We start from the raw sequence: 138,373 nt of genomic DNA, 5'->3' as shown, positions 1-138,373 counted from the left end.
AGAACGGACATCTGTTGCCTTTCAAAAGTCACGAGTATGAGTGCGGAGTGCGTGTGCGTGCGTGAGAACGTGAAAAATTGCCGATATCTGGGTCTTTGATTCCATTTTGGTCCTTTTGAAAAGTGTTCTTATTTTTCATCACTGGGGTTTTTACGGTACAGATAGTATTCATGAAAAATCAGATGGACACGATCTTATTTTTCAAGTACAAATGTTCGTAATGTGCAAAGAGAGAGACGGAGGAGAAAACACTATGGACTAATGTCTGCCATCTTTGACCGCACCGCCTGAAAAAAAGATGAAGGACAGTTTCCCCGGGGTGGGGCTGTGTACTGGGTGCACAGGTGTGTTTGTTCTATACAGGAAGTTGAGCCTGACTGACAGTGGGGAAACGTTTGGCGAGGGGGGTGGGGGGGGGGATCAAGCATAACCAAGTACTTTTGAACGGTTTCCTTCTGAAGTGACTCAGCAGCGATTTGATCGAGAGATGCAAAATCCATTCAAGAGAAGCGTCGCCATAAAATTCAAAAGTGAGTCGTACATGGTGTTGTCTTTATCATTTTTTATTGTTATTCTTGTAAAAAATCGAGCTGAGGAGACGACAGCTACACTATCAGAACCATGCTGTATTAGAAACCTGTCAATATGTATATGAATTATGAATACACTTAAAAAACGCTTCAAATAGGCCTCTCTCCTTATTCCTGTCCCACTTTCTCTTTTTGTTTGTTCTCACACACACGTTTCTGTGGCACATCTGCACATAAACTATGGTGTGCACACACACACACACACACACACACTTCTCTGCTTTATTTCTTCCAGGCTCTGGACGTTTAAACTCTGCTGTGATCTGTGCATGAGTGTAAGTTTGTGCTCTAATGTTTTTCATGTTGGCTCCACGTCAGCTGAGGTTTGGTGCATCAGGTAATCTGAAGAAATCCTAATTACCTTGACGAGTAATGTTTATAAGGACGGTCTGCTGGGCCTGAAGTAATAAAATCAGTTTAGCTGAAGGTGCACAATAAATGCACAAATGTAAATGTGACCAGACTGATTTAAAAACAGTTGCTTCTGAAATCTGTTGTTAAAATGCAATTAAAACTAATTATTGGTGTCCACAGGGTAGGAACTAAAAAGATCAGGAACCATCAGTTGAGGATTCGTGACACATCGTCGTCCTCTGGCAGCAAAGTCTGTCCAGTCCAGTGATTGTGGTTATTAAATATAAGCACCCCAGACCCCAGACCCCTTCCTGAGGAGTGCCCAGCTCTCAGGGTTAAATAGTCGTCACTGTGAGTTGGTGTAGCCGCACACGGCACCACAAAGCCATATTGTCCGTGTAATCTTGTGGATCTGCCATCTTTAGTTCATTCATCTGAAGGTCATGCAGATTTGTCGGTGCTGCTGGAGGGGGGGGTAGATCAAAATGAGTCTTGAAAACAGATGGAACTGTTTTGGATTTATATGGATGGATTAAAGAAGAGGAGTGAGTGTGTGTGTGTGTGAGTGTGTGAGTGTGTCACGTTGGGGCTGGATCATTCAGTGTAACGCCCAGAATCCTCCATCACTCTCACTGTGTGATGAGGAGTGAAAGGAAGTATCGACGGGTGGAGGAGCAGGGCCGGATGTTCCTTCCACTCTTACTCCACCTGAGGACCAGGTAGGAAGCCGACGGAGGTGAGTCTTCTTCTGCTCAGATTTATTCCCCTGCTTTGACCCCCGTGCTCAGAGGTTTGAGAGGCTCCGTGGTGCCTGCAGCTCTCTGCTGTTTAGCCATCTGTCTTTTCCACCAATCACCAGCACCGTGCCGGTTTTCTGTCACAGGCTTTTGATTCTTCACATGTGACTAGTCAAGTAAAACTACCGGCTCCCACCACTTTCTCCTCCAAACACCTCAGTGATCACCTCAGTGATCACCTCAGCCAATGGGGCCGAGCTGCTTCTCCTTGGAAACTAACAACATGCTGGTGATATTTTTAGTGACATGCAGGAGCAGAGTTTCACCTGACATTTAGAATTTACTGCAGTAACATACTGTATACTTCTAATGTGAAGTACTTTATATAGTGCTGGGTAGCTGACGTTAACTACCTTATATACTTCTAATGTGAAGTACTTTATATAGTGCTGGGTAGTTGACGTTAACTACCTTATATACTTCTAATGTGAAGTACTTTATATAGTGCTGGGTAGTTGACGTTAACTACCTTATGTACTTCTAATTTGAAGTACTTTATATACCGCTGGGTAGCTGACGTTAACTACCTTATATACTTCTAATTTGAAGTACTTTATATACCGCTGGGTAGCTGACGTTAACTACCTTATATACTTCTAATTTGAAGTACTTTATATACCGCTGGGTAGCTGACGTTAACTACCTTATATACTTCTAATTTGAAGTACTTTATATACCGCTGGGTAGCTGACGTTAACTACCTTATATACTTCTAATTTGAAGTACTTTATATACCGCTGGGTAGCTGACGTTAACTACCATATATACTTCTAATTTGAAGTACTTTATATACCGCTGGGTAGCTGACGTTAACTACCTTATATACTTCTAATTTGAAGTACTTTCTATACTGCTGGGTAGCTTGGGAATTTCCCACCCAGTACTTGAGTACTTAAGTAGTTACTTTCTGCACATTTGAGTATTTCTTATTGAATGTTTGTCTCCAGCCTTCCTTGTCTCCAGTCCCCCCTCGTCCTCTGACCCCTGCGTGATGGCGTTCCTGCAGCAGATGCGTTCCCCCCGCCTTTCCTTCATCCAGACTCTGGTGTCTCTCTTCCTGGGCAGCATGGCCCTCATGTCGTCCTATTGGTGCGTGGGTAAACAGAAGGTGCCCAAGCCGCTGTGCACGCCCACCAGGCACAGCAACTGCATCCCCGTTCCCGGCGTCTCCAACTCCACCAGCATCCAATTGTCATGGGAGACGGGGGACGACCGATTCGTCTTCCCGACCTTTCACACCGGCCTGTTCGTCACCTGTGAGGAGAACATCTACACAGACGTCTGGGGTAGGAGACGGATTTCAACCATTTATTTGTGTCTAAAAAGCTGAAAATGCATGAAAGTAAATTCCCTGTGTGGTCAGCTGGAAATAAGGTTCCTCACTGATCATGAAGGAAGGTCAAACGTTCCTCAGCTGCTTTTAAAATGTCACTGGTGGTTCTGAAAGGAGCGAACCAGGTGGAGGGAATTAATCAAAGTGGGATTTATAATAAAAGAACCTAAACAGCAGCACTGACAGAGCTCAGTGACGCATGTGGTCATGTTTGCAGTATCACTGCAGAGGATTTGAACCGATTGTGGATCAGGTTGTGGATATTCCCAAGGTGAAGTGAGGATCCGCTCAGGAACTGGAATGAAGTCCAGTGGGACAGGACACAGAGCGAGAAGGAACCTGAGGTGATGATACGAACTGAGGTGTTTTAATTTAATCCTGCGTGTTTCAGTGTGTGTGTGTGTGTGTGTGTGTTTGGGTTGGTGCCCAGCCCAAAGAGGATTATCATCAGTGTGTGATCTACTCGCAGAGATTTAGGCTTCAACAGCACGACTCAATTATGGATTAGAAACCAGAGAGAGAGAGAGAGAGAGAGAGAAAGGTTAATGGGATTCACAAACATCATCTCATTTGCTGCTGATTTCAAAATGTTTCTTCAGCCAAAGGCTCCGACTGACTCCTGCATGAACCAGTTTTTAATCAACTGTTCGCTGTGTAATTGCTGACAGGTGTGATCTGTTCCCAGCAGGTGTATTACTGAGTTATCACTATCAGTTTGGTCAGTTCTGCAGAGCTCGAGCTTCTTGCTAACATCAACATTTAGCTGCTGAAGAGTCGGTGGAAGCCTCACACGTGTTGTCAGGTTTTCTGAAGTCTCTGTGTGTGGAGCTTCCAGGGCCGGTCACGATATCCTGATTATTGCAGCTGTCATGTGACCTCGTGGGTAAAGCAGCCAGGAAGGAGCTGAGCTGCAGCAGAAGCTGGTTGTTGTTTTGTTTTTTTTTTAAAGCTTGTGGCTTGAAGGGCTGGAAAAAAAAACACATTTTAGGGGTGAAAACAAAATTCTTCATGTTGAAATCAATAAGTGGAACTGAAAAGTCACCAAAATAAAAAAAACGAAGACACACTGATGCTTTTAGTCCTTCCAGATTCATATTGAACAAATCTTCTAGTCTCCCCCGTCGGGTCACTTAAGGCCATGTAAACACTGAATACACACTGTTATTCACACAGTGCTTAGACTGCACTGTTCATTACTAATACACACTAATCTACGTGCCACCAGCTCTGGTGTGGACTAAAAACTTTCCAGTGCTAGAAGCCAAATCCCAAAACAGCATGAGGCTCATTTAGGGTCAGTGAGTTTAACAGTTTCTGTCTCTTTGGTTTTAGAGGAGAAGTGTCGTGGGTTTTACACTTTGACTCCAGGGTCTGAAAAAGGTAAATGGCTTCGTCACTTCGTGTTGTGTCACTGACAGGCTGTGTGAGCTCCACGCCTTTATCTGTCCTTGCTTCCCCCCCCCAACTCTGCAGCAATGATGTGGCTGTCTCTGTCTTTGGAGCTGCTGTACGTGGGGCTGCTGCTGGTCAGCTGCACGCTGCTGTCGGTCCAGCTGTGCATCGGCGCCTGGTTCCCCTCCACACAGCGCTGGGGCCAGCTGCTCAACGCCTTTGCCGCCGTCTTCACGGTCCTTGGAGGTACAGCGGCGTTTGACACAGGCGTGAATCAGAGTGACGCTGAATGACGAGTGCGCCCACCGGCCTGGTGTGTTTCTGTCCCCGCAGGTCTGCTCGGGATGGTGGGCCACATGATGTTCATGCAGGTGTTTCAGACCACGGCCTCCATGGGACCAGAGGACTTCAAGCCTCACAGCTACGGCTACTCCTGGGCCTTCTAGTGAGTAAATCAAACATTTCCTTTAAGCTGCAAGAAAAACCTTTCACCTATTTATTCTGATCCCACCCCAGAAACGTTGGCTAAAGTATTTTTGTGTTGTAAAAACCCGAAGGTTAATTCTCTCATGTCGTGTTTCAGCCTCTCTCCAGCTTTTTGTTCAATATTCTTTGTTCTTGTCACTTTTGTATTTTACTTTCACCATATTTTAACAGCCTGGTATCACCAATCACACATTTACAGTCTGTGCAGCACATGACACCTTCTGTCCACCTGTAAAAACAGAGACACTTCTCACAGGTCAGGTCCCTGAGACGAGTCTGGAAGGAAAAAATGGATCTTGGACTCACAGTTAACTTGAAATATTAACCTGCTATATAACTCCACTGTGTTTGTATAACTTGCCAAAATGTTCCCATCAGCCTGAAGATGTAAAAGACAATGTCCTGACAAATGTTCCTGCAGTGTGACACATGTCAAACTCCTCTGTCTCCACCAGCACGGCCTGGTTTGCGTTTACTGTCTGCATGTCCGCCGGTGTGTCCACTCTCAACAACTACACCAAGAAGTTCCTGATGGTGGGACCCCGGCGAACCTCTGGCCTCAACCCCTGCAGCTTTAACTTTGTGGGGCCGCCTCCTGCTCCGTACTACACCCCGCCAAGCGCCGGCGTCACCCTGGCCTGTCCCCCGTCCCCACCACCGATCTCCCACCTGTCCCCCTACTACAAGTCCCCGTCAGCGGCGTTACCTGCCTCCTCTCCGAGGCTCGCCCACTCCCTCTCCCTGCCTCTCACCCACTCAGACTCCTTCCCTCCACAACTTTCCCATCCTGCACCTGGGTCCCTGTTCCACCGCCTTTCCCTCCCCTCTCCGTCTCCGTCACCCACCCCGTCTGTCTCTCTCCACCAGGAGGAGGACGACTGCAGCCCTCTGTGAGCTGATAATCCAGACTGGAGTCTCCCAGAGGTCCTGTGCTGTTAAAGCGTCTTATGTTCTTGTCATCAGTGCGTCCAGGTGGTTTACTGTGGTCCTACCCACTCTGTCCCACTGAGGAAGGGAAATGTGGACACACAGGGGACCTCGAGGTGATCGCGACAATATCCAGAATCAATGAATCTGATCAGATTTCTGTCCGAACGCAGATCAGATGGAGACGAAACACAGAGTAACATCGATAAGTGGTTTAAAATCAAGTTTTAATAATGTAAAAATCATTGTCATCATGATCCATAATGAGAAATAACAGTAGCAAAAATAAAACTGCCTTAGACATACAGAGCATTATGGGAAACGAAACATATTTACACATCATATGTGAGTCACACGTATGGAAACGGCCGATTGGACTGAAAGTGTATGAAAGCTGGTACATTTTACTGTTATATGTTTGGATTTACGCCATCGCAGGATATCTGATTACCCGATTTCTGTAAAATGGCAGATTTCATACATATTATACAAGTACAACTCAATATGGCCATCTCTGGTGTGCTGTGTCTTCTGTTTGCCCCCATTTAATCAGACAATAGACTTAATTCTTCTGAAACAGGATGTGGCTGAAGGGATGATGTGACGCTCACGTCGGTAGACACTAAAAACTGTTTGATGACTTTCTAATGACAAATAATTACAACACAAACGCAGCTGCAAAATAAAATCACATCATTGCCGTTACACTGTCTTACAATTAGATTAGACTGATCTGTAAACGGGGGTTTTTTGACCTTTAACGCTTCAAACAGGCAGATTTTATACTTTGGAAAATCAATGGCACCACATTGTCGTTACACTCTGTTTAATTAGTGGCGTGATACATAAAGTCAGACCAGAGCAGATAAATGAAATAAAAATTTATGAACTAACAATATAATAATGAACAAAAATACAATGAACTAAGATCAAAAACTCGCCCCTTTTTATCCAACACTAATATCCAAATATAAATGTACATAAACAAGAAACCACAGATTTCACTCTTCAGCCTGCTTTTGTTATAATCCAGAAACATCGAGATCTTAATTTATCACAGCATCTTATAAACATTAAGGCACTTTTTTGTTCAGATAACAAAAATATTCCTAAACCTTAGATGCCCTCAGGAAATCGAGCCCAAATCTGGGTTGAAAATAAACTCAAATACAGCTGCGATTGATTGAGCCTGTTACTACTAGAGCAGACTCAATTAAACACCAGTGTGTATTTGAGGATCAGCACATCTGCTCTATCTACAGCTGGATATACACTAGCAGCTGAAATCTGATGTCAGTTCTAAATTCTAATCCATCTACAACTAAAGCCAGATTTTAGCTGAAAGAGTAGATCCAGCCGAAGATGCCGGGCTGGTCGGAGCTAGCACTAGTGTCCTTCTCATGCAGTTTTCTTGCGTAGCACAAAGTAAGTGATGGAGGAGATGAACGTGAGGGCGAAGGAGATCCACGCCAGGATGAAGCAGTGGCCATACCAACCTTCTTTCTCGTCAATGTGGAAGCGGTCTGTGTAGATGGAGGCTGCGATCATGATGCACAGGCCTGCAGTGATGGAAACATGGACATCAGAACACGAGATCTGTGCAGATGTTTGTCAGTGGATGATGAACGGCTAGAGGAAGAACTAAAAGACTTACAGGCGAGGAACTGGAAGATGCCGGAGATGGTGAACCTCTCTCCTTTCTGGAGGGTGAAGAGCTGAGCCACAAACACAAAGATGCCCAGGATGGAGAATATACAAGCTAGCACCGAGCTGGCCTGCACTGCCTGGAGGTAATCTGCAGGGGGAGCCAGAGAGAGAGTGGCACAATGAGAGATGTTGGGCGTGGGTGCCTGTAATGCATCCTAAATACAGTATGTGCTAAACATGACACTGACACACCCAGGAGCTGTAGCGCTGCACTGACACAGAGCCCTTGAAAAATGGCATCAGACAGTTGTTTTAGGATTTTAACACTTTTAACTCTCATGTGATGCACGAAAAGACAAACAGCTGCAGTTACAATAAAAACAAAACTATCCATCACATATAAAACATAATAAAAGTCATTATTTTCATGTGGATTTTATCTGGCAAAGGCATTTTACTTTGAAAGGCAAAGAAACAGGAAATAGTTTACATGTTGTAGGATACCAAAGTAAACTACATGTTTGTTTTCAAATGTTTTTTCCTCTCCCTGTGACTGATGGATCCTGCAGGAACAGTTTCTGGTTAAGTCACAGTTGAAATGGCTGCGTTTTATTTCTCTGGTTTGAAGTGGGCGGGGTCTGCTATGAAACAATGATGTCACCTTTTCCGTGCACCAATCAGAGTTTAGCAACTTTTGAGTGAGAATCTGGTGACGGTTGGTTGGTTGTATAGGAGCTGTCAATCAAATCTGATCCAACCACACCCACACAGCCCTGAGGAGGCAAATTAGCAAATAGGTGTGTTTCCAGCCACCATCTTTCACACACATTTTTTAGTTTGAGCCTGAAAGAAATCTGAGATACTGCAAGAAGGTTTTGACTGTTGGCTGAGGTGGAAACGTTGATGTATTGATAAAGGTTTATTGGAAAAAGCGAATGAATCATTTCCATCATGTTTTCCATGTTTTGTTTTTCCATAGTTGAGGCCTGACTCAGGCTCTTTTCCTTTTTCTGCAGTTTGATGGCGTGGACGGAAACCCGCTTAATGGCACGTGAAGACAATAGTTCACTTTGAGTTTTGTTTATGCTTGAATATTTGATGTGGCAGAGTTTTGCTTTACAGCCACTGAGCAAAGGAACATTACAGGGAAACTTTGTGTTGGGCTGCGTGGAAACATGCTCTTTACGGGACGGTTCTTACCTTGTGGGTAGGATGGTACCGTGGGAAGATTAGTGTAGTTCCAGACTCCACCGGTCTGCAACCACCGGGCCCACACATCAGTGGCCATGTTGTTAGTCATCCACCAGGCCTGAGGGGGGAAGGCAAAGATTTCACTATCCACAGCATGTTACAGCTTTCCTGCATAAATACCAGCAACCCTCCCAGGTGGGGGACACAACTGGTAGTAAACACTGGAGTGTGTGTTTACCTTTCGTTCTGATAAGTATTTGGGGGAGAGAGGAATGCACATGGGTTAGTGTGGCATTCCACAAGCCTCGCTCTGGTATGCAGCTTTCACTACAAAACAGGCAAGACGCTCAGACCTTCACGTGTGTGCACACCTGACACCTCGTGCGTGGTTTACATGCAAACACACACAGGTGTAAAATGCCAAACATGTGGCCCTGAGAGAAACAGCTGTGTTCGCTCATCAGTCTGGACTCTTCAGCACTTTATCACTCACATTAGGGAGAAAGTTAGGAATGATGCTTTGGCAGTTGTGTCTTCAGGCTGAAAGGGTTTGTGCGTGCAGGTATGTGGAAATGGAACTTTTACCAGCAGCAGAGTGTCATCACAGTCGTACTTACATTGTCAATGGTGGCCACCAGGAGGAGGATGATGCCGATGATGTGAACGGCGAAAATGGCAGCGAGCAGAATCAGCATGATGACTGTGCTGGAGAGAGGGAGGTGCAAAGACAAAACTTGTTACACCACTTTCCTCTGTGATACAGGATGGTTACACCTGGAGGGCTAAGTCATAGCCAACTGAAAAAAGGCCACGCACACGCCCACCGAGCAGACTAGCAGCTAATATGAGCAGAAAGAACGAAACGTGGATACGACAAGAAGCTGCTCGGAGCCATTAGTGCCTGCACCGAGCACACACACACACACACACACACACACTCACACACACACATCTTCATAAACACAGTTTCACAGAGCAGCCAGAACCTGGCACCCGCTCAGGGTGTGGCTTTGCAGCTTCTAATTCCCCTGACTTGCAGAGAAATGCCTGCGAACACACGCCACTACAACACTCCAATCAAGAACCAGAGAGGAGGCCAGTGCAGGAGCTGCAGTGTATTTGTGCAGACCGAGCTCAGCCATCAGCGTCACTTCATCCCTGCATAAACAGACTCTGTTGGTCACGAGAGGGAGAGAGAGAGAGCTAAAGAGGGACCTTCGTGACGGGCAGATGAGTTTGGACTTGTCCTGTGTTTCCAAGAAACCCGCCACTCCTTAAAGTAACTGGAGTGAATTGATGGTATTTGCCTGTCTAGCTTCCCACGCCTGATCCCCCTTAGTTTGAAGCTCAAGCTGCTGAAGGGGGATATAAAAAAACTCTCTTTTCCACTTGAGGAGTCCTGCTCCCTCAGTCCCTCCACAGGTGGCTCTGCCCTGAGTTAACAGATCACAGAACTGATCAGTAAATGCTCTTATTTAGCTGTGAACTGGATCCAGTGCCGAGGCTGCGCTGGGTGTGAACAGAGGAAGAGGCACATCTGGAATGTGCTGGTTCTCTCCACGGCAAAAGGAGTGGTCAAGGGCTGGGTCCACACACAGCTCTGACACGCAAACCGCACACACATACAGAGGAGCGCCAGGGGCGAGCTCGTGCACATGTGATCGTACGACGCTTTCCCACCTTTCGTTTTTCTTCAAACACTGAAAAGAAAAGTTGCCTTTCTAAATATTTGCCCTGTGTAATTTCCCCCTGGGGCGCTGAGAGCACAAATACAAACATGCTGCTCTGCCAGATGAGCAAACTTTAATGAACAACGTCTGGGTGGAAAAAACAAAAAGTGAGCGCTCAACATCTGGAGGCTCAAGAAAACTTTGATCAAATATCTCCCAGAATCTGTCCTGAAAACCGGTCGGCTGGTGCTGCTGGGAGCTTCAGAGCTGGACTGGGTGCGACATAGTTTCCATTACACAAAACAGAATACATGTGGCTGAGGCTTGGACTCGGAGAGCCAGAAAAAAAGGCAAGTCAGGAACATCGTGTGCTCTTTCACAGCCTAACTTTCAAACCAGTCGCCAGCTGCTGCAGGGCCACATCTGGACAGCAGCCTCACCTGGCCCATTATGGAGGTCTTACTGCAGCTCAGTAGCAAAAGTTGCCTGTAAAAGTTAACAGGTATGTGGGGGAGGTACACACACACACACCCATAGTCCTCATAGTGTTTGGTTTGACTGGTCTGAAAACAGAAACTCCTGAAGATAAAGTGCAGGATGGTTTTAAGATTCAGCTGCTGAGAGAATCAAAAAGCAGAAAAAGCATCTTGCACTTACTGTGTGATGTTGTTTGTCTCTTCAGGTCTAATTCCTCCTGCTCTCAGGGACACTAACTTCAGACTCAGAGTCTAAATGCACAAACACCAGAAACTACCCATCCGCCCACTTTTACCCTGCCCTCTTTTTAAGTCCACACCCCAGACGAGTCTCTCGCTTGCACATAATCTCTTCCTCTTTTTCTGCCCCCACCCGCCTTCCTCCTCCTCCTCCACTATTCCACTTTTTGCACCCAGTCCCACCCTCTCTTTCTGTCCGTCTACGTTCCACACTTGCAAAGGCTCAAACCAGCCACTATTTCAACAGTATTGTGGGCACACGATGGTGGTTCTTGTGTGCTTTTGTGTTTGGTGTCTCACTGGGCAGATGGTGGTGATTTTCTCGGAGAGGGCAGCAGATGACTCACTGATGTTTGATGGGGGGAACTCCCATAACACCAGGCGTTATTGACAGTGACTCTGCTCGTGCTGCCATGGTGACAGACGGCGGCACGGCCTCGTCACAGTCGCACAGTTTCTGCCGCCTTAATAAACAAAGTCCGAGCGAGGCAGGGAGAGGCGCGCACACAGGGCCGACAGCGTGGAGTTTCTTCCTGATCGCCACCCTCTGTCTTTTCCCGCTTTTGTTGCACAGGAAGAGGTTTCAGGATGAAGGAATGTTGTTGGCTGCGAGGGAAAAGGAGGTGGGGGAAGAAAATGAGTGCAAGTCATAGCTTGTGTGAGAGAGAAGGAGGGAGTGAGAGGAAGAAGAGAGACACAAAGGTAGTGGAGAGAGGAATTTGGAAGGTGGTGGTGAGAGGGGGTTGGTCTGTCGAGGACATTTCACACTGTGCTGTGAGTTCATGAATTATTACTCATCGCTGGGCCAGTGAGTCAAAGTCAAATGCTTCTTGAACAGATCACATGCATCGGTTTAGTTCAAGGGAGGGTCTTTTCTGCTAAAATCGCATCACGTAAAAGAAGAGAAGAACAGTCACACACAGGAACCATGTGTTTCTTGGTCACGGAGCTCAATTAGACCTTAATGGGACAAAGTCTGTATCTAAAAATCCAAAAACGAAGGCTAATGGTTTTTAACAACACTGCTGCTGTCAGAGGTCTGGGCCAAAGAGCAGCGTCTCACAGCAGCTCTCAGAAATGAGACTTGTGCACTTTCAGAGCAGGGACAGAAACCAAACAGACACACACACACGAACAGGCTTCACTACGTTTCAGCCAAAGCTTGTGCCTGTACAGGGTTTGGGTTTGTTATTTAAACAAAGGAGAATCGTACTTTTTCTTTAGTGCTCGGGGCTGAAATTTTAAAGTGCAGCAAAGGAAGAAGGACGATTAGTATTTACTGTTTACTGCCAAAGAGGAGATGAAAGTACTTTGAGTAGTAGTTTAGGGAGTAAAAGTAAATTCTTGAAGTGTCAGCTGGTGTTTAAGTGTTGAAACAGCATCTGACGCATAAATAAAAGAGACAGCTGATTCTTTTTCCAATAAAATAGACGAAATTTGAAATTTGAATTAAGTTTCTATAAATATATATCAGGAAGTTGCCCCCCCCTCCCCAAAATAAAGAAGAGGAAGTGAAATAATAATACTAGCACGCTAATAAAAGTCAGATACACGTACGTAGATAGAGACGGTCAGAAATAGTCAGGGTGTGGACCTGGAGACTGAGGTCACTTGTTTGCTCCTGTAGGTTTAAAAATACGCTGATCGGACCACGGGAGCGTGAGTCAAAGGCTCAGCAGGATACCTGGTCACTGTCATGTCAGCCAGCCTCAGGTGTGAGGCGGCAGGATAATAACAGGCTTCAGGAGTCATTTACCTGCCAATACAGGGGCCACGAAGGGCCACGGCGCCTGCTTGAGGTTACAGCGAGGCTATCAGTGGGGTCATGAGGTTACATACACACATACACACACACACACACACACACACACACACACACACATATAGATATATATATATATATATGTGCTTATGACATTTTCTTAATGAGCCCGAGGCTCAGCTGAATTGTGGGAGGCCAAGAACAACAGCTTTTTTTAATATGTAGAAAACACAGACAGAGCTGAACTAAATGATGCTTCAGGTTCTTCATCGTTGGTTTCTGTGACAGCACCGTTCATGGACGTCTCATTTAAACATCCTGTTTCTTTTGTTTGTGGCCAAAGCCCAGAAATGTTTGACTCATTAATCTAATGAAAATGGTCTGGACAAAGATGTTCTGCTGCTCTTTCCTGGGGGGTTTGTTGCTTTAACTTCAGCTGTAAAATGTTCTGTTGGGTTCAGGTCAGGGGACCAGGTCTCAGTCTCCAGCTTCTTTAAAAGCTCTTTGAGTGACACTGATGCTCCATCACCTCCTCCCTGCATCAGCTGCATCACGGAGCTCCCCGCACCTCCATGTCTCCCTGTGGTCCTGCTCAGGCTCGGTCCAGTTTTGTGGGTGGTGGTTGCTCTGACGTCCTGCAGCGTCCCTCACTGCGTCTGACCACAGCAGTTTCTACTGATAATCCTGGTCCAGCGTCAGAAGGTCTTAGTCTCTGTTCGTCACAGGGAGGTTGGTGTAAATAGTGAATCATCCTTGGCGTCAATTATTCGAGTCACTGCTGCTCCTCTTGTTGGTCGTGTGGCTCCTCCTGCAGCTGCAGCTGTGATCCAGCTGATGTTCAGCAGCTGCTGATGCTCTGGGTCCATCTTCATCCAGTCTCACAGTCTGTCTCAGGTCAGAAGAGAGAGAGATGTGAGAGCTTGTCTGTTTCTGCTGCTTCCTGCAGGTGGTTTGAACTGGAAACCACAGCTGGAGTCATTTTTTGCAGGTAAAATAATAAAGTTTGTTTGTTTTGAACAATCCACAAGATCAAACACCCAAAGGTCAAATTCAAATAATAGATTTTGTTGGTTTGTTGGTTTCTCATGATTCAGTGATGTTGATCAGGGATTTTGTTAGATAGTCTAGCACCCACCTGTGTGTCCACCCATCCTTGCTCAACAGACACCACACCTTTCTTACTTAATGTCCTTGAACGTCCCACCCACATGTCCATGGGAAAGGACATTTCAGCATTTCAGCTTTAGGATTTAGTTTTTAGATTTTTTTAAATTTACACAGTTTCTGTCAAAAATCTGTGTTTCACCATCACCGAGAGATTTTTGAATCTAAATGTTTACACCACGCCCTGACAATGTGAAGAAGATATAAAAACACCAGGGGAGAGACGTGAGAACAGAGAGAGAATGTGGTCGGACCCGAGTCTGTTCTGGGCGTACCGACCACACCTTGCAGGTGAGCTAAGCTGCAGTTCGTACTGTATCATACAGTATAATACAGCACTCCCTCTGCTGCAGAGATGCAAAAACAAAAAAAAAGAGTCATTGAGTGAGACCGGTTTGCATGCCTTCATGTCTTCATGTCTTCATGTCTTCATGTCTTCATGCCTTCATGCCTACATGCCTTCATGTCTTCATGTCTTCATGCCTTCATGCCTTCATGCCTTCATGTCTTCATGCCTTCATGTCTTCATGTCTTCATGCCTTCATGCCTTCATGTCTTCATGTCTTCATGCCTTCATGTCTTCATGCCTTCATGTCTTCATGTCTTCATGCCTTCATGTCTTCATGCCTTCATGCCTTCATGTCTTCATGTCTTCATGCCTTCATGTCTTCATGCCTTCATGTCTTCATGTCTTCATGCCTTCATGTCTTCATGCCTTCATGTCTTAATGTCTTCATGCCTTCATGCCTTCATGCCTTCATGCCTTCATGCCTTCATGTCTTCATGCCTTCATGCCTTCATGTCTTCATGCCTTCATGCCTTCATGTCTTCATGCCTTCATGTCTTCATGTCTTCATGCCTTCATGTCTTCATGCCTTCATGTCTTAATGTCTTCATGTCTTCATGCCTTCATGTCTTCATGCCTTCATGTCTTCATGCCTTCATGTCTTAATGCCTTCATGTCTTCATGTCTTCATGCCTTCATGTCTTCATGTCTTCATGCCTTCATGCCTTCATGTCTTCATGCCTTCATGTCTTCATGTCTTCATGCCTTCATGCCTTCATGTCTTCATGCCTTCATGTCTTAATGTCTTCATGTCTTCATGCCTTCATGTCTTCATGCCTTCATGTCTTCATGCCTTCATGTCTTCATGTCTTCATGTCTTCATGCCTTCATGTCTTCATGTCTTCATGCCTTCATGCCTTCATGTCTTCATGTCTTCATGCCTTCATGTCTTCATGTCTTCATGTCTTCATGTCTTCATGCCTTCATGTCTTCATGTCTTCATGTCTTCATGCCTTCATGTCTTCATGTCTTCATGCCTTGTGCAGAGAAAAAACAAAAAACAACTTTTTGCCAGTGAAGTTATGAAACAATCTGTGTGTTTTTTTATTTTTTATTTTTGTTCAGCTCTTGGTGTATTTATGGGAGAGGAAATGCCGTGAGTCATCCATCCGACAGTTATCGCATCTCGGAGTAGAACCTCAGGGAGCGTTTGACCACACCACCGTCTACCACCGCACATACCAGGGGGCGGGGCTTATGCTGAGCCGCGACACGTTTTTTAAGCTCCGAGTACAAGTCGACAAATCACATGCCCCCGTGAGTCCCGAAGAAGACCAATAGCACGGCTCCCTCAACAACCAACCCTTTGTCGTGCTGACACCGCTGATCAGTACTGGAAAAACCAGAGTCATAAAGAATCGCTTGGAACAGTCGCGATATTGTCTGAGATGCCAAGAGTTGTGTGCACAAGTATTAATCATGACTCCTTGAAATACTTTCTCAGGGGTGGCTCCATTATTTCCAGCGCGCTCGTGGGATCATTAAGGAGCCGAACGCAGAACCGGATCAGTCACTGAGAAATGAGTGAAAAACACAGTTGCCGGACTGGGCTGCACTTTGACCTTTGTACACAGAGCGAAGTGAATTATGTGGCCTGTCATGAGGCGGTAATGCTTCTAATATAGGAGGCTTGTCATATTCTCTGACTCTTGCATCCGTAATTACTGGTTGTTTGTACAGTTGGCAGCGACTGAAAATGAGCCCGGGCTAAATGTCAGACGTATAAAGCTGGTATACATAGTCAAAGGAGGCCCACAGGAGATCTGGTCCCTGCTTCAGGTTGTGTAATGTCACAATCCCTTTAATGAAGGTGTTTGTTTGTTTGTGAGTGAGGCAGCATTTCAACAGGACTGTGTGAAACGGAGCCAACAAGATGCCACAGTCAAGTCTCCGCCGCTGCTTTGCACAACAGCAAAGATCCCCGTCTGTGGTCGGCTGTCTCACTCTGCTCGTTCCTGCTTACACAACGTCTCACACCCCGCCTGAGATTTCCAAACTGCTACTATAATAACAGCTGAGTGTGTGTTTACAGGACTTACAGGAGTCGTTTCAAAGGCTGGATGTGAGCGTCCTGAAGGGGACAAAGCAAAACCAAAGGGGCTGATGTGAGGAGGTTTGTGTTGAAACTCTCTCCTCCCCTCGGCCTGTTGACTAATTGGGCCTTTGTCCCTGCTGCCGGTGTCGCCGGGCGGGTTTTGATAATAAGCTGCTGCACGGGCATGTCAGCAGAGTCCGACGGAGACACACACATTTTCACACGTGTATACACACACACACACATACTCCAAGAGTACACGCAGTACGTACAGGCTGCACCTCTAACACACACGCGCGCGCGCGCACGCACACGCACACACACACACACACAGTTTGTCCTTTCCAGCTCTTCTTCTCTGTGATTCTCAGGAACAAGATCATGATCGTCATCAGTTTGTTTTTCCAGGAATGTCACCTCCCCACTTCGTGTCCATGTTGTGACCTTCAGCCTCGTTTCAGAAAACAAAGATTGTCTATTTTCACATGTAGGTTGGCGCATCATCAGACAGTGATCTCTACAATTACAGCTGTTGTTTATATTGTGTTCCTGTTGTTGTGTTCTGTCTTACTGTGTTTCTGCTTAAACATCTTTTATATCTTCAGTCTGCACGTTTATCGTGTTGCTTCAAAACGGATCAAATTGGCATTTTTTTCACTCTTCAAAGTCTAAACATGTTTTTAGAAACTGAAATTTCTCATTAGAGAAGGATTCGGAAACGGGTCCAGCTTCAGTCTCTCCTGGATCCCTTCTTCCTGCTGATCCTCTCAGGCCCAGTCAGGTTGGAGGGAACAGTCAGAGCCTCCATCTTCAGGTCTCTGTGCAGATGTTCTGTGGGGTTTGGGTCTGGACTGTGGCAGGACCCTCAGGGACCGTCAGAGACTTGACCCACCTCCGTGTCCCTGCTGCTGAGAAAGCCTGATGCTGTTTGGCAAAACCTCCAGCTGCTCATTTGCCTTTTCTGAGACACTTTTCTGGTTTCTAGTTTCAGCCATGACAGAGATAAACCTGTGAGTCAGGGGCCCCGTCCAGATCTTATTGAGACCTCAGACATCCTGCTGAACAGGCAGCTAAGAGAGTTTCCTTTCTGAGTGTTTGCCTGAGCTCTGCTTGTCGCCTGCCTGGGCTTTGAATGAGACGCACACAGGAGTCTGTTCTTAAAGCACAGTACACGTGTGTGTGTGTGTGTGTGTGTGTGTGTGTGTGTGTGCGTGCCCCAGCCGCCGTTTACATTCAATAAAGAAGAATTCCTCATATTTAGTTGAGCAGACCTGTTTCCATGGTTACTGGCCAGGGGTTTTCATTTTTGACTCACTTCCCTCACCCTGAGCGCTCTTTTTCTAACCCACACTCGTTTTCTTTTCCCTTTAACTCCGGTTTCTCCTCACGTGACTTCACCTCCTCTTTGGGAACATTTTATGCTCCTCCCGTTTCCTGCCCGGTGCCACCCCGGTCCTCAGGCCGCCCCCTCAAACCCTCGCTCTCTCAATGAAATCCAGACGTGCACAGCGCACTCTCGTGCTTGGAGACTAAAGAAAACAACTCCTGGCTGTAGCTAGGCAACTCCAAATATGAGTCATCCCCCTGCCGCGCCCATCATCAACTGCCCCCCCCCCCCCCCCTCCCCCCCCCCATCCACACACACACGCACACACACACACTCACACACACACTCACGCACACACACAGCTTCACATCCTCTTTATGAAGCGTTGCTGTTTGAATCCTCTAAACTGTGCCTGCTTCCCCACAGCACTAATCCTCCTGCCCAGAGCCAGAGGTGGAGGCCGCACAGGTGAGGTGAGGTCAGGTCAGGTGAGGTGAGGTGAGGTGAGGTGAGGTGAGGTGAGGTGTGGGAAAATGACCAGCGAGGCCTCGGGTGATGACATCATGACCACACGTGATGACTCGGTACATCTCTAATTGTTTTGGTGCAGACTAACAGTGACCTTGCAGCAGATCCTAGATGTGTTTTTGTTTTTCATAGGAGCAGCTGTAGCTTTTTTTTTTAATTTTTTAACCCCTTCCACCCCGGCGGCCCCATTCACTGGGACCAAACTGTGACCTGCTGCCGCCATTTTGAGAAGGTCACAGAGCGTCTCCTCAGCTCAACTCACAGCCCAAACTGACAGCACTGCAGTGTTTGCTTTATTTACGCTGCATCGCTTTTAGTGGAGCTGCAGTTCAACAGCATCAGTGTCACCGACTGATTATTATATCAAGATCATTTTGATAAGGATTTTTCAAATCTGGTTCAAATCTGCTGATCCAGTCCAATCCAAATCCAAAAACACTTCCCAGGGCTTAAGGGGTTTAAACTTTTATTAGCTACGTTCATGAGATTCTGATTGGACAGGTGATGTCAGTGAAGAATAACAACAACAGTGAGGTGCAGAGGAATGTAAAGGATGCAGGGCATTTAGGCAATAAATTAAACCTCAAACAGGAAATATTTTCATAAATCGCACAACAGGTTTGAAGATGGAGAACAAGATATTTACTGGAGGTAAAGACGACTGGATTAAATGTATTTATGGCCTAAAGCACCTTCATGTTTTGGCTCCTTCACATTTACTTGTGCACATTAAACCTCTGTCTTCATTTCACTTCATTAAATTGGTTCAGGCTCATAAAGTCTCAGTAACGTTGTTTTACTGGGAGGTTTGTACATTTTCTCCTCAGGTTAAAACTGTTTTTACTGTCAGGTACAGTGTTTCACAGTGGATTAGTGGTTAGCTCTGTTGCCTCACATCAAGAAGGTTCCTGGTCTGAAACCCATCAGGGGCCTTTCTGTGTGGAGTCTGCATGTTCTCCCTGTGCTTGTGTGGGTTTTCTCCAGGTACTCTGGTTTCCTCCCACAGTCCAAAAACATGTATGTCAGGTTGATTGGTGACTCTAAATTGCCCATAGGAGTGAGTGTGAGTGTGTGAGGTTGTTTGTCTCTATGTGGCCCTGTGATGGACTGGGGACCTGTCCAGGGTGGACCCCTGCCTTTCACCCAAAGAGAGCTGGGACAGGCTCCAGCTGATCCCTGGGACCCTAATTAGGACTAAGCGGGTACAGATGATGGATGTGTTCCACTTGTTTTTTAAGATTAATAAGATGTGCCTTTTGAAAAATAGGAAAAGTACATTTGTTGTGATAGATGTACAGATAGATTGATATATTGATAAATGTATAGATAGATCAGGGTACATACACATTTCTCATATACGTATTGACAGTGTGGTGCTGCCCTCTAGTGGAAAGATACTTCATTTAATGTCAGGTCAGGTCACATTTTATTTCTAGAGAGTAAATCCCACATTTCACTGAGCCTTAATGATCAATGTGTCGTCAGTTTGTTGTGATAATAACAACACGTGGTGACAGACTGAGCCCAGACCTGAGCTGCGTCGCTAATTAAGGCTAATTAGTGACCAGGTGTGCTGCCAGGTGTTAAACCCCGCGCCGCTCTTCGCTTTGTCCCAGTGTTTCTGCTGCACAGGGAGAAAGTTTGCGATGTGTTGGAAACTCAACGGATTCATGCTTGTTTACACGCTCACAGTGATGACTTTCCCTCCGGTGGGCTGGTGTGACTCTCGTCCAGACTCCCCCCCTAACGAACAGAGCGGCGCTTTGACGGCGAGACGCCCGGACGACGGACCAGAACGACCTCCCGGCCCGATGCTGGAGAAAGGAGACCCGAGAATTCCCCCCAATAAAAGTTCTGTAAGAAGAATCGAGCGGAGACCTAGACACAGACCCAGACCCAGACTCAGACCCATGGTGGCGATTCCTCCAATAAACGGCCACAGACCGACGCAAACCGAAGGAGAACATGTGTTTTCCTCGTTTGACCTTTCGACTGAAAACTGCAGCGAAGGAGAGATTGAATCTGTCACTCACGGCAGGTTTGCCATCAGCGATCAGCTGGAAACAGACGGGCCTAATGTGGACCACCCAAGTCCAGGTGGGTCACCAGAGGGTTCAGTTTGGGTCAGGAGCGTCTGAGCGCGTCCTGCTGGAAATGACCAAACCAATGTGGATCTAAAAACCTGGTCTGGTTGTAGTTTGTGGCTGATGGTTCAATGAGGTGTTGAATTTAACAATTAATCCTCCACGAACAGGAAAAACCCAGGATCAGTGAACACCTGACCTTCAGGACACAACCGGCTCCCAGGGCCTCAAACTAGAACTGAGTTCAGTTGGCATCAGAAGGGTCTGGCTGAAGACCACATTCACTTACCCCTCCTCCAGTCTCACCTTTGACCCTAAGCTGTAACTGAGAGTAGATAATATTGTTGGCCTTCACTTTTTTTTTTAGCTTAAAAGAAAATTACTGCAGTTTGGAACAGCTGAGTACAGAAGTAGATTTAGTCAAATACTACTTTAAGGTATTTGAGTATTTTCATTTTAAGCTGTTTTGAAACAGACTTTTCTCCACTGCATTTATGAAGAACTTCAACACTTAGAAAACCAAAAGGACATGTACGCTGTAGGAAGAAGAACTAAAATCCCAAATCTGAACTATAAGTTTTATTTTTTAATACAATTTGTTTTTTCAGCATATTCCTGCTTCAGCCCAGCTGGAGCTTTCTGTTCAACAGTATCACCCTGATGTGTTTTCTCTGTCGTGGTTTACTTTGTTTACCAGGCTGGGCGAGGATCAAAGATCTGCAGGTCAGCGGCTCGGACGAGAGCTGGCTGGGGCTGCACCCTAAGGTGGAGTGTAGACGCGACGCCATGAGCCTCATCGTCAGGAGGAGACAGGCTAGACCGCTGCTGCTGGACCGAGGTGACGCTGCTGCTGCATGTGTGGGATCTGAGGGCTGTGGTCCACTAATCTACTCTTCACCTTTTTAATTCACTCCGGTGAGATGAAGGTTGTGTTTTGTCCTTCCAGCGAAGGAGTTGCCCGTCCCCCTGTCCCAGCTGCCGCCTGCATGTGGTTACTCTGTTCACACCACGTTGACAGACCTCATCCTGAAGGCGCAATATGACGCCTGCCATGTCACTCAGGAGGTACAGGGTCGTTGTTCCTGTCCAGCAGCACCAGTTACTGCATCTTCATTTTTGCCCCAGTCCCTAAGAGAGACTGGTGTTTCATTACTCTTATTCCAAAACCCTGTGAAATACTGTTCTTAGGTCTGTGGCATCTTGAAAAGAAGATGGTTCTGTTGAGGGACTGACTCATGTTTGGTTTCTTAATCACAGACTTGTCTTCTCTAAAGGATGAACCTGTTTCCATAGACATTAAAAGTACTGAAGGGAATTCTGTTTGTTCAGGATGATCACTACGTGTTGCCTCTGCTGTGGAGGAGTCGTCCAGTCAAGATCTCCTGCCCAGTGTCTCAGGTCCAGCCTGGTCCCAGGGGCCTGTCCCCACTGTGCTGCTTTCCAAATGCTATGACCGTCAAAGTGGAGGGATGGTCGGCTGCAGAGGGGCTCAGGGTGAACGGTAAAGTTGATGTTTCGTCCTGTCCACGTTTCTGATTATTTGACTCCTGCATGGACGGTGTTTCTCCCTTACAGTGCGAGGAGAATGGACTCCTGTGCGGGTGCTGGCTGAGCCGTGTGGCTGGACCGTGGAGAGACAAGAGGCAGAGAGTTTGGTCACTGTTCCCTTCTTCTCCTGTGGTGTCACTGTAAAGGTGAGGGGACACATGGGCGGGTGCTGATCAATAGTCATGATTCATAAGAGACAAAAAAAAACCATTTCCAGCAGAAAATTTAAAAATGATCTGCAAGTGATTATAGGAATCCAGATAAATTCACCGAGGCTAGGAACAGATCTTCCATCAATAACAGTCATGTGGTTTGTTGGTTTCTCACAGAGAAAATCTCTGATCTCTTCCAGGATGGAAAACACACACTTTCCCTCCAAACAGGACAAAAAACATTCACGCTGTCGTGTCCCGTCTCCCCCATTCAAGAGCTCCCACAGATCGACCAGCCTCAGGGCTCTCTTCATCTAACCGGAGGACAGATGGCCCCTGTGCCTGGTTCTCTGGTTTCTTTTCCATGGGCTCCACCTTTCTACCTGGCCCCACTGCATTATCCCCACCCTACAGATCCCCACAGGTATCCTGGACTTGATGTGCATGCTGCATACGACCGAACTGAACCCCCATCTTCAACTCCTGAACCTATATTAGGTCCACAGCCTCTGCCTCTAGTTGATGCCAAGCCAGACCATCAGGACTTCTACATCCAGCAGGTTCCTGGAGATCCTAGTGTGCACACTTTGTCTGCAGGTGAAATAAAACATTTGACTCAGGTCTATCCAGATCTGTGGCAAGAACAAAAGCCTCCAATGTTGGGCTTCTCTGAGAGGGACAGTGTAAAAACTACAGACTTTTCAATGGATGTTAAAGCCCCCACTCTCCAGCCCCCCATCCATGCCTTTAATCCATACTACCACTACTACTATCACCCCAAAATCCTTCTTTCCCACCCACCTCAAAACCCAGATCCAGGTGCTGAGGGTCATGAAGAACTGTCTTCAACTCACTCTCCCACTGGTGAGTTTTCCGGTGTCCATCAGTCCAAGTCTGAGCTGCTTTTTCCTCCTTACACCTTCCCAGCAGGTCTTGAATTTGTTCATAAAGGCCCTCCTCCTCCCCACTACTTTCAATACCTTCCATATGTTCCTCAGAGTGGAGTTGGAACACTTTTTCCTCTACATCCTGACATGTCTGCAGAAACAAACCCGCCTTACGTTCATTCACTTGCTGACAAAGTCCACAAAAAGCTTTACGTAGATCAGCCAAACACAGAAAAAGTGATATCCAATACTGAAGGGCCCAAACATCCAGTTCTGTCTGTAGAGGAGGATGTGAAACCAGAGCTGGAGGGCAAGAAGCAACAGTCCGCTTCTTTTCCTCCCGGACGACCCCCTTTCCCCATGTCAGTGTCCAGCCACTATCCTCCTCATCATCCATTCTACATGCACCCTTATCTCTTCTATCACATGTATTATGGACTCCTGAGTGCTGAACACCAGGGGTCTCCAACAAATAAAGCTTTAGACCAACCTCACAGCCCAACCCCACCTCCTTCAAGCACCGTGAGCTCTAGAAAGGCAGAATCTGATTCTCAGCTACCCTCGGGCTCAGACTCCAGCAGGCTGGATCCTGTGGTCGGTGCTGAGGCCGTTTATCCCCCTCAGCTGCTCTACAGCCCTTTTTATGCCTATTATTCCCATCCCATGACTCCATCTGACGCTTTGTGGCGCCCGGGTGGAGGAGACGCAGACGAGAGGCCCGATGACAAAATGGAAGGTAAATGATATTCTGTTCATGTTGACTAGTTATTTTTGTTTAGGTGTTGTTTGTGTCAGGATGAGTTTCTGACAGACAGACACCTCCATGGAGTCTTTTCTGAACTGCATTAATCCTGAATAGAACCGTTCAAGTAAAACTGGTTCTTCTGTTTTGTTTTTTTCCCTTTCTGTGCTCAGATCATGTCAAAGCCAGTGCGTACACACCCTCGCCCTGCGGCCTTGGCCCCATGTCAGACTTCGACTGCAGCCTCTCTCTGGGCTGCTGCTCATATCGAGTGAAGGGTGAGACTCTAACAACTAATCCTGTCAACACTTGTCTGATATAAATGAAGCCAAAACTGGATGCCTGAAGTTCTTGTTTCAATTCAACTTGGTGTTTTCATTTAAACTGTGCTCAGGACCAGAACACCAGAGTCCAGAAATGACATGTGTGTGTCTGTGCTCCACTGTTGTCCAAAGACTATTAAAACAAGGACTCTTTGTTCCTTCAGAGACTGTAAACAGTGACGCTGGAGCTGGTTTTTGGAAACAGTCGGGCCTCCCATTGTTGGTGAGGGAGAACCATGTGAGCCACCTCAGCGGTGTGGCTCCCTGCTGGGTTTTTAATAGTTTTTGGACAACAATGGAGGTCTACGGCACAGACCCATAAGCTGACTTAGTTTTAGAGGTAGCGTTAGGTTTTGTGTTCTCACTGCTGTAATAAGACCAGGTTGTGTGTGATTTCTGGTATACTGGAATAGATGAAATATTAGGTTGAAGGTTTAAGGCCGAGTAGTAAATTGGTTGGAACTGAGCAAAAGCTGTTATCACATCTGGGCTCTTGCACATGGAGCTGGACCCTTCACCAACATGAACGTGAAAACACAGAACCTGACATAAGAGCCTGAGATGTGATATAGCCAAAGTCCTCGGTGATAGAAATGTGACTGTGTTGACAGGCTGCACAGTGGGACAGCATTATGTCTTTGTGGTGCTGGAGCCCATCGACTCCCCTCCTGCTCATCCGTCTGAGGACGAGACGGCGTCCTGCACGCTGACCTCTGACCCCGGCCTCTACGCCGTGGGCCCGGATGGACGTGGCTGGAACATGCATGTACGACACACACACACACACACACACACACACACACTGAGGCTGCTGGTCCTCAGTGGAGTAAAGCTGTTCATGACACTGCTCCTGTTTTTCTGTCTGACACAGTTTAAGCCGTTTTCCTACGTTCTTGTCTTTTAGGTGTTTGTTCCGACGGCGTTTGATCTGCTGGGAGTCCGCTCTCTTCAACATCACCACACTAATGTGCATGGGAACGCTCCTGTCAGGTACTCTGGGAAGAGCTCATTTGGTTATGAGGTCAAACATTTGCTTTGCAAACAGCCTTGTGGTGCTGTTTGTTGGATCATTTCTGCCTCTACTAGATCCTCCGCTCCACCCTGAGTTAGGCAGGTTTTGGATGAATGTGATCAGTAAAATGCCGGAAGGACACAAACGTTTTAACGTTAATATGCTGATGCAGAAAACACAAACAGTGGATCTCACACACCTTCAGCTTCAGGGTTGGTGAGAACAAAAAGCTGCAGCACTAATGACGTGTGTGTGTGTGTGTGTGTGTGTGTGTGTGTGTGTGTGTGTGTGTGTGTGTGTGTGTGTGTGTACAGGTCAATGGACTGTGACCCAGTTCCACTGGGTGAAGTGAGGCCCCATGTGATGGATCAGCCTACTCCACCTCCTATTCAGTCTACACCAACCATTGGCACTGTGCACCTGAGAATTGCCACAGGTGAGCACTTTCCAATCACTGATCAATTACCCAGATCTTTATTTATTTATTTTATTTTGTAATGCCACACTATTGTTTTCCTCATAGACCAGACGTTCAGCTGGTTCCACCCAGAGGCCCACCTGCCTCTCAGCCTCGTGCGAGGCAGACCTCTGTATATGGAAGTGAGGCTGCTGGATGCACCAGAGGCTGACCTGGTGTTGCTGGTTCACTCCTGCTTGGCTTATGTCCACACTCCATATCCCGCCTGGATGCTCCTGTACGACCGGTATGTTTCTACACAGGAAATGGAAAAGAAATGCTGTTAACAGTTAATCTGGTTTCAGCTATAGTTTACGGACTAGCCAGGATCCTGGGAGGGGCTGTGGCCTTTTCAATGGATCATGTTAAATCCCTGTGTGGTTCTTGATGTTGATTCCTCCTGAATGTTTTTAGACACAAATCTCAAGAATGTAAGGATGACAAGGTTTTGATCCTTTGTACCTGGTGAAATGTCATCTAATGCTTTTGTTTGTCCATTTGCTTTTGTGTTGTGGGGTCTGAGTAAGTTTGAGCTCCAAAGTCTGAACAGATGATGGTTTTGTGTCTGTGCTTCTGTTTCTTCCTTGACGAATGTTGAGTTGTAACAGTCCTGTCACTGGCTGCTGTTTAGCTGTGGCAGCCAGGGGGAATCACAGCTGCTTCCTTCTCCACACTCTGACCACCTCCACATCTGGAGGATCAGAGTCTCCAGCTTCCAGGCCCTGCCCTCAGAGAGTCCCTCTGACAGGGCTGGAGGAGGATCAGCTCACCTGGTGGACCCAGAGGTACTTCCCACATCTCAAACACCCAGTAAACAGAGACTGGACTCAGTTTGAAGTGACAGATGCTGCTCAGCTGCCATGTTCAGGCCTAGGATTACTGTATTTATATAATAGCTGCTTTGAGTTTCTCACTTTGTTTCTGTCTCCTCAGATCTTCTTTTTCTGCTGGACTGAAGTGTGCTCTGCTGCAGATGGTGACTGCACCGTGGGCTGCGTCCACGGTGAGTCAACACGGTAGAGATGTAAAAAACAAAGTTCACCCAGAGGCCTTACAGAGGTCCTTACATGGTCTTTAGAAATAGCTTCTAATCATTTAAAGGCTTAGGATGTGATTCATGAGCTTTGGTCTCTCTCTAAACGACGTTAACTCATTTTTTTCCTCATAGGTCCCAAAAGTGACGTGTGATCAATGAAATAAAGACACTGACAAACCTGCACCTGTTTTCTTATTTTATGGAAACGTGAAGTCAATTAGGAAACTCTTTCTAAAAGTGAAAACTGTAAGATGCAATAGCTCAACAGACAATAGTGCAAGAAACTTAGTAATAAATCAGCCAGAGCCACAGTGATCATTTCAAAGCACAATAACACATTCAGAGTTGCTCTTAACACAGCAGGGATTGTTTTGCAGTTTGACAATAGGTCAAATAGTTTGAACGACCCAAGTTTCAGGATATAAAAATGTCTTTAACACATTAGCTCATATACAGAAGTGCAGACTGGCTGTTAAAGCCTGGACTCTGGAGATGGTCTTCACTGATGAAGGAGAGGAAGGTAATGGTTGAAATCCACATCCTCTTCTTACTGCAGGGGAATAGTAACATTGACATCACGCTCACGCTCACGTTCGACTCTCTTGAGCTGCCTCAGGAGGGTCACGCTGCAGACCAGGGTGGTAATCTATCAGAAGGACAGGAGCAGGAGGAGAAGTGAGGGGTGGAGGTTGGACAAAGAGCCATGACCTCCAGCATTAAACCATCCACAGAATAAGTGTCAGAGAGGCAGCACACAGAGAGAAGCTGCTGTGAACCTGAAGAGCTTCATCCAGTCTAAATGTAGAAAATAAAGCATTTACCTACCAGTAGAAATTCGCCTCCAAGGATATTCGCAATCACCACAAATGCTAAGAAGCGGATTTCAAGAGAACAGTCCTGTAGGATAGAAGACTGACAGGAGAAACTGTGAACATCCTCTGTCCTGTAGTTCACATCTGCAGATCACAGCAGGTCACTTTGCAGGAAATGATTCATCTTTAAATAAAGTCACCCAACGCTCAGAGAAAAATGAAAATCTATAAACCAACTTACAGACACGTTGCATTTGTTCACAGTTGGACTGTCGCAGCAGTGAAACTGGAGCAGGAAGAGACAGTGATGTTAAAATAATGAACAGACAAACCTTTGACTTTTTACATTATATCACCATTAAATAGGCCAACAGAGTTTATTATTGAAGGAAGCAGCAGCTGATTCTCTGTCACTGAGTCCAGATCCCATCCAGAGACTGACAGCACCAATGAATGTGTGTGAATCCAGAACCTGGGTCAGCTTATGGGTCTGTGCCGTAGACCTCCATTGTTGTCCAAAAACTATCAAAAACCCAGCAGGGAGCCACACCGGTGACCTGGCTCACATGGTTTTTCCTCACCAACAATGGGAGGCCCGCCTGTTTCCAAAAACCAGTTCCAGACGCTGAGAATGACCAAAACTGTTTATAGTCTCTGAGAGAACCAAGAGTCCACTGGTCTCTGGTTCTGCTGATCCACCAGCTTCTCTCTGCTCACAGCAACATCTGGAGCTGTGTGGCTCACTGCTGTGGTTTTAATGGTTTTTGGACAACAATCTGACTGAAATGACAAAAACTCGAGTCCAGTGTTTGTGGAGGACTGTGAGTGTGAAACCAGCAGCTGGTCTGATTACACACTAATGTAGAACATTATAATAGAACTTAATGAGATTAAATCACAGCATTGTGGTTAGAAATGTATTTCATTCACAGATTTCTGATCTGTTTCCATCTGTTTTGCTGTTCCTCATTTTCATTTCCTACTCACCATGTCCCTGCCTAGAGAAATCAGGATGATAAAAATCAAGTTGACCACAGCCATAATGAGGACAAGGACAGAGAACTGCAAGGACAGGAAGAGGTCAGTAAACCTTCAGGCTGTAAACCTGAAAAACGTCAAAAATATCAAAACTAATATTTGTCTTTTCTAAATCAGCTGTTTTTTGTTTGTGTGTAAATGTCTTTGCTGCATTATGTTTGTGTTGTAGTTCAGTTCATTGGTTTCTGTTCAGCGCTCAAATCTTGGTGCCTCGTAGTCGTTAAAGCCTCAGAGCTTTGCCACAGAAACCCTGGGTCATCAGGCTCCTCCTGCTGTTTGAAGCTCAGGGTTTATGACATGAGTTGGACAATCATGGACCTGTTTTCTAAATCAGTTGGGGTCTGTTGGGTGAAGTTCTCACCATGAAACTGAGACAGTTTTTTAGATGTTGTGGTTCAAATGCTGAAAACTTCCTGAAAGCCCATGCACAAGGGGCACTGAGAGACTGCAGACATGGACGAATGGTAACTTCATGCTGCTTTAACCCTGCAGGATATCTCTAAAATCTACAGGTGTGAAACCTCAGGAAGCCGCTCACTTAGTCATTTAAGGTGCACAAGCAAACAATGACTTGTATCAGATACACAGTAAAAACTACAGCTGGTGGAGCTTTGTTTGTTTGTTTGTTTATTGTTTATTATTTTATTCTTCATTTTTCTCAGTGAATGGGACAAACCTGAACATCAGCAGTTTATGTTTCCCCCTTTATGATGTTCAACACAGGACTCCTCAGGACGTTCCAGATAAATGTGAGAACTTTTTGTACTTTTTCTAATAACAGTTTGTATTTTGTGTAACAAAGGCTGGTGGGAACTGTAGTCCCAGTTCATAAGGAAACTAGAAGTTAAAAAAGCCTTACCAGTTTCAGGGCACATCTATTCTCATTGTAGAGACCACATAGTCCTACAATCGCCGTGATCAGCAACAGGACACCAAGAGGTATAAGAAGCCCGAAAACTGATACAAGACACATTGGTCAATGAATACATGTCCAAAAATTTTAAACAAAAACACCATCATGCTTTTTTTGGAGAAATGATGCAAATTTGTCTAAAATTCAAACTCACCCAAGTGAATAATGGGTGTCATTTGGTTTGCATTTTCAAATAAGTGTTCTAGTAGATCATTGTTCCTCAGCCATGCCATGGACCCCACTAAAGATAAACCCATTTCCTGCCAGACACAAGTAAAAACTATAACGTGGAAATGCAGTGAAGCAACTTTTCTAGATTTATGGGTTCACACTTTCAGTTCTTCTAGTCCCATCTGTATTTTTCTGAACATGTTTGTTCAGGTATTGTTCTGGTATTTTAATAAGCAAGTTTACATTTTTTATATTATTTTATACCAGGTCTAATTCCAAAACCCATATTCTTGTCAAATCAGGTGATATTGTTAAGGTATGTATCTATCTATGTATATAAAAACAAAATAGATAAAGCAGAGTGTCATCAGCATATGGGTTTTTCTAGACTACCTCACAGCCTTTTTAAACGTTTAAGAAAAAAGAAAATATTGCAGTATTGCAGACTTACGATTAAGGTCATATTGCAAGAGTACAAGGTTTTTTTGATGGTGCATCCACACAGTGCCATAATGTCCAGCTGCTTGTCTGTAAGATGTTGACACAAACAACCCTTATATCTCCAAGGCTATACATATATTTAAGATACATCCTTGCACACAGATACTAAAACCTAGTTGAGGTAAATTCTTAACTATGCAGTTATGTTGGGGCCCTTTCTTGTAAACAGATTATGTCTTTGTTTGAAGATGCAGCAAAATGATGAACCAAAAAAATAAGCATAAAGAAAATACCTGTTTGTAAAATCCTGACTATTACTTCTTTCTTCAAACAGTTGAGTTGCAAGAAACCACCTGAAAGCAGCAAAAAGCTGAACTCTCACTGCTGGCACATTTTCTTTTTAAGCCTTAACCATGCCCGCCTTCTTGAACCTTGCTCAGTCCTCCCATTGGCTGAGTGGAGACTGACACCTGTGGTGACCTATAGAGGAAGGCGATAAATGAACAAATGAATGAACAAACAGCAGCCAATAGTGTTTCCCATTGCAGTGTTTAGTCTGCCAGTCTACACATGAATGAGGTGCAGACTTCAACAGGATGTACTGTTCCCCTGAAGAGCAAACATTTCCGAGAGAAGTACGTTGGTGTGGACCTCAGGGGTTGATACAGGAAGACGAAGTCTATATGTTCTTTCCATCTCTGCATGATTTTTTCACACCTTTAGCCACGTGTCAAGATGTCATAGGTGGCTGCGTCATGAAAACGTCTATAATACTAAACATAATTCACAAAAAGTTTGGAAATTCCATAAATGGAGAATAAGATTATATATTAAATCCAAAACCAAAGTCAGTGGTACAATAACTTTGAGTTATCTTTAAAAATAGTCAGTATTTATCAAACTGTGCTCGTGGTATGTACAGTTACTCATAACTGTATAGAAGCAGCCTGCAGGGTGTTGTCCCTCATGTTGACGTTTCCTGTCTGCATCTTTACAATCAAATGTCAAAAACAAACTAAATGAATCTTAGAATATTTGATTTACAGGGTGAAATTAATTTTCTTAGGAGACTAACAGTCCATTAGTTCATGTCATCATATCATGTCACCTCCTCCTCAACAGCATCATTAACTAAGGTCCAAACCGCTGCCATGTCTCTGTTTGACAAAGGCTTTTACCATAATTGGACTGATCTGGTGTTGACTGCAATGAAGCTAAAGGAAGCTTTGCTGTTTTATTTCCATTTATATCAGGTAAGTTCAGGATTAAGTTTGGATTTTACTGCTGAAATTACATTCCTCATATTAACGAATTCAATTTAGACAGTTTAGAAAGCTGCTTTTTGATACCTGGCTTGGCCAACTTGACCAGTGGAATTTCCAAACCGTTTGGAAACCTTGGTGAAATCAGGAATTAAAATGGTGCCCCTTACTCCTAACCTGGCAAGGTCACGGGTCTTATCATGAACACCAGTGAATTTATCCCTCCAGCAAACACCACCCCCTTTGCCACCCAAGAGCACGACCTCTGTCCCTCGATCAATTAAAACTCCACCAGCTCCACCACCTCGGCCAACACTCACACCTGTCTTTCCTCAGAGCACCCCTGTTAGACCCCCCCACCTGCTCCCAGACCAAAGACCCTGACTAGCATCAATGCTGCTGTCAGCGACTAGGACACCCAGGGCCTCTGCTGTTCCAGGAGTTATAGCCATAATAAACCACTTATCGACCTGAGGCCCAGGGAGAGTGCTATAGCTCCAGTCCAAAGTCACAGTGGCTAAAAGATCAATGTCAGATCTTTATGTAACTAATCATTTTTAATCAATGATTTTATCTTCTCTTATAATCTTGACTTTATGTTTTGAACAGAAACATGGTTAGATAGCAGGACTGGGCACGTCTTATTCTTTTTTAGGGACAATATGGTTCCGCACAGTCATTTGGGGAGTTTTCATCATTTGAGTATGGATCTTTTAAAATGGAGCTAAAATGATCTCCCTCTGTTCTCTACGTAATCATTTACAAACCTCCCCAATGTTTCCAAAATGTCATTGATGATTTTACTGAGATGCTTTCAGTTGGACTGTTTGGTTATTACAGGTGATTTTAATGTTCACGTTGATAAGGTCTGTGACAGAAATGCCAAAGAACTTTCTTCTGTCCTTGAAACCTATGGCCTCAGTCAGCATGTTAGTGAGCCGCCCCAGACCAGAGGTCACACTCTGGACTTTGTCATCACTGAGGGTGTTAACATTTCAAATGTCACTGTGATTGGTGTTGCTTTGTCTGATCATTTGTCCATAATTCCCAAAGATGCAGCTGGACACACATTTGTTCAGAAAAGACACATAAATGTCACCACCAGGACGCTGTTTATGGAGATGATTAGGTTTGAAAATACCACTTTTTCTCATGTTGAAGATTTGTTGAATTCATATATTTCAAGTGTTCTAAATATCTTGGATGTGATTGGTCCTGTTAAAGATAAAGTGATCAGGAACAGGCAGAAAGCACCGCAGAGAAATGATGACTCGGTCAGGGCACCGAAAAGGGAGTGCCGGAAGGCTGAATGAAAAAGGCCTAACTCGAAGCTCCAGGTTCATTATGACATTTATTTATTTATGTCCTGTTTGCTACAGTAAGTAAGTTAACAAACCCTCCATCTCCATTGCCATCAGAACTAATTTCAACATCTAAATTTAATGAGTTTGCTTTATTTTTTAATGACAAGGTTCAAGGTATTAAACCAGACAAACAATAAACTGTACACCACAAATACCAACTCTGCAGCCATCCAGGAGACACTTGGTAGAACTGACACATTTCACACCTGTAAATGACAAAACAGTTGAAGAGATCATCTCCTGTCTGAGTTCATCCACCTGCTGCCTCGATTTTTTACCAACTAGATTTCTGAAATCAGCACTAAGCAGTTTGTTACCACAACTCACTCAGTTAGTTAATAACTCATTAGAGTGTGAAACATTTCTAAGAACCTTGAAACTTGCTGTCATCAAGCCTCTTCTAAAGAAAAGCAGTCTTTCACCGATGCTGGCAGAGTCTCTGTCTTAGTACTGTTGAATCTGAGAACTGCTTTTGACACAGTGGACCATGTGATCCTGTTACAAAGGTTAGAGGACTGGATAGGCATCTCTGGTTCTGCCCTTAAATGGTTTAAGGGCAGGAAGACAGGAAGTACTTCATTCCCTATCTTGAAGACAGGAAGTACTTCATTGAAATTGGTAAATGTATCTCAGATCAAATGGCATTGACATGTGGAGTCCCCCAGGGGTCCATCCTGGGACCCCTTTTGTTCAATCTTTACATATTTCCTTTAGGCCAGATAATACGCAGCAATAACGTGTCCGACCATAACTATGCAGATGACACTAAGATGACCCACAGCAGGTGAATATGGACCAGTGGATTCACTGTCACTGCATTGAACAGATCACTGTGTGGATGCAAAACAACTTTCTCCAATGACAAGACTGAAATAATCATCTTTGGGCCACAGAAACAAAGAGAAACTGTCAGCAGTCACCTCAAGTCTCTTTCTTTAGAAGCAGCAGGGTTAGTAACTTTATTTTATGTTATGTTTTAAGCCGATGAGAGAAACTTTGTTAATCCCTGAAGGGATTAAAAAATATATCTAAAAATATCTAATTTGATTCATTTTAATATTAATTCTCTGTGATGCCATTTAACACATTTCATTGGTTCACCGCTGAATCAAACACTGCAGTACTACTTAAAAATATTATTTATCAATATTTTGTTTCTTTCTTGTCTGTCTTTCTCTGATATAACTAATGAGAACACCTTTGATGACGTGGTTCAGGACCTCTCCTCGCCTCGACCCATCAGCAGCAGATCATCTTGGACACAGTGCTGTCATCGATCAAATGAAGGCGGTGTGGCTTTATTGACAAGTGTGAACCTGGGGAAGGTGAGTCGTCATGTTCTCCTCCCACTGTGTCACATACTGACATGACAGGATTTAGTTCTGAGGCAGGTGAAGTGAAGAATAAGAGAGTGCTGATTTTTTGGAAATGTTCCCTGTTCACTTAGAACCCACACGGGGGCGCAAAAACATCAAAAACACGACTGTGGTGCGTTTCATTTCTTCAAAATATTCCAGCTGAAGAGGCTGCAGGTGCCAGCTTGCTGCTCTTTTGATTCATTTTTTATTTCAAAGACAACTATCTTTATTCTGCTGCACTTATTTTAGAGCTAGTGTGTCTCCTGTCCCAGGAGTATGATAGTACTTCAAACTATATGCAAAATAAAAGTATGTGCCAAAAGGTGTAAAACCCATCAATAATTAGAATCCAATAATATCAGATCCATTCATGTGCAATGGGCCATTCTGCACAATGAGTACTTTTACTTTGGATACTTCAAGTACATTTGGATGATGGTACATTTATACTTTTACTGCAGTAACATTTGGAGTGCTGGACTTTTACTATTTCCACTGTTACTGCAGTAAAGGACCTGAGTGCTACTTCATCCACTGAACACAGTAACAAATTAGATTTTTCTTCCATCATTTCCTTTTTAACCTAATTTTTAATCGTGATGTGAGAAACTGGACTTTCCTTCATGTCTACAGTGAATGTTAAAAGGATTAAAATGCAGTTAGCAGATGACCATCGAGGTGTGTACTCATCATCCTTTGGTTTTTCAATATTTCAGATACTTGCATTGATGGATTTCAAAGATCTTTCCTAACAAAACAAATCCAAAACTGTATTTGGGCTGTATTCCCAGATGTATTACCACCATAGCTAAATTTGAATAAAGTCCGACAAAATATATGTCATATGAAAGCAGAAAGTCTTGTGACTCAAATGGTATAAAGCAATTTAGGATTGAATTATCACAACGATTTGTTTCTTCATGTTTAACAAGAGTACAAACGCTGAAAAACGCCACTTCTTACTTTTGTTTTATGGTGGAATTCGCCATTTTCCCACGACAATCGACAGACAAACGGTAGATCTACATTCAGCAGGCTTCTGTGAATCACATCAGGTCTAAACCAAACTGGTTCGTTTTATGTTTTACAGCGTAAGTCAGTACGAAAACCAATAGGAGTCACGACTCAGAGCAAAACCCAGTCAGGGGGCGAGAACAACTTCTAATGACAGTGAAATCAACCAGTCGCGTTGTTTGTCAAAGGTGATTGACATATGTTGTAGCCAATGAGGTGTCACACTGTATGGGGGGCAAAGAGGAGGGGGGATTTAAATGAACCACGCTGCTATAGTGCCGTCTCCACGACAACGCCGGGCACGCTCCGCGCGCAGCTGCGGGGGTCAGGGGAGTCATATTTCAGATTTTACAGTGTGACGTCACTCTTAGAAGGTTACGGTGCATTATGGGAAACTTGATTGACGTCTGTGACGATGATTCAGCACAATATGAAGCTACTATAGAGCTAACAGCTACTATACAGCTAACAACTACTGTACATGCTAACAGCTACTGTACATGCTAACGGCGCTAGCGTCGGCTTGTGGTAGAATAAAGCTGTTCTGAGGAAGAATCAGAGGCTGAATTAGATCAGTGGACACTTCAACCTGTACTTTTATTGAAGGCAGCATGGTTGGTGGTTCTTTTTTTTTGATCATATTTATATAAAGCAGTGATTGTTACCCAAATAACACAGACAGGAGGAACCAGCAGCACTACAGCTGTATTGGCTGTTTGCATCTTTTTTTTTTTACAATAAATCCATTTTATCTAGCTTATCTTGTTCTGTTGATTTGTATTTAAAATATGGTGTTTTACAGTTCTAAACATCCATAAAGTTATCTGGTGACATTGTGCCAATGTCGGACTGTCCAAATGGTACAATAAGGTCCGCCTGGACATAGTCTTACAAAAAACGATGCAGGAAGTTGAATCTTAGTTCCTTTGTGACCAGATTTGGACCTGTGTTGGTCCACAAGTGTGACATTCAATCCATTTTTTCACTAGATTCACCAGAACAACCTACATTTAGGACTTTCCAGTCAAAAACACACAAAAAAATTAGGCGAGGACTATTCAGTAATTTTTATGAAGCTTGTGTCTGTGTAGTACAGGATGACCTAGCCATATTCTGACCTTTTCACAAAGGACATCATCTAGTTTAATTTGGGTATGCATGTTTCAGCCTTGTGCACCAAAAGCAGGAGGTAACTAACAGGTTTTAACTCATTTTTTTCCTCATAGGTCCCAAAAGTGACGTGTGAGCAACGAAATAAAGACACTGACAAACCTGCACCTGTTTTCTTATTTTATGGAAACATGAAGTCAATTAGGAAACTCTTTCTAAAAGTGAAAACTGTAAAATGCAATAGCTCAACAGACAATAGTGCAAGAAACTTAGTAATAAATCAGCCAGAGCCACAGTGATCATTTCAAAGCACAATAACACATTCAGAGTTGCTCCTAACACAGCAGGGATTGTTTTGCAGTTTGACAATAGGTCAAATAGTTTGAACGACCCAAGTTTCAGGATATAAAAATGTCTTTAACACATTAGCTCATATACAGAAGTGCAGACTGGCTGTTAAAGCCTGGACTCTGGAGATGGTCTTCACTGATGAAGCAGAGGAAGGTAATGGTTGAAATCCACATCCTCTTCTTACTGCAGGGGAATAGTAACGCTGACACCGTCACGATCATGTTCATGATCACGGTCACGATGATGCTGACGTCTGTTGAGCTGTCACAGGAGGATCAAACTGCAGACCAGGCTGGTAATCTGACAGGGAGACAGGAGCAGGAGGAGAAGTGAGGGGTGGAGGTTGGACAAAGAGCCATGACCTCCAGCATTGAACCAGCCACAGAATAAGTGTCAGAGAGGCAGCACACAGAGAGAAGCTGCTGTGAACCTGAAGAGCTTCATTCAGTTTAAATGTAGAAAATGAAGTATTTATCTACCAGTAGAACTCCAGCTGCAGTGACTGCCACAGTCACCATCATTGTTAAGACGTGCATAACGTAAGAACAGTTCCCTAGGAAAGAGGACTGATGGGAGAAACTGTAAACATCCTCTGTGCTGTAGTTCACATGTTGAGAATACAGTGGGTCATTCCATTCGTTTGCAGTCAACCAGTCGAGGCAGTTAAACTGTGGAGCAGGAAGAGACAGTGATTTTAAAATAATGAGCAGCCAAACCTTGTTTGACATTTTACATTATATCACGGTTAAATAGGCCAGAGTTTATTGAAGGAAGCAGCAGCTGAGTCTCTGTCACTGAGTCCAGATCCCATCCAGAGACTGACAGCACCAATGAATGTGTGTGGATCCACAACCTGGTTTATCTTAACTCCTCAGTCCAGTGTTTGTGGAGGACTGTGAGTGTGAAACCAGCAGTTGGTCTGATTACACACTAATGTAGAACATTATAATAGAACTTAATGAGATTAAATCACAGCATTGTGGTTAGAAATGTATTTCATTCACAGATTTCTGATCTGTTTCCATCTGTTTTGCTGTTCCTCCTTTTCATTTCCTACTCACCTCCTCGAAGCTGACATAAATCAGGATGATGAAAAACAGGTCAACCATGCACAGAATGACGACATGGAAGGAGAACTGAAAGGACAGGAAGAGGTCAGTAAACCTTCAGGCTGTAAACCTGATAAACGTCAAAAATATCAAAACTGATATTGGTCTTTTCTAAATCAGCAGTTTTTTGTTTGTGTGTAAATGTCTTTGCTGCATTATGTTTGTGTTGTAGTTCAGTTCATTGGTTTCTGTTCAGCGCTCAAATCTTGGTGCCTCGTAGCCGTTAAAGCCTCAGAGCTTTGCCACAGAAACCCTGGGTCATCAGGCTCCTCCTGCTGTTTGAAGCTCAGGGTTTATGACATGAGTTGGACAATCATGGACCTGTTTTCTATATCAGTTGGGGTCTGTTGGGTGAAGTTCTCACCATGAAACTGAGACAGTTTTTTAGATGTTGTGGTTCAAATGCTGAAAACTTCCTAAAAGCCCATGCACAAGGGGCACTGAGAGACTGCAGACATGGACGAATGGTAACTTCATGCTGCTTTAACCCTGCAGGATATCTCTAAAATCTACAGGTGTGAAACCTCAGGAAGCCGCTCACTTAGTCATTTAAGGTGCACAAGCAAACAATGACTTGTATCAGATACACAGTAAAAACTACAGCTGGTGGAGCTTTGTTTGTTTGTTTGTTTGTTTGTTTATTATTTTATTCTTCATTTTTCTCAGTGAATGGGACAAACCTGAACATCAGCAGTTTATGTTTCCCCCTTTATGATGTTCAACACAGGACTCCTCAGGACTTTCCAGATAAATGTGAGAACTTTTTGTACTTTTTCAGTTTGTCTTTTGTGTAAGAAAGGCTGGTGGGAACTGTAGTCCCAGTTCATAAGGAAACTAGAAGTTAAAAAAAGTCTTACCACTTTCAGGGCACATCTGTTCTCTTTGTAGAGACCACATAGTCCTAAAATCCCTGTGGTCACCAATAGGCCACCAAGTCTGAAAACTGATACAAGACACATCAGTCACTGAATACACCCTCATGTTTTTTTGGAGAAATTATGCAAATTTGTGTAGAATACAAACTCACCCAAGTAATTACCAAATATTGCATCTTGTGGAACTTCAAACATCAGAAACCCGCCGACCACCGCTAAAGATGACCCCATTATCTTCCAGACACAAGTAAAAATATAATGTGGAAATGCAGTGAAGCAACTTTTCTAGATTTATAGGTTCACACTTTCAGTTCTTCTAGTCCCATCTGTATTTTTCTGAACATGTTTGTTCACATTCTGGTATTTTAATGAACAAGTTACTTTTTTATTATTATTATTTTATACCAGGTCTAATTCCAAAACCCATATTCTGTCTGCATCTTTACGACCAAATCTCCAAAACAAACTAAATGAATCTAAAAATATTTGGTTTATGGGGTGAAATTAATTTTCTTTCAGCTTGTGCAATAAACAGGGCTGAGGATAATACAAGTTTGTGCATATGTGTGTGTGCAGCAGTAACAGCAGGGCTAAAAATCAGGTGATATTTTTAAGGTATGTATCTATCTATGTATATAAAAACAAAATAGATAAAGCAGAGTGTCATCAGCATATGGGTTTCTCTAGACTACCTCACAGGCTTTTTAAACGTTTAAGAAAAAAGAAAATATTGCAGTATTGCAGACTTACGATTAAGAGTATAATGCAAGTGTAGAGAGATCTTTTGATGCTGCATGCCCACAGTGCCATAATGTCCAGCTGCTTGTCTGTAAGACGTTGACACAAACAACCCTTATAATATCTCCAAGGCTATAGGTATATTTAAGATACATCCTTGCACACAGATACTAAAACCTAGTTGAGGTAAATTCTTAACTATGCAGTTATGTTGGGGCCCTTTCTTGTAAACAGATTATGTCTTTATTTGATGATGCAGCAAAATGATGAAACAAAAAAATAAGCACAAAGAAAATACCTGTTTGTAAAATCCTGACTATTACTTCTTTCTTCAAACAGTTGAGTTGCAAGAAACCACCTGAAAGCAGCAAAAAGCTAAACTCTCACTGCTGGCACTCTTTCTTTTTAAGCCTTAACCATGCCCGCCTTCATGTCCTTGCTCAGTCCTCCCATTGGCTGAGTGGAGACTGACACCTGTGGTGACCTATAGAGGAAGGCAATATGAAACTTAAAACCTTAAATCTTTTAAAATCATTTAAAAATAATTTAATGTGACATTTATATGAATTTGTAAACAAATGCATGATGAAACTGTTTGGAAGGATACAGCACAGTCTGCAGCAAGTGTCACCACCAGCTCACAGCAGATACATTAAGTGTGAAACCTGAAGCCTGATGAGAACAAAACAAGGGAAGGAAATTTAAATATATTCATCTGTTTGTAACATACACATACATACACATGAATGAGGTGCACACTTCAACAGGATGTACTGTGCCCCTGGAAAGCAAACATTTTCTTGATAAGTCTGTCCTCTGACCTCAGGGGCTGAAACAGGAAGCCTCTGACATCAGGGGCTAAAACAGGAAGACAAATTCTATTTGTTCTTTCCATAGATGTCATAGGTGGCTGCATGATGAAAACGTGTATAATACTAAACATAATTCACCAAAAGTTTGGAAATTCCATAAATGGAAAGTAAAATTATACATTAAATCCAAAACAGCAGCACACTAGTTAACTAGTAAGACTTTTACCTTACTAGTGTAGTCCAGAGGACCACTAGTACATCAAAAAGCTGACTAGTTGGGACTTTGGTCTTACTAGTGCAGTGACTGGCATTGCTAGTAAGACTTTTCCTGGAACTAGTTGGACAGAAATGACACTAGTTGCTGAGAAAGTGTGACTAGTGATGTGTTTTTGTTCGACTAGTGCAAACACCTGCCCAACTAGTTGTGACAAAGACTGAACTAGTCTATGAAATGACCATCTGATATCGAAGATATGGAGTTTATGCTCAAACAGCTTTCCATTACAGAGCTGCAAAAACTAACAACAGTTTTCACCAGTAGTGTCTCTGTGGCTGCAATAGGAGACTAACAGTCTGTTTGTTCATGTCATCATGTCATGTCACCTCCTCCTCAACAGCATCATTAGCTAAGGTCCAAACCGCTGCCATGTCTCTGTATGACAAAGGCTGTTACCATAATTGGACCGATCTGGTGTTGACTGTAATGAAGCTAAAGGAAGCTTTGCTGTTTTATTTCCTTTTATAGGCAAGACAAGTTTATTTATATAGAACAATTCATACACAGAGTAATTCAAAGTGCTTTACGGAAATAAAAGACAAGTTGAAAGTACATACAGAAAAATCAAAACAGGAAACAACAACTAGTAAACAATAAAACTGAAATAAGATTAAAGGAGAATGAGTGCAGATAAAACACTGTCAGGTGTCATATGCTGAGCTGAAAGTTTTAGCTTGGACCTAAACACTGTCAGAGATGAGGCCTGTCACTAGTGAGGATTTTGTCTTTCACTGGTTGAACTAGTGAACATTTTGTAATCTACTAGTTACATCAAAATGTATGTCATTTGTACAGCTAGTGTGATTTTAACCTCACTAGTTAACTACTATGCATTCTTTAGTCTCACTAGTTAACTAGTAAGATCTAGAGACCTTACATAGTTAACTAGTGAGCCCAACTCATGCTTGACTAGTAAACCTATCACAGTTTTTTCAGCACACTAGTTAACTAGTAAGACTTTTACCTTACTAGTGTTGTCCAGAGGACCACTAGTACATCAAAAAGCTGACTAGTTGGGACTTTGGTCTTACTAGTGCAGTGACTGGCATTGCTAGTAAGGCTTTTCCTGGAACTAGTTGGACAGAAATGACACTATTGCTGAGAAAGTGTAACTAGTGATGTGTTTTTAACTAGTGCAAACACCTGCCCAACTAGTTGTGACAAAGACTGAACTAGTCTATGAAATGACCATCTGATATCGAGGATATGGAGTTTATGCTCAAACAGCTTTCCATTACAGAGCTGCAGAAACTAACAACAGTTTTCACCAGTAGTGTCTCTGTGGCTGCAATAGGAGACTAACAATCTGTTTGTTCATGTCATCATGTCATGTCACCTCCTCCTCAACAGCATCATTAGCTAAGGTCCAAACTGCTGCCATGTCTCTGTTTGACGCTTTAAAGGAAGCTTTGCTGTTTTACTTCCTCTTATAGGCAAGACAAGTTTATTTGTATAGAACAATTCATACACAGAGTAATTCAAAGTGCTTTACAGAAATAAAAGACAAGGTGAAAGTACATACAGAAAAATCAAAACAGGAAACAACAACTAGTGAACAATGAAACTGAAATAAGATTAAAGGAGAATTAGTGCAGATAAAACACTGTCAGGTGTCATATGCTGAGCTGAAAGTTTTTAGCTTGGACCTAAACACTGTCAGAGATGAGGCCTGTCTAACATCATCAGGAGACTATTCCAGGTTTTAGCTACATAAAACTGAAACGCTGCTTCTCCCTGTTTAGTCCTGACTCTGGGCACAAGCTGAAGGCCTGACTCTGATGGTCTCAGAGTCCAAGATGGTTCATATGGCACCAGCATGTCAGAGATGTGCTGTGGTGCTGAGCCATGAAGAGACTTATACACAAGCAGGGCTGTTTTAAAGTCTATTCTCTGAGAGACAGGAAGTCAGTGCAGAGATCTGTGAACAGGAGTAATGTGGTTGTACTTCCTGGTTCTAGTCAGGACCCGAGCAGCAGTGTTCTGGATGTACTGTAGCTGCCTCACAGCTCGTTTTGAGAGCCCTGTGAACAGGCCGTTACAGTAATCTAACCTGCTGGAGATAAATGCATGGATGAGTCTCTCCAAGTCTGGTTTAGACATGATCCCGTTGATTCTGTCAGTGTTTTTGAGATGATAAAATGCTGATGATGTTATTGATTTAATGTTGCTGTTAAAATTTAAGTCTGAATCCCCCAGATTCCTAATCTGATTTTTAGATTTTAGAAAAAGAGACTTGAGGTGACTGCTGACACTTTGTCTTTGTTTCTGTGGCCCACAGATGATTATTTCAGTCTTATATATATATATCATGATGAATTAATTGTCTTATCGTAACATCCTTTACTGTATTTCATCTTCTCTGGTAAGGTCTGGAGAAGAAGGGCCCTCAACCTTGTATACATGGGTTCTGCCAGTAGGTGGTGCAACATGCCCCTTCTCTAGAACATGATGTGAGTTAGAGGCCTGAGGGTTTTGGAGAAGGAAACTGCCTCTGTGGGGAGGAAAAGGAAACAAGAGGGCGAATAGGAATTTCAGCTGAAGGATTTAAGGACTGAACACGTATGTCATGTGGGGGGCTCTCTTGAGGTGCTGCCATAGCACGATATGGTAGCGAGTCTTGTAAGGAAACAATTGGCTTGGCTAGACCAGAAGAGGGAACAGCAACATCAAGGACTGACAAGTTAGAAGCAACAGCAAGAGGATGGCGACTGACCTCTGGTGGCCAGGAACTTAATTGCAAGTGTGGTGACTTAAAATCTTGTACTTAGGCAGGTGGTGGAGGACTACGGTCAGATGGTGAAGAGTGTTTCCATCTGGATCCATGGCAATAGTTGAGGCTCCTTCTTGAAGGACCATGTTAAATAGAAGGTTCAGGAAAGGTTTCTATCACCATCGTTGGGTCAGGATGGAGGATGGATGGGGGAAAAACATGTTTATATTACAAAGATACTGTTCGGGTCAATTTGACCCGTCAGTGACAGTTAAAAGGCTCAAAGGCTAAAAGGGGTCAGAAGTGTTATATACTATTTGTTTCTTTGCAACTGTGAGACATATTTCATCCCAGTCTCACACGCACACGCACACACACACACACACACACACACACACACACACACACACTTTCCCAATTCTCTTGACCTCATCTGTAAAGTGCGAGAATGCAGGTGTCGTTATGACGTTTGACGGGAACCTTTTCTGTGAGGGGTAAAGAACACCACTGCCCTAAATATTAATTGAAATGGTTAGTGATGGAGTTAATAATGAGATATAAACAATGTTTATTGGAATTTTTTGGTTTCTGACACTTTTGGATAATTAAACATGCCCCGGGTCAAATTGACCCAGGAACATTATTGCTGTTCCTGAGAAACGAACATAATAGGAGGGTTAACAGAGCTCCAATCCAGGGTAATGATATTTATTGCCTTTGTATACTTTAAATAGACAAATACACAAGCTGTTGATTTCAGTAGCTGCCCCCCCACCCCCAATGCCCAGGTGCACTATTGAGTGAAATTAGGAGGGTGGAGGGTGAAAACACAGTGGTCAATCCAGTGAGGAAGGAAGTGGGGTAGGTGAGGAATGGAGAAAAACAAAGAGTCTTTACTACAGTGTGTACTCATCATCCTTTGGTTTTTCAATATTTCATGGCCTTTTCTCCAGAGCCACCACCTAAACAACTTCTTCATTTGCTTTTTGCACTTCTGACTTTTCAGTTTGTCCATTTGCTTTTGTGTTGTGGGGTCTGAGTAAGTTTGAGCTCCAAAGTCTGAACACATGATGGTCCTACCATAACTATGCAGATGACACTAAGATTTACATATCACCCACAGCAGGTGAATATGGACCAGTGGATTCACTGTGTGGATGCAAAACATCTTTCTCCAATAAACAGTGACAAGACTGAAATAATCATCTTTGGGCCACAGAAACAAAGAGAAACTGTCAGCAGTCACCTCAAGTCTCTTTCTTTAGAAGCAGCAGGGTTAGTAACTTTATTTTATGTTATGTTTTAAGCCGATAACAGAAACTTTGTTAATCCCTGAAGGGGATTAAAAAATATATCTAAAAATATCTAATTTCATTCATTTTAATATTAATTCTCTGTGATGCCATTTAACACATTTCATTGGTTCATCGTTGAACCAATCACTGCAGTACTACTTAAAAATATTATTTATCAATATTTTGTTTCTTTCTTGTCTGTCTTTCTCTGATATGACTAATGAGAACACCTTCGGTGACGTGGTTCAGGACCTCTCCTCGCCTCGACCCATCAGCAGCAGATCATCTTGGACACAGTGCTGTCATCGATCAAATGAAGGCGGTGTGGCTTTATTGACGAGTGTGAACCTGGGGAAGGTGAGTCGTCATGTTCTCCTCCCACTGTGTCACATACTGACATGACAGGATTTAGTTCTGAGGCAGGTGAAGTGAAGAATAAGAGAGTGCTGATTTTTTTGGAAATGTTCCCTGTTCACTTTAAACCCACACGGGGGCGCAAAACATCAAAAACACGACTGTGGTGCGTTTCATTTCTTCAAAATATTCCAGCTGAAGAGGCTGCAGGTGCCAGCTTGCTGCTCTTTTGATTCATTTTTTATTTCAAAGACAAGTATCTTTATTCTGCTGCACTTATTTTAGAGCTAGTGTGTCTCCTGTCCCAGGAGTATGATAGTACTTCAAACTATATGCAAAATAAAAGTAGCTCCACATGTGCCAAAAGGTGTAAACCCATCAATCATTAGAATCCAATAATATCAGATCCATTCATGTGCAATGGGCCGTTCTGCACAATGAGTACTTTTACTTTGGATACTTCAAGTACATTTGGATGATGGTACATTTATACTTTTACTGCAGTAACATTTGGAGTGCTGGACATTTACTATTTCCACTGTTACTGCAGTAAAGGACCTGAGTGCTACTTCATCCACTGAACACAGTAACAAATTAGATTTTTCTTCCATCATTTCCTTTTTAACCTAATTTTTAATCGTGATGTGAGAAACTGGACTTTCCTTCATGTCTACAGTGAATGTTAAAAGGATTAAAATGCAGTTAGCAGATGACCATCGAGGTGTGTACTCATCATCCTTTGGTTTTTCAATATTTCAGATACTTGCATTGATGGATTTCAAAGATCTTTCCTAACAAAACAAATCCAAAACTGTATTTGGGCTGTATTCCCAGATGTATTACCACCATAGCCAAATTTGAATAAAGTCCGACAAACTATATGTCATATGAAAGCAGAAAGTCTCGTGATTCAAATGGTATAAAGCAATTTAGGATTGAATTATCACAACGATTTGTTTCTTCATGTTTAACAAGAGTACAAACGCTGAAAAACGCCACTTCTTACTTTTGTTTTATGGTGGAATTCTCCATTTTCCCACGACGATCGACAGACAGACGGTAGATCTACATTCAGCAGGCTTCTGTGAATCACATCAGGTCTAAACCAAACTGGTTCGTTACGTTTTACAGCGTAAGTCAGTACGAAAACCAATAGGAGTCACGACTCAGAGCAAAACCCAGTCAGGGGGCGAGAACAACTTCTAATGACAGTGAAATCAACCAGTCGCGTTGTTTGTCAACGATGATTGACATATGTTGTAGCCAATGAGGTGTCACACTGTATGGGGGGCAAAGGGGAGGGGGATTTAAATGAACCACGCTGCTACAGTGCCATCTCCATGACAACGCTGGGCACGCTGCGCGCGCAGCTGCGGGGGACGGGAGTCATATTTCATGTTTTACAGTGTGACGTCACTCTTAGGTTACGGTGCATTATGGGAAACTTGATTGACGTCTGTGACGATGATTCAGCACAATATGAAGCTACTATTGAGCTAACAGCTACTGTACATGCTAACGGCTACTGTACATGCTAACGGCTCCTGTACATGCTAACGGCTACTGTACATGCTAACGGCTACTGTACATGCTAACAGCTACTGTACATGCTAACGGCGCTAGCATCGGCTTGTGGTAGAATAAAGCTGTTCTGAGGAAGAATCAGAGGCTGAATTAGATCAGTGGACACTTCAACCTGTACTTTTATTGAAGGCAGCATGGTTGGTGGTTCTTTTTTTTGATAATATATACAGTGGGTACGGAAAGTATTCAGACCCCTTTAAATTTTTCACTCTTTATGTCATTGCAGCCATTTGCCAAAATCAAAAAAGTTCATTTTATTTCTCATTAATGTACACTCAGCACCCCATCTTGACAGAAAAAAACAGAAATGTAGAAATTTTTGCAAATTTATTAAAAAAGAAAAACTGAAATATCACATGGTCATAAGTATTCAGACCCTTTGCAGTGACATTCATATTTAACTCACATGCTGTCCATTTCTTCTGATCCTCCTTGAGATGGTTCTGCTCCTTCATTGGAGTCCAGCTGTGTTTAATTCAACTGATTGGACTTGATTAGGAAAGGCACACACCTGTATATATAAGACCTTACAGCTCACAGTGCATGTCAGAGCAAATGAGAATCATGAGGTCGAAGGAACTGCCCAAGGAGCTCAGAGACAGAATTGTGGCAAGGCACAGATCTGGCCAAGGTTACAAAAGAATTTCTGCAGCACTCAAGGTTCCTAGAGCACAGTGGCCTCCATAATCCTCAAATGGAAAAAGTTTGGGACGACCAGAACTCTTCCTAGACCTGGCCGTCCAGCCAAACTGAGCAATCGTGGGAGAAGAGCCTTGGTGAGAGAGGTAAAGAAGAACCCAAAGATCACTGTGGCTGAGCTCCAGAGATGCAGTAGGGAGATGGGAGAAAGTTCCACAAAGTCAACTATCACTGCAGCCCTCCACCAGTCGGGGCTTTATGGCAGAGTGGCCCGACGGAAGCCTCTCCTCAGTGCAAGACACATGAAAGCCCGCATAGAGTTTGCCAAAAAACACATGAAGGACTCCCAGACTATGAGAAATAAGATTCTCTGGTCTGATGAGACCAAGATTGAACTTTTTGGCGTTAATTCTAAGCGGTATGTGTGGAGAAAACCAGGCACTGCTCATCACCTGCCCAATACAATCCCTACAGTGAAACATGGTGGTGGGAGCATCATGTTGTGGGGGTGTTTTTCAGCTGCAGGGACAGGACGACTGGTTGCAATTGAAGGAAAGATGAATGCGGCCAAGTACAGAGATATCCTGGAAGAAAACCTCTTCCAGAGTGCTCAGGACCTCAGACTGGGCCGAAGGTTCACCTTTCAACAGGACAATGACCCTAAGCACACAGCTAAAATAACAAAGGAGTGGCTTCAGAACAACTCTGTGACCGTTCTTGATTGGCCCAGCCAGAGCCCTGACCTAAACCCAATTGAGCATCTCTGGAGAGACCTGAAAATGGCTGTCCACCAACGTTCACCATCCAACCTGACAGAACTGGAGAGGATCTGCAAGGAAGAATGGCAGAGGATCCCCAAATCCAGGTGTGAAAAACTTGTTGCATCATTCCCAAGAAGACTCATGGCTGTACTAGCTCAAAAGGGTGCTTCTACTCAATACTGAGCACAGGGTCTGAATACTTATGACCATGTGATATTTCAGTTTTTCTTTTTTAATAAATTTGCAAAAATTTCTACATTTCATTTTTTTTCTGTCAAGATGGGGTGCTGAGTGTACATTAATGAGAAATAAAATGAACTTTTTTGATTTTGGCAAATGGCTGCAATGACACAAAGAGTGAAAAATTTAAAGGGGTCTGAATACTTTCCGTACCCACTGTATATATAAAGCAGTGATTGTTACCCAAATAACACAGACAGGAGGAACCAGCAGCACTAGCTACAGCTGTATTGGCTGTTTGCATCTTTTTTTTTTTACAATAAATCCATTTTATCTAGCTTATCTTGTTCTGTTGATTTGTATTTAAAATATGGTGTTTTACAGTTCTAAACATCCATAAAGTTATCTGGTGACATTGTGCCAATGTCGGACTGTCCAAATGGTACAATAAGGTCCTCCTGGACATAGTCTTACAAAAAACAATGCAGGAAGTTGAATCTTAACTCCTTTGTGACCAGATTTGGACCTGTGTTGGTCCACAAGTGTGACATTCAATCCATTTTTTCACTAGATTCACCAGAACAACCTACATTTAGGACTTTCCAGTCAAAAACACACAAAAAAATTAGGCGAGGACTATTCAATAATGTTTATGAAGCTTGTGTCTGTGTAGGTTTAGTACAGGATGACCTAGCCACATTCTGACCTTTTCACAAAGGACATCATCTAGTTTAATTTGGGTATGCATGTTTCAGCCTTGTGCACCAAAAGCAGGAGGTAACTAACAGGTTTTAACTTATTTTTTCCTCATAGGTCCCAAAAGTGACGTGTGAGCAAAGAAATAAAGACACTTACAAACCTGCACCTGTTTTCTTATTTGATGGAAACATGAAGTCAATTAGGAAACTCTTTCTAAAAGTGAAAACTGTAAAATGCAATAGCTCAACAGACAATAGTGCAAGAAACTTAGTAATAAATCAGCCAGAGCCACAGTGATCTTTTCAAAGCACAATAACACATTCAGAGTTGCTCTTAACACAGCAGGGATTGTTTTGCAGTTTGACAATAGGTCAAATAGTTTGAACGACCCAAGTTTCAGGATATAAAAATGTCTTTAACATATTAGCTCATATACAGAAGTGCAGACTGGCTGTTAAAGCCTGGACTCTGGAGATGGTCTTCACTGATGAAGCAGAGGAAGGTAATGGTTGAAATCCACGTCCTCTTCTTACTGCAGGTTTATAACAACGTTGACACCATCACGATCACGTTTACGATCACGATCATGGTCATGATGACGCTGACCTCTCTCGAGCCGCCTCAAGAAGATCAGGCTGCAGACCAGGGTGGTAATCTATCAGACGGACAGGAGCAGGAGAAGTGAGGGGTGGAGGTTGGACAAAGAGCCATGACCTCCAGCATTAAACCAGCCACAGAATAAGTGTCAGAGAGGCAGCACACAGAGAGAAGCTGCTGTGAACCTGAAGAGCTTCATTGTCTAAATATAGAAAATAAAGCATTTACCAGTAGAACTCCAGCTGCAGTGACTGTCACAGTCACCATCAGTATTAGGACGTGGATTTCGTGAGAACAGTCCTGTAGGAAAGAAGAGTGACAGGAGAAACTGTGAACATCCGCTGTCCTGTAGTTCACATCTGCAGATCACAGCAGGTCACTTTGCAGGAAATGATTCATCTTTAAATAAAGTCACCCAACGCTCAGAGAAAAATGAGAGTCTATAAACCAACTTACAGACATGTTGCATTTCTTGGCAGTCGGACTGTTGCAGCAGTGAAACTGTGGAGCAGGAAGAGACGGTGATTTTAAAATAATGAGCAGACAAACCTTGTTTGACTTTTTACATTATACCACCATTAAATAGGCCAACAGAGTTTATTATTGAAGGAAGCAGCAGCTGATTCTGAGTCCAGAGACTGACAGCACCAATGAATGTGTGTGGATCCAGAACGTGGTTCATCTTATGGGTCTGTGCCATAGACCTCCACTGTCCAAAAACTATTAAAAACCCAGCAGGGAGCCACACCGCTGACCTGGCTCACATGGTTCTTCCTCACCAACAATGGGAGGCCCGTCTGTTTCCAAAAACCAGCTCCAGACCCTGAGAACGACCAAAACTGTTTACAGTCGACAAAGAGTCCACTGGTCTCTGGTTCTGCTGATCCACCAGCTTCTCTCTGCTCACAGCAACGTCTGGAGCTGTCTGGCTCACTGCTGTAGTTTTAATGGTTTTTGGACAACAATCTGACTGAAATGACAAAAACTCCTCAGTCCAGTGTTTGTGGAGGACTGTGAGTGTGAAACCAGCAGCTGGTCTGATTACACACTAATGTAGAACATTATAATAGAACTTAATGAGATTAAATCACAGCATTGTGGTTAGAAATGTATTTCATTCACAGATTTCTGATCTGTTTCCATCTGTTTTGCTGTTCCTCCTTTTCATTTCCTACTCACCTTGTCCCTGCCTAGATAAATCAGGATGATGAAAACCAAGTCAACCACAGCCATAATGAGGACAAGGACGGAGAACTGCAAGGACAGGAAGAGGTCAGTAAACCTTCAGGCTGTAAACCTGATAAACGTCAAAAATATCAAAACTAATATTTGTCTTTTCTAAATCAGCAGTTTTTTGTTTGTGTGTAAATGTCTTTGATGCATTATGTTTGTGTTGTAGTTCAGTTCACTGGTTTCTGTTCAGCGCTCAAATCTTGGTGCCTCGTAGCCGTTAAAGCCTCAGAGCTTTGCCACAGAAACCCTGGGTCATCAGGCTCCTCCTGCTGTTTGAAGCTCAGGGTTTATGACATGAGTTGGACAATCATGGACCTGTTTTCTAAATCAGTTGGGGTCTGTTGGGTGAAGTTCTCACCGTGAAACTGAGACTGAGACTTTTTTAGATGTTGTGGTTCAAATGCTGAAAACTTCCTGAAAGCCCATGCACAAGGGGCACTGAGAGACTGCAGACATGGACGAATGGTAACTTCATGCTGCTTTAACCCTGCAGGATATCTCTAAAATCTACAGGTGTGAAACCTCAGGAAGCCGCTCACTTAGTCATTTAAGGTGCACAAGCAAACAATGACTTGTATCAGATACACAGTAAAAACTACAGCTGGTGGAGCTTTGTTTGTTTGTTTGTTTGTTTATTATTTTATTCTTCATTTTTCTCAGTGAATGGGACAAACCTGAACATCAGCGGTTTATGTTTCCCCCTTTATGATGTTCAACACAGGACTCCTCAGGACGTTCCAGATGAATGTGAGAACTTTTTGTACTTTTTCTAATAACAGTTTGTCTTTTGTGTAACAAAGGCTGGTGGGAACTGTAGTCCCAGTTCATAAGGAAACTAGAAGTTAAAAAAAAAAAAGTCTTACCACTTTCAGGGCACATGTTTTCTCATTGTAGAGACCACATAGTCCTATAATCGCCGTGATCAGCAACAAGCCACCAAGAGGTATCAGAAGCTTCAAAACTGATACAAGACACATCAGTCACTGAATACATGTCCAAAATAAAAAAACACCCTCATGCTTTTTTTTTTGAGAAATTATGCAAATCTGTTTAGAATACAAACTCACCCAAGTGAATAACAAATGTCATTTGGTTTGCATCTTCAAATAAGTCTGCATCTTTTTTCATCAGCAACCCGCCGACCACCGCTAAAGATAACCCCATTATCTACAAGACACAAGTAAAAATATAATGTGGAAATGCAGTGAAGCAACTTTTCTAGATTTGTGGGTTCACACTTTCAGTTCTTCTAGTCCCATCTGTATTTTTCTGAACATGTTTGTTCAGGTTCTGGTATTTTTCTTTTATATATTTTATTGAATTGAAGAAAAAAATAACCCTTAAAATCTGAAACCCACTTTAAGGTTTACAAAAACTTTGATCTATTTTTAATTATAATAAAGGAGGATTTTAGTCGCTCTCCTCCCCACATATAGACCACCTCAGACCAGGTCTAATTCCAAAACCCATATTCTTGTCAAATCAGGTGATATTTTTAAGGTATGTATTTATCTATGTATATAAAAACAAAATAGATAAAGCAGAGTGTCATCAGCATATGGGTTTTTCTAGACTACCTCACAGCCTTTTTAAATGTTTAAGAAAAAAGAAAATATTGCAGTATTGCAGACTTACGATTAAGAGTATAATGCAAGTGGAGAAGGTTTTTTTGATGGTGCATCCACACAGTGCCATAATGACCAGCTGCTTGTCTGTAAGATGTTGACACAAACAACCCTTATAATATCTCCAAGGCTATACATATATTTAAGATACATCCTTGTACACAGATACTAAAACCTAGTTGAGGTAAATTCTTAACTATGCAGTTATGTTGGGGCCCTTTCTTGTAAACAGATTATGTCTTTGTTTGAAGATGCAGCAAAATGATGAAACGAAAAATAAGCACAAAGAAAATACCTGTTTGTAAAATCCTGACTATTACTTCTTTCTTCAAGCAGTTGAGTTGCAAGAAACCACCTGAAAGCAGCAAAAAGCTAAACTCTCACTGCTGGCACTTTTTCTTTTTAAGCCTTAACCATGCCCGCCTTCTTGTCCTTGCTCAGTCCTCCCATTGGCTGAGTGGAGATTGACACCTGTGGCGACCTATAGAGGAAGGCGATATGAAACTTAAAACCTTAAATGTTTTAAAATCATTTAAAAATAATTTAATGTGACATTTATATGAATTTGTAAACAAATGCATGATGAAACAGCAGCATTTGCAGTGTTTTGTGTTTATTCTGTCAGTCTGTTATTGGAGAGAGAAGCAAATACACAAATCACTTTGGAAGGATACAGCACAGTCTGCAGCAAGTGTCACCACCAGCTCACAGCAGATACATTAAGTGTGAAACCTAAAGCCTGGTGAGAACAAAAAAAGGGAAGGAAATTCATATATGTTCATCTGTTTGTAACACACACATACATACACATGAATCAGGTGCACACTTCAACAGGATGTACTGTGCTCCTGGAAAGTAAACAACACCTTCTTGATAAGTCTGTCCTCTGACCTCAGGGCCTGATACAGGAAACCAAATTCAATATGTTCTTTCTATCTCTGCATGATTTTATCACACCTTCAGCCATGTGTCAAGATGCCATAGGTGGCTGCATGATGAAAACGTCTATAATACTAAACATAATTCACAAAAAGTTTGGAAATTCCATAAATGGAAAGTAAAATTATACATTAAATTCAAAGCCAACGTCAGTGGTACAATAACTTTATATGGGAGTTTGTTGCCTTTGCTCAGAAAACAAAATGTTGCAGAAAGATCAAACACTAAACATTATTGTTGTTTGTTCTGTGTGGAAAACAAATAGTTGAGTATATGTCTGACTTTTTAAAATCAGAGATAGATAGATAGATAGATAGATAGATAGATAGATAGATAGATAGATAGAGCGATATTCACCCCCATTTAGGGAAATAGGGAAATTCGGATTGTCTTGCAGTTCTTATATTAACTTAAACATAGAATTTTCACTATAAAATATAATACACAGATAAAGTCACTAACATCAATAACTAACATCAATAGTCAATAACATATAACATATCATATCAACAGTTAATGTTAAACAGTCTAATGGCTGTGGGGACAAAGGATCTCCTCAACCTCTCAGTTCTGCAGCGCAGTGCGATGAGCCTCCCACTGCAGCTGCTCTGTTTAGTCGGTACATCATGGTGGGGGTGTTTAGTATTGCACAAACTTAGGGTCTCAAGAAGAAGAGGCGGCTCTGCCCTTTCCTGTATACTGCATCCACATTAGCAGACCATTCCAGTTTTTCTGCATCTTTACAATCAAATACCCAAAACAAACTAAATGAATCCAAAAATATTTGGTTTACAGGGTGAAAATAATTTTCTTTGAGCTTGTGCAATAAACAGGACTGAGGATAATAAAAAGTTTGTGTGTATGTGTGTGTGCAGCAGGAACAGCAGAGCTGCAAACTCCTTTATGCTGAAGTTCTTCTCTGTTCTCGTGTTCTGTTGGCAGCAGCACATACATTGAAGGCTTCAGTGAAGGATGCTTCTTGTGTCCTCGCTCCTCAGACTGTCTGACTAGGTGAGGGAACTGGGGTGTGGCCAAAGAGAAAGCAGGTTGGGGTGTGCTCATGGAAGGCTGTTTGAGCATAAACTCCATATCCTCGATATCAGATGGTCATTTCATACACTAGTTCAGTCTTTGTCACAACTAGTTGGGCAGGTGATTGCACTAGTTGAGCAAAACACATCACTAGTCACACTTTCTTAGCAATAGTGTCATTTCTGTCCAACTAGTTCCAGGAAAAGCCTTACTAGCAATGCCAGTCACTGCACTAGTAAGACCAAAGTCCCAACTAGTCAGATTTTTTGATGTACTAGTGGTCCTCAGGACAACACTAGTAAGGTAAAAGTCTTACTAGTTAACTTGTGTTCTGCAAAAACTGTGATAAGTTTACTAGTCAAACATGAGTTTGGATCACTAGTTAACTAGTGATTAGCATTAGTCTGCATTAGTGAACGATTGAGAACCTAAGTCGTCACTAGTTAAGTAGTAGGGGGCAAAATGCTGACTAGTTAACTAGTTGAGGCCTCTAGATCTTACTACTTAACTAGTGAGACTAAATAATGCATACCAGTTAACTAGTGAGATTAAAACCACACTAGTTGTGCTAGTGACTCTCTCTAAATGCTAATGAAGAGGAGTGACATCAATCCAACCTTCCTATTGGTTCTCCTGGAGTTCAACCTAACTCTACAAAGCCTGGGCTGCTCCTCTACCTCACTGCTGCTAAAAATATACTATATTAATTAATTATTAATTAGCGACAAAGTAAACAAATGCATGAAGTAGCCACAGTATTCAGCCAATATTCCTTTTAGGAACAATATGGAAAAGGGTCAAACAAAAAATACCAGTTTGTTACAGCTTTTCTCCCAATATCCCATCAACCATGCACTGACTAAACACTGGCTTCAGTCATGTAAGACAATAAAGATCATATGAGCATATTCAAATACACTGATGCACGATGGAGGGAAGGTGTTGAAAAAGTTGTTACAAGAGGAAGTCAGCTAATTTACAATGAAACCATGCTCTTCCTCTGTGCTCAGTTTATCTTTTATTTGTTTCCTTTAGATCTGATTAATCAGATTATTGGGTCTTACAGTTCATTTTCATCAGTTTAAAGCAGCACAACTTTCCAATACACAGTTTGAACCCTGTCCAATCAAAATCCTTGTCCTCCTTGCTTCATTTGTATGCTGTTGTCTGCTAGTGGTACTAGTACTACTAGTAGCACCAGTACTACTAGTGCTACTAGTACCACTAGTGTAAACTCCTATTAAAAGTATTGGGGGGGTAGTGCACTAGTGGCATACATACAACTAATACTACTAGTGCCACTAGTATCAGTGGTTTACACAAGCTGTTATAACAAAAAGACCAACATGTTCTACTAGTGCGGGTCATTTTGGTATTTACTAGTAAACTACTAAACATTTCAGTCTCACTAGTTAAATAGTAAGATCTAATAAACCTTGACTTGTTGACTTGTCAGCATTTATGCCTTGACTGTTCAATATGTAAGCTGTGACATCTATTCACCAGGTAACTAGTTGCAGTTCCTCAGTGAACTAGTTGCAGTTGCAGTTAACTAGTGTACAACATGTAGATGAAGTGGTCAGGATAATGACAAAATCCTTCATTCTGATTCTTGTTGGCATTTTTAATTTTGGATTGGAGAGCTAATACAAAGCCTGAAATGCCCACAAACCTACCCCCTCATTAGCATTTTGTGCTACTAGTTAACTAGTGAACATTTTGAAACTTACTAGGTAACTAGTGTCAAAATGCCTGTCACTAGTACAACTAGTGTGATTTCACTAGTTAACTAGTAAGCATTATTTAGTCTCTATAGTTAACTAGTAAGGTCTAGATGCCTTAACTAGTCAGAATTTTGCTCTCCCACTAGTTAACTAATGAGAATTTAGGCTCTCACTAGTTTACTAGTGCAGACTAATACTGGTTACTAGTTAACTAGTAAACTTATGTTTGACTAGTAAACTTATCACAGTTTTTGCAGCACACGCTTTCCCTGGAACTAGTTGATGACACTAGTTGCTAAGAAATTGTGATTGTAAGGGTTTTTGTTCGACTAGTGCAAACACCTGCCCGACTAGTTGTGCCAAAGACTGAACTAGTCTATGAAATGACCATCTGATATCGAGGACATGGAGTTTATGCTCAAACAGCTTTCCATTACAGAGCTGCAAAAACTAACAACAGTTTTCACCAGTAGTGTCTCTGTGGCTGCAATAGGAGACTAACAGTCTGTTTGTTCATGTCATCATGTCATGTCACCTCCTCCTCAACAGCATCATTAGCTAAGGTCCAAACCGCTGCCATGTCTCTGTATGACAAAGGCTGTTACCATAATTGGACCGATCTGGTGTTGACTGCAATGAAGCTAAAGGAAGCTTTGCTGTTTTATTTCCTTTTATAGGCAAGACAAGTTTATTTATATAGAACAATTCATACACAGAGTAATTCAAAGTGCTTTACGGAAATAAAAGACAAGTTGAAAGTACATACAGAAAAATCAAAACAGGAAACAACAACTAGTAAGCAATGAAACTGAAATAAGATTAAAGGAGAATGAGTGCAGATAAAACACTGTCAGGTGTCATATGCTGAGCTGAAAGGAAACTTTTTAGTTTGGACTTAAACACTGTCAGAGATGAGGCCTGTCTAACATCATCAGGAGACTATTCCAGGTTTTAGCTGCATAAAACTGAAAGTTAGTCCTGACTCTGGGCACAAGCTGAAGGCCTGACTCTGATGTTCTCAGAGTCCGAGATGGTTCATATGGCACCAACATGTCAGAGACATGAAGAGACTTATACACAAGCAGTGCTGTTTTAAAGTCTATTCTCTGAGAGACAGGAAGCCAGTGCAGAGATCTGAGAACAGGAGTAATGTGGTTGTACTTCCTGGTTCTAGTCAGGACCTGAGCAGCAGTGTTCTGGATGTACTGCAGCTGCCTTACAGCTCATTTTGAGAGCCCTGTGAACAGGCTGTTACAGTAATCTAACCTGCTGGAGATAAATGCATGGATGAGTCTCTCCAAGTCTGGTTTAGACATGATCCCTTTGATTCTGACAGTGTTTTTGAGATGATAAAATGCTGATGATGTTATTGATTTAATGTTGCTGTTAAAATTCAAGTCTGAGTTCCCCAGATTCCTAATCTGATTTTTAGGTTTTAGAAAAAGAGACTTGAGGTGACTGCTGACACTTTGTCTTTGTTTCTGTGGCTCAGAGATGATTATTTCAGTCTTATATATATATATCATGATGAATTAATTGTCTTATCGTAACATCCTGTACTGTATTTCATCTTCTCTGGTAAGGTCTGGAGAAGAAGGGCCCTCAACCTTGTATACATGGGTTCTGCCAGTAGGTGGTGCAACATGCCCCTTCTCTAGAACATGATGTGAGTTAGAGGCCTGAGGGTTTTGGAGAAGGAAACTGCCTCTGTGGGGAGGAAAAGGAAACAAGAGGGCGAATAGGAATTTCAGCTGAAGGATTTAAGGACTGAACACGTATGTCATGTGGGGGGCTCTCTTGAGGTGCTGCCATAGCACGATATGGTAGCGAGTCTTGTAAGGAAACAATTGGCTTGGCTAGACCAGAAGAGGGAACAGCAACATCAAGGACTGACAAGTTAGAAGCAACAGCAGCAGGATGGCGACTGACCTCTGGTAGTCAGGAACTTAATTGCAAGTGTGGTGACTTAAAATCTTCTACATAGGCAGGTGGTGGAGGACTACAATCAGATCGGTGAAGAGTGTTTCCATCTGGATCCATGGCAATAGTTGAGGCTCCGGCTTGAAGGACCATGTTAAATAGAAAGTTCAGGAAAGGTTTCTATCACCATGAGCGTCGGGTCAGGATGGAGGATGAATGGGGGAAAAACATACTTAACAGAGCTCCAATCCAGGGTGATGATATTTATTTCCTTTGTATACTTTAAAAAGACAAATACACAAGCTGTTGATTTCAGTAGCTGCCCCCCCCCCCCCTTCTAAATGCCCAGGTGCACTCAATCAAGTGAAATTAGGAGGGTGGAGGGTGAAAACACAGTGGTCAATCCAGTGAGGAAGGAAGTGAGAAAGGCAGAGAGTCTTTACTATAGTGTGTACTCATCATCCTTTGGTTTTTCAATATTTCATGGCCTTTTCTCCAGAGTCTCCACCTAAACAACTTCTTCATTTGCTTTTTGCACTTCTGACTTTTCAGTTTGTCCATTTGCTTTTGTGTTGTGGGGTCTGAGTAAGTTTGAGCTCCAAAGTCTGAACAGATGATGGTTTTGTGTCTGTGCTTCTGTTTCTTCCTTGACGAATGTTGAGTTGTAACAGTCCTGTCACTGGCTGCTGTTTAGCTGTGGCAGCCAGGGGGAATCACAGCTGCTTCCTTCTCCACACTCTGACCACCTCCACATCTGGAGGATCAGAGTCTCCAGCTTCCAGGCCCTGCCCTCAGAGAGTCCCTCTGACAGGGCTGGAGGAGGATCAGCTCACCTGGTGGACCCAGAGGTACTTCCCACATCTCAAACACCCAATAAACAGAGACTGGACTCAGTTTGAAGTGACAGATGCTGCTCAGCTGCCATGTTCAGGCCTAGGATTACTGTATTTATATAATAGATGCTTTGAGTTTCTCACTTTGTTTCTGTCTCCTCAGATCTTCTTTTTCTGCTGGACTGAAGTGTGCTCTGCTGCAGATGGTGACTGCACTGTGGGCTGCGTCCACGGTGAGTCAACACGGTAGAGATGTAAAAAACAAAGTTCACCCAGAGGCCTTACAGAGGTCCTTACATGGTCTTTAGAAATAGCTTCTTATCATTTAAAGGGACCTCTGCACAGATGGATTCCTTTCAGTGCACTAAATATGTTGTAGTTATATAACTTTTCTTTCCATTATCCAGTTAAGTCATTATACTGGATTTCACTTGCATTGATGGATTTCAAAGATCTTTCCTAACAAAACAAAACCAAAACTGTATTTGGGCTGTATTCCCAGATGTATTACCACCATAGCCAAATTTGAATAAAGTCCGACAAACTATATATCATATGAAAGCAGAAAGTCTCAAGATTCAAATGGTATAAAGCAATTTAGGATTGAATTATCACAGCGACTTGTTTCTTCATGTTTAACAAGAGTACAAACGCTGAAAAACGCCACTTCTTACCTTTGTTTTATTGTGGAATTCGCCGTTTTCCCACGACAACAGACCGACAGACGGTAGATCTACATTCAGCAGGCTTCTGTGAATCACATCAGGTCTAAACCAAACATGTTCGTTACGTTTTACAGCGTAGGCAAGGCAAATTTTTTTGTATGGCATCATTCATACAATACGCAATTCAAAGTGCTTTACAAGGTATATAATTACATTAAAAGTATGGAAAAGAGCATCTAAAAACAAAGAAATTTAACATAAAATAAATTTAAATCAAATAAAGTAAATTAAAGCAAATTAAGTCGTTACGAAGCGTAAGTCGGTACGAAAACCAATAGGAGTCACGACTCAAAGTAAAACCCAGTCAGGGGGCGAGAACAACTTCTAATGACAGTAAAATCAACCAGTCCTTGTTTGTCAAGGATGATTGACATATGTTGTAGCCAATGAGGTGTCAAAGTGAATGGGGGGCAAAGGGAGGGGGGATTTAAATGAACCACGCTGCTATAGTGCCATCTCCATGACAACGGCGGGCACGCTGCGCGCACAGCTACAGGGAGTCAGGGGAGTCATATTTCATGTTTTACAGTGTGACGTGTCTCTTAGGTTACGGTGCATTATGGGAAAGTAGATTGACGTCTGGGACGATGATTCAGCACAATATGAAGCTACTATACAGCTAACAGCTACTGTACATGCTAACGGCTACTGTACATGCTAACAGCTACTAGCTACAGCTGTATTGACTGTTTGCATCTTTTTTTTTTACAATAAATCCATTTTATCTAGCTTATCTTGTTCTGTTGATTTGTATTTAAAATATGGTGTTTTACAGTTCTAAACATCCATAAAGTTATCTGGTGACATTGTGCCAATGTCGGACTGTCCAAATGGTACAATAAGGTCCTCCTGGACATAGTCTTACAAAAAACAATGCAGGAAGTTGAATCTTAGCTCCTTTGTGACCAGATTTGGACCTGTGTTGGTCCACAAGTGTGACATTCAATCCATTTTTTCACTAGATTCACCAGAACAACCTACATTTAGGACTTTCCAGTCAAAAACACACAAAAAAATTAGGCGAGGACTATTCAATAATGTTTATGAAGCTTGTGTCTGTATAGGTTTAGTACAGGATGACCTAGCCACATTCTGACTTAAAATGTAAGGACATCATCTAGTTTAATTTGGGTATGCATGTTTCAGCCTTGTGCACCAAAAGCAGGAGGTAACTAACAGGTTTTAACTTTTTTTTTCCTCATAGGTCCCAAAAGTGACGTGTGAACAATGAAATAAAGACACTGACAAACCTGCACCTGTTTTCTTATTTGATGGAAACATGAAGTCAATTAGGAAACTCTTTCTAAAAGTGACAACTGTAAAATGCAATAGCTCAACAGACAATAGTGCAAGAAACTTAGTAATAAATCAGCCAGAGCCACAGTGATCATTTCAAAGCACAATAACACATTCAGAGTTGCTCTTAACACAGCAGGGATTGTTTTGCAGTTTGACAATAGGTCACATAGTTTGAACGACCCAAGTTTCAGGATATAAAAATGTCTTTAACACATTAGCTCATATACAGAAGTGCAGACTGGCTGTTAAAGCCTGGACTCTGGTGATGGTCTTCACTGATGAAGCAGAGGAAGGTAATGGTTGAAATCCATGTCCTCTTCTTACTGCAGGGGAATAGTAACATTGACATCATGGGCACAATCATGGTCATGATGATGCTGACCTCTCTTGAGCTGTCACAGGAGGATCATGCTGCAAACCAGGGTGATAAACTGGCAGGGAGACAGGAGCAGGAGGAGAAGTGAGGGGTGGAGGTTGGACAAAGAGCCATGACCTCCAGCATTAAACCAGCCACAGAATAAGTGTCAGAGAGGCAGCACACAGAGAGAAGCTGCTGTGAACCTGAAGAGCTTCATCCAGTCTAAATGTAGAAATAAAGTATTTACCTACCAGTAGAAATTCAGCTGCAGTGAATGTCATAATTAAGACGTGGATAATGACATTATAGCCCTGTAGAAAAGAAGAGTGACAGGAGAAACGGTGAACATCCTCTGTGCTGTAGTTCACATCTGCAGATCACAGCAGGTCACTTTGCAGGAAATGATTCATCTTTAAATAAAGTCACCCAACGCTCAGAGAAGTTAATGAGATTAAATCACAGCATTGTGGTTAGAAATGTTTTTCATTCACAGATTTCTGATGTTTCCATCTGTTTTGCTGTTCCTCCTTTTCATTTCCTACTCACCCAGTACCAGGGGCCAGGAGTCAGGAGGATGAAAATCAATATGACCACGCCCAGAATGAGGACAAGGATGGAGAACTGCAAGGACAGGAAGAGGTCAGTAAACCTTCAGGCTGTAAACCTAATAAATGTCAAAAATATCAAAACTAATATTTGTCTTTTCTAAATCAGCTGTTTTTTGTTTGTGTGTAAATGTCTTTGCTGCATTATGTTTGTGTTGTAGTTCAGTTCATTGGTTTCTGTTCAGCGCTCAAATCTTGGTGCCTCGTAGCCGTTAAAGCCTCAGAGCTTTGCCACAGAAACCCTGGGTCATCAGGCTCCTCCTGCAGTTTGAAGCTCAGGGTTTATGACATGAGTTGGACAATCATGGACCTGTTTTCTAAATCAGTTGGGGTCTGTTGGGTGAAGTTCTCACCGTGAAACTGAGACAGTTTTTTAGATGTTGTGGTTCAAATGCTGAAAACTTCCTGAAAGCCCATGCACAAGGGGCACTGAGAGACTGCAGACATGGACGAATTGTAACTTCATGCTGCTTTAACCCTGCAGGATTTCTCTAAAATGTACAGGTGTGAAACCTCAGGAAGCCACTCAGTCATTTAAGATGCACAAGCAAACAATGACTTGTATCAGATACACAGTAAAAACTACAGCTGGTGGAGCTTTGTTTGTTTGTTTGTTTGTTTATTATTTTATTCTTCATTTTTCTCAGTGAATGGGACAAACCTGAACATCAGCAGTTTATGTTTCCCCCTTTATGATGTTCAACACAGGACTCCTCAGGACTTTCCAGATAAATGTGAGAACCTTTTGTACTTTTTCTAATAACAGTTTGTCTTTTGTGTAAGAAAGGCTGGTGGGAACTGTAGTCCCAGTTCATAAGGAAACTAGAAGTTAAAAAAAAAAGTCTTACCACTTTCAGGGCACATCTATTCTCTTTGTAGAGACCACGTAGTCCTAAAATCCCTGTGATCACCAACAGGCCACCAAGCCTGAAAACTGATACAAGACACATCAGTCACTGAATACACCCTCATGTTTTTTTGAGAAATTATGCAAATTTGTGTAGAATACAAACTCACCCAAATAAAAAATAAATTTCATTCGGTGTGGAACTTGAAACATCAGCAACCCGCCAACCCCCACTAAAAATGACCCCATCATCTGCCAGACACAAGTAAAAATATAATGCGGAAATGCAGTGAAGCAACTTTTCTAGATATATGGGTTCACACTTTCAGTTCTTCTAGTCCCATCTGTATTTTTCTGAACATGTTTGTTCAGGTTCTGGTATTTTTTTTATATATTTTATTGAATTGAAAAAAAAAAAAAACCCTTAAAATCTGAAACCCACTTTAAGGTTTACAAAAACTTTGATCTATTTTTAATTATAAAAAAGGAGGATTTTTAGTTCCCCCCCACATATAGACCACCTCAGACCAGGTCTAATTCCAAAACCCATATTCTTGTCAAATCAGGTGATATTTTTAAGGTATGTATCTATCTATGTATATAAAAACAAAATAGATAAAGCAGAGTGTCATCAGCATATGGGTTTTTCTAGACTACCTCACAGCCTTTTTAAACGTTTAAGAAAAAAGAAAATATTGCAGTATTGCAGACTTACGATTAAGAGTATAATGCAAATGTAGAGAGATATTTTGATGATTCGTCCACACAGTGCCATAATGACCAGCTGCTTGTCTGTAAAATGTTGACACAAACAATCCTTATATCTCCAAGGCTATACATATATTTAAGATACATCCTTGCACACAGATACTAAAACCTAGCTGAGGTAAATTCTTAACTATGCAGTTATGTTGGGGCCCTTTCTTGTAAACAGATAATGTCTTTATTCGATGATGCAACAAAATGATGAAACAAAAAAATAAGCACAAAGAAAATACCTGTTTGTAAAATCCTGACTATTACTTCTTTCTTCAAACAGTTGAGTTGCAAGAAACCACCTGAAAGCAGCAAAAAGCTAAACTCTCACTGCTGGCACATTTTCTTTTTAAGCCTTAACCATGCCCGCCTTCTTGTCCTTGCTCAGTCCTCCCATTGGCTGAGTGGAGATTGACCTATAGAGGAAGGCGATATGAAACTTAAAACCTTAAATCTTTTAAAATCATTTAAAAATAATTTAATGTGACATTTATATGAATTTGTAAACAAATGTATGATCAAACTGTTTGGAAGGATACAGCACAGTCTGCAGCAAGTGTCACCACCAATTCACAGCAGATACATTAAGTGTGAAAACCTAAAGCCTGATGAGAACAAATACACATACACATGAATGAGGTGCACACTTCAACAGGAACTACTGTGCCCCTGAAAAGCAAACATCTTCGTGATAAGTCTGTCCTCTGACCTCAGGGGCTGAAACAGGAAGCCTCTGACCTCAGGGGCTGAAACAGGAAGACAAATTCTATTTGTTCTTTCCATAGATGTCATAGGTGGCTGCATGATGAAAACGTGTATAATACTAAACATAATTCACCAAAAGTTTGGAAATTCCATAAATGGAAAGTAAAATTATACATTAAATCCAAAACAGCAGCACACTAGTTAACTAGTAAGACTTTTACCTTACTAGTGTAGTCCAGAGGACCACTAGTACATCAAAAAGCTGACTAGTTGGGACTTTGGTCTTACTAGTGCAGTGACTGGCATTGCTAGTAAGGCTTTTCTTGGAACTAGTTGGACAGAAATGACACTAGTTGCTGAGAAAGTGTGACTAGTGATGTGTTTTTGTTTAACTAGTGCAAACACCTGCCCAACTAGTTGTGACAAAGACTGAACTAGTGTATGAAATGACCATCTGATATCGAGGATATGGAGTTTATGCTCAAACAGCTTTCCATTACAGAGCTGCAGAAACTAACAACAGTTTTCACCAGTAGTGTCTCTGTGGCTGCAATAGGAGACTAACAGTCTGTTTGTTCATGTCATCATGTCATGTCACCTCCTCCTCAACAGCATCATTAGCTAAGGTCCAAACTGCTGCCATGTCTCTGTTTGACGCTTTAAAGGAAGCTTTGCTGTTTTACTTCCTCTTATAGGCAAGACAAGTTTATTTGTATAGAACAATTCATACACAGAGTAATTCAAAGTGCTTTACAGAAATAAAAGACAAGGTGAAAGTACATACAGAAAAATCAAAACAGGAAACAACAACTAGTGAACAATGAAACTGAAATAAGATTAAAGGAGAATTAGTGCAGATAAAACACTGTCAGGTGTCATATGCTGAGCTGAAAGGAAACTTTTTAGTTTGGACTTAAACACTGTCAGAGATGAGGCCTGTCTAACATCATCAGGAGACTATTCCAGGTTTTAGCTGCATAAAACTGAAACGCTGCTTCTCCCTGTTTAGTCCTGACTCTGGGCACGAGCTGAAGGCCTGACCCTGATGGTCTCAGAGTCCGAGGTGGTTCATATGGCACCAACATGTCAGAGATGTGCTGTGGTGCTGAGCCATGAAGAGACTTAAACACAAGCAGGGCTGTTTTAAAGTCTATTCTCTGAGAGACAGGAAGCCAGTGCAGAGACCTGAGAACAGGAATAATGTGGTTGTACTTCCTGGTTCTAGTCAGGACCCGAGCAGCAGTGTTCTGGATGTACTGCAGCTGCCTCACAGCTCGTTTTGAGATCCCTGTGAACAGGCCGTTACAGTAATCTAACCTGCTGGAGATAAATGCATGGATGAGTCTTTCCAAGTCTGGTTTAGACATGATTCCGTTGATTCTGTCAGTGTTTTTGAGATGGTAAAATGCTGATGATGTTATTGATTTAATGTGGCTGTTAAAATTTAAGTCTGAGTCCCCCAGATTCCTAATCTGATTTTTAGATTTTAGAAAAAGAGACTTGAGGTGACTGCTGACACTTTGTCTTTGTTTCTGTGGCTCAGAGATGATTATTTCAGTCTTATATATATATATCATGATGAATTAATTGTCTTATCGTAACATCCTGTACTGTATTTCATCTTCTCTGGTAAGGTCTGGAGAAGAAGGGCCCTCAACCTTGTATACATGGGTTCTGCCAGTAGGTGGTGCAACATGCCCCTTCTCTAGAACATGATGTGAGTTAGAGGCCTGAGGGTTTTGGAGAAGGAAACTGCCTCTGTGGGGAGGAAAAGGAAACAAGAGGGCGAATAGGAATTTCAGCTGAAGGATTTAAGGACTGAACACATATGTCATGTGGGGGGCTCTCTTGAGGTGCTGCCATAGCACGATATGGTAGCGAGTCTCGTAAGGAAACAATTGGCTTGGCTAGACCAGAAGAGGGAACAGCAACATCAAGGACTGACAAGTTAGAAGCAACAGCAACAGGATGGTGACTGACCTCTGGTGGCCAGGAACTTAATTGCAAGTGTGGCGACTTAAAATCTTCTACATAGGCAGGTGGTGGAGGACTACGATCAGATGGTGAAGAGTGTTTCCATCTGGATCCATGGCAATAGTTGAGGCTCCGGCTTGAAGGACCATGTTAAAGGAAAGGTTTCTATCACCATGAGCGCCGGGTCAGGATGGAGGATGAATTGCTTTTGTGTTGTGGGGTCTGAGTAAGTTTGAGCTCCACAGTCTGAACAGATGATGCTGCTGCTTCCTTCTCCACGCTCCGACCACCACCACATCTGGAGGATCAGAGTCTCCAGCTTCCAGGCCTCAGAGAGTCCCTCTGACAGGGCTGGAGGAGGATCAGCTCACCTGGTGGACCCTGAGGTACTTCTCACATCTCAAACACCCAGTAAACAGAGACTGAAACTCATTCTGTAATATTTATTTTACAAAATGTGAACACAACAGTGTGATGCAGTTAGCACTACAGAGAAAAGAGCAGAACAAAGCAGTCAGAGGCATTCAGCCGTTTCCTGTCTCAACAAAACACAATATTTCTGTAACAGGATCTGGACTTTATTTTCTGACCAAGTCCCTTGGTCCTTTAAACACAGCAGCAATAAAAAAAAACACTCTAGCAGATAAAATGACTCTAATGAGCAAAACCAATGTAACATTATGCTGCAGCAGTTTGGAGATAATGAGCAGTAACAAGAAAGTGAAGCTGACACAGTTAATGCATGGTGTCAAAGCTTAAAAACATATTTAGATAGATTTTAAAAAAACATGATCCCTTTTGTATTTGTACTTTTATACACAAGGCTCAGTGAGTGTTTAACTCTTCCATATCCATCAAAAAGAGCACAAAGCTTTAGCACCCGAGTACAAAACACTAATATTACAACAGGTTGTTCCCAATCGAAGGTATAACACTTGTTTCTCATCCTCGGATTATTTATCATATTCTCAGAGCTCCAGGTGCTTCTCAGGAAATGTGATACCATAACAGACAATGGTCCCTTATAATTTAAACAATGGGAGTTTAGAAATGTATTTTGACACATACACAGTGGATATAAAAGTCTACACACCCTTAAAATTGCAGGTTTTTGAAATATAAAGAATTAGTGGAGGAAATGAGGCAGCACAGAGACTTTGCAAAGATCAGGAGGAGGAGAAAACTCATCAGGAGACTAACACTGAAGGAACTACAGGAAGTTGTGACAGGTGCTGGTCACTTCTTGTAATTTGAAGGATCTTAAAACTTTTTCAAAGAAAAGTGGTGTAAACTTGCTGAACTAAAGGCAATAGGTGCTTCCATAAAGGAGGAGGGGTGTTCAGACCTTTTTTTTTTTTAAATATTCCCAATGATTAAAATTTTCTTTCTCTGGATATGTGTCTGTGGGAACATCACATTAAAGATGCAACACGTCTGACCTTTATCTGTGTGTAGGTTTTTTAAATCCACTGTGTATCAGCAGTTTGACATACAGTTAGATTAGATCTGTAAATACTGATTTGTGGGTGGAGCCTGACATCCAGTGATGCTTTTTGTTGTTGAGGCAGAGGAAGGTAATGGTTGAAAACCACGTTCTCCTCTTAGTACACAGACGTATAGTACGCGGTGATGTCCTGCTGGACTCTCTTGAGCTGCTTCAGGAGGATCGTGCTGCAGATCATGGCGGAAATCTGTCAGGGAGACACAGGAGGAGGAAGAGGAGGAGAAGTAAAGGGTCGAGATGGGACAAAGAGGCGTGCAGTGAACAACCTGCTTCTTCCCACTAAGCTTCAGCATTAAACCAGCCACAGAATGAGTTAGCATGGAGAGGCAGCCCCCTGCCCTCGGTCTGCACAGTCACACAGACAGAAGCTGGTGTGAAGTGGCCACATGAAGGAAAAATCCACCTCAGGGAATTTATTCTTTAGCTGCAGATTTGAGATTTGTAGATGGGGGAAAAAAAAAATGAGAGACTTGTTTTAACTGAGCTGTTGTGGAGGAGACGTCTGCGTCCTTCTGACACTGCTGGGAAAGGAAACACTTTCAGCCAATGAAGAAGAGAGGAGCTGATTTTTATGCAGCATATACGTGTTAAAAATGTGTAAAACATCATGAGCCTTCGCTGTCAAATTCAGCCACTGCAGCTGTGCTTGGAAACAACACTGGCGTTTGGCCGACTGAGGAAAACACGATGCTGTTGGAGCTGCATCTTTAAAGAGGATTTTTTCTTCACAGGCCAGAGACAGTGGCCCCCGAAGGAAAGAAAGAAGTGCCTAGGAAGTTAAGTTTCTATTCTCTACGCCAGAGCAGGACAGGTGAGGACTAGGTCTGAGCCGCAGGGACGGTGACCAGAGAGAGAGGGGGGAAGACGACCGGGTCCTGGTCAGGGTTGGGGTAGGTGGAGATTAATTGGTGCTGAGGTGGCTGAGGGTTAGCCAGTGCAGGAGTGGACTGAGTCAGGATGATGTACTGAGGTGAAGAGACAGTCATGCAGATCTTTTTAGTCAGGGTCACGCTGCAGATCACAGCTATGATCTTTGACAGAGTGGAAGGAAAATGTTTTCAGAGCAGGGAGGGTGGGGGTATTGATTAGGAGAGACAAGGGGTGCAGACTGATTACAACATGGTCACACACATGATCAATAAGAGCAAAAGAAAACTAAGCTCGTCTGGAAGCGCGTAGCTGGATGGGGCAGTCTAGACTGGAGTTCTGTCCTGGGGCAGTGTCAATGAGACTCAGTGTTTTAGTGTAGAAGAGTGTTTGCCTTCACCAGCAGCTATGTGTGACCTGCTAATGTCAACATGCTAACATGCTGATGTGTGTCAGGAAATCCTAAGACGACTGCTGGATGGATTAACTGTCTTAATTATCACTGCCCCTCATCTCGCACCATCACATTTGTCCCGGTTTTAGATGGGAAACTCCCATCAGCCTCAGCTGGGCTCTGTGCCTGGGACAATTACTAGCATGCTAGCATGCTAACAGGCTAAGGCAGGTGTTACGACCCTCATCGCATTAACATGGTGAACCTGGTGAACATCTCTGCTCCACCTCACACTGAGCTGCTGTTCTAAATTTACAGTTTGAGATCGGTTCCACAAACAAAAAGTTGAAAGGGTGAAAAGGTGTGTGTGTGTGTGTGTGTAGGTGTGTGTGTGTGTGTGTGTGCCTACCAACAGAACTCCAGTTCCGATGAAGAGCCACATCACCAGTGTTGCTTTGCTGTCAAAGATGGTCGCGATGACCACAGGACAGCTCTGTAAGAAATGACCACGACAGGAGAAAGTGAGAGCAGCCCTGCACTGTTCCTACCCCGTCCCATCCAGAGTCCAGCTGTTTAACCCTGTGATCAGTCACGGGTCCAGACTCAACACAGATAATGACTCACAGTAGAAAACAAAAGAGCGGCACATGCAGCATCTTCATGACAAACAACCTACATCCATCTTGATGTGCTCGAAGAAGCCGTCCGGTTCAGGGCAGGTTTTTTGAGCCACCTCTATTACAGACATGCCCGTGATGCCACAGCAGTGAAGCTGCAGAGGAGAGAGCAGGTTAGACGAAGCCTCAGGAATCAAAAATCAAGCAGAAACTGACATTTGACATGATACCATCTCTATGTAAAGCCCACAGCTGCTGTTCAATGAATAAATGTGGGATTATGTTATGGCCAATCCTATGTCTCTCAGCTCAGTGGTGTCTTAGTAACTCTCCTGGAGTCTGAGCTGGTTTCTACTTTCCCTATTTGCTCTGGTGTTGTCCTCTGTACTGCCCAGCATGAGCAGGTAACATGTGCAGCTGAGTTTCACGTTTATTTACCGCAGCCGTGCAGAGGTCAAGTCAGTTTGTGCTCACCGCCCCTTGGATGAACATCAGAGTGACGCCAATGGCTGGGTCTCCCCCACCTTTCACATACAGAGCATACAGGGATGTGTAGAACTCTGCGATGCTCAGTCCAATCTTAAAGAGATGAAAACACAACATCGTGCTGAGAAACGGATGGGCGACCTGTGTCCCTCTGTTTTGCTGATGTTCCTTGTCTCACCTCTTGGCGCTGTGACCAAGCCAGGACTCCAACGACAAATTCAGCTATGGCCAGAATGGACACGAGGGTAGAGAACTGAAAGGACAGGAAGTAAACAACACTTTCATTTTATTAATATGGAAAAATAAAGGGTACGCTTTTTTTTTTTTTTAGGAGGATTTTAATGGTAGAGACAGCATGGAGCCACACTGCTGTCTTCAAGGTTAAATATACACAAAACACAGTTGGTCATAAAGTTTCTCACGTCCATCTCACGTGTAAATGTTGTTAGAGTGAAGCATCAAAACAAAGATGTGTAGAAGCAAGAATGAACCTTTATCGATCATGTATGAAGTTTAGTGGTAAAAACACACTGAGCTCAGCTGAAAGCTGTGCATGTATTAAACTGCTCAGCTCAGTAACTAATGATTCATCTGTTTTCTTACATGTTCAGACTGATGCGCTTCACAAAAACAGGTTTTTCATGTTAATGTGAAACTCTTGTTTGTTTCTGCGCTAATGTTTCTGTTCAACACACACTAACAGAACTGTGCCTGTTTGATGTTGGGACATATTTGAATTCCTGTTTCGTGCTTTAGCCACCACCTTTGTGCAGAAAGAGCAGAAATCTGCAGAGACGACGGTGAACGGGAACCAGGTTGGAGGTCAGTCCAAAGACGCAGAGTTAGATTCTCCTTTCTTTCCTCACATCCATTGCTGTCCCTGCAGGCTGCTGTGGCAGCTCTTCAATATGAAACTGAGACACTTTCAGCTGTGATGTGGTCACAAACCTGCTGCAAATGTGTCTGCAGGCTGCAAGAAATGAACTTATTCTGATTGTAATGACGCACAAGTGTCAAGTGGCACCATGAGACCGCAGACACTGCTCGTTTCATTTACGAACTGAACTTCCTGCGGGTTTAACCACACAGGATGTCTTAATATGTAGTTTTTTTATTATTATTATTTATTATTTTATTCTTTATTTTTGCCAGTGAGCAAAACATTATGTTCAGAAAGTTTAAAAAAAGTCTTACCACTTGCAGGGCACATATTTTCTCGCCGCAGGCGCCGTAATCTCCAAACATCACCACAATCAGCATCACTGAGCCCAGGATGATCAGAACCGTCACAACTGATGCAAAACCACAAAAACACAGTATCTGTCAGTGAACATGCACCAGAAGCAGAAAACATCCTTGTGTTTTTTTTTTTTTTGTTTTTTTTAGTGTCAAATTTGAACTCACTCATAACAAACGCGCTCGAGTTCAGGGCTTCGATTTGAAAGATGCCTCTGGTGTTTTCGCTGAACCGCAGCCACAGGCCGAGCCCCAGAAAGGCCAGCCCCACCACCTGCTCACAAGGAAGCGAAAAAACAATGTACTGACGCACTTATCACACATTGATAGACCTGGCACATGGTTTCACACTTCACCGACCTTCGTGGCAGGTGGCTTGATGATGTTGCCACCTGCCACGAAGGAAACTGATCCTAAAATAGTAAAATGTAGGTAAGAGAACAAACTGTGTGATGGTCGGAACTAAAGGTCGACTTCTCTTTTCTCAACTTTCTTATCTTCACTGCAATTTATTTTCAGCTGCTCAGCGTTTGTGACAATTGTTCTATAATTTCATTCATTTATTAAGTTGCTATACTAATAAAAACAGCACAGATCTCAATGTCGGCCTATGGTTTATCAGCTCCTGGCTGACCCGCTAATATGTGGTGGATATTTTCAGTCTGACCTCACCACGATGTGAAGTAAAACACACCACATCACATACGACAGTCTTATCTCATTCTCCCTGATAGATGATGAAAAAATATTGGATCTCCTCTCCCTCAAACGTCCTCAACTGCTCTGTTTCCTCCCCGTTATCTGAGCGTTATGTGCTCACTCCCCTCGTCGGCCTTACTCAGATTTATGGTTATTCACTAAACAGCTTCCCTTATTCACTGGTGCTGGGTCCAGACCACACAATCTCCCAATTGTTGTGTAAGGTCAGTTCCTCAGTAGGTCAGACTGTGCTGAATTTCTCATGGAGTCCATTAGAGCCAGGATACAGCTCAGAGGGACATTTCACTCATGCATGGAAAACATAGGTCCAATGTACAGTATAATGTCCAATACATTAACTGATCCTCCTCATGTGTGATGTTTATATGTGGAAAAACATACATGTCACCATAAGTAGCTGGTCCAGTTAAGTTGGACTTAAACTGTGAAGGTTTTCTTTACTTATTCTGAGGACAGGGACCGTAAAAATTGCACAATAACACGTGATCCGGACTCACAGCGAAGATGAGGTTGAAAATGAAGAGGACATATTTGCAGAAGTAGCCACATCCGTCCAGTGCCATGATTCCCAGCGACGAGTCCAAGTCTGTAAGATCAGGTCAGTCCTCTTTATATATCATCGGTCACATATATAATTATATTCACCACAGCGTGTTGTTTAAGCCGGAGTCTGAGCACATGCAGCAAATTGGACCATGAAGCAGCAACGTTGAGCCTGATATTGAAGAAGAAACACAAATAGAAGAAAATACCTGTGACTGTAATTTCTCGAAAGCTGCGTTTTTCTTCGAGCAGTTGAGTCGAGAAACCACCTCTGGGCAGAAAACCACACAATTCACGCTTCCTTTCGCTTTGCAGCCTTAACGTGCAACAAGCCCGCCTCTGCCTGTGTCGCTCGGCCCTCTCATCGGCTGGGAGGAGTGACTGACGTGAGGTGGGAACCAATGAGAGCGCAGGGGACGCGCTTGTGGTCTGAGGGGAAGGCAAAGTGAAACTTTAGGAAATGAGACCTAAAGAATGCGAAAAAAAAAATCTTGGCAAATGTTTGAGTTCTGTGAATGTGTTGAGCCACAAGATGAGGCAGAAAGGAAACTGAAAGCGGTTTATCATAGAGGGGTGGGGCAGACCGGATGCCAGGTGGGCCAGGCCTTGGTGCTGAAACCGTTTGAAGAAGTGAAGTTGTGTAATGGGTCATTGTGACATCAGGACATCAGGGCCAAGTGTGTGTGATGTTCCACTTTCCATCCATGTGAGTGAGAAACTTAAAACCAGGCTCATCTCTCAGACCCACCTCAAACTGTGCAGACACTTATGTGTCAGACTAAAGGATTTGGGGGGTTTGTGCATGTGGTTTTCAGTGAAGTCAGTGTTACATGTACAAACTGGTGTGAACTCGTGCGGATTAAATAAACTGCAGTCGTCTGAGGAGATCTGTAAAACCAACATGCACAAACCAGCAGAGCGGCGACTGTTTCTTCTTCTGCCTCAGGCATGTAGTTTTTATTTACACTCGTTAATCTGATGATTGATTCCCAGGTGGTGGATTTGGATTTCCACAGCAACGGAAAGCAACAAATCCTCATATTTGAGAAGCAGAATTCAGAAAACTTCTGTTATTGTTGGACTGACTAATGGTTTGGGGTGTAAAACAAACATCAGGGGACTGTGTGACATCCTTCAAATGGGTTAGACTGACCCCTGTGACACACACACACACAAATACATCCCACTTACAGACGTTTGCAGAACATGCTCAGGGTTCCAGTGGATGAAAATGGAAACTGTAGATGTTCCCACAGATATCATGCTGTATTATTTGTCACCACCTGTTTCTTTACCTGGCCTGTGAGGTCTGCGGCTGCATTAAGGGCGTAATGACTTTTCGCAGGAAGGCGTCCGTGTGGAGTGATGTGACCTCGCCGCCCCCTCCACATCAGTGCCGGTTGGCTGGGCGTCAGAGACGGAGGTCGATAGACTGAGTCGCAGAGAGGGAAGGGAAAACACACACACACACACACACACACACACACACACACCTTTTACACAACTGACAGCAATGTGAGGCAGGTGAAGTGAGGAATAAGAGCAGGGTTTATCACAGGTGTGTGTGTGTGTGTGTGTGTGTGTAATTGTAGTTCTATCTTTGTGTTAAGGGCTGAGTTAGAATTAGGTTTAATTTAAGGTTAGACATTTGGTTGTGATGGTGAAGGTGCAGTGTCTCCTCACAAAGATAAAAACATCAGTGTGTGTGTGTGTGTGTGTTTAATGAGCCCCTCTTCTCTTTGTTACTGCAGCTCTGCCACTACAAACCTTTCCACACAGCAGCAGCCATGTTTGATTAGTGTTGCCTTTGTTTGAGTTGCATGACAACAATTTCACAAGAGGGTGCTGATATATTTTTATTTATATGCCAACATGGAAACGTTCCCTGCCACTTAAAACCCACACGGGGGCGCAAAGAGACTAGAAACGGGACCGTGGTGCGTTTGGTTCCTTCAAAATATTCCAGCTGAAGAGGCTGCAGGTGCCAGCTTGCTGCTCTTTTTGACTCATTTCTTATTTTCCTCCTTGTTCCTTTGGTTATTAGGGGCTTTCATCGTTGGGCTTTTCTTGGCCTGGCTTTAAAAACACACATGCAAACCGTGCGTGTAATTGTATTTCTGAATGAACACATGCAAATAGCTTTTAAACCCGTGGATGCTTTGTGTTTTTGCACAGAGGGGCTGCAGATCCGCAGCTGTCTTCGGCTCATGAGAAAAACATTCGGACATATAAACATTAATTGAGCTTAAATCTTTTATTATTTGATTTATTTAATTTTTGTTTTTCCTCCCCCTGCGTGTTTTCGTGGATATTTTATTTTATTTTTTAACAAGTGTGTCGTTTTCCCTCAGTAAATCTATGTTTTAGTGGGAATTAGTGTGGAAATAGAAGCGTATGCTGGCTGAAACAGGAGAGGGGGGAGCCGGAGAAGGAGGAGGAGGAGGAGGAGGAGGAAACGCAGACCTCAGACCTCAGACCAGCCCACCTCTCCTCCTCAGCCCGGGGTCCGTGCGCAGATCTGACCGCGGATCGGCGCACTCGGGTTCCCTCCACAAAACCGCTTTCGCCAACCGGGACTCAGCCCAGAGGAAACCGTGCTCGTCGGCAGCCAAGCGGGTCCGCACGCCCGGACACATCCACGGCGGAAGGCGACGGGAACGCACAGTGCGATACGGAGCTCCAGGTGGGGGACGCTGGTAGGAAGGACGCCCGAGGGTTTAGTGCACATTTCTCGGAAGGAGCCGCGTTAACGCGCACGAAGCTAATTCCCAACATTTGTGTCACGTTTCTAGCGGAATGAGCCGTTAGCATGCTAGCTCCCGTTAGCAGGCTAATTAGCTCGTCAGGCATCCGAGACTCGGACGTGTGGTCTTTATTAAAATAGGTCACGGTTCGGCGTCGATTCCCTCTTTGGAAAGACGCTTCACTGGGTCTGTTTCCGTTCCCAGAACCCCGTCCGGGTGGTCTGTGTGAGCCCAGTCTGAGTTGGACCAGAATCGGAGAGAGCAGCTTAATATCGATGAAAAATCTGCTGCACATTATCCGCGTCTCATTGTGAGGATCGAGCAGGAACCGAGACTTTTGACCGTCCGATGTTAATGTCGACCGACGTCGCATCTATTATGCTTCCCGTTAGTCGGGGAATCATGGACCGGGAGAGAGACATTGATCCAGCCGCCGGACCCCATGCAAACGGGGCCGGGGGTGCAGCAGCAGCTGTCCGGGGAATGAAGCGAGGAGACCCGGAGCCCGACGCCCAGGCGGCCGCTGCCCTGACCGACTTATCCGGGGCGGAGTGCAAGAGACCCAGGATAGACGGCACCGGGGCTGTTGTTGGTGACATCGGACAGGTAGGACTTTGACCGTAAACACATGTGGTGTCATTTCTCACATCTGTATCCCCCTGAGCTCCATGTGCAGCAGGAACAAAGTGCAGCCTGCCCTGCTCTTTCTTCTCCCCAAGCTTTTGTTCCATCAGCAGGAGATGATGGTCCTGTTGTGACAGGCCCGTCTGTCATCAACATCAGAACCAGGCATCAGTGCAGCAAACAGAACAGCCTCTATGTGGGGATTATCAATTGCACACCAGCGTGCCGGTGGTACAGTGGGTCTGGGTGAGCAACACCGAGCCAGACAAAGGTAATATGATCCAGGCAGCAGCCCGGCAGAGACCAGACCCGTTCGTCAGGCCACAAGACGTGGACCAGTGCTTTAGGCACAGTGGGATCTTTGCTCGGTTCACGCGGCCTTGACCGTTTGCAGCCCGTCACGGCGTCGAACCCTGATGCATGTGCCCGTTAATCGCCCCCCCGGTGCTCCTCCACCCCCGGTCGGAGCTAGGTGTTGAAAGGGAGAGGCAGGCGGGGATTGGGGGAGGGGTCACCACAGTGAAGACAAAGAACAGAGCCTTTTGGTGGTGGTGGAGGAGCGGGGGGCTTCAGGTCTTCCCTGCCTCCAAGACTCGACTGCTGAGGCCTCTGCCCAACTAATCTGTGGATGTTCCGGTGAACCGGGGGGCCGCCGGGCACGGCTGCTCCTCCCTCGCCGGCTGTTTTTGGATCCGTTCGGTTCCCGTCACTAACACGTGCACACACACGCACACGCACACGGTTTGAAGTGCTCACAAGGGAAAGTCCTTTAGCTGACGTCTGGTGTTTTAGTCCAGGCAGGCGGCACCAGGTGTAGTCGAAGGGCAGGCGGGCACCGTTTGAGGTCATGGGTGGGTAATTGAATCCCGGGGAACTGGTAAAATGATTTAATTGCTGTGCGACTGACCCACCGCGATGACAAATGGGTCCTGTGCAGCACCCACAGGGGACGGATAGCGGCCCGCCGGCACAGATGACGTGACGATGAGAACGAATGTCAATACATTAGTTGTATTGATCATCGGGGCTGTTTGGAAATAGGCTGTGAGCTGATGGATGGATGAAAGCTGTGGTGGAAAGTGGACGCATCTACAGGAAGAGAGAGATGGATTAAAAGTGTGTGTGTGTGTGTGTGTGTGTGTGTGTGTGTGTGTGTGTGTGTGTTTGCTTGCAGCAGAGAAAGGACGCTCAGACAGATGTGGCCTGGATTGATAGATGTAGGGAGAAATAAAGGATGAAGGAGAGAGAAGACAGGAAATCAGAGCCATTAGCCTGCATACATCAGGGAGCATGATAAAGGAGGAGAGGAACGTGATGGATGGGGGGGCGACACGAGGAGCTGGGGGGGAGATAAAGCAGCAGGACGGCGTCTGAATGGAGATGAGCGGAGTGATGCCTGATGCAGAGAGTAAATAAAAAAGAAATTGACATTGAGGGCTGGCGCTGGCTGCGGCGCCGTGTGTGTGACTGGAGGCTCCTGCAAACGCTCCCAACAGTTTTCCCACTCAGACCGGACCGTAAACCAGGACTCCCCCCCCCCCTCAGCTCCCCTCTATCCGTCCTCTGATTGCTGCCTGCCCCCCGGCATTTTTCCAGATTGCTAATTGACTCCTGGTTCTCGGGCCTTCAGTGACAACCCCTCCCCCCGTTCACTGTTTATCTCTGCTGCCCCCCCCCCATCACCATCCTCTGCCATCTTTGATTATCTCTCCCTTTCTCAGTCCATCTCCCATCACTCATGTCTCTGTTAGTTCCCACATTTTCCAGTTCTGTCCTCGTGTCTCGGCCCAGTCCTCTGCCCCCGTTGTTGTTTGCGGTGCTCTCTGCCGGTGTCGGTGCTTCCCCTCTGGGTCCTGCCGTGGTCCAGTCCGGTAGTCCAGAGCTGATTTGTCCTATCGTTGGCAGGAAAGAGGCTTTGTGTTGCGCTAACGAGATCAGAGCTCATTTAGGGGAGGGCATTAAGCAGACTGATCGCTTTAACGGGCCCGTTGGGCGGGGGCCCTGACATGAATGGACAGAGGTCAGTTCAGATAGTGAGCAGCTTTTGTTTCAGCACTATTAGTTTGAGAACTCGTGCACAGGTACGTGCCCCTGGCACATATTCTAAAGTCTGCAGTTACTGAAACAACCGTCCGACCGTTTCCCTTATAAAGGAAAGTTTCCTCTGTATTTATATCTTTTAAAAATATTTCTCAAGTTGTGCCAGAGGTTTGTACTTTTCTGAACACGAATGTCTCCATAGCGAAAATGTGTCACTGTTGATTTGACCTTCCACACAGAATAATAATTAAAACAGTCCCATTCTTTGTTTTGACATATCATATCTCATATATTCTGCTGATTGTTTGGTCCTTTCAGTCTCTTTTCAACCAAAAATATCAAATCGTCCCCGAGTCCTGCTGCTCTGCTGCTTTTCTGTTTTACATCCACGTAAACAAACGATGGAGATTTGGGCAAACAGGCTTTTTATTTCACATTAATTGATGAAGTGGGAATATAATCTGTAGGTTAATTACTGTTATTTGCAGACATGTAAAAAAAAGTGTAATGTTTTTGTTCAGGATAATAATCCGGCAGTATTTTGCTAATGCAATAGAACATTGATCATATTAAACACTGGCTGGATACAACTTTTCCTGTAATTGGACTAAACAGACAAACATCATTTTGGTCAATTCGCTTCAGTTTAAACTTTATTGTCCCACAAATGAAACTTCATCTTGGTTTGTTTTTATTACCAACAGCAGCAATAAAATTTAATACAGAACAAAACTCACAGTTTGAGGCACAGTAGCATCAGTATAACGCAACCAAGGAATTCTAAAGGTGTGATAGGGTTGTTTTTGAAATCACTTTGAACATCCCAAACGTTCAGCAGATGAATTGATAATGAAGGTGATTATTGGCTGGTGTAACTTAACAGCTGCTGCCCGATGGTCGTAGTAAGTTCAGCGTGTGCCCACGGAGCTGGATCTGGAGTCCGAGCGTGTTCTGGAGTCAGTGTCCAGAGAAGAAGAGGCTTAGACTCTGGGTCAGGTTGTGGGTTTGTGTATTAAAACGTGTTGCAGAGAGTCGAGCTCAGGCGCACCAGGTCTGGCGGTTCCCTCCCAGCTGTTGTTTAATGATTGCTGTTAAACTTTGAGCCGCTGCACCGCGCTGGGCTCACCCTTGACCTTTGAACCGGTGATGATAAGCTGAATATTCCAGGCAAGTTGCTCAACCCGTATTTTCTCCGTCTCCCTTTCTTTCTTTCTTTCACACTCGCTGTCCCTTTTTCAGTCTTTTATTCGCACAAGTGCAGCAGCAGGATTGGACAAACACAAAGGAGGGAAAATGAGATAAGGCACCGTTCATAAACAGAAAGTAGATTAGAGAGCTCGCCCTCTCTCTCGCACCAGTTTCAGGGCCTGGTCCCGCCCCTCTCGCTTATTAACGCTCGTCCTGTTGCTGCTGCCCTACCCTCCATGCCTCCTCCCCCGGGGCTGCCCCCAAACTGTCATATGTGCTCCCATCTACCCCCCCACACACAGTGAAACGTCACTCTGGTGCTTCCTGCTTCATGGGGTGAGGCGGTGGCTCAGTACTGTCCCAGTGTCAGAAACATGAGAGAGTCCAGGACGTCGTGTGACGTTTGAGTCCATAAACTTTATTAATCCGATCGGACTCTGATCTGAGACGTCATTAAAGTAAAATACTAGTCATCAGCTGGAGCGTGAAATGAAAAACTGAAACAAACATGTTCCACTTTCTTTTATTATGTGTTTGTAACATGATGGATGCTGGTGGTGCAGGAGGCAAATGATGGGACAGGAAACAAAGCAGCAGCCTGTGCAGCACAGTGACGGAGGCATCTCACCCAACAAATCAAATACAAATACACATGAATATTTCACAGCGCAGATACAGTAAAAGATGTTTGTTCTGCAGCGGGGCGGAGGTTTAAAGTGTTTGTGGTGGAGCAGGAGGCCTGAGGAGCAGTGCTGGATCCGTGGACCTCTGGAGTTCACTTATTTTTTTTGTCTAATATTTAATCTTTGTCAGAATCAGCCATAATACTCACGCACTTTACATTAAGGTGGTTTTTCTGTGGAGCAGGAGCAGCGTTTGACCCTTTGCATCATGAGATGGATGTGGTTTCTGCTGCGTGATATTTGCTGCAGGAAATCAGCCTCACATTCCTGGATTTACTGCGAGATACAGAGCGATGGTTGAGAAGCAGATCGCTATATTTGTCTTTTCTGGAAAACAGGCTGTGTGTTCCTGCAGGTGTGTAGAGGGATCAGCACCTGTATGTTCTTAACTCCAGGCCAGCTGTGGTCAGAGGAGGTGGTCACCAGGGCTGCAGCTGTCCATCATTTTTGGAGTCGAGTGTTCTACAGAATATTTCAGCGATTAATCGGATAAAATTGGCTTTTGCGTTTTTACACATTAATACTGTTGTGTGAACGACATGTTACCTTAAAATGACGTTACCTCCGCTGGGTGAGCCGGTCTGGTTCACGACCGGATGGTTTCTGTCCAGATGTTGAAGCATTGACGAAGTGTTATTGTGGTTCTCCGGTTCTACTTTACAAAACACGCATCGCACCGTGTTGTCGTCTTATTTAAGTTTGAAACGATCCCAGACTTTAGACCTTTTACGGACATTTCTCGCTCTCTGCCATAGGACTAACTTGTAATACTGAAATGTGTTGTGCGACAGTGATTACGGTCCGTGTGGAACAGTGATCCCTATGCGGAGCAGGCCCAATAACACAAGTGATAGTAATTAAACAAATACTCGAGGGAAAGAATTTGCTTCGAGGATTTTTTTTTGTAATCAGTTTCCTCGGATTCGCTGCCACAAGATGTTTTGACCCAACGACTTTGTGAAATAATGCATGAAAATATTGAGATAAACACTAACAGCTGACTTGTTGTAAGTTGAATCCAAATGAATCAATTCTGGACGGAGAGATCAGTGTCGGTGTCTTTCCTCGTGTCTGTGACTCCTGCTCTTTCAGACAGTGAGTGAAAGAGGCAGAAACCACAAAACGAATGTGTCTGTCCCCGACTTTGTGAACCCGGATCTGCTGCGGCCTCCTCCTCCGTCGTCCTGTGTGGATTCGGCTCAGAGACGCTTTGTGGCGCACCAGGTTTTTATAACCCGACTCTGAGCGTGACACACACTTATTTCTGTCACTGGGTGGAAATCTGCACCAGCCCGTTTTCCAACCTTCCTCTGCGTTCGTCGTCCTCGTGTTGGGCTGTGATGTACCGTTTGGTCATGTCACGCTGACAGCTCACATCCATCACTCTGTGTCCTCTGCCCTGCGGCCTGTTCTGTTAATTCCTCCTCCTCCACTGTCTGAATTATGTGCTGGCTGTGTTTGATCCTCTCACTGTGCCCCCCCCCATTCCAGCTTCGCTTCCTGCTGTTCTGTTGAGTTTGCTGATACTTTGGGCGGCTAAGAAGCATCAGCAGGTAAAGGTTGGAGCCTGATGTTTGTGAGGAGAGAGGGTTTCATGTTTTAAGTCAGGGAGGCTGGTGAAAGTAGTGTGACGGCAGAGTAAATAGGGATCTTGTTTGTTTGTGTACCGACGCGTTGGTGGCGTCATGTGAGGTTTCTCTTACTTTTGGTGGTTTTTGTATAAGGCCTGAAAGCTGAAAGTCAGACACTGGCGCAGTCCACGTCCTCAGGCAGTTCTGTTCAGGAGCCCCCTTAATTACCCCGCTCCCCTCCTCCTGCTGCCCCTCTCCCCTCTCACCATCTGTTGACCTCATGTCATTTCGCCTCCCTTCACCACTGCTGCCCCTTTTCTCTTCCCCCTGCTCCAGCAACTCCCCGGGCTTCTTTCCTTCTCCTAAAATAGCAAACGAGAGAGAGAAAATAAACGAGAGACGCCCTTAAGTTTTGCCCTCCGTGGAGTCGGAGAGGGGGACAGCGAGGGAGGGACTGTGTTTCTGTGTTTGTGACTGGTTTTTCCAGCCGCCGGCTTCAAAGCCTCCTCCTCGCTCACAAACTATATGGAATTAACTTAATGGAAACTTGCAGAAGTGCAGCTTTTAAACCACGGCCTTCATTTTTCACTTATTTATTTTGAAAAAACAAGCTGGGCAGGCATGAATGTTGAGCGTAAGACGTCTCGGGACACGCAGGCACATAATATGCTTAAAAGCAAAGCCATATGGGAAAGGGAGTGTGTCTGAAAAGTTGGTATCAAGTTCAGACCCCCGATCCCTTCCCCCACCCCTTAAGAAAACACAAATCACGTGGCATTCTTCGCTTATGACTCATTGTCTCCATTTCACAAAAGTTTGACTGTTTTCTGTTTCTCTGCCTGTTCTTGGCTTTGGTCGTCTTCTTCCCCACATTCCTCGTCCTGAGCGTCTGTCTCTGCCCTGATTTTTCATCTTGTTCTCCTCTCTCTTTCTTTCTTTCTTTCTTTCTGCTCTGTCCTTCCCCCATCCATCCATGTGTCCCGCTCCCCCACCCTCGTCTCCTGCCGACAGATTGATTCCAGATGTTCTGAGGCTCCTCCTCCGCCTCCTCTTTCTTCTGCTCTGTAGAACAAACAGTGACTCTATAATTTGATGGTTGGGGATAATTTTGGTTTGGATTTCTCTGGCATTCCTCCGTTTTGTTTCTCCGCTCTGACTTCTCCTGTAGCTGTGTGTGTTTTTACAGAGCTGCAACCGAACGAGCACCGTTCTCCGGTTTGTGCTGCCCTGAAACCACATTACCACTTCAGTCCAGTTTGAAATGCAGCGTGGGTAGTTCCCACCATGCATCTCTTTTTATTTAAAATAGGAAGAGTTTCCTCATTCCTGCCGACGCTGCCCGAGGCTGCGTTGATTTGAGATTCTCCTCTGCGTTTCCATCTGTGCCGCGTTCGGCAGCTTCCGTGTGTTGCTGAATATGAGCCTGTCGTTCCCTGTAAATGCAGCGCACCGCGGAGAGCGTTCCCCCTGGGGACGGGGCACGAGGGGGAAATTGGTTCCAGACGAAGCAGGAAGTGGAGAGTGGAGACAAAGAAAGGGCTGTTTCAGACTCTGCACAAACACACACACACACACACACACACACACACACACTCAGAGTTTACTGAGCATCAAAAGAAAAACATTTCTTTCTCATTTTTTACCTTTTCTTTTCATCTGGTCTCACACTCTTTATTTCCCTTCAGCGTCTCTCTGGCCCACAGCGTCTAGACACTCCATCATCATCATCATCATCATCACCACATCTGTTTTTAGCTCTAACTGCCACATCTCCACACTCTCACCAAGAGTTCATTAAGCTGCCGCTGTTGTCTGTATGTTTGCGTGAACTGTGTCGGTCTGCTGTCACCGTGGCCCCTCTGTCTCAGACGCTTGTCCCCGATTGGCTGGATGAATATCAGGAAGCGGGGTCAGGTCCTGGAGGTTAAGTCAGACCTGGCCCCGTCATTAAACAGCCCACACTCAAGCTGTTTGCTCAATGGAGGAGCAGGTTGAGGCGGCGACACAGTAGATCCCCACCACACATACCTACCTATCTCTTCCCTTCGCCTCCTCCTCCTCCTCCTCCTCCTCCTCCTCACTGAGGCATTAGTCTCACTGGGCGGCCATGTTTTCTCTGCATGGCTTGCCAGCGGGCTGCACTGTGCCGGTACCGTCTCTCACTGCTGTCAAAATATCAAAATATCATTTGGCTTTAACTTTCCCCATTGTTCCAGCTCTTCCCCCTGCTCCCTCCTTCCTCCTCTTTGTCTTCCTGCCTCCTCCTCCTCCTCCTCCTCCTCACCTCGCTCTGCAGCACACAATGGCTCCTCGTGCCGGAGCAAAATGCCACAGAGAAAGAAGTCGGAGAGAAAAGAGCGAGGACAGAGAGACAGATATAATCTAATTAAAAGTAATTACAGAGCAGTTAACCACAACACTGGTTTCTGGGACAGGGGCGATGAGGAACGATTGGGGGGGGGGGGATAACGCTCTGCTAGTGGATTCTGATTGGTTAGCTGCAGTGATGGCGTCCACACAGGCTCTTAACTGAATCCAGGCCCTGTTTGGACTTCGCCACTGCCTGAACATCACTGATGTGTGAATATATTTTAAAATGTGTTTTACAGAGACAGACTGTGGCAGTGAGGTGGTTTGAAAACAGGCCAGGTTGAGGTTGTTGTGTCTGAGAGGGCATTTTAGCTGAAATGTAAAAGTTTGAAACTATCATGTTGCATCCACTCACATTCAAAAGCCCATGCACTTACCCCGCTCTCTTCCCTCCTGTCTCCTGCAGAACAATGAGCCTTTAAACCCTGGTTTCCATGGATACCCACCTCACGGCCAGGTAAGAGATTAGCAAGTGCTTGCAAACCTCTGTAACAATAAATTAATAAAATAATGTCATGCAGAAAACTGGAATCACTTGAGATACCCCAGTTTTCAGCCGCCTGGACACGCTGCTCGATCGAGCGATCGATCAAAATGTATTTGTATGTCTGCACATTTAAAACAACCACAGCTGGTCAAACAGTACACTAAATATTGGACACACCACTTGGCACATTTACACCTTCGTTAATTCTTCTAGACCAGACGAGTCCGGTTCTGTTCTGTGACAGCGTCATTATCGAGACAGTTCTGAACTTCCTGTGCAGTCTGCGTCAGCCGTTAGAAGAACTGATGAAAGAGGAGCTGCTGCCTGAGCTTCTCTTTCAAAGGCTCGACCCTCAAAAGCAGAGAGAAATTATGCCTCCACCTTCTTTAAGCTAAGCTGCTCATGCTCCACAGGCGGTGCTGCTTCACCTTCCTCTCTTTTCCTGCCTTTCTGTCTCTCTCTTTCCCGTTGGAGGCGTGTCCCCGTGCACACCGCTCTCAGTAATGAGCGCCTTATACGAGCAGCTGACTCTTTTCTTATCTCCCCTTGAGCGGCGGAGCAGACGGAGCGGCTCAGACCGGCTCATGTTGTGGATGTGTGTGTTTTAAGAGAAAGGCCTGTGGATGGGGAGGTTGTGTGCAGCTCTCTGGCAGTGCCACAGGAGGGGGGTGTTGGTCTGTGAGCCTGCTCGCCCCCAGGCTCCTTCCCCATGTCACGACACGGGATGTATCCTCCTCTTTTCTCCTCTCCACACTCCTGCTCCTCCTGTATCTCCTGACGTGGGAATATCACTCTGTGAGAGTGAGAGTGAGAGTGCGAGTGCTCGGGTTTAAAGTGAATTTCATGCAGATTTCTGTTCCTGTCCCTCGTGTCCAGGATTTCCATCTTTCCTTCGTGTGTTGCAAGAAATAACAGGAGGCTGAGGAGAAGTGGAGCAGAGGTGAAACAGAAATGGAAGCAAGTTATTTTGCCTGCTACGCACCACATCACGTAATAGTGAGTTGCTCAGTTCGAGCAGACTCGCGCTCCAGCTGTGGCCCTACCCCACATGGGTTCATCTGCTTGTAAGACAAACATCTGGACGGAGAGCGCCGGTGATCTGCAGGACGTCTGAACTCCCCTTGTCATCTGTTAAATTCAGAGCCAACGCTCGGCGCTGCCTGTGTTTTATAAATGATTTAAAAGTCCCTCCTGTTAATGTATTCTGCCCTTGAGCACACAAACTGGGAGGCTCCAGCCAACGGGCTGCTGGTTGTAATGCAAATGGAGCCTGATGAGGCTAGTTTAGCTGGATCGGCTTGTTCGTCGCTGCAGTACATTTGTCTCGGTAATGCTCCTGTCTTACGTCGGGTATGTTTGAACTGCCTGTAGCTCTGCCTGTGTCAACATGAGTGCGTTAAATGGTGACAGGCCCCTGTGGGTGTGTGTGTGAGGTCAGCGTGAGTGTGTGCGAGGTCAGCGTGGGTGTGTGTGTGTGGCCGTTCTGACCCGTGGCACCGTACATGTGCTCCTAGAAATGATAGAAGAAACACAAACGGGCCTTTTTGTGAAATATTTAAAAACAACCGCGGGTCACGTCGGTTATTAGGGTTCACCTGAAAATGTCCTGTGTTGTTTCTGCAGAATAGTTAATGATTATGTGGAGGTGGTGGTTTGAAGGAGCAGGCCTTTGTTTGAATACTGTGATGAGTGTGGGATGGATATAGGCTTTTTGTTTGAGTGTGTGTGTGTGTGTGTGTGTGTGTGTCAGCCAAGGTGAAGCAGCATGAGTGTGGTTGCGGCACATCTGTGTGTACATTATGTGGATGTGTTTGTGCGACTGTGGGTGTTTATCTCTGTGTTCGGCCCATGCGCTTAATCCTCAGATCATCCCCCTATTCATCCTCTCATCCTCCTCACTTACATCCCTAATCCTGTCATCCCTCGCTCTTTTTTCACCCAGCCCTTTATCCATTTATCTCCCCATCCTGTTATCTCTCGCTAGCATCCACTGCCCCTCTGCCCTCACCCCCTCCCGCTGCCAGGCCAGCTGTCTTCTTTTTACCCCTGTTCCCCACCTCTTATCTTGCCCTCCCTCCAGCCCTCTGGACCCAGTTCTAGCCAGACTCAGCAGATGTCTGAAAGCTTGGCATCAGGTCTTTTTTTTTTTTTCCCCGCAGAGTCCAGACCCTCCCATATGAAATGCAGTGCAAGGAACTGCACTCTCATCTCTGCAAATTAAGCACTTCCTAACAATACAGTGGAGGGCGAGTGATGAAAGAGGCGCAGTGCAGCGTGATTCAGGTTCAGGTTGAGGTTCGGGTTTTAGATACCCGGTGCTCCTTCAGATTTGTGACACCTCCTTGTGTGTGAAGACTGCAGCTGCAGCAGATAGATGGGGATGTAGCAGCTAGCTTACCCAGCCGTCTGCCGACCGGCCTGCCTCCAGCTGCGCGTTGGAGCTGACTGGCTGCAACACGGTAAATAAATCATCAACAGAAAAAAGCTGCAATGCAGTGGGGTCGCCGTCGTGTTGTGTACTCGCACACAGCCACTGTCTTCTGGCTTCCTGTGTGAGGGTTTGAAGACCCAACAGCCGCAGCTTCTTGACTCCATCCAGACTCAGGTTTACATGGAAGGATGGATGCTTTGATAGATAGGAGGGACCGAGGCTGAGTGGGAGGGAAAGTTTTAAAAGAGGGGCGGGAACAAGACGAAGCAGGGGGAGCATGTGAATGACAGACGCAGAGCAAAGAGAAGAGAGAGAGGAGGAGAGAAGAGACAGAAAGGCCCGGGGGGGATCAGAGCAGCAGGGCCGGGGAGACGAAGAGAAGAGAGGCACAGGGTGACAGGCAGACCAGGCTTGTGTGCCGGAGACGTGGACGAAGGGACGCCGGTGAAGGGAAGGCGGAGGAAGAGGGAGTGAACGAGGGAGAATTTGAATGTGAGAGACGGACGTGGAGCGAAGCCATCGGCAGCTCATGGTCCTAGAGCACAGACGGAGGAGAGGAGGAACTGGAGGAGAAGCAGAGACTCAGGGGGAAGAGGACAGGAGACGGAAAGTGCCGAGCTGGTCAGCTGTTCTTCCTCTTGATCTAACAATGATGGGGCTGTACTACCCCGCAATGCTGCCGGTAAGTTCACTTCCAGAGCAGAGCTGATCTACTTTCTGGACGCGCCGAGATTTACAGGATCAGGAAAACAAGAGTGAATGTTGAGGATTATTTGGTTTGCTGATAGAGGCTGTGCTGTTATGGTGCGGCCTCTGGTTTGCTGTGTCTTGGCCCAGGTGAGGCCTTTGTCAGATAGTTGGCAGAGCATCAGGCGCACAGCAGGGCTTGTCCCTGCAGCTCTGCTTCACTTTTTAACTCCTTGCATCCAGGATTCTTATTGATGAAATGACGGCTGCTGGAAATATCCAACATTCTGTCTAAGTGTCACTGGAGTAGAGATGACGTGCAGGGAGATGCATGTGTGCAGGAGGACTGCAGGGTGACAGTGCTGCTGTGTTCAAATATTTTCTTTACATTATGGCAGATAATGTTTAGACAGTCTGTGTGTGCTCTTAGCATATGGTGGGAGTGTCTGTGGTACTTTAGCAGAGACACAGCCTGAGGATGGGAACTGCTCTCTGGCTCTGTTCGAGCACGCCCTGCTCCCTGGTTGCAGGCTCCTCTGGGCCTCAGGGGGTGTTGGGACTGGGAGGTCCATGCATGCAGACATGTAATAGCAGCTGCTTCCACTGCCTGTGTTGACATGCATGTACTGTGGATGTTGCATGTTCTGAGTGCTGATTGCACACTGCGTCGTGTCATATATATCTCATATATATATATGTGTGTGTGTGTGTGTGTGTGTGTGTGCACGTGCACAGAGGGTGCACAGCTCCACTTTGTCATCCAAGCTGTCCATGCAGGTTAAACCTCATCTGTGTGCAAACTGAAAGAGACAGGTGCCAAGGCACAGTTGTTCCTGCACACACATGGAGGTTCCTAGTTCTCTACAAACCCCTGTTCACTTTTTCAGACACACACTTTGTGTTAAGGAATATAAAGCCACACTTCCTTGGTAACAGAACCGCACGGACGTTTTAAGGCGACGCTGGTCGGTGCTGTGTTTATGCTGAAGGTTCAACAGGTGATGCAGCTTTGTAAAATTTGTTGCTTTATTTGGTCAGTATCTGAAATAGTTAAGAGGCTGCAGGTCGAACTCCTGTGAGGTTTATTAATCATATATATAAAGATTCTGTAATGACTGTATTATTCAAATGCATGTTCAGACTTTCACACCAAAGCCAAGCAGCGTTTCTGTCAGATCTATTTTCCTCCCCCTGCAGGTGTGAACAGCTGTAAGCAAAACACATTATTCATCCTCCAGGAGAACGATGCCAAATGGAAGCTGGTGGTATTGACTAAAGGGGGTGAGGGGGGTCAGTCCCATATGGGAATGCACTTTAAGGTGACCCATGACCAGTCACACCTCCCTCTGTAAATTATCTGCTGCAGGGTTAGCAGCTCTCTAGCACCGACTGAGGATAATAGTTACTGGGAGCTGCATATGGTCACGCTAAGGTAGGAGCTAAGGTACAATCAGTGGATTTGATTAATTCTAATGTTTATTTTTAGTGGAGCAATATCACAGTTGAGTCCGTGCGGCTGGTTGTTCTGTGATTGCGTTTTAGTCCAGCCACAGGCCGACTCTCTCTCTGTCTCTCTCTGTTTGTTTGCCTTTCTGATAACGTGGTGAAGTGATCAGGTCCACTTGTTCTGTCAGTGGTCAGACTGATTATTGCTGCGTCTCTGAAGCACCTTACACTCAGTCTGCGGCTGTGTGGGATAACCTGTGTTTAAAATATGCCTTTCATGTGCTGGAGGACTTTTCTTTCCCAGTTGTTTTGCACATGTGGCCCTAAAAATAACCCGTCACGCTTTAGTCTTGCCCAGCTCTGGGCGAATCCTCCATCTTGATATTATTCAGTGACAAATCAGCTTAGTTGCTCTGGTTGTTGTGTGAGCTCTGCAGCAGGATGGCACGCTTGGCAGCAGTGTGTCGGTTTGTCTGCTCATCTGAACACGTATGTGCACATGTGCTCTGCACCCTGATGTGTCTCTGGCCCGCCTGTGTAGTGCTGAGCAGAGCAGGCTGACTAACTGTTCCACCTCCACCGTACGACAACTGGCCTTCAAGGAATTTACAAGGGATCCCCACCCAAATCTGTTACACTCAGGCTTGTGGGTGAATCTGTTTGTGGGGGTGAAGCTGCACGTGCGTGAGAAACGGACTGAATTGTGCAGCTGCACAAATTGTCAGGTTTGTTTTGCTGAAGTTTAACTGTGTTTGGCTTCATTTATTATAGTTATCTCTTTGTGTGTTTAGATGCTCACATTAGAGAGTGACAGACCTGCATCTTAAAACAGTCTGAGCTGTTCCCAGAGAGCAGAGTCCTCAGGCCTGATGCCCTGTGCGACCGCCCCACGTCAGGGGAACTCTCCTCTCTCCGCCTGAGCAGCCATGATGCTGCTGTCCAACATTAACGCAGCTCTAACTGCTGCTGCCCGAGGCAGAACGCAGCGGGTCGAGGTGTGAAAACACTCCACGGTACTTCACACCAGAGCGCACATACGTGCACAGAAAAAGCGAAGTGATGCACAGAGCCCTTACTGTCTGCAGTATTTCCCAGGTTATCTAATCCTGCATGATAAACAGCCCCGTACCTCTGCACACGCTGTACCCCGGCTCAGACTGCAGCAGCGTCAGTGCAGCTGATTCCTGTTTCAGCTTCTGCAGGACTCCCCAACCTTTCTGCATCTGCAGCAAATTAGCACTGTACAGTTTCACCACAGTAAAACAGTGGTAAGTGGCAGAGCAGCAGACTTTCACCCCCCTTCAATTGGCTTGATATGTGGGGTTCAACAAGGATCAATATCCTGGTTGTGTTTACTATTGGTTTTTATTGATTCCTGGAGGTTTAGTGTGAAAAACTCTTCCTGCTGTTGCGTCATCCATAGATCGGTCTGGATTGAAAAACTCCCTGAACGTCCATCGTTGATGAGATAAGAGAGAAGCACAGAATAAAGTCTCATCTGAAGAACAATAATTGGGATCTGAAAGTGGGCAGATGAGGACTGCAGTCATACCCCTGACACACGGCAGACCGAGAACTAGACCGTGTTTGGCTTTTTCCTTATTTAGTATAAACACTTTTGACACCTCGTGATGTTTGTATTTATTTTATTAAACCTTTGGAGCTGTCCCACCTGTGGGGAGCTTTGGCCTACGCACGACCTTGACAAATTACCCACAAGCTCAGAGTCTCTTGATGTGACTTATTCGTCTAAACAATACACAAAGCTCCTGTCAGTGCGTCACCCACAGCTTTAACGCTGGACCTTTTCTCAAATCTCAAACAGCAAAATAAGAACTAATGTCTGAAATAGGCTGGAAGTACGGAAAGGTGCAAAATGCTGTGAATGTTAAAAACATCAAAGCGAAAAATCAAATCGAATCGACTTCACAGCAGCAGTGAATCCAATGACACCGTGTTCTTTGATTTAATTTACTTCTGCAAAGGGCTGCAAGAAAACATTTCTGAACAGAGACTTCAGACTGTGCAGACTAAGATTATTAATCTGGGAATAAAACCTTCGACCTTCACTAAACCACATATGGATTTGTCATTTTTCCTGCATTGGAAAATAACGAAAATAATTTAGTTTCGTCTGCGTTCAGTTGAAGCACGAGTTGAATTGGCTGAGGCCGTAAAACATTAAACGATCAAAAACATGTGTTTGGTTCAGGAGCCCAGCACCCTGGTACCCCGGCTCACTGAGGCCTGATGGGGACGGACTGAGGAACAACTCGCTATGGAGGAGAAATATTTAGTTTGGTCCACGATAAAGATAAAATAGTAAATCAGTGACTAATGAGGTTAAACAGAGTTTCTTCCACAGAAATTCATGTCAACACAATCAGGAAGAAAGTTGACACGGTTTTTATTTATTTTTTTGTAATTTGTCCCAAACTACGTTGTTCTTTCCAGGAAACTTTCAAGAAAGTCTTGGGAAAAATTGGACCAGTGAAATAAAGTGTTACTGATTCTTTTTCTAATTGATTATTCTGCAGATTATTTTCTTGATTAATAGTCTGTTATGAATTTCCACTGTCAGTTCTTTTAAATATTCAGCTGCTGGTTTGTTTTTATGGCCCAGTCAATGAACTGACTGATCATTGCTGGTCTGATACAACCTCACATGTTGTTTATTTGTGTAGCTCTATGATATTTAATATTATTTTTAATGACTTACTTTCTGCATGTGCTTTATCTGATGTAGCTTGATCAAATGAAACCAGATTAGTGCAGGTTTTATCTTTCTACGCTCTGCCTGTGGAGGGTGTTGGAGAAAGGATTATCATAATGACGGATCAGATGTCAGACCTGCGGACACCGACGGTGTGGTGTTCGTTACTGAGTCCAGATCCCATCCAGCACCAATGAAATGTGTGTGAAGCCAGAACCTGAAGCCACACCGCTGACCTGGCTCACATGGTTCTTCCTCACCAACAATGGGAGGCTCGTCTTTTTCCAAAAACCAGGTCCAGACGCTGAGAACGGCCGTCACCGTTTCCAGGCTCTGAAGGAACAAAGAGTCCACTGGTCTCAGCTTCTCTCTGCTCACAGCAGCAGCCTGATCCTGATCCTGATTACAGCTTTAACTACAGGTTGTCACTTTGGTCATTTTTCTTACCAGATAAGCATCCATGTGTCCCCTGGGTCTGTGCCAGACAACTACTTATTTACTTGTAAGGGGACGGTCTGACTGTGATCTGATTGGCCCTCGTGAGGAGGGAGACAGGAGCTTCTGCACCGAGGCAGCTATATAAGGATGTGGGCTGTGGCCTGTGCGTTGACGGACCTAAAGCCCGGGTGTCTGTGGTTTTAAATGAAAAAAAGAAAAATCTCCCTCTGGCTTTCATCAAGCGTGGCAGGCAGGAATGGATGGGATGGGGTGGAGGGGGATGGGGGGCAGAAACAGACTTCTCCAGCTGCTGTAAAAACAAGAGATGGAGCGCAGGAGGAGGAGAAGCTGTAAAGATCCAAATGATCGTGAACTGGCGTGATGGGTGACTTACAGTAGCATCACCATCTGGACGTTCACTTTACTGAGCTTCACCTCGGTGCTGACGGACACATGTGCCGTGAAAAAAGGCCTCTCCCTGCACTTCGCCCTCTCTGTCCATGGAAAACCACGTGTCCCAGGTTGCACGGCTGCTGTGTGTGAGGTCAGGGTCGAAGCGTCTGGACGAGCAGGTCCTACCTCACATGGGGCTATCAGATCATTGGTTTAAAAAGATCTCCGTTGAGGTGTGTTCAGCTCATTTCATGTCAGACATCAGTTTGGAAAGTGTGTGTGCAGACCAGACATAACTCTAAAAGAGTGTGTCAGTATTTCCCATAACCCCCTTCGCATTAAACCCCCCCCCCCTTTTCTTTTTCCATTATGCCGTTTTTCCTTTCTCCCCCTCTGCTGTCGACTATATGATGATGCTGCCATGTAGGGCAGTGCTGCTCGTTACTCAGCGGCCCCGAATGCTTGATGTGTGGACTTCCTGATTTCTGTTCTGATCTTAATCCACGTCTTTCATCCTTGTGTTTATTCATTCATCGCTTCGTCCCGTCATCTGTTTATACCGTGCGAATATCACACAGGTCGCCACAAGCCCTTTGTCCGTGTTCTTTAAACCTTGAATATTAAAACACCCCGGACGTCCAGTCCAGTCGGTTCGGTGTCGGCCGTGAGGCGTCTTCAGCTGCAGGGCAGAATAAAAACAGTCGTAGCTTCTTTTTACGAACCCCTGAGCTGAAAAACAGGAGACAATCAGTGTTAATGATGTGGCATCCATGTTAATGAAGTATCTCCGTTCTCTCTCATCCACTCAGGCTTAAAATGTAAATGGGCACTTGTGTTAAAACGTGATTAGGTTTAATTCATTCTAATCATAAGCTTTAACCGTCCTGTTTGCTTGTCACTTTTTTTGTGTGTGTGTGTCTTAATTCATGGTTCAGTGTGTGACTCAGGCCTGGGCTGGGAGACGTCTGCAGGACACACCCTTTGGTGGCTCGGTGCAGGCTGCTGCTTGTTTATGAGCTCACATGCCCCAACAAGTGCACATAGACCACGATGCAGCCGAGCCTCAGTAGGCTAAGGCCAAACCAATGAGATTTAAGGGTTTATTACCTTTGAAGATCGTCTTGATGGCTCCCCTTCTATCACTTAGTGCCAGAGACTGTAGCAGATGCAAAACACTAACGGCTTGCACACGTTCGTTCTAACGTACAGGCAGCGTTACGACGATGCACGGCCGCAAACGACCTCCCCAGAATCTTCCACTCTGCTTCTGTATTTTGCAGCCTCATTTCTCTGATGTCGACTATATGATGCTGAACGACTCTGTCTGTTGGGCCCAGATGCCAGACGAGCCCCTGAGTCTCAGCTGCAGAGCCAGAGCAGCGCAGTCATCTCTGCAGACGCACAGCGAGCAGTCGGGGTGTAGGATTGGACAGAGTTCGCTTTGCAGGATCTTAGTTTCTCTGTTTAACCAAATATACTGTCTTCCAGCCCGGAGTGTGGGCCACCCATTGATGGTGCTGGGTGCTGGGTGCTGTCCCAAACCCCCAAAGATTGTCTCCTCTTTTAGTCTCCTTTGTGTTTCAGCTCTGAATCCTTCCACTGCCTCACTCTTTCTTTTCCTCCGTCTTTGCTTTAAAGAAGTGATTTTGTAAAACTTGGTCCAAGATGCCCTTGAGTGTGTGTGGAGTGATTGAGGGAGGCAGTACCGCAGAGTCACTACAGACACACACACACACACACACATGCACACAAAAACACATGCGAGATAAGGTGCATGTGTCGGAGCACGGCTGTAAAGAAGCAGGAGATGATCCTGCTGATACAGTTGTAACGGTGCAGAGCAGACCTGAGGCCAGCACTGCCCCAGCACAGTGAGTCTGAATTATAGATGGTCTCTCAAAGGAACCCAGGAGCCAGCAGCAGCTATAAACATGTCACCGTATGTATTTATCTGCGTGCGCGCCCATCCAGCCCATCAGCATCTTGGTATCTCAAACTGTGGATCGAATTTTCTGACTCTTAATAATAGATGTGTTTGCTGTAAATATTTCATGGTCGGCTGAGTGAAAACACATGCCTGTCAGATATGAGAGAGGGTAGGGAACAGGGAATTTGGTGGGGGGGGCGGTGGTGACAGAGCGAGCGAGGCGAAGCAAGATTTTAAGCCTTCATCACAACTGCATCTACTGTCAGATGCTTTCTGAGAACATATGTTAACGTGTGTCCTTCCTCCCCGTCCTCGCAGGCTCAGGATTCCACGGGAGGACAGGACGGGTTGGTGGCTCCACCCTTTACTGGTTTCCCTCCTCCACCCCCTCCTCAAAACGGCCTCCCCGGGACAGAGTTCGGACCTGGAGCCATGTTTGGTGCCGGGGGCCAAGGAGCCGGCGAGGTAGGGGCTGGTGCTAATGGAGCCCCCACCACTACCACCGCCACCACCACCAACGTAAGCCCTGAGTGTTGAAACAGCCTGTCAGGGATGTTCTGTGGTGGCAGGTTGTCCTCGTACTTCAGGGGCTTTAACTTAGTAGTTCTCCACCAGTGGACACAGTTTGAGTCCCTGGTTCAGGTTTGCAGCCAGTGGCCCTCGGGATGTCGAGGTCCATCAGTCGCCGCTCTGGTCCAGACTGACAAATCAACAGCTATTAAATGCACTGCAATGAAATTTTGTGCAGACATGAATATTCTCCTGAGAATGAATCGGCTGCATTTTTGTTTTTTTAATGAAAAATGTTAGAATAACTGTTTTTAGTCGTGTGGACATATTCACTGCACCAACTCACCTGGTGAGGCTGTTACTTTCCTTGCAGCACCATCATAAGATCAATTATTTATCAGATGCTTTGGTTTATGATCAAATCCCTGCAGAGCACTCCTGCCTTCCCATCAGCCTCAGCTGTACTTCACTGGTATTTAGCAAATGTTAGCATGCTAACAGGCGCAGCTAAGATATTCAGTGTTTACAGGAATGTGTTTCTCCACAATAATCCCCAAGTCGTCTTATTTTCTGTCCCTGCCACACAGATAAAGGCAGAGGAGACGTCCCAGGGTGAGGCCGGTGTTCAGTGCGGTGCGGGAGGCACAGGAGCAGGGGGCTCTGCAGGAGACTCCGCAGAGGCCAAAGGGACCCCCAAACGCCTCCATGTCTCAAACATCCCCTTCCGCTTCCGGGACCCTGACCTCAGGCAGATGTTTGGGGTAAGATGCTGGAATGTTGTGAGGCCTCCAGTTTTAGTGGGATCAATAAATCAGTCTAGACACCCCTAGTTTTCTGTGGACAGGCTGCCCCACTTGGGTTGGGGCTCAGACAAAGAGGCACCCAAAGGAGAGACTCTCGTGGGTCTTCTGTGGGTGACTGAAGGGGGCAGTTGCTGCTCTGTGTGTCACTGTGTATCAGTGGCAAAGGGACAGACGGAGAAATCCAGGGGAAATGTGGGAAGTTGTCTTTGGTGTAACAGCGACCCCTAGTGCAGAGAAGCTGCAAGTCACACTGTCACACAAGCTTGTGACTTTGCAGCAAAAGACTCAAAGATTGTGTGAAGACTGAAATGTGCAAATGACTCTTTTCTTTCTTTCCTCTGTGTTTTCATTAATTTCTTTCCTCAATTTTATTTGCAGCAATTCGGGAAGATTCTGGATGTAGAGATAATTTTTAATGAGAGGGGTTCAAAGGTAAGTGCATTCCCACGGGGCATGATGTTCTTCTTTAAGTGTGACCCTTATTGATAAGAGCATCAGCACATAGTGTTAGAACAATCAAACAATGGAGACGGCAGCCTGGACGCTCCCGTCTCGGCCCCTCTAACCTCTGCCGTGTACCACAGGGGTTTGGCTTTGTGACGTTTGAGAACAGCGCAGACGCAGAGAAAGCCAGGGAAAAGCTCCACGGCACGCTGGTGGAAGGTCGTAAGATTGAGGTAATTTCTCCCTCTCTCCCTCCTTCTGTCTGCTGTCTCTACTCCCATTGTAACTCTGCCTGATCACTGACTGCTAGCTAGCTCCCATCCTCCCTTTAGTGATATGCTCTGATGCAGCCCACTGGCATCCCACTCCCTGGTCCTTTTGCAGTGTGATTTTTATTTTTAAATCCAATAAGACCGTTTGGTTTTGTGGTGGGAATGACTGGGGGTGCAAGAACACTACATAAGGCATGCTGGGTACTTTTTTCACTGCAGTATTTATTTATTTATTTATTTATTTATTTATTATTTTCATTAAGCTGTTGCCTCTTCACCTTTTTCCCACTGATGCACAACCTGTAGCCACACTGATGTTACAACTCTTTCTGCAACAATTGGAATGATGTCTGTGTAGTTTGTGCACCGGAGGGCACGAGAGGAACGCAGCGTAAGGATGATGCATGGCAGATTGCTGTCAGATGCTCTTATTTTCCTCCCTAGAGTAGAAATCCTTGTGTGTTCCCCTCTGCCGCTGCTGTGCCTAAGTGGTTGTGACAAGCTTATGGCTCCTGGTGCAACAGCAGCATGCTGGGAATCAGAGCAACACTGACGCATGTTCACTTTATGGAAGTCTGGATTCTTACCGATGATTTGTACACTTGAGTTTTTCTGTATGTAACGTTTTGTGCGTTGAGGTTGTTTTGATTGTGGTAAATATGTTTTATCTGTAACTGAAGCATGTGTTGAGTTTTTGACAGAGTTCTTCTTTGTTTTAATTGGGGTTTCAATCAGCCAGTTGTCCTTGTTGGATCTCCTGACCCACTGTAAGCCAGAATCTGTGCATGGGCTTACTGTGGTGATGTCCCCGTGGTGTGTGTGTGTGTGTGTGTGTGTGTGTGTGTGTGTGTGTGTGTGTGTGTGTGTGTGTGTGTGTGTGTGTGAGTCAGTTCCTGCATGATGGATGAGGCTGGCTGGACCCTCTTTAGTTCTCAGTTCTGCTGCAGTGTGGTCAAGAATGAAAGACAGCCACCTGCATCCACTGGTGCAACACAGTCCCTCCGCCACCTCCACCCTCAGTCAATCAGCAAGCTGAACGGATACTGACGGAGCCAGTTCACCCTGCATCAGTCAACAACTTGTGTTGTCCCCGACATTGCTTTAACCTGATTCTCTCTCTCTCTCTAAGTTTTGCATGAGAGCAGTCACTTATTAATCAGCGAGCAGTTTGTCTGTGTTTTCAGTTTCACTTTGCATGTACTCTGTTGTACTCCAGTGAGTGGTGTCGGGCTGTAGCGGGTCACGTCTCGGCCGCATGGTGAGCCAGCAGCAGGAGTCTGTCGAGTGTGTCTGTTTATGGTGCATGGGCTTGAGGAGACAAAAGGCCAGCGCAGGATAAACCGTGGATTTGTGTTTACACATTCTTTCAGCTGAGGAGAAAGGGCCAAACGTTTCTATTTGAGGCAACGCTCTCTGGCAGTTCTCCTTTCTAGCAGATGTTGCTGCAGTAACTCTTGCTTTAATTGGTCATATCATTTCAGAGTTTGTTGAACTACGTTTTCAAAGATGAAGATGTGAAAAGACAACATTTTGTGTTATACTTCAGAAACTCTGAAATATAGGCCCGTGGGATTGCATTGTTAAATATGTGACAGTTACTGTGGGCCTCAGTGCTCGTCACTAGCATGAGTTACAGCTGATGACGTGTGCATGGTTGGTATTCCAGCCTGGAAATGTGTCGCCCTACTGAGGCAGTGCTGCAGACAGCTGGATGTGTTTTCCTGCATGTTGTCCTGTTTGACTGTTTTGTTGAATTAGTTCTGGTGATGGGATCTTACTTTACTTCTTCCGTTAGCATGAAATCAGTTGCACCTGGGCGCCTCACGGCCTCGCTCCACTCGCCAGAGTGAGAATCCTTAGAATGATTTATGACTGAGCGATTTCTAAAGGTTCGCGGGTGCTGACGCTTCTTATTCTCGGTGCATGCAGATGGGAGTTGGTTAGTAGTTCTTCTGTTATCTTAGCTGCCCATGGTGTGCATGTTTCTGGCCTGTGTTGAACAGAAAGACGATTGTTGTGCTTAAAGTTAAACTGTACTTCTCTTTGTCTGGAATAAAACTCTGCGCTTTGAAGAAGTCAGTTTCCTGTGCGCTTCCAATGTTCCCATGTAAGTGGCCCAACTACACTTCACTTTGTCTTTCCTGTGATCCCATCTCATCTCCATTTGTTCTACATGTGTATATAGACCATAGAGTCCTATAGGCCTATATATAGGTGTGTGTTCTCACACACCATGGCTGTGTCTGTTTGAGTGTGTGTGTCCTCACTCAACACCTGTCTGCCGGCAACGTGACTGTCATTGACGTGTATTTGGAGGCTAATCTGGCCCAATATTCACTCACATGTGTAGTCACATATTTCTTCTTTTATGCTGCGGTTTTTGGCTGTACAGGAAGTGCACCGGGGTCCCTGCATGGTCTCGTTTACGCAGCTGCACCAAACTTTAGGCTCATCTCTCATTTCTTTTAACCGAGGTGGACAGTTTGAAGAGGATGATGGTGAAATTCTAATATTAATTTTGATTTCAATCGTCCAGACAGTGGAGAAAACAGCATCTGCAGATGCTCAGAGACCATGGAGAGCCCTTTAGGCTCCCATTCACTAACCCCTGATCTGAGGTTGTGTGTTTGTGGCTGATCTGTGTGGCTGGAGGGCTGCAGGAAGTGACGGCTCCTCCGCAGCGCAGAGTTTTAGTCAGACGTGATATCACAATAGCGCAGAATAGCTGAGGGGTGTGTGTGTGTGCGTGTCACACGAGAGGTCTGCATGCAAAAGTGGGTGAGGGAGTAGTGAGAGTCGTCATCGCCGCATGGATGTGTGTGGTGAGGAGGATGAGACGGAGCTGTCCCATGGGTCTGCATGTCTGACCATGCACAGTCACCGCCCGGTGCTGCCGCCACACACAGTTGGTCCTCAGCTCACTTCAATCAGCCGGTCCCATAATTGTTCTTACTGTGAGACTGTGAATTGATAAAACTTGATTTGAAGCCGCTGAATTGGCCTGAGGTGAAGGATTACTGGCTCCCTGTGTCCCCACCCCCCCCAAGCTTTGGATTTCAGCAGTCCTGTTTTGTTTCTGTTGTCGGAGCTTTCCGCCGCTGCATGACTTGCCTCAGGAAAGATTTAACAAATGCAATGTGTGAGAATCCATGTGTGTGTGTCTGTTCTATGCAGGAGTGAAAATGTAGAAAAGGTTGAAAGAAAAGGGGAAAGACAGTTTGCACTTTGCCCTTTCCAACCCTCTGTCTTTCTTTACGTGTCGGCTCCATCCTTCCTTCATCCTCTTCTCGCCAGTCTCGTGTGTCTTTCTGTCACTTTGATTTTAATCTGATCTGATCTAATCTTTAATCATCTTTTCCAACATTAATACCATGATCTCTGTTGGCCTGATTTTGTTCCTGTTTGTTGTCATTTGTTTTGTTTTTCCATATTCTGTCTTCTTTTGATTCTTTGACTCTCCTTCAATATGTTCTTTTGTGGTGACTGGTAAAAAAAAAAAAAAAAAAAAAAAAATGCAAATTATAGCCGCCCTGCCCACGGCCAGTTTCCAAACACACACTGTTCTCTTGCGGCCTAACTTCACCACACAGGAATGAGTCATTGCTTGCAACGTTTAACCAAAAATACCTCCTTTTGTCATTTTGACTGGAGCAGAGCCAGATTAAAGCAGCCTCTTGCTGGTCTGCTCTTATGACGGAGGGTGGTCTCTTGGAGGTGGTCCAGCGAGCTGCACCCCAGACCCTCCCTGTACCTGCAGCAGGCCAATGTTTGGGGTTAAGGTTCCCCCTTGTTCTCCCGTGTCTGTGGCCGTTCAGAGCGGAGAACACCTTGCTGGTCGTACTGAAGCTCAGAGCTCGCATCCTCTCTCTTCTCCTCCTCCTCCTCCTCCTCCTCCTTCTTCTTCTTCTTCTCTCTTCTGATCTGTTCACTCTGCTGCTCTCTGGTTTTCATTTCACATGGGTGGGGTGGGCAGGAGAGCGGGTGGGGGTGTGGAAGGGGTGGTGGTGGTGGGGTTGGGGTGCATTTAGGTTTCTTTTGTCACCAGGATTATTTGTTCCTTTATTTATTATATTTTTTCTGTTTCCCTGATGACTTCTGTGTGTTGTTGTCAGTCTCCACGGTAACCACTCGCTGTTTCTGCGGCAACGGTAAGTTGTGTACAAACATCCATCACTGAAATGATCCCTCTCACCCTTACCCTCCCTCCACCCCCCCCCCCCCACATGATGCAGTATTATGTACAGTAGCTACGCTGAGGCTCAGCAGACGTGACGGGCACAGGCCCACGAACGGCGCCGGCCCAGAAAAGCGGCTGGTGCTTTGTAGGTTTACAGTCTCACAGGTGCACAGACAGACGGACACAGCGTCTTCCGGCAGACTGGATCCTCCAGCAGTAATGTCTCCTCCACATCCTCCCCCCCCCCCCCCCCCCCACCACCACCATGTCATTAACACCTCACTGGGAATGACCGAATGTAATCACCCTCCTCTGTGCAGCGACACGGCTAGCCCCAGTCCATCTGATTAATTCTCCATCGGACTCAGTGAATATCTTATTGATTAATACAAATCAACAGAAATGATATGAAGCTTCCTTTTGCTTTGCTTTGACTGACTGCAGACCCCGGGCTGCAGGGCGAATAACGCTGCTCCGCTTTTGAGTTTCTTTATTTCCTCGACCTGCCTGCCTACAGCACAGCGTACCCTGACGATTGGACGTTTGAGAAAAGTGAGTTAAGGCACGGTAGATTTAGGAAAGCCCCCGATCCAGGCTCAGAGCTAAAGTGGCTGGCCGGCCAAGACAAGGACTTTCCACACATATGTATCAAGACTTGCACACAGTTTTTATTTATTACGCTACTCTAGACCTGGACTGGACTGCTGCAGCTACTCAGAAATCCATTACTAATGTAAACACTAGTAAAAAAAAATGTTGGGTTGCACCTTTAAATCTGTGTGTAAGAACTAGTCTCTGCTGCAACCCGCAACGAACAGCTGCTGCCGCTGGCTGTTGTGGGACCATATGCATCTCTAAACCGACATGGGGTTTACCTCGCTGTGTTTTTTGGGTCTCTATTATGCTGCCATTTTGTTTTCCTCTTTTGGTTTGGTTTTCTCGTAGTGGACTGTCTGTGTATTAGTAGTTGTAGTGGTAGTTGTAGTCGTAGTGTACTGGTCTGAGTTTGTGACACAGTTCTAATGCCTGGCATAGTGTCTCATCTTTCTTTTATTTCTCTCCTTTTTTGGGAATGAGGACTGCTCTCTCTCTCTCTCACTCTCTCCCTCTCTCTCTCTCTCTCTCTCTCTCTCTCTCTCTCTCTCTCTCTCTCTCTCTCTCTGTTCCCTCCATCCTTTGGTGCTCTGTTTCTCAACCCACCACATGAAATGAGATTTTAGGAGAATGGTCACCAAATCTAATTGCTTTATTTGAATGATGCACCTTGGTATATTTTTGTTTGAGACAGTAACTGTTGGTTTTTTTTTTTGTTTTGTTTTTTGTGTTGCTCATGTAAAATGTTCTCCCTTAATTTCTCTTTCTCTTCACTCCATCTTTATGTTCTTCTGTTTTTCGTACATGGACTGGCTCTGTCTCTTCTGACCTGCATCCCGTCCTCTGAACTTACCTGTCCCACCTCTGTCTCGTGTGTGTTCGATGTGGGAGTGCTGCGATCGTTTTGAGTGGTCTCTATGCTGCATCCGACGCTTGCTGATTGGCTGATTTATTTATTTTACTGTTTATTTGTTTGTTTATTTTTGGTCTGTTACTCACTCTTGGTCATGTGATGCGCCCATATTTGGCTGCGTGTAATTTCTGTGATATATGATTATTAATTTTGTCAAACAAATGTTTTTGCACCCCCTCTTTCTCTCCCTTGTATTTTTATTTATTTATTTATTTATTTATTTAAGATTTGTTTTTAGGTTTGTAAACCCCACAAGTTTGGTTTCATATGGACATGTAACTGGGAGGGCAACAGTGGGATGAGAAAGGCTGAATGTTTTATTAACAATAACACTTTGATATTGGTCTCTGTTGATTTGCATGTTCTCCTGTCTACCCAGTTTCATTAACGGAGCATGACACAAACACATTTACCGTCCAAAAGCTAAACTCTAGACAACTTACGGCTACAAAAAAAAAATCTCACTGTGATGTAAAAGATGTTGACACGAATTTGATTCATTAACTCGATTTATATTTCAAAACGTTTCCACTGAGGCGCTCGCAGACGGTTGCATCAGATAGCTAGCCAGGCTAGGCTAATTGAATCATTTCCTCCTGACCTTGTCATTTGCAATGAGCGAAAAATGAGGTAAACCTTATTTCCATTTGAATGAAGCTTGACTGATAAAGAACATGACTCACTGAGAGAGGCAGTGCCAATGGGAGGCTGGGCTTTTTAATGGGCTGCTAAACGGGAGTGTGTGCACACAAGCTCTCTCATTCCTCAGGCCCCTTCCTTTGTCACGTCCACACGCTCCCGTCACGTCTCCAGAAGCTTATTAATCTTTAGCCTGCCACGCAGTCAGATGTGCAGCTTCAGCAGCGTGCCCGGACAGTGCAGGTTATTACAGAGCCGCAATCTCCGTCTCTTAAAGCCCATCAAAGGAAGATGAGGAGAGATCAAGGGACTGGGCTTTGAGCCTTTGAAGCTCAGAGAGAAGATTATCAGCCATCTTGGACTGAAAGGTCAGGGGGCATGTGCAGTACATGCACACACATCTGGGAAAAAAAAAAAAACACAATGCATTCACCTTTGCATGCAAATAATAAAAAGTAGAAAACTACAGCTTTATTTCCTTTGCTGTGCCCCCACCCTCCTCTCCAGTGTCACCCACAGTAGCCGTCATATCTCCCCACAGTCAGTCCTCCACTGGGCAACTCACCTTTAACTGCATGACGACTAAAAAGCCCCTTAACAGTCCACGTCCACGTAGACACACAAACACACACACGTCACTGAAGAGTTACTGGCCAGGTCTATCTACGTTGACCTGACTGGTTAAATAAAACAGCACTGACTTTTAGATTTCACCTCTTCCTGTTTGCTCTTCTTTTCGTTCTGCAGATGCAGATTTATCATATGAACATTCACAGTATTTTACATATGACGCCAACCAAAGGAACCTAAGTCCTTTACTGCACGGTCCTGTATCTTCACATCCAGCAGTTAGCTGTCAGCCAGCTCCCACGCCACCCAGGCTGCACTGTAGAGATTATGTTGCAGACAGGGCAGGAGGACTGAAGCAGGTTTAAACCAGACGTTGATACAAGTAGGTCTAACAGTTTCCTCTAACTGTGACAGAAACTTAACATCAGCATCACCAAGATGAACACAAAAGGAGGCGAGCGTCCCAGCAGGCATGTTGAACGTACCAGTGCAGTGAAACACCAACATGTAGCTGAGCCTTGGCCCTGTGATGTTTTAATCTGCTTTGTCCCAGCTGTTCTGTCTGTGTCTGACCGTCTGCTCCTCCGTCCCCAGGTGAATAACGCCACTGCCCGGGTGATGACTAACAAGAAAATGGTCAGCCCTTACCCTAACGGAGAGGCTCTCAGCACGCTGCCTTATGGTAACGACCGCACGACTCACGATGACCCCCAGAGCACGCTGTGGCAGCCCGATCTCATGCAGTTTATTTCAGTTTCATTATTTTCTGCTTCCACCTACCAGTCACGACGGCAGCTGAGCGTTCTGCAGGGGGTAAACAGGGCAGGGGTGCAGCAGGCACAGGTGTCAGACAGTAACGAGCTTCCTTTAAAGGACCATGTGGCAAAGATCGCTTGAATAGAAAATAAGATCCTGCAGGCTGAGAGTCACTCTGTGTGTGTGTGTGTGTGTGTGTGTGTGCGTGTGTGTGAGAGAGAGAGAGCAGAGCTTGTTTGTTTTCAGCTTATGGATGAAAATACTCCACTAAAATTTGTCACTGCCTTGAATGTTAACTACACGACAAACACATTTTCTTCTCACTTTAGTTTATTACAAAGCTTTAAATCGTTTTGATTAAAGCTAACTAACATATCTGCAGCGTAATGAAGTGTGAGGAAACTCTAGCAACGTGTTAAAATACATTAATTGTTCATTTGTCATGGACTGAAACACACAAAGTTTGTTGCTGCAGCGTCTCCAGATGAATTTAGTTTAAAGATTCTTGCTTCCAGTAATTAGACCAGACCAGTTTTTGACCTGCTGTGTGCGCACAGGTCATCCAGCGTTCCTGTTGCTCGTGCTGCAGGTTTGACTTCATTAAGATGGCACCAGCTCAGCGTTGGCTCCGTTTCTGCTCCTCTTTCCGTCCGGAGCTCGGTGCACAAGCAGAATCTGCTCTCTCTGCTTGACTTTTCTTTTATTCTTCTTTTCACGTGTTAGTCAGTGAAACTGGTCTCTCCGTTCGGAGTGAGGCCTGAACGGCAGCAGCAGACGGGGTGAACGAGGTGGTTTAGTGAAACTCATGCAGCAGGTCTTTAATAGGAGCCTGCACTGGCTCTAAACTGCCCCTGTTGATTCTGTTCCCCCTTCCCTTCTCTGTGATTGTCAGCGGGGTGGAAGCTGAGTCCTATGGTGGGGGCCGTGTACGGACCAGAGCTCTATGCGGGTAAGACCCTCCTCCGTCTCCATCCTCCACCGTCTTTATGAACTAATTTTATGTTTCTGTTTTGCTCCTTAATTTATTCTGTCTCCTCTGTTTTTTTATTTGCATGGTCTGTTGTTTTTTTTCTGTCCTGTTCTCCACCTCCTCCCTCACTGTTAATGTCCTCGTCCTCCTCCTGCAGTTCCGGGGTTCCCCTACCCTTCGGCCGCGGCAGCGGCCACTACGGCAGCAGCGGCGGCGTTTCGCGGTGCCCACCTCAGGGGTCGAGGTCGGCCCGTCTACAGCGCCGTGAGGGCAGCCGTGCCTCAGCCCGCCATCCCCGCCTACCCCGGGTAAGAAAGAAACGCTGCTTGTAAACGGGAGCTGTGGACGGCAGATGCCGGGGAGCTGTCCCAGATGTGTGTTTGATAGGCAGCTGTTCGGCTGAGTGGAACCGTTTTCAGACTCATCTTCCAAATTGCGTTCGAGCAGGTTTCTGTTTTATACGGCCGTGCTCGTACACCACTCGTGCTCAGGCATTATTCACACTTCATTTCCTCAGCGGCCCGACTGGCACATTGTCAGTCACCTCACAGGCCACGGTGGCATCGAAGGTCCATTAGAAAAACACACACACACACACACATCAGCACCATGGGCAGATTTGCATAAACACACACAAACCACATGGAGTCATTATGCAGATGCACGATTACTGCGATGTGTGTTGTCCCTCAGTGTGTGCACTGTGCATGCTGTTGCTGTGATATTCCCATCAAAGCTCAGTTGATTGGTTAATGGCCTCCTGCTTTTAAATCATTTAAATCAAGCCAAACGAGATGAGGTCTGGGACTGCAGGAAATACCCAGCCCAGCTCTGCTCCACTCAGAGCTCCACCTCACAAAGTGATGCTCTTTACTGCAGCTGGGGAACAATAGCGGTTTATGGTCTCATTTCACTTCAGTGAACTTTATCTATTAGCCCTGCGAGTCTATAGTTCAATGTTTTTGGTTTGTGGAGTTTAAATGGAAGTTGTATTTCCTCTGCATGCTGCATGGGTGTGAAATAACTTCTCTCTCTCTCTCTCTCTCTCTCTCTCTCTTTCCCTCCCTTCCTTTTGTTTGCCGTGTCGTGACCTCCATCCACTCTGGTTTTTGGGACTGTGTGCACCACTCCGTTTGCACCCCCCCTCTCCCACCCCACCCCGTCCTGTTTTCTTCTCTCAGTGTGGTGTATCAGGATGGGTTTTACGGAGCTGCAGACCTGTATGTAAGTAAACTCTCACGCCCCCCTACCCCTCCACCACCGACACACCTCCCTGCCCCTTCCCTCACGCCTTTCTCCTGCTCTTTTGTTTCCTCTGGGGGTGATTCTGCATGTGCGTCCGGTCATGTGCTGCACAGAGCCGCCTGCGTAAAGGTGAACGGGCCCGCGACGAAGAACTGTTGAGACGCACAGCAGCCTGTATGGTGCAGGGTGGCTTTTACTTCAGGCTCACAGCAATAGAAACAGAGAAACTGAACACAGCTCGGGTCAGAATATATTGTCTTGGTTTAAAAATAAAAACAGAAGCGCTGTGTAATCTTAATGAAAGCATCGAGCGTCTGAAACACCGCTACAAAGGCTGCTCTGTGGGCGGATGCGTCAGTGTATGAGGTGTGTGTGTGTTTGCGTGTGTGTGTGTGTGTGTGTGTGTGTTTCCAGGTTGACAACGGTTGTTTCTGTTCTCTCTATAGACTAGTGTTTCAGGACTCAGTCCTTAGTCCCAGATTGCCTCAGGTAGGGTCACCTCAACACCAAACCCACAGTGTGCATTGTTTTACTGTACTACCCCCTCTGATCTTATGAATCATCTTCTGATCTGATCTGGAACCTGTTGTCTTTTAGTTGTTATAAGAAATAAATCACCACCGCTTTGAGTTTTGCTTTGTTTTTCTACTAACTCACTGAAATGTGCACTTTTTCCGACTGTGGGGAAAGGCTTTGTTTGTGTACTAAACTACTAAATCGCACCGAGTGTATGTTTTTTCCTTCCAGTTTGTTCAAAAGAGAACCTGGTCTCTTTTGTGTGGTCGGCTAGTCTTGGAGAAAGATTCTTATCTTGGCTCAAACTACAACATGTCAAAAACATGAAACAAGAAAATCCAAATTTATGCTGAGCTTCAGTTTCTCATATTATTCCGTGAAAATTGGAGGCTACGACTTTGCAGCAAAGGCCTGGTCGGTGTGAGACGCTCTGAAAGGGAGAACATGGTCTCTTCCTGAATTAACCCCCTCGACCCCTCCCAGGTCGATTACTGAAGCATGTGCTGATCAGCTGCTGCATGCACACACACTGCTCCGTGTCGTCCTGTCGCTCCACTCACCCAGAAGGCCTTGCTCTCTCTCTCCCTCCCCCCTAACAACCCTGGTTCTCTCCTCCCCCCCCCTCCGCCTCTGCTCCGGCAGGCGTCTCGGAGAACGCCGGGCGTTCCTGTCGTGCTTTGCTGTGCTCTGTTCTGATCCAGCTGCAGGTCCAGATGCAGCGGTGCTGTGCTGTTGCTCTTTTTTGTTTCAGTGGGTTTGATTTTCGTGGGTGGTGCATGCGGTCTCAGTGCGAGGAGATGATTTTTAGTGTCAGCATAGGCTTGTGTGGGTGTGTTTGTGTGCGCGGCTTTTTTCCTCTTCTCCTCTGTGAACACAAATAATGATAATACCATAATAATAATAATAATAATAATAATAATAATAAACGCTGTTTTCCTCATAAATATGTCTCAGTATTGCTGTAACATCTTAGTGTTCTCAAAGTGCTGTAGGCGTTCTGCTGATGTATCCCCTCATTACCTCAATCGTTCTGACTGAGGTTTCTATATGACCTCAACGTTTTGTCTTCCACTGTTTTTACCCCCCCACTCTCCCATAGTGGTGATAATACAACCTTGACAGTTCAATTTCCTCTGTGTCTCACTGATAAAGCACTTTTTGTCCCACATCCAACACCACACCACCTCCCCCTTCCCCCACAGAGAAATGCAGTATACTTTATTTATTACCAATGTTGGGAAAAGGTGGAGAACATCTAAACATTTATATTTCATTTGGTCTTTATCACTGTGCAGTGAAGTTATTCTACATAATCATGTCACCTGGAGATAAAAAGTGCATATAACTATTCATTGATTTGAATTAAATTACAGTATAGTGCATCTCTGTGGTGTGCCCCCCCCCCCATTTACACCTAGTCATGTGACTTTGTGACTTAGTTCTGCTGTGTGTGTGTGTGTGTGTGTGTGTGTGTGTCTTTAGGGAGGCTACCCTGCTGCAGCCGCTGCTGCTGCCTACCGCTACGCCCAGCCTGCTGCCGTAACCGGAGCAACCGCTGCAGCCGCCGCCTACAGTGACAGGTGAGGTCAACGCACACCTCTGTGTCAGACTGAGTCGGTTTATTAGGAACCCCTGTGTCAGACTGAGTCAGTTTATTAAGAACTGATCAGTCTAATCCTCCAGTCCTGCAGTGAATCCTTTATCATGAAGGCAATAATGTCCAGTTTGTTTCCAATCTGTTCAGCTGTTTTATTACTTTGTCCACCACATTTCTATCAATGAGACCGAGCCACATAAAGAAACACCTCATTAGTCTGTAAACGTCTGTAAACGTCTGTAAACGTCTCTTTACAGCAGACGAAACACTGTGTGAACCACAGAGAGATAATTACAGGACAGCTCACTTGGCTTGAACGTTACTTGAAGTATGTGTTTTCAGCGTTGTTGACTAAAACGCACAGTGTTCACACTGATGTGCGACGGAGCTTTAAAACAGTGTGAGTTTCCAGGTTGTTGCTGCAACAGGAAAAAAGCCAAATCTCTTCTTCACCTGCTTTTATTTTGGCAAACTATAAACCATCAGAGAGACAGACAGCCAGTTATTTTATCTTCGTTAGTTTACTGATGTTTGAAGATTTACACTCTGGTTTTCCTCTTTCCTGCTGTCATCGGCCACATGGCTGAGTTTAGCTCGTTAGCGGCACCTGTACGTGTACGAATGTGTCGGGTCAGGGCCCCTGATCCTGTCCTGACGGCTGACGTCCTGTGTGTTGTGTTTGTGTTGCCAGTTTTGGCCGGGTGTACACCACAGACCCCTACCACGCTTTAGCCCCAGCTGCTGCCGCCTACGGAGTGGGAGCCATGGTGAGAAAACAGATTTAAAACGAATAAAAGCCTTGGCTAGAGAAATGTCTAGTTACTGAGTCGACTGCACAACAACAAGATTAAAATGCTGTAACTTCTCTGTGTGTGCTGTCTCTTCTGTCTCTTTCAGGCCAGTTTATACCGGGCGGGGTACAGTAGGTTTGCTCCCTACTAAAACCACAAATCACACCAAGGAATTTCCCATCGCTCCAAAACCCTTTTCCAAGCTCTTTGTTTGGCAGGAGCTCCCATCCATTTCTCTGCAGGCGGACTATACGGACAACTCTTGTCTTTTGTTTTTTTTGTTTTTGTTTTTGTTTTTGTGTGTGTGTGTGCGGCGAGAGACGTCATTGCCACATCATCAGTTCCAACTGTTTGTTTCTTCTGTCTGTTGCCGACACGGCGGCGGTGAAAATAAACTTCCAGGAGCGAGTCCCACATGAAAAGCCGGAGGTGACGACTTTAAACCACGGGGCACAAATTTCAGACGGTTTTTAGAGACACTCTGGGACCTGAGGGGACGGACGCTGCTGTTCCTGTCTGATCCCCCGCACACTACGAACCCATTTCCCATGAGCCTCGGAGCCCCTCGCGGGCCCAGTCACACCTTCATTCACACACTTAGAGTCCTAGAGCTGCTGCAGCACAGCTTTCCTGAGAACTGGTACTGTTCAAACACTACACGGACGTGAAGCTGAAGAGGCTTCAACATCCTGGGATCATCATGAAGCAAACACACTTGTTGTTTTTCTGTAGAGCTGGAAACTGAACCTTGAGCCGGAGCGAAGCAGGGAGAGTCTGACTGACAGAAACCACCACATTTTTTGTCTATTTCCAGCATTTCACAACACAACAACACAACCCACGTATTAAAGGAAACACAAAAAGCTTAAAAAATCATTCAAAAAAAAAACAAAACAAGCGACTTTGCTTTTTCTGCATTACCTCAGTTTATTTTTTGTTGCTGCCATTGAGACAAAGTTGCATTGAAGTGTCATTTTATACAACGTGGACGTGTTGAAACTGTCCAGTTTCTTCCTCTTTTGTCCTTTTTGCTGATCTACACATATTCCGTTTATTACTGGGAGTTCAACACTAAGATGGGACGTTGAATCCCTCTGTCCTCGCAGCAGCTACGGACTGACCCTGTCCGTTTTGAGAACTCGCTGCACCTCCCTTCTAAGGTTCATCCTTGATCCTGCTCATCGGACTTCTTCCTAAAAAGGACTGGGTCCACTTCTCTCTGGGTCCTACATTCCAGCTGTAGCAGCGATGCAGCGAGCGGGTCAGATGGACAGTCCGGACACAAATGAACTAGATTTAGCGAGGCAGGACTGGGAGCGGGGACTCCCACATGGGAGCCAAATCATCTGCCATCGGGAATCCCTCCTGGCCAGCTGAGATATTTCTGCCTCCAGGCCTCAGGCAGAGCTGCTCTGTGTGTGGAACGAGTCTGAACTGACTCAGCAGAACAACAGGTCCCACCAGAACTGCCCAGATTAGACACAGTGCATCAAAGAGATCACAGTCATGTAATGGAGTCTTGAAGTAATGAGAATTTTCTATTTATATTCATTCTTTTCACTAGTTGTGCACATTATGTGTCATTTTAAATCCCTGATCATGTCTGGGAATGTTTGCTCTGAATGGTTTTACAGCTGGTCTCTGACCTGCGTCCTACAGCTCCACGTACTCTCACTATGATGTTCTTGCTATTATTATTTGCCTTTTTGGTTCCAAAGATTTTCTGAAGAAGCACAGTCTTGGTCCTGGTGCATTTCTTATGTTTGTGGTCGAGTTATTTTGCCTTTTTACGTTGCTCAGTGTGTTTTTCAGCACCCTGAGGAAAAAAAAACAAGAGCACACTTGTGTGAAAGGCTGCAGCGATCTGCCAACACAACACGCCGTTAAATTAAATTCAGCCTCTAATTTATCGGCTTCATTTTAGCGAAGACACGAGCGCTGGGGCAGAGGTGTTGGCTGCAGACGGGGGAAATCAGGGCCACAGATGGAGTCGGGGGGGGATTCGCTGAAACGCGGAGATAGACGCTGCATTTGAGGTGCGTTTATTACAGGCAGAGTACATTGGGGGGGGGGGGGGGGGTCCATGTACATTGTGGTGGTGAAGGTGAGAGGCTGAGCCATTCATCATTAGCTGACAGGACCACAGGACAACAACGCCGCCCTCTGTCTTTTGTTGTTGTTTTCCCCCCCGGGGGCTGCGGACGGGTGAGGAGGGGGTGTTGTTGCTGTGTGTGATTGTGAACCGTGTGTGCAGTAGGTCCAATGAATATTACTGATGCACATTACCTCTTTGTTTTTTGTCTTATTCCTTACAAGTATTCTGAGAAGCGTTGCCGTGCATGCTGTGGACAGAGGAAGGGCGTCGGGCGGAGCAGCTTCTCATTAGTGCATGAATTCAGGTCGTAGTGCGGGAGCAGGAGGGGAGGAGGGTCTGGGACGTGATGCGAGGTGACAGGAGGGCTGACGAGCCTCAGTACAGGTCCGGCTCGGTGTCAGGGTGGGGAGGGGAGGGGGAGGTTTTATGGAAGCCGGCCCGCTTCAATAATCTGAGTTATCTCCGCTCTGAGCCTCTGGTGGTCGTGGTAATCACCAGCCGCAGCTGATGTGGAAAGTTTATTTGCTGTGTCTGGGCCCATGTGGGCTGCGTTTTCTAACGAAGGTAAAGCTGAAACGTGACATCGGCAGCAGCCTGGTCTCGGTCCGTGTGGAGATGAGACGGGTGTGATCCAGACCCTGCCCACCCACAGAGCTGAGCTGCGACCACACAGGTTTTCTCTGCCCCCCCACCCCACACTGTGGCAGATTTTGTACAGGGATTTCATAAATGGGTTTGACTTGCATGTGGAGGTTGTTTTTTTTTTCTTCTTTTTAAGTCACATGCTCTTAGAAGCTCATTTATCCAAGTGATTTGTTTTTTCGATAAGTGACATGTATTTTCTCACAGTTTTATTTTGCCATCCTTGTGTCTGCCTTCTGTTTATCTCTTCATTATTATTGAATGTATATAATAATAATAATAATAATAATAAACTGTTTGGTTTTTATCCTGGTCTTTGCAAACTTATTACCTGAGCTGTTGTGTTGTTGTGTCACTCACACCTAACGATGAACACACACTCCACCTGTCTTTGTGCTTTGTGTCTGTCAACCAGCAGAGAGCCTGCTTTAATTAGTGCACACACACACACACACACACACACACACACACAGGCAGGAGATAAAGGACGAGTGTGTTTGATTGAACCTGGTGGAAGTGGACTGAGGCGAGACACTGGAAGTGTTCTGGTGCATTAGCTGGTGTTAACTGTGCAGCAGAGCTACCGAGCACAAAGCTCTTCAACCACCTCCAAATTTTTCATCACTGCCAAGGGGGAACAATCTGGAACAATCTTTAATTGCATCTGGACTTAATGGCTGTAAATGGGTTGGATGTGGCGGGAAACCTCATATCCCTGCTAATTGCTCTAATGCACAAGAGGCCAATTGCCAATTTGATGGCAGGCTCTCTCTGAGTAGTTGAAGTCAGGCTAATTGGTAGAATTCATTGGGAGCTGTCTGATAAGAGGGGCGGTGTGAAGACTGGGTCTCTGTCGAAGTGAGAAATTGACCTTAGTGAATGGTGGAGTCACTCCAGGCCACTGAGGGAGGAAGAGCACAGAGCTCCAGTCTGTGGATTTAGATTTGAATAAAGTTACTTCCAAGATTCTGCGTGAATTCGTTACAGGACTGAAAGAAAGTTGTGGTTTTTGTGTGTCTGTTTTTGGTCTTTTTGGGTCCATGTGGGGCCAGTTTTCATTTGTGTTCGGTCATTTTGCTGCTGTTTTTGTTTTTGTGTGTCTTTGTGCCCTTCCTTGGTCTCCAAACTGAGCTCTGTGACTGAAACGACAAAGGTGACCAGTTATTTCATGCTCAGGCTCTGGCCCAGGGGCCTCTAACCTCTTGGGCCCCCTTGTCTGCCTGCACACAGCGCCCCCTGCTGCCCGTGTGGTCGAGCTGCGGTTTGCATCTTCTGGTGGAGGTGATTGACCTCTGGTGTGTGATGGGGCACAGGTCGGGACAGACAGATCCAGGCCTTTGAGGACAAACGTTTTACTGGCATCACTGACAAAAGCCACAGTTTGTGTTCCTGCTCCACACCTGTTGTTTTTGGAGCAGCAGCAGCTGAAATGTACCTTCAGATATGAAGATGTTAATCAGTGATGGCTCAAACCTCTCAGCGCTGACAGCACTCCTGTCCTCTCCTCCTCCTCCTCCTCCTGTCTCATCTCATCTCATCTGCCTCTCCTCTTTTCACCTCCTCTCGTCTCGCTCCCTTCGTCCTCCTCTCCACCGTTCACAGATGCCGCTCAGCAGTTTTTGCTCCTTCAGACCGGCAGTTTCACGCCTCCTCTATCACCTCGGGGCGATTATACCCCCAAACATACACAATGTTCACACACACGCACACACACACACACACGGCCTCATTAAAACTCACTTCCATTAAGCATTAGTGATGTGGATTTCCTGCCGGAAGAAAGCAGGACTGTCTGAACCCTCCACGATGAGACTCACACAGAGCACAGACCTGAGTCTTGTCTCTCTTCTTTTACATCCAGCAGAAACATTTAATATGTCATGACACAGAAATACTTCAAAACAAGAAAATAACCCCCCAAAAACAAACAAACAAAAATAAAACCAAGCACTAATCTGTGTGTGAAGTAAAGATTAGTGCATGAGCCGGTTCATCCTCAGCTCTGGTCATGGTGTCAGTCTATGTGAAACACATCAGACAGAAGTAACTGATTTTTATTCATGTTCGTAATATTCATCATAAGGTTCCCGGTAGTTGGTGGTCTGAGGCCGGGGGATGGTGTAGTCTTTGTCGGGGTCGATGTCCTGAAACACACACGGTCGCACGTTGGTCACGTCACTGCAATTAATAACCGTGATAAACTTTCAGAGCAGTGAGACTGGGCTGTAATTGCTTCCAGTAGGAAAAAGGTCACAGTGTTTAATTGTGGGCTGCGTGCGGTCAGATTGTTCATTACTCACCGTCATGGAGAATCCAGACTCGTAGGGCGACTTCAGCGATGCTTCGGTTCTCCTGCCTGGAGGGAGACACATGGTTCAGTCGGCTAATTACCGGCTCGTTATATACTGTTCATCAGAAAGGCCCAGAGTCAGCGCCGAGCTGACTGATGGGGGATTTCACTGGCTGACTCTGGACCCTGGCTCCATAGTTCACGTCGGGACACGTCATAAGAGACGTCACTCGGTGAAACGTCCCTTTACTGGTGAAAAGGAGCCGGTACCTGTTTGTGTGGTTAGTATTGCTGCTGTTTTACCCTCCTGCTGTCACTAAAGCATCATTCCTTGTTGTCACTGCAGCCAAAAAGTCTGTTTACCATTAATATGATGATGATGATGATGATTATTATTATTCTTATTCTTCTTATTCTTATTATTGTGGACAAGCTGCTAAAGATGAATTATTCTCCTGTTGGGCTTCATTTGTCTAAAGACTTTCAGAGCTAAAATAATAGTCATGGATTGATTGTTCAGTCAACAGACTTTTACATATGTCAGTCCAGCTGTTTAAATGTGAATATTTGTTTGTTTTATTAACCAGAACCCTGTGGTGTAAATGACTCATAGAAAACCTGTTTGATAGCTGATTGCAGGCTGATTTATCTGTGGATTGTTCTCTAATTGACTTATTTAGCATCTGGTTTCTCACCTCTCCTGTTTTCTCCCTCATTCTCAAAGCTTCCGTTTTCCTTCCCTTCCTTGGGACTGCCCAGTCCTGGGATATCAGCGCTGGGACTGGTCCAGCCGGCGAAGTTCAGAGGGACGTCCTTGGACTTGCCCCCTCCCCTGCAGAAGAAGGCGACCTGGGACAAGCCGTACCCCATCAGCAACACCCAGCCGTTGGCCACCAAGGCGATGCTCAACACCGGGTCGTCCCACTGCGGTCGACGGCCGAGCTCCGGGTTTCCCCTGGTGAGCATGGTGATCCACACCACCCAGATGCAGGCGGAGAGCAGCAGCGTGAACCACAGCACTATGGCCTGCAGCCGCCCCTGCTGGTTGATGGGGCCCGTGTAGCTGTAGCTGTGCGTGAAGCAGGAGCGGCACATGAAGAGCAGCGAGAGGATCAGGCTGATGAACAGGAGGCACAGCACGTAGATCTGCAGCATGGCGAACTCCTCCGGGCTGTACTCGCACGGGTTGTGGTCCCGGACCAGCACGATGATCAGCCACTCGGTGGAGATGATCACCTGCACGGTGAAGAGCCCCAGGGCGATGGCGGGCTCCCCCCAGCCCCGGGCGGCTGTGAAGCCCAGCAGAGCCAGGCAGCGAGCCAGCAGGCAGGAGAAGGCCAGGCAGAAGAGCACGCTGAAGAGGAAGATCCTGGTGGGGCAGGTCTGGGGGCTGAGGCCGATGATGAAGGAGAAGGTGATGGCGAAGATCCCGGCTGTGGCCAACAAGAACAAGGACATGGAGGTCACCGTCGCTGCCAGGGCGCTGCGCTGCTGCCGCAGGGCGGAACAGATGCACAGGGACCAGAGCACCAGGCCTCCAATGAGAATCATGCTGAACAGGAAGCCAGAAGAGGCCAGAGTCTCCAGCACAATGCCCCAGGCCGCACGGCGGTCACACAGGTACCTGTAGATGGGATTTAGGCCTGTGCCGCAGCCTGGCACACCCTTCAGGAAGGTGTCATTAGAGGAAGAGGTTGGGGTGTTGGCTGCAGGTGAGCTGCTGTTGGTTGACTGGCAAAGACAGGTGAGGGGGATACAGAGGAGGAAGACGAGGGGGAAAAGGGATTTGTGCTTCTCAGGTGAAAAGGCCATTTTCATTTCTGTAATCCACAGCAGGATCCAGTCCTTCCTTTGAAATGTTCTTTGGTACGGCAGCTCCTGAAACAAAAGGCACATGCATGTTTGACGGCAACACTATCGAAGAACGAGTTCCACTGTACACACTAACGGTGTGTGACGAAGGCAGGATCTAACACAGAGGTCACAGCGTGACAGCGTGAAACCGAAAAAAAAAAAAAACCAGGTCTCAGGGAGTGGATCAACAAGCCAGAACAAGGCACAGGAGTGTGTGAGCAAACGCTGACAGTGGCAGAAAAAAACATGGAGGCTGGGACCGTTGTACTGCATCGGCTCGTAAAAGTGTGTGAATGAGGTATGAACACAGCAGGAGACACAGAGAGAGAGAGAGAGAGAGAGAGATCCACTCCTGATAGCTGTTTGTCACTTCCTTCAGCCCTTTGTTTCGGCCCCACAGGCTCAAAGATGACCTTTAATATCCACTTATCTCACGTCACATCTACTCAGCTTTGCATGAGCACTGGCCTTCGCTTGTGTCAGCGTATAGGAGAAAGGTTAGTGAAACAAAGGCTGGAAAGTCTTCACCTCTGTAAGATTTTGTTTGGACATGAGGGCCTGGAGGTTTAGATCAGCTGATACAGTGCACAGAAACTCCACATGGGGACTATTAAAGTTGGACCAAACCTGAATAAAAACACAGCAGCTTACCTTTGGTCTTTATGACTCTGAGTCTCAGCTGACCCGATTCCTTCCCTTCGATCTGCCCCAAAAGTCTGATTTGAAGTTGGGAATGTTGCGGTAATTTCCGTTTGTGCAGCAGCTGCTTGGTGTGCAGTCATGCAGCTCCTAACCTGATGATGTGTCCATGTCTCCGGCGGCCCGAGCTCACAGGAAAAGCGGGGACGATGGGAAAGCGACGGGTCTGCTAACGTCTGAGGCTGTTTCCACCTCGAACCAACTGGTTGGGCAAGAGCGAAGAAAACCTGCAAACCTGCTCCTTTCACACCCCTCCTGCAAATCCTCCTGTCTGCCCCGCCCTCAGATTATAGGTGGGGTTCACTCACCTGGAGGTGATGATGCATACACAAACACTCAGGGACGGAGAGTTCACTCCTCCCTATTTATGAATCTCATGTCCCATAAAAATTTGCATCCCATTTCCAGATAACACACACACACACACACACACACACACGTTATCTGGCTGAACCGGAGCGTCTGGAGCAGGTTTGAGGTGTCGTGTCGTGTGAAGCAGACGCCCGGAGGGGGTGAGGAGCACTTTGTGAAGGGGGAGGGGGGTTAAGGTGAGTCCACCCAGCCTCCCCTGCATGCAGAGCAGCACCAGCCGTCACCTCAGATACTGGTAAATCACAGCAACAAGAAGTGGAGTTCGGCTGTGAGATGGGTGAACTGGCCTCGGGGAGACGGAGAGTTTTAACTCGTGCCTGCACAGGCCCAGAGTTTGCAGGGTGTGTCCCTGAATCTTAAGTCACTCTTCAACTCCGAATTCTCTGTGATAATGAAAACCCAGAGGGTCAGGGCGTGTGTAAGAACATCAGCTTCTATTTACTGATTAATCCCTGGTGCAGCCACGTGACCATGACTGTTAGACGACTCAATGTCTCTAGGAAATCTCTGTCCCGGCCCACAGGTTTGGCCAAACATGCCTTGTTGTAGTTACACGTTATTGTCATGACATATTTAGAGTCTCACCTTTCATATGAAATGAAGAGGTGAATGAAGAATTCTTTACAACCAGATCAGGTCCTGTCTTCGACTTTCTGTCTGAGTCATGACTTGCTGTTTTATTTCCTGCAGCCTGTTTCAAACCTGCCTCCGGAGAAGATTCCCTGTGCACCTCCCCCCTGGACTCATGGTGCAGCACTAATCCAAAGTATTGTCTTTTTGCATCTGTGTGTCAGTTTCTGGTGGTTTTCTGTGCTATCTGTTGCATATTTTCCTTCCCTAATAATGTTGCAGGATGTTACATATGAACTGAACCTAGAACCAGTTTTTTGGTATTATGGCCTAAGGCCGTTTCACTGAACATGTTCTAAAATCCCTGATTAAATTAGGATTATATTTCTGAGCGTAAACACCTGCTGCATCGATCGGATGAACTGTGGCACAAACATCCACAGAGGATGGATCCTCCAGGCCGACGTTCATTTAGTGCAAACCGATGATGATGTTCCCATCAGCCCCAGCTGTACTTTGTTCTCGGGGCTAATTGTTAGCATGCTAACACACTGTATTGAGCTGCTGACTCTGGAAGCATCAGGACAGGCTAATGTTAGCATTAAGCTCAGTGCAGCCTCAGTAGTGAAGGGTGATGATAATCATCAGTGTAATGCAGAGGAGCATAAATCAGCAGCCTCAGGCCTTTGGGGTTTGAGTCTGAACATTAAGGGACTGGGTTTGATTTGTGAGCTCGGTTTCATCCAGAGCAGCAGACCATTAGCACATCATTAATCCTCCTGCTGAGGTGGGACAGAGCCTGGTCTCTTGATACATGACATTTACAAAAAGGAAACAGTGATTTGTTTTTCATTTCCAACAAGGAGCCTTGTGGGAGTTTGCAGGTTATTAGTATTATTATTATTGAGAAGCGTCACGTGGCTGTTCCTTCTCATCCCAGATCCTTTTTTTAGTTTTTGTTTTGTGGTTCTCATTGTTTCACATGATTTTACTTCCAGAAAAAAAAAAAAAGTCAGACAACGCGAGTACTTAAAATAAACACACTTTACGGTGTTCTCTGTGCAACACACACCATGCAGAATGTTTCTTTATTTATTTATTATTTAGGAAGAACGTGGGCTCAGACAGCAGCAGGGAGAGAGAGGGATGGAGAGTGGGCTAAAGAGAGAGTTCCTCCTCCACAATCATGTGAAAGTGCATTGTAGTTTTTCACCCTTACGGCCTATTGCACACTCTCCTTTCCTTTCCACAGTTGCCTCGTGCACATGGAATAGAAAATACAATGCAAAATAAAAGAGGAAGGAAGTACAAAAGGTAAGACGGAAGACCAGGTAAGAACGGTCGACACAGAGAACAAAATATTTACATTTTAATAGACAGCTAGAAGCAAATACAAGCTAGTGAGTACTAGTGCTTTGCTTGCGTCCATTGCCATGGGTTCAGAGAGACCGAGGGAGGGGGGGGGGTCAGGAGGAGACTGGACGGATGAAGGGAACAGGAATAAGGAACCTTTTCTCGTCTTCTCATCCCATTTCAATATGTATATATATATACTGTAAACAGTATCATATAATAGTAATATAAAAATAAGAACATTATTATGCAGCCACTTAGTGGCTATGCAGCCACTTAGTGGAGCAAAGCATGAGGTAGATAGACGAGAGGGCGTTAGGGGGTCTGCCGGCAGCCTTATCGTGGTGTGCCGGGCCGAGGTGGAGAGGAGACAGGGTGGAGAGGCTCAGACCGGGGGGAGGAGGGCAGGAGGCAGCAGCTTTAAATGATGCCGTATTTGGCCAAGTCGCTGAGCTCCATGTCGCCAAAGGCTTCCCATGGGCACACCACCGTGAAGTCCGTGCCAAGGCCCTCCATGCCGGGGATGTCGTCACCAAAGCTGGGGAGGAGAAAACAGAGACGTCAGTGGGGAAGGTCCAGGATGGGAATGGCTTGGAGATGAACGTACCATAAATGTATTTACCCCTTCTGACCCGGCTTGGGGGCCTTGCTCTTGAATGTACGAGTCTGCCTCTGCTTGAACTTGGGTGGTCCCTTCTTGGGTGTGGTGGGGCCAGTGGCTCCTCCAGGGGCCAGGATGCTTCCTGCAGGGGGGCTGGCGTTCATTTCTGCTGAGGATCTCTGAAAATGTTTTGGGACATGTGTCATTACCCGTGCAGAGATCACAGTGGCCTCCTGTTAATCCTGTTTCCTTCCAGCTCTCAGTGCCAGTCAGAGGAGATTATCCAGATTAGGTTCAACAGCCAGATTAGCTCTAATCCCACTCCAATCCAAAGCAGACTAATTGCCCTCGTTGAACAACAGCGACGCTGAGTGAACTGAGGAAACCTCGATTCTTAACCTCAAAACTTTCTACCTGCCTTTCGTCTCAGCCTCGTCTTCACTCGCTGACGTTTGCTAGTTTAGAGAAGTGCAGCTGCATCAGCCGCTAAGTCAAACATGTGTCCGGCTGTTTTCAGCACATGGACCTGCAGCTTCCGTCCGTCTGGTCCTGACCTCAAACCTGGTCTGAAGCGGTATCCTGGCCTCCCTACTCTGATTGGAGACAGTGATGGGAAATAACCTGGTTCTTCATGTTGTTTAACTCCAAACTAATGTTCCACCTGTGTCTGCCCAACATGTTATCAGCCAACTGCTGCTGTGACTGTTGCCCCAAAGTCATTTCTCTTCACACACACACACACACACACACACCTGTTCAACACCAGGTTTAGTAACAGTTTGTTTTCTTCTTCTACAACTTATAATTAGTTGTTTAAACTGCAAACACACAATAAAAAGCTTTTCCTACTTCCTCTTCTTCAGTCAGCGAGACCCTCATGCTGTTCTTACATAAGTTCAGTTTTAAATGCTGAGTTTATCTACCACCAGTTCGCCTGTAGCTGCCATCATGGGTTCAGTACTGGTCGTCCTAACAGCGTCTGTTCTCACCTGTTGTCACAGAATCCCAGGAGGCGAGCGCCGATCTCTGCTCACAGCTGCTTCGTTCTTCGGCTTGACTCCGAGTGAAGTCGTCAGTCTGCGTTCTGCTTTTATATCTTCATTTCTAATCCCATCAACCTCTTTCCAGTCACAAGATCAGCCAATCTCAGCATCCATCCCTCCTCCGTGGCTCTTCTCCTCCCCGCCCGTCCCTGCAGGGAGGAGGTGCAGCCCACCAGGTAGGCCGTGTCAGAGATCAGTCTGGAAGGACTTTATCAGGCTTATCCCTCTAAACCTCAGCACAGATGAATTTAGCTTTGGTGACAACTCTCTGGTCACATTTCTGGTCCATGTGAGATCCACGTGGACCAGTTGCCACCAGTACTCGACTGGTCCACTAGAGGAAAAGTGATTTCAGGAGTAAGTCAGCTGAGAAACTACATGTGAAAGATACAGTTAGATATGAGTTTAGATTAAATTCTCAATAGAAGCAGTTTTCTCCCTCTGTAAAATGACTTTTATGTTTGGGTTCTGGCTCAGAGCAAAGCTGGTCCAGGTCTCTAGATGTTTTAAGTGTCAGTCAGTAACCAGACCACATGTGAAACGGCGTAAAGGAGGTGGAATTCATTTGGTTTCATGGTTCAAGTTGTGTTTGACCTGAGCAGCTTTTCCATCCTTGTGCTGAGTTTCAGCTTGAGACACACCTGCCTCCTCTAAATCAGAGATAATTACATGCTTATTTTGGTCTGAGCCTCAGTGTGTGGGTTTGGCACCTTCAGAACAGAGATGCAGTAATTAAACTTCTGAACACAGGCGACACGTTCTGCAATTAGATCCTCTGTTTAGTTTTTGGTTTTGTGTCCAGACTGAACAAACAGCAGCTCCTTCATGACGGAGTCTGGTGTTAAAATGAAACTGTACCTGCCGTCATTTTCATAATGATTGAAATTCTTTACCTGAGCTGGTGCAGAATAGCAACATTAGCTTTGGCTCCATGTGTGGAAACTGTTGATCTAGAGGGAGGATCCTGGATTAGCCTGTTTGGACTCAGGACAAACACTGAGAAAGGGCCATGAAACAGGCACAGAGCACTGATGGGAAACTGCGTGAGCAGATATTATTGTTTAAATTCCTCAGACTACCCAAACATCTTTGTGAACTTGAACTCTAACCCATGGAAACACAGGGAAAGAAAGACCCTCATGTGACGTGCTGATGTTTTGCAGGTGTGATGTTTGCATACGGACATTTGGTACTTAGAGCCTGTAAAATGAAAACTAATTATTATTAACTCATTAATATTAATTAGGAAATGCTCCTCACTGAGCCTGTGTATCTCACTGTGCAGGTGGCCAGTAAACAGGTAAAGGTAACAACCGCTAACTGGTCTTTGTTCTGGTCTATTCCAGTCTCCAGGCCCAGACTATTTCTGTCTGCACACAGCGCCTATACTTAGGCCTCTGATTAGATTATCATCGATTGTCAAGTTCTGATCGGTGGCAAAACGTCACTAAGAACATTTACTGCGTTTAACTACCCAGGTGAGGTATTTTTACTTTACTGGAGTATTTCTGCAGGTTTTTAATTCAATTCAATTTTTAATTGGAGTTGCTTATTTAATGAGTTTTTCATCCAGAGAAAACTTTAAACGTGTGAGATCCTGTAGAACATGATGTTCTGCTACAGATGAAGTTACCCACAGTTTATAAAGTACTTCAAACTGGCCCAATCCTAAACAACTACTGCAGTAAAGTTCAACATGCACATTAATGCAGCAGGAATACTCAGCCAGACACTTCTGCACTATGAGTACTTCTACTTTGATACTTAAAGTTTGTTTTGCTGATAATACTTAGACAGGCTCTGAATGCAGGACTTCTTCTTGTAGTGGAGTATTTTCACACTGTGGTACTGCGACTGTTACTGCAGTAAAGGATCCGAGTACTCCTTCCACCACGGCTCCATACTGGGAAAATAGCAGTAGGACAGCACCATGATGCACTGCACAGTTTGTGTTTGAGGGTCTTTACGTTGGAGCTCAGTGCCTCCGTGGACTGTAAAGACTTATAGTATAAGGTCTGTGGCATCTGGGGACGTTTGATTCCATTAAAAAGGCTGAGAGTCTTGAGCTGTGGCCCAAAAGCAGGAACACGTGAGCAAATGCACAAAGAGTTTGAAGTATTTTTTAAAAGACACTTGAGGCTGAAATATCTGTGTATGGCAAAATCGTGACTCCCATCCAGTTACAGTAGGATCCAGAAGATGCTCTTAGTAACCATAACTCTAGTGAACTGTGGGTGGAGAGACTATTTATGTTCCACACGTTCTGCGTAAAGAACCAGCTTCTCTTCAAAACAAAGAAACATGTCAGATTAAACTTTCCGAATTAATTAACTGGATGTTAAACCTATTAGCTTCATACAGTTACACTGGTCAGATTAGTTTTTGTACTGTTAGACATATTTCATATCCATAGTGTTGAGCTATTTTCACCATTTAGCCTGTTACTTTTAGCTAATTCTGCTGTTTATTCAAACACTTTTTAGATTTTTATTGTTTAATGTGAATTCTTGTCTTTAAAAAAAGTCATTTCTGCTGTTTTCTTTATTTTTTACCTTCAGCTGAACTGCTCTGTGACTGCATTGAAATGAGATATTAACATCTTTAAAACATATAGAAAACCTTCTACAGTTTTCATTCTGGTTCAGTCCTCTCTGCCTTTCACCTGCTATGAAGCCAGACAGTCACTTCAAATGCGGCTAATGATTTTCCTCATTATGCGTCTGCCACACTCCTTTGAGCTCTGAAGCACAAAATCCCTGCAGTTTTAGCCTGAATCTTTTACTTTCATGGCAACTAGCAAACCTTTTCTACATGTAGTAAAAATATTTGATTTGTTTGGATTAACAGGATTTTTAATATATTGTGTATTTCCATTTAAAGGAGTGTTTCGGTTGGTTGGCAGATGGACAGAGTTCTTCTTTTCCTGTGTGCTGATGTTGTGTCAGGCTTTAAGAAGCCAGGGTGTCCAACTAATTGGACACTGGAAAGATTCTCTGAGGGGCAGATTGACCTGAATCTGGTTTCACAGGCTTAAGACGTCATGAGGCATTTCTTGAAACGCTTTCAGAAACAGCCTTCGCTGAGCACGGACGCTTTTTTATGCCGTCTGAGTCGTTTCTTTACGCCTGTCTGTCGTTGGGTGGGAGTCCTAAAGGTGCTCTTCTCTGCTCTGAGGTCACACAGGCACAAAAGTCGTATCCCTCAGCTTTGTGACAAGTGTCTTTTAAGAATAGTTTGCACACTCCTGGCTTCTTCTGGTGGAAAATGCTTCTCCTTTGCTTCTCCTTTGCACTGCACATATACAGCAAGGGTTATTCTTTGGCTGGTACTGTGCCAGACCATCCCCCTTTTTCTCTGAACCACCTCAGTGAGTCTAAAAAGTTGGATTACGGTGCATCAGTGCAGAACTTTTCACAGAAGAGTCATTGCAAGGTCCCCCTCTGCCATAAAATCCTGGTATTTTTCGCCTGCACACTGAGGCGAGCTGTGAGCTCCATGTGCAGCAGCAACTATGTGGGTGTGCAATTATTAATATGCCATATTTCATTTGAGGCAGGAGTGAAAACATTGTGCAAAGGAAAGAAAAGGCAGTGGACAACTTCTCTATCCTGCAGCTATTATGTGGAAGTTGGAATATAAAACAGGAGAAAACGCATTGAGATTCATGGTGCGGCGAATATCCTGAATGCTGTTTACTGAAACACGACCTTGGCCTCGGTGTTATATAAATCAGAAATGAAAGCGAGGGCAAAGTGAGAAATAGTTGCTCTTACTCGCTCGTGTCTCATTGCTTTTGCAGTGTCACCTCAAAAAAATCCTGCCACACGACGACTGTTTGTAAAAAGGTTGTTTCTGTGTCGACTGTGCTGATCTGAGACCTGACACTGACTGACTTCAGCCTTTGTGCAGGAAATAAAATCAGAGTATTAGTGGATCAAATTTCTCCCACAGCGTCACAGGATTTTGAAGAAATGTGGATTCACTGGTTGCACGAGAAAACAAGGGGGGTAGATTTTCTTGGATTTGAATATGTTTGTTAATCGTTGCAGATTCACGACAGTCTGCGTGTTACACAATACAATTATCTGACAAAGGATCAGTAAACACAGCGAGATGAGAGTCCACGACACAACAGACGTGCGGCAAATTAAAGCTGCTTAGACTGGAGGCTTTAAAAGGTGCGATTATTACCGTAATGCTTCGAATTAACGGTGACGTTACTGAGAATGTACACTCTATAAATAGGACACTGATTGCGTACTTACTAGAAATACAAATGAGCTTTGGTATCTGTCAGGTTCCAGTCCAAAGACATATACTCTGAGCCACTAACAAGCGTCGAGGTTTATTGGCTGACGTACAGCGAAGAGAACAGGATGCTGAGCTGTTCATAAATCCAACAAATGACCTGTCAGATTTCCCAGTGTTTGACCTTTCTGGTTAAACATTAATCAGGCTAATGTCACAGTTTGTTATGTCCAAGGCAAAGAATGGACAGTGCAGGACAAAGCTCCTTTATCGCAGTTTACACCCTCAGGTCTCAGGCTGTAAAATAAAATGTGATTTCTCTCTAATAATGAAGAATTTCCTGCCACACAGGTAGTTATCTCATACAGCAACACACACACACACACACACAGACAAAATGTCCTTTTGTCTTAAGCAGCTGATTTTATATTGTGACAAACTTTATTTCCAGACTTATTTGTGGAAGTGAAACAAACCAAGATTAAAGTCAGAGGAAGGCAAGTTCAAACCACAAATAACCGACACGCTTTTCTAAAATTAGCCGAGGGAAGCGAGTAGCTCTCTGCAAATATCGAAATGGTGAAATGATTTCCAGCCCGACTTTAACCCCATAACAAACGCGTGACAGTCCATCTGCTTAGCTCATTAGAATTGAGTTGACTCCTCCTGTACTGTAGTTCATCTGCACATTTATATATAGCGCTCACTTATATCTGCACCGTGTACATGAGACTAAAATAAAAATAAAAAGTTCATTTAAATCCTTCAGGAAGAGAGACAATCACGTTGACTGAGAATAAACCCGACCTGAACAGGGAAACTCATGGTTTTTTTTTTATCCTCCTGAAAGGCAGAAACTCTCCCTTCACACTCTGGGATGCCCACATAGTGACAGTAGTCGAGCCAATTGCTCGGAGTGGGTGTAGAGCAGCAGCGAGACAGAAAGAGCGAGAGTGAGGTACAGTGGATCTGACAGGGTGAGGCTGAAAGACGGAGCCAGGACTGTAATCTGGGCTTTGACGCTGCCATCGGTGTTAAGAGAGGACTTTCATTACAGAGGAGAGACTAATTGGATATCACCAAATCACAGAGCCTGATACCGTTATGGCACAGGACAGGAGAGTGGGGGTGGATGATGCTCTCACGGGCTGGAGAGATAAAGCATTAATAGGAATTAATAGAGGCTGACGCAACACGTGCACACAAAACACACACTCACACACTCGGATACTGCAAAGTGCGTGATTTAATCAGGATTACGAGAAGAAATCAAAGTAAATATCGCATGCAGCCGCGTTGACATGCAGCCTACTGAGGAAGAGGAGGAAGACGTGTGTTGTCAGGCCTGACACATCTGGGGAATAAATGCTTCTGCAGTAATTAGATTCCTCCCTGGCTGCATCTAAAGCTGTTACACAGGCAGGAAGACAGAAAGGCAACCAGGAGGGAAATAAAGAGGGAGTGGAGGAGCAAGAGGGCAACACAGATAGTTTGTGTGTCTGAATGTGATAAAAGATTTGACTAGAGGAGAAATAACAAGTAGCAAAAAGGTTGTTTTGGCTGTGTTATTTATTTTGCACACTCTGAAACACAATCCCACTGAGCTTGGTCATGTTTCGGTCTTACATCCCAGACAGCTTCCTGCATGTTTCCTGTGTTGTCTCTGCCTGCACCCCTGATAAACGTTCCAGTCATCTCTGAACTGGAATAAAAGAAAAATGAGACACAGGAAAGAAAAGCTTATTTATTGCTAAATTCCCAACAGCAACATATTTACTTTGCAAAAATAAGCTGTTTATGCCACATATATATTCAGCATTAAATGTGATAACGAAGTAATAACTTATTCTGCAGCTGCTTCTGAGAGGAACATCTGTTTGTGGCAGTGCTGTTACACTCAGCACATATGTTCAGACAGTTTAGTGCGCCTGTTTTTGCCACATCACTTGATATATTGCTAATAAACAAGATTAATGTCTATTTATATCTTTATTTCTTTATGTAGCCTATAACTTCACAATCTGTTCAGCTTCATTATTCAGTGTGTGTGTGTGTGTACGTAGCAGGATTTGCCTGTAGCTAGCTAAACATCCCATTTCCAGCCCACAGTGTAGTAATGTACTCATTAATACTTAACAGAGTCTATAACAATGCAGTGCCGTGATTGCTGCTCTTAGGCAGTCATTAAAACCCAGGAGGCGGAGGAATACACATTATAGATCCTATATGTCGTGAGCGGCTGTGGGCTCATAAAGTCGTCCCCGTGCTGAGCATTTTAAAACAGGTGGAGAGGAAACAAACTCCGTGACCCCAGAAAAGACGTTTTGAGCCTGGAGGTGTCTCTGTAATGCAGCACAAGCCTGAAATCCTGGATCTGATCAGAAATGATGCTGCTAACAGTGTAAACGTACAGGTGCCCTGATCCTTGTTCACTGAGGATCTGCCAGTAAAGTCCAGACTACAGAGACACACAACCGTCTTCTTAGAGATGCACTGGGACTGTAAAGGACTGCAGAGACACAAAACACACCACAAAGAGACTAAATAACATAATAACAATGTGATAAAGGCACAAAATAAACAACTACTGAGCAGTAAAAAGACACAAGGCAACCTTTCAGATTGAAGTGAGACAAAAGAACAACTACAAAGACACACACACGAACATGAAAGAGACAGAAAACTGGTCCAAGAAGAGGCTGAGTGTCTAGATAGAGGTGAAATGTGCACAGACACAAAATAATAACCAGGATATACAGTAGGACTACGAACAGTGCTGCGTCTCTCAGGCCAGATGTTTTGTTGTGTGGTGGGCGGGCGGGGTTTCATATCTGTGCTCTGGAGCCCATGTCTCATACTTTGGCCACGGACTCACTGAAGGCCAGATCTGATAATTCCCCACTGAATGCTTTTGGCTCACCAAACAGAAAAATGTAGCTCCAAGAACCTGATATGAAACCAAAAAAAAAAGCCAAGTTGTCTCCATGGGGACGTCTAGTTGTATATTTACTCAGTAAACTGCAGAAACTCTGCTGCAGTGGATTCAGTTTCCTTTCTGCACTGAAGTGAAACAGCCTCCTCTGCATGTGAAGCCCGGCTCAAGGCACATGGAGCCGAGGTGGAGGCTTCACTTTAGTCCCTCACCCACTCACACTGCTGCAGTGAGAGATGGTTTGAGGATGAGATGATGGAGGGGGATGAAAGAGTAAAGGGAACAAAGAGATGCTACAACTCCCTGCAAGAGTGGAGGCAGGTAAATCTCTGCACTCTGACGGTGCTCAGAGAGGAGCAGTGAGGGAATAACTCCGTGCTCCCCTCTCGGTTACTGCTGTCAGGACTAATATCTCATTACTAGTCTCAGCTCTCAGGCAGTCAGGGGGAGGTCAGGAAGGCTCCAGAGAGGCAAACTGACAGTGAGGCTCTCTCTGAGCTTAAAAGTCCAGAGACATGGAGAGTTGATGAGGAGATGCTTTCATGCAGCTAATGGTGAGACACATATATGCTGTTAGAAAAGGAGGAAGTGTTTTTCATTTGCCTTGGCAGGAGAAGACAGGACGGGGTTCAGATTTAAACTTTGAGATATTAGAGCAGGAGTGGGAGTGGGAGTGACGCACTGAAGCCAAAAAGTTAAAAATACAACGAGCGGCTCCATCATTACAGTGTGGACTCATTTAGACCGAGGCTCTGTCTTTGGACTCTGTTACGTTTATAGTTTGTCTGCGATCAAACAAGACGTCTGAATGTTGCACAGCGGGGTAATGTCTCTCTTCCACCTGCAGGGGGCACTTGAGCTTCACCCAGCACTGACCAGAGGTTCAGTTCTCTCAGCTGAAAACTGCCCGGGGACTGTGGATGTGGCTGAGACAGATCACTAGTTTCACATCGCTGTGTATCAGACCACAGCCCAGAACCACAGAACCGGACACGCTTCATGCATTCCAGACTCAGTTCTGAAAAAAGGCGTGTGGTCTTGTGGGCAGTTCTCTCTGCAGGATCATCTGAGATCTATATGAGGTGGATGGAGCCTGTTCTGCTGAAACCTGGGATCATGCATCATTGCTTTAGTCATTATATGCTAATGCACCTGCAGTGTACAGTCGGTTTATGGGATGTCTCGGTTGTATCTCTTAACACCATCTCTGGCCACAAGGGGGCAGATAAGCTTTAAAACAGAGCTCCAGCACACACACCTTAGCAGGGCCATCACACTGACGTCTCTTTCTACCTACATGACCAACATAGGTCCCTGTATTTTTATTTTTTTTTATCTCATCTCATCTCAGTTTTCTGTACGTGGGACTGGGAGCCAGAGCCTAACCAGTAAAAGATGTTAAATGGAGCCTCCAGACTTATCTAAAAGCCTTTTACATGCAGCTTTGGCTCTCGGCGTGTTGAATTCTGATTAGAGCTGAATGTCTGAGCCATTCTTTCTACTGTAGCATGATTTCAGAACCCCTGCAGGATGGGACTGTTCAGTGCTGTGTGTGTGTTTTCATCTTAGCCCCTGATCTGATCTCTTCAGGGTGAGTTCCTGATGATTACAGGAGGACAGAGCTATCATTACAGCTCTTCTCTCTTCTGACAGGGTTGGACCTTCTCTCTGCACTACCCCGGCATAAGATGGCAGCTGAGTGGAAGTGAGTCTGAGAGCAGCTGAAAGGGTTGTCGGGTCGATGTGGCTCCCTGTCACCAGTCGGATACAGACGGTGTGTTGGTGGATCTCGTGGTCGTTTCATGCGTCTGACTGCTTCAGACACCAAAGAGATGAGAGAGTTGTCGGTTCCAGCAGCTCTAAGTTGTTCTTGTGTTCACCCAGCTAGATATTTACTTGGACTTCTTAGTGAATCCACTAATTGCAGCTGTTTCACTGGAGTAAATTAAATTGACCACGAAATGTCACCGTTTTAAATACTGATGTGACGAAGCCTCAGAACAGCCACAGATGAAGCCTAATACACGTGGCCGCAGCCTTACACGCACGTTTCTGTGCTTCTGGTCGTGCAGAGTCAGCTGGAAGTCCAGCTTTAAGTTTAGAATCCCAGAAATAGCTGATGTACAGTCCAAGAGTTTGGACCTCGGCTTTGGATAATTTGTAGGATGAGAGGATGCAGAGCAGCAGCACAGACTGGTTCTCTAAGAGTCATGTTCTCTAAGACAGGGATGGGCCACAGAGACTGGAAGACCATAAGAAAATGGAAGAGTGGAAGTGGAATCAGACACTTTGTTGAAAAATGAAAGAGAGAAGGTGCAGATTGTTGCTGGTTTGAGTTTGTGGTCATCCCTAACAATCACTCTCAGGATCTCGGTTGTGGAAATTCCTCAGTGGCAGATTGCACAGGGCTGAGCTTTTTCAACTTGTTCTTTCATATCGTTGAACTCGCTGGCCTCTCAGACACAATGCTGCTGTTTGTGTTACCTGTCGGTGGGTGCTGGGCTCAGGCCCTGCAGCCTAATGTGTTAGAGTTGGCAGCTCGGACGAGCAGCAGGGAAAGTTGGACAGTGTGTAAAGATTTAACGCTCTCATACGCACAAACCTGCATCGAAGTCTCCCGAACTGACCTCAGCTCATTAACACATCCAAGACATACTTCAGTAATTTAGTCGAGCACATCCTCGCCAACCCAGCCCCAGTGGTTGCAGGATTATATCCAGACTTGTAGATAGACGCAGAATAGAACACAAACCACAGAGAGAAAATATGCTGGAAGTTTGTGTGTGAGCTGCCTGCGTGGGCTGCAGATGAATGTAGAATAATCTTGTGAAACCTCCCCCTCGCTGAAGATTAAACCCAGAATTATGTCGGACTCAACCTGATACTTTGCTCTTCGACTGATGCAAACTATTTCCTAATTGGAATGATGTGCACTTACATGATTTCTCTGTAATAACAGGCTGGCTGCACTAGCAGCAGATTACAGGAGTTGGAAGGAAAGAGGTGAGACAGTTTCTGACTCCCGTATACCCACCAGCACTCTCCCTGACAGTCTGTCAGATTAGTCTTTGTGAAAATGAAGTGTTAAAAAAACAGGAACGCCGCACAACCTCTGCAGAGTTTGGAGAGAAGGGTATTCTGGATAATGAGGGTGTAAAAATAATATGAGTCATTTGTGGTTTCAGCTCTGAAATCCACCTCTAAACACTGATCCAGCCAGAGGAATAAGCAGCTCTGCTGTGTTATTGTGACCGCAGCCACTTAAAGAGGCGCTGGAGTAGAAACTGTGTTTGTTTAGATCATGTTTGAGGCCTATAGGAAGGTATGGATCTTTTTTTTTGGACTGATGGTCAAGTTACAAACGTGGATGAATAAAAAAACAAAGAAAATTTAAAGAAATAGTTCAACATTCACTCTCTAGCTGAGACGAATGGTCCAGTAAACACGAAGCTTTAGTGTTTGTTATCTAGTCAGCTGGTTAGCTTAGCTTAGCTTAGCTTAGCTTAGCTTAGCTTAAAGACTGTAAACAACCAGTCTGGCTCTGTCCAAATGCATCAGAGTCCAGCAAGGATCCGAAAGGCCGAGCAACAGTCCAACATTAATGCTAATAAAACGGTGAATTCTTGTTTTTACACCTCAGAATTGAAAATAACCACCTCAGTAGTTTTCATATGGTCCCTAAGGTTCATTTTTAAAGTGGTTTTAATCCTCTCATCCAGCCCCTACACAGAGAGGCCATGAGGGGATTTCAAACAGTTCCTCTGCAGGTTTGTTCCCTAAGTATATTCTTTAATCTTTCTACAGGAATGTTTGCTGTTGACCTGTCGATGCTCCTTGATGAAGGTTTGATTATTGGGTTTGATGACCCTCAGCACAGTGACATATGTCCACACTGCACCGTAGGTCTCTGTGTGTCCTGGACTTGGATGAAAGGACATGATGTCTGAGACAGGAGAACGTACAGGATGAAAAGTTTCTGCTGCTCTGCGTTTTGATGTCAGTGCTGTGTGCGCCCCATAAATCTACATTAAGTTTTTCTCCCATTCATATGGCAGAATTCACAGGTGCAGCACAACAGGAGCATCAGAGCAGCCCTGAGTAATGTCTGTCATTCATCCAGTCTGGCCGGATCCCCGTCCATCCCACGGGCTGACGGAGCCAGGGAATGAGCTTATACCACATGATGTTTTCACCAAGTCTATCTGAGTCACTCAGTCCTGAATGTGCCTACTGTTTTCACGTCAAATTTAAAAGTGAATCACAGTAATGACCATTAGAGACAAAAACAGCAGGAAGAGTGTGTGGGCTTGCTGCTTGAGGGCCGAGCTCTGTTTGGGCGTGTTGTTGGGTTCAATGTTTGTGTGCGTTGTGTCCACAGAGCAGCCTGAGGTACACCTGCTCGACCGCCGAGGGAAATACGAGCCTGCCCAAACAGGTCAGAACATGTGTTTGTGCAGACATTATTTAAATAGTTTCCCCCGTTTGTGGTCGTGGCCTCGTTATGAAATTCGTGCCCTTTCCATCCATTTCTTATCGTCTCTGCTTTAATTCTCTGTTTTCTCATTCTTTCCTTCCACATCCTGCACAGTCACATCTCTATGCAACATGTGTTCGCCCTCAGTAGAGTCTGATCCAGTAGTTTTCCCGCTACAAGGACATATCTTTGTCCTCCACCTGCCTTCTTTCCTAACCTGGAATCATCGCTTCCTGCAATTTCAGCCAAAAGCGGCGTACAGGGGGAGGCCTGTTCGACCGTCGGGCACTCCTGTCCTGTTTTTCACTTCCCTCTGTTTTTCATTTATCACTTATCCGGACCGCCGACACACGTCACTGTCTCAAAATCCACGATCCTGGCATTCATAACATTTCTCATGAGCTAGGTATGCAGCTGCATGAAAAAGGGACTGAGGAGGGGGAAAAGTACTGAACTAACGTGGATATATAAAGACGACGATGCACATGAACAGCAGACATAAGAGAAGAAACTGTGCATTTGACAGTTATTTTCCATGCGATCACCCTCTCCGTCTTCTCTCAACTTCTCCTCGTGCGTCTGCCTCTAAGTTTAGAAACAAACAGGAGAAAGCAGCCCTCCTCGTTCATCTGTGGCCTGTGTTAGAGAAGTGACCCGCAGAGTTAACTAACATTTAGCTAATTCCACCACATGATCACCAAAAACCAGAAACGTCCAGATCTGCAGCAGCATGAGCTCCCTGTCAGTCTCCCTCGTCTCCTATTGGTTAGTGGCTGTTATCTCCATCTCCATGTCTGTCCCAATGTTTATCTGTCTGTCTGCGACCTGCTGATTCCTGGCACAGCCCGTCCCCCCGTTCCGGCCTGTTTACTGTCGGTGAGGGTCGGATCTATTCGCAGGACGTTCTGGCTGAGTCAGACGTGAAGTGTGGTTATGTAACCCTCAGATACACTACAGGGATCTTGTTCTGTGCAGCTCGTGCGGGAGTTTCTACATGTTCCTCATGAAAACACGTATTTTTTTACGGTGCCTCAACCCAAAAGTGTGAGAGAACAGAACTTTAGTTGATGTGTGAGTGAATGTTAAGTTTAATGGACTGGACAAAACAAGCCTGTAGTCAGTTTTCAAGTAATCCACTTGTGTTTTTTATTTTTGGATTTGAGGCCTGGACTGAATTAAAACCAAGGTTTTTGTTAATTCGAACCATGGAAGGCAAACTGCAGGTTTTCTGTGTTTTTTCTTCAAACTAACACAGCAAAGATTCTGAAAATGGAAAACTAGAAATGTTATATTGAATCCACTTCATCGAGCGTAGACTAGACTGAGAAAAGTGTGTCTGAGTATTAGTTGAGGTGTGTTAAATGATTTTAACCAACTCAGTTTGAAGAAACATAATTAATCCAGTGCTGATATTAAAGCTAACAGCAGCAGGAATGCAGCAGACCACCATGATGTTTTTTTATATTTACAGGGTTTGTGGTCTACATGAGACCACATCTTGTGGGGACCATGGGACTTTTATTTTTATTAGTCCATGACACTTGAATCAGTTGTTTGGTCTCACACACAGATTTGCCTTCTCATGTTAAAGACTCAGTTGTTTGTCCGACAAGCAAAGTTTCCATCTGCAGCTGATGACGCTGTTTAGAACCTGAGTCAGTCCAAAAACCTGAATCTGCTCCAGGGACTTTTCTGAAATCAAGTGTAAGGAGCAGCTATAAAGTGTTTTAAACTGGCTTATCAATAATTATACAAACCACGTATTAAAGGGTGTGTATTAGACGGCTTGTAGATGCAGCCCATGTGTCGTCTGCATGATGTACGGCCCCTTCAGATCGGACTGCCCTGCTATGAACAGCAGTGAATATTGTCACATACCTGCTATGGGGCTTGTTTTTCTCCGCTCCCCCTCTCCTTTCCGTCACCCACACCCCTGTACTTTCCCGTGAAGGCGTGGGAGCTGGGAGGGACTGAGCTAAGACCCCGGTTGGATGAAATGATGGAAAAGAGATGGAGATAGGAGGGAGGAGAGAGGGCGAGGGCTAAAAAGGGGGAAGCAGGGGGAGGTGGGGAGAAATGAAGGGGTGGGGGGAGAGGTGAGTATAAAAAGCCTTTGCTGTGAGGAATTAGAAAATATTCCTCGGGAGAAAGTCCAGACAGAGACATATTTTCAAGGCTCCGTAATTAAACCCTGACGGTGAGTAGATTACAGCGAATCATCTCTTCAGCCCAGAGGCAGGTGAGAAGTAGAAGCTGATTGGAACTTAAACAAACCAGACTGTGTTTACTCTGTGAATGTTCTCTGGCTTCAACATGCATGTCTGAAGTATTGTTGGCATAATGCTGCAGTATGATCAGCACAGTAGGGCTATGGTGTGTTTGTGTGACCACTCACATCAGGCCAGTTCTACCTGCAGGGGGGAACCCAGTGGACCCCTACACACACTGAGACAGACTTAAACCTGTAGACACACACACACACACACACACACACACACACATCCAGCTGTGTTTGGAAGTTGTGTCTTGAACTCAGGGCCCCAGACTGGCTGTTTCTGTGCCCACTGAGCCTGGGTCTGACTGGAGCCAAGATCTGCCTGAGGGCCGATGTTAGGAGCACTCTGTGTGTGTGTGTGTGTGTGTTTATGCTGAATGAATGCTGCTATTGACGGTTAAAAGGGGGGGCTGCTGAAACAGAATCCCATCCAAATCCCACAAACACAAGATGGGGATGAAAGTGTTTCAGCACTGCAGGCCTGCAGCTGTAGTCTGTGTGTGTGTGTGTGTGTGTGTGTGTGTGTGTGCGTTACCTACATCTGGCTTTGCTGCTTTCACAGGTGTGTCACACCTTAGCGCAGGTCACTCGTGCATCTTCTGTGCCGTGCGTTTACATGTGCGGTGTGTGTGTGTGTGTGTGTGTGTGTGTGTGTGCCAAGATAAATAGAAGAGCTGCTTCTCAGTTTGGACTCAGTTCTCAGTGAGTCAACTCTCCGCAGCCACAGTTCTCCTCTCAAGGTTCTCTGCAGACTGATGTTCCAGCTGCTGAACGGTTACATGTGGACCGGCCCTGGTCTCTTGTCCAGTGGACTCAAAAGACCTTTCAGATCTTCTGCCTGGTTTTTAAAACTATATATTACTTCGGTTTGTGTCTTTTTTCTGCACAGACATTGTGCAGCGACCTGCCAACATGTACCAATGACTATGTTCAGGATAGTGTATATCACGACTGCTGCTGGTCCTCGTGCACAAAACCACAGGCTCAGATATAGAAAGTTTGCAGTCTATCACTGCTTGTGGGTTTTTTTTCCTGTTTATCCACAGGTTCCAAATCTGAGCCAGTTCCTCTCTCTCTGTTTGCTTTACTGCCCCCCCCCCCCACTTCTTTTTCTATCTAACTCTTACTTTGAGTCCTGACAGGACTCACGGAAACGCCTCTGTCCTCTGTTCCAGCAGATAAACAAGCCCCAGGATCATGAGGAACCTTCTTCAGTTTCTGGCACTTTGTGCTGCAGTGGCTCTCTGCGTCTGCTACGGTACCGACTCCCTCACTGTGCTATCATCGTTCCACAGTCGTCATGTGTTTATAACTCTGCGGAACATCCGATCATTATTTATGATTAACCCGGTTCCATGTTTTTCCCGTAGACTCTCATGAAAGCTCAGAATCCTTGGAAGGTGATTAAATGTTGTCTCTCAGTAATGGAAAAACATGCATGTACCTCTAACAGATGTGTTGCAGCTTGTTAGAAAGTATTCTGTTATATCTGATTTCACCTGCCACTAACATGCCCCCCCCCCCCCCCCCCCCCCCCCCGCCTTTATGTCACCTGATGAGTTGCATGATGGGAAAAGCTGAAAAGATTAAACAGGATTTTTTTGTCTAATAAAGTTTTGTGGTTCCAGATTTCTTTGTGCCCCCAAACCGAGCCAACACGTTCTTCAAGCCACAGAGGGGCAACGCAAATACTGCACCCATAGGGAACAACTTCTACTACAACATGAGGTACAAGTACACGACAAGTACACTACTATTACCACAGAGTAAATGTCGTGCATTCCTAATGTTACTGCAGTAAAATTTCAAAAGTATCATCATTCAAATGTACTTCAAGTATTCAAAGTTAGTAAAGTTCTAATTTGAAGTACTTTATATACCGCTGGGTAGCTGACGTTAACTACCTTATATACTTCTAATTTGAAGTACTTTATATACCGCTGGGTAGCTGACGTTAACTACCTTATATACTTTTAATTTGAAGTACTTTATATACCGCTGGGTAGCTGACGTTAACTACCTTATATACTTTTAATTTGAAGTACTTTATATACCGCTGGGTAGCTGACGTTAACTACCTTATATACTTCTAATTTGAAGTACTTTATATACCGCTGGGTAGCTGACGTTAACTACCTTATATACTTCTAATTTGAAGTACTTTATATACCGCTGGGTAGCTGACGTTAACTACCTTATATACTTCTAATTTGAAGTACTTTATATACCGCTGGGTAGCTGACGTTAACTACCTTATATACTTCTAATTTGAAGTACTTTATATACTCCTGGGTAGCTGACGTTAACTACCTTATATACTTCTAATTTGAAGTACTTTATATACCGCTGGGTAGCTGACGTTAACTACCTTATATACTTCTAATTTGAAGTACTTTATATACTCCTGGGTAGCTGACGTTAACTACCTTATATACTTCTAATTTGAAGTACTTTATATACCGCTGGGTAGCTGACGTTAACTACCTTATATACTTCTAATTTGAAGTACTTTATATACCGCTGGGTAGCTGACGTTAACTACCTCATATACTTCTAATTTGAAGTACTTTATATACCGCTGGGTAGCTGACGTTAACTACCTCATATACTTCTAATTTGAAGTACTTTATATACCGCTGGGTAGCTGACGTTAACTACCTCATATACTTCTAATTTGAAGTACTTTATATACCGCTGGGTAGCTGACGTTAACTACCTCATATACTTCAAATTAGAAGTACTTTATATACCGCTGGGTAGCTGACGTTAACTACCTCATATACTTCTAATTTGAAGTACTTTATATACCGCTGGGTAGCTGACGTTAACTACCTTATATACTTCTAATTTGAAGTACTTTATATACTCCTGGGTAGCTGACGTTAACTACCTCATATACTTCTAATTTGAAGTACTTTATATACCGCTGGGTAGCTGACGTTAACTACCTCATATACTTTTAATTTGAAGTACTTTATATACCGCTGGGTAGCTGACGTTAACTACCTTATATACTTCTAATTTGAAGTACTTTATATACCGCTGGGTAGCTGACGTTAACTACCTTATATACTTCTAATTTGAAGTACTTTCCATACTGCTGTGTAGCTGACGTTAACTACCTTATATACTTTTAATTTGAAGTACTTTATATACCGCTGGGTAGCTGACGTTAACTACCTTATATACTTCTAATTTGAAGTACTTTATATACCGCTGGGTAGCTGACGTTAACTACCTTATATACTTCTAATTTGAAGTACTTTATATACTCCTGGGTAGCTGACGTTAACTACCTTATATACTTCTAATTTGAAGTACTTTATATACCGCTGGGTAGCTGACGTTAACTACCTTATATACTTCTAATTTGAAGTACTTTATATACCGCTGGGTAGCTGACGTTAACTACCTTATATACTTCTAATTTGAAGTACTTTATATACTCCTGGGTAGCTGACGTTAACTACCTCATATACTTCTAATTTGAAGTACTTTATATACCGCTGGGTAGCTGACGTTAACTACCTTATATACTTTTAATTTGAAGTACTTTATATACCGCTGGGTAGCTGACGTTAACTACCTTATATACTTCTAATTTGAAGTACTTTATATACCGCTGGGTAGCTGACGTTAACTACCTTATATACTTCTAATTTGAAGTACTTTATATACTCCTGGGTAGCTGACGTTAACTACCTTATATACTTCTAATTTGAAGTACTTTATATACTCCTGGGTAGCTGACGTTAACTACCTCATATACTTCTAATTTGAAGTACTTTATATACTCCTGGGTAGCTGACGTTAACTACCTCATATACTTCTAATTTGAAGTACTTTCCATACTGCTGGGTATCTTTGGAAATATTCAAGTACAGATACCAAGAACCTGTAGCTGAGTGCAGTACTTGAGTAAATGTACTTCCTCTCCATCCAGGAGGGTTAAGACTCCAGCGGAGAGACGTTCTGAAATCTGTGAGGACTACTCTCCCTGCCGCTTCTACGCCCATCACCACGGCCATCAGCAGGCCTACATGAGATACTTTTGGTCCAGAAACCAGCCGAAGAAACCAGCTGTGACTCGTCTATACTAAACTCAGAGTATCACACGCAGAATCTTCATAATCGTCTGGATATCAGCGCATGTCCCTTCATTCCCCAAATCTCAATTTTTCTATAATTAGTGTGTTTATGTTGTTTGTGCAGATTCTACTGGATGTGAGAATCGTAGGAGAAAACACATTTTAGAAATACTGAGGCCTCCAATGTGGCTCCAGTCTCCCACCAACACATTATTATGCTGATGTAGAAATTCATAGCCCTCTTGTGTAATCTCAGGATAATTGTCATGCACTATTACCACACTTCCCCAGCATTTATGAGCTTCATGTGATGTACTCCACTATGATCCACTAATCAGTTCTTCTTCTCACTGCTTAAGAGAAATAATAAAACTCCCTGTATCGGG

The 138,373-nt window shown here is 44.8% G+C and overlaps 9 protein-coding genes and 5 long non-coding RNA genes across 29 annotated transcripts in view; 6 read left to right on the top strand and 8 right to left on the bottom strand.

The window, feature by feature from the left end:
• The first annotated feature begins 2,732 nt into the window (after positions 1-2,732).
• On the top strand, positions 2,733-5,846 carry gsg1 (germ cell associated 1). Its single transcript, XM_026324545.1, has 4 exons — positions 2,733-3,027; positions 4,548-4,712; positions 4,800-4,911; positions 5,408-5,846. The coding sequence occupies exons 1-4, from the start codon at positions 2,733-2,735 to the stop codon at positions 5,844-5,846; spliced, it is 1,011 nt and encodes a 336-aa protein (XP_026180330.1).
• A 241-nt stretch (positions 5,847-6,087) lies between these two features.
• LOC113141479 (epithelial membrane protein 1) lies at positions 6,088-11,186 on the bottom strand. Its single transcript, XM_026325916.1, has 5 exons — positions 11,045-11,186; positions 9,335-9,422; positions 8,727-8,835; positions 7,534-7,674; positions 6,088-7,438 (listed from the first exon to the last, which is right to left on the bottom strand). The coding sequence occupies exons 2-5, from the start codon at positions 9,410-9,412 to the stop codon at positions 7,278-7,280; spliced, it is 489 nt and encodes a 162-aa protein (XP_026181701.1). The 5' UTR covers positions 9,413-9,422; positions 11,045-11,186; the 3' UTR covers positions 6,088-7,277.
• An 8,725-nt stretch (positions 11,187-19,911) lies between these two features.
• Positions 19,912-26,687, top strand: LOC113140654 (uncharacterized). The gene is made up of 13 exons (XM_026324544.1): positions 19,912-20,362; positions 21,047-21,187; positions 21,296-21,414; positions 21,679-21,850; positions 21,925-22,043; positions 22,250-23,672; positions 23,852-23,956; positions 24,613-24,767; positions 24,906-24,991; positions 25,328-25,449; positions 25,537-25,717; positions 26,102-26,255; positions 26,404-26,687. Exons 1-13 carry the CDS (start codon positions 19,912-19,914, stop codon positions 26,488-26,490), a joined length of 3,315 nt encoding a protein of 1,104 aa, XP_026180329.1. The 3' UTR covers positions 26,491-26,687.
• A 1-nt stretch (position 26,688) lies between these two features.
• Positions 26,689-27,606, bottom strand: LOC113141297 (uncharacterized). Its single transcript, XR_003296731.1, has 3 exons — positions 27,560-27,606; positions 27,332-27,418; positions 26,689-27,152 (listed from the first exon to the last, which is right to left on the bottom strand). It is a non-coding gene; the product is annotated as an uncharacterized LOC113141297 (long non-coding RNA).
• A 1,455-nt stretch (positions 27,607-29,061) lies between these two features.
• LOC113140665 (uncharacterized) lies at positions 29,062-30,298 on the bottom strand. The gene is made up of 4 exons (XR_003296675.2): positions 30,175-30,298; positions 29,892-29,968; positions 29,424-29,529; positions 29,062-29,313 (listed from the first exon to the last, which is right to left on the bottom strand). It is a non-coding gene; the product is annotated as an uncharacterized LOC113140665 (long non-coding RNA).
• A 2,812-nt stretch (positions 30,299-33,110) lies between these two features.
• LOC113140666 (uncharacterized) lies at positions 33,111-42,927 on the top strand. Its single transcript, XR_003296676.1, has 4 exons — positions 33,111-33,832; positions 37,412-37,494; positions 38,116-38,202; positions 42,519-42,927. It is a non-coding gene; the product is annotated as an uncharacterized LOC113140666 (long non-coding RNA).
• LOC113140661 (tetraspanin-18-like) lies at positions 36,100-39,079 on the bottom strand. 2 transcript variants are annotated; one of them, XM_026324557.1, is made up of 6 exons: positions 39,075-39,079; positions 38,477-38,558; positions 38,307-38,392; positions 37,402-37,476; positions 36,820-37,008; positions 36,100-36,640 (listed from the first exon to the last, which is right to left on the bottom strand). In XM_026324557.1, exons 2-6 carry the CDS (start codon positions 38,553-38,555, stop codon positions 36,605-36,607), a joined length of 465 nt encoding a protein of 154 aa, XP_026180342.1. In that variant the 5' UTR covers positions 38,556-38,558; positions 39,075-39,079; the 3' UTR covers positions 36,100-36,604. The 2 variants fall into 2 exon arrangements, with proteins under 2 accessions (XP_026180342.1, XP_026180341.1); XM_026324556.1 differs by lacking the exon at positions 39,075-39,079 and having other exon boundaries at positions 38,477-38,685.
• A 1,345-nt stretch (positions 42,928-44,272) lies between the features above and the next one.
• Positions 44,273-66,317, top strand: LOC113140663 (uncharacterized). Of its 2 annotated transcripts, none has more exons than XR_003296672.1 (8): positions 44,273-44,513; positions 50,165-50,242; positions 50,864-50,950; positions 58,138-58,291; positions 58,440-58,509; positions 61,215-61,297; positions 61,911-61,997; positions 65,206-66,317. It is a non-coding gene; the product is annotated as an uncharacterized LOC113140663 (long non-coding RNA). The 2 variants fall into 2 exon arrangements; XR_003296673.1 differs by having other exon boundaries at positions 61,209-61,297.
• On the bottom strand, positions 51,330-63,255 carry LOC113140664 (uncharacterized). Its single transcript, XR_003296674.1, has 3 exons — positions 63,109-63,255; positions 62,826-62,902; positions 51,330-51,370 (listed from the first exon to the last, which is right to left on the bottom strand). It is a non-coding gene; the product is annotated as an uncharacterized LOC113140664 (long non-coding RNA).
• Positions 66,021-72,277, bottom strand: cd9r (CD9 molecule related). Of its 3 annotated transcripts, XR_003296671.2 has the most exons (10): positions 72,122-72,276; positions 71,867-71,955; positions 70,818-70,923; positions 70,608-70,705; positions 69,592-69,666; positions 69,402-69,506; positions 68,987-69,082; positions 68,720-68,803; positions 67,058-67,236; positions 66,021-66,963 (listed from the first exon to the last, which is right to left on the bottom strand). XR_003296671.2 is itself a non-coding variant. In XM_026324554.1 (9 exons), exons 2-9 carry the CDS (start codon positions 71,930-71,932, stop codon positions 67,868-67,870), a joined length of 843 nt encoding a protein of 280 aa, XP_026180339.1. In that variant the 5' UTR covers positions 71,933-71,955; positions 72,122-72,276; the 3' UTR covers positions 67,094-67,867. The 3 variants fall into 3 exon arrangements, 2 of the variants coding, with proteins under 2 accessions (XP_026180339.1, XP_026180340.1); XM_026324554.1 differs by lacking the exon at positions 66,021-66,963 and having other exon boundaries at positions 67,094-68,080; XM_026324555.1 differs by lacking the exons at positions 66,021-66,963; positions 70,818-70,923 and having other exon boundaries at positions 67,094-68,080; positions 72,122-72,277.
• Positions 72,278-73,257: 980 nt separating this feature from the next.
• Positions 73,258-110,263, top strand: LOC113140658 (RNA binding protein fox-1 homolog 2-like). 6 transcript variants are annotated; one of them, XR_003296670.1, is made up of 13 exons: positions 73,258-75,262; positions 83,539-83,589; positions 93,973-94,173; positions 94,752-94,925; positions 95,346-95,399; positions 95,552-95,644; positions 102,991-103,258; positions 104,225-104,281; positions 104,460-104,610; positions 105,484-105,526; positions 105,994-106,036; positions 107,546-107,643; positions 108,352-108,395. XR_003296670.1 is itself a non-coding variant. In XM_026324550.1 (13 exons), exons 1-13 carry the CDS (start codon positions 75,005-75,007, stop codon positions 108,600-108,602), a joined length of 1,569 nt encoding a protein of 522 aa, XP_026180335.1. In that variant the 5' UTR covers positions 73,258-75,004; the 3' UTR covers positions 108,603-110,263. The 6 variants fall into 6 exon arrangements, 5 of the variants coding, with proteins under 5 accessions (XP_026180335.1, XP_026180336.1, XP_026180338.1 ...); XM_026324550.1 differs by lacking the exon at positions 105,484-105,526 and adding an exon at positions 108,558-110,263 and having other exon boundaries at positions 108,352-108,427; XM_026324553.1 differs by lacking the exon at positions 105,994-106,036 and adding an exon at positions 108,558-110,263 and having other exon boundaries at positions 73,261-74,595; positions 108,352-108,427.
• A 2,769-nt stretch (positions 110,264-113,032) lies between these two features.
• Positions 113,033-116,291, bottom strand: LOC113140406 (retinoic acid-induced protein 3). Of its 2 annotated transcripts, none has more exons than XM_026324153.2 (4): positions 115,984-116,291; positions 114,174-115,356; positions 113,489-113,544; positions 113,033-113,332 (listed from the first exon to the last, which is right to left on the bottom strand). In XM_026324153.2, the coding sequence occupies exons 2-4, from the start codon at positions 115,294-115,296 to the stop codon at positions 113,243-113,245; spliced, it is 1,269 nt and encodes a 422-aa protein (XP_026179938.1). In that variant the 5' UTR covers positions 115,297-115,356; positions 115,984-116,291; the 3' UTR covers positions 113,033-113,242. The 2 variants fall into 2 exon arrangements, with proteins under 2 accessions (XP_026179938.1, XP_026179939.1); XM_026324154.2 differs by having other exon boundaries at positions 113,255-113,366.
• Positions 116,292-118,640: 2,349 nt separating this feature from the next.
• On the bottom strand, positions 118,641-120,188 carry pde6hb (phosphodiesterase 6H, cGMP-specific, cone, gamma, paralog b). The gene is made up of 3 exons (XM_026325627.1): positions 119,917-120,188; positions 118,949-119,106; positions 118,641-118,864 (listed from the first exon to the last, which is right to left on the bottom strand). Exons 2-3 carry the CDS (start codon positions 119,089-119,091, stop codon positions 118,747-118,749), a joined length of 261 nt encoding a protein of 86 aa, XP_026181412.1. The 5' UTR covers positions 119,092-119,106; positions 119,917-120,188; the 3' UTR covers positions 118,641-118,746.
• Positions 120,189-133,743: 13,555 nt separating this feature from the next.
• mgp (matrix Gla protein) overlaps positions 133,744-138,373 on the top strand; it is a 4,642-nt gene continuing 12 nt past the window's right edge. Inside the window, exons 1-5 of one of the 6 annotated variants that reach the window (XM_026324061.1) lie at positions 133,744-133,863; positions 135,078-135,157; positions 135,270-135,299; positions 135,528-135,627; positions 137,843-138,373. The exon at positions 137,843-138,373 is cut by the window's right edge and continues 12 nt beyond it. In XM_026324061.1, coding sequence (XP_026179846.1) covers positions 135,097-135,157; positions 135,270-135,299; positions 135,528-135,627; positions 137,843-137,999 — 348 coding nt within the window. In that variant the 5' untranslated portion in view covers positions 133,744-133,863; positions 135,078-135,096 and the 3' untranslated portion in view covers positions 138,000-138,373. Of the gene's footprint in view, positions 133,864-135,041; positions 135,158-135,269; positions 135,300-135,527; positions 135,628-137,842 lie in introns of all 6 variants that reach the window. The other 5 variants (XM_026324065.1, XM_026324062.1, XM_026324060.1 and 2 more) reach the window with 5 other exon arrangements.

The sequence above is a fragment of the Mastacembelus armatus genome, chromosome 8, assembly GCF_900324485.2.
Source record: "Mastacembelus armatus chromosome 8, fMasArm1.2, whole genome shotgun sequence".
Classification (NCBI taxonomy): Eukaryota; Metazoa; Chordata; class Actinopteri; order Synbranchiformes; family Mastacembelidae; genus Mastacembelus; species Mastacembelus armatus.
This window is presented reverse-complemented; position numbering and strand designations above follow the sequence as displayed.

Bases quoted from the DNA above. Each gene is read 5' to 3' on its own strand.
- LOC113140661 (XM_026324557.1), bottom strand. From the start codon at position 38,555: ATGGGGTCATCTTTAGCGGTGGTCGGCGGGTTTCTGATGTTTGAAGTT. The intron at 38,393-38,476 runs GTGAGTTTGTAT...GTCTTGTATCAG, and splicing joins AATATTTGGTAATTACTTGG to TTTTCAGACTTGGTGGCCTA. The intron at 36,641-36,819 runs GTAGATAAATAC...TCTCCCTGTCAG, and splicing joins CTGCAGCTGGAGTTCTACTG to ATTACCAGCCTGGTCTGCAG.
- cd9r (XM_026324554.1), bottom strand. From the start codon at position 71,932: ATGGCACTGGACGGATGTGGCTACTTCTGCAAATATGTCCTCTTCATT. The intron at 70,924-71,866 runs GTGAGTCCGGAT...CCTTGTGAGCAG, and splicing joins TTTTCAACCTCATCTTCGCT to GTGGTGGGGCTGGCCTTTCT. The intron at 69,667-70,607 runs GTAAGACTTTTT...CTGTCCTTTCAG, and splicing joins AAATATGTGCCCTGCAAGTG to TTCTCTACCCTCGTGTCCAT.
- pde6hb (XM_026325627.1), bottom strand. From the start codon at position 119,091: ATGAACGCCAGCCCCCCTGCAGGAAGCATCCTGGCCCCTGGAGGAGCC. The intron at 118,865-118,948 runs GTAAATACATTT...TCTCCTCCCCAG, and splicing joins CCCAAGCCGGGTCAGAAGGG to CTTTGGTGACGACATCCCCG.
- LOC113140406 (XM_026324153.2), bottom strand. From the start codon at position 115,296: ATGAAAATGGCCTTTTCACCTGAGAAGCACAAATCCCTTTTCCCCCTC. The intron at 113,545-114,173 runs GTGAGAAACCAG...GTCTCCCTCCAG, and splicing joins TGAGGGAGAAAACAGGAGAG to GCAGGAGAACCGAAGCATCG. The intron at 113,333-113,488 runs GTGAGTAATGAA...TGTGTGTTTCAG, and splicing joins AGTCTGGATTCTCCATGACG to GACATCGACCCCGACAAAGA.
- LOC113141479 (XM_026325916.1), bottom strand. From the start codon at position 9,412: ATGCTGATTCTGCTCGCTGCCATTTTCGCCGTTCACATCATCGGCATC. The intron at 8,836-9,334 runs GTAAGTACGACT...TTCCCCCCTCAG, and splicing joins TGGTGGCCACCATTGACAAT to GCCTGGTGGATGACTAACAA. The intron at 7,439-7,533 runs GTAAGTCTTTTA...CCATCACTGCAG, and splicing joins CATCTTCCAGTTCCTCGCCT to GCCTGTGCATCATGATCGCA.
- LOC113140658 (XM_026324550.1), top strand. From the start codon at position 75,005: ATGTTAATGTCGACCGACGTCGCATCTATTATGCTTCCCGTTAGTCGG. The intron at 83,590-93,972 runs GTAAGAGATTAG...CCGTCCTCGCAG, and splicing joins GATACCCACCTCACGGCCAG to GCTCAGGATTCCACGGGAGG. The intron at 95,645-102,990 runs GTAATTTCTCCC...TAACTGTGACAG, and splicing joins TGGAAGGTCGTAAGATTGAG to AAACTTAACATCAGCATCAC.
- gsg1 (XM_026324545.1), top strand. From the start codon at position 2,733: ATGGCGTTCCTGCAGCAGATGCGTTCCCCCCGCCTTTCCTTCATCCAG. The intron at 3,028-4,547 runs GTAGGAGACGGA...CCAACTCTGCAG, and splicing joins CATCTACACAGACGTCTGGG to CAATGATGTGGCTGTCTCTG. The intron at 4,912-5,407 runs GTGAGTAAATCA...TGTCTCCACCAG, and splicing joins GGCTACTCCTGGGCCTTCTA to CACGGCCTGGTTTGCGTTTA.
- LOC113140654 (XM_026324544.1), top strand. From the start codon at position 19,912: ATGTGTTGGAAACTCAACGGATTCATGCTTGTTTACACGCTCACAGTG. The intron at 22,044-22,249 runs GTGAGGGGACAC...GATCTCTTCCAG, and splicing joins CCTGTGGTGTCACTGTAAAG to GATGGAAAACACACACTTTC. The intron at 23,673-23,851 runs GTAAATGATATT...TTCTGTGCTCAG, and splicing joins GCCCGATGACAAAATGGAAG to ATCATGTCAAAGCCAGTGCG.